Below are 129,758 nucleotides of genomic sequence, written 5' to 3' on the forward strand. Positions count from 1 at the left end.
CTACTTTATTGCTTCCAGAGAGGGTGAGCTGTGCTGGGGACTCTGAGCTACTGCTTGTCCTGTTTGGTTTGGATCTGCTTCCAAGAGACATCTAATTTTTTTTTTCCCCCCTTGAGCTCCAGATGAAATAGGGATGAGGAAAACATGAGTCCTGTGAGTACCTGGGAGCTGCATACACCCCTCTGGCTGGTCCCCTTCTCTTCTGGGATATCTGTGCTTTCAGCAGAGACATGTTTTTCCTCTCCCTATCCAGCTGCCTTGCAATAGACTCATTCTCTCCATGGCTTTTTGCCTTCCAGGTAGAACCACAGGCCTGCATGTTCCCATGCCAGTGTCCCTCCCAACCTCTGCAGTGCCCTGCAGGTACCAGCCACGTGTGGGATGCCTGTGGCTGCTGCAAGGTGTGTGCCCAGCAGCTGGGTGAGCTCTGCTCCTTGCACAGGCCCTGTGACCATCACAAGGGACTCTACTGTGACTTCTCAAAAATCCACAGAGGCAGTGGGATCTGCTTAGGTGAGAGCTGCAGGTTCTGTCCTTGTGTGTTTTTTCCATGGTGCCTCCCCAGAGCACCCATCAGAATTTCCTTGGCGCTTCATCCAGTGCCATGGTGGGAGATCAGTGCCAGCGTGGGAACAGCAGATCCCCTGGCACAGACACAGCTGGCGTCTCACAGCTCCAGCGAGGCATGAGTGGGGCTGTGGGACTTTCCTGTGTCTTGTGACAGTGTATTTCTGGCCACAGCATATGGGTGGGAAGAACTGAATAGCTCCTTCACCACATTGTGTCTCTGTGGAACATGAGAATTCCAGAGCCAGGTAATACAAACGCAGAAATTGCTTTCTCTCCCAACACCTCTTTTCAGCTAGAAAAGAAAAAAAATGTTTTTTTCTTTTAGTAGTTCCTTCTGAAGCAAGCAGAAATTATTTTGGTATAGAGGAAAATAAATATATAAATATATATATATATAGAGGAGTCCAGAGGTATTTCTGCAACCTCCTGGACTCCTCTGCCCCATCTCTGACAGGAGCCAACTTTTTTTTCTTAAATTCAAGATTTTCAAAATAGTCAGGAAGACCTAAGAGTTGGCAGTTTATTGTGAGTACTTAGGGAAATGTTTGGCCACAGCACTGGATGTCTCTGGAAATGATCCAGCGCCAACCTGAGACAGAATCATTGTATCATGGAACAGTTTAGCTTGGAAAGGATCTTAAAGCTCTTCTTGAGCCAGCCCCTGCCATGGGTGGGGACACTATCCCAGTTTGCTCCAGGCCTTATCCAACCTGGCCTTGGACACTTCCAGGACTGGGGCAGCCACAGCTTCTCTGGGCACCCTGTGCCAGGGCCTCAACAGCCTCACAGGGAAGAATTTCTTCTCAATATCCCATTTATCCCTAGCCCTTGTCTAACTGAGTCTAATTTGTTGGTGTTTAGTCCTTCAAGAAGTTTTTACAAGTTGCTTCATTTTCATTCCCCAGTTTGGGGAATTTTTTTGAAGCCATGGTTTTTGGAGCTCCTGGTACTTTCTGCAGACATTGAAACACCTGAGAGCTGAGGATTGAAGCTTAATAAGGCAAACACAGGTGTGATGACATCCAGCAGGTGTGAGCTGCATGCTGCCTCATTCCAAATGGGAATGAGGTGTCTGTTTGTGAAGAAAAGGTAGCAAAATCACAGGAACAATTTCCTCAGGAGTATGGGAGACACCATTACAAAATCTCTCCGTGAAGCCTTGAAATCATTCTAATAAAGGTGCTTTGTATTCATCAGACATCCAGGTTTGATCCAAACATTTTGGAGTGAGAGTCCCAGATCCTGCTGTGGAGGAAATCAGACTTGCAGACACAACTATCCTTCCTGGTTTTAAATAAGAAATTAAGCTTTTCACAGCAAAAACTGCAGTGAACACAGTCCAGGATTTATTTCTAAAATGGGCTGAGGATTTGGGCCATAATATCCTTGGGTGATGTTTTTATGATGTCCACATCTGTTGGAAGATTTTGGAGGGATTTTGGAGGCACTGAAGGAAGCTGGAGGAGTGAGTCAGAGGAAAGGAAGGATCAATGTTTTGACTTAAATTTATCCAAATAAGCAGATGTGCTAGAAGGAGAAAAGAGCTGAGGTATCAAGAGAAAAGTATCTCAGTTGAGACCAGTCTGTAGGCTGTATTGGGAGAGATGGGAAGGGAACCATCAGAGGGAAACTAATTTTATATTTGTGTAATATTATCACATTCCACATATTCCAGAGGAATCCTTTCCTTCCTGCAGAGACCTCGGAGTACCAGAAAGGTAGACAGGATCCTGTAGTAACGCTAAAGCAGGGGTCCTGCAGGTGATAGGGAGTGCAGGGAGCTGGTAGAGCTTTACAGAGCAGCTCTTTCAGCGATGCCATATCCCCTGAGGAAAAGGGCAAAAAGTCTCCTTGGCTGGGCTTGGTGGTTGGGTGTGGGTGGTGCCAGGCAGAGCCAGGGAATAAAGAGCTGGATCACTTAATGGGAGCTGTCTTTTCGGAGCCTTAATGGGACCAGGTCAGAGGGAAAGGGAGGTCATGGAGGGCAATGAAGGGCACAACAGAGGGATTGAGTTTGGAAAACAAAATCAACCCCTGGAGCAGGCTGCTATTCTTTGGGAGGGGAGGGAGGAGAGGGAACGGCATGATCTGCTCACTGAGATGGAAGAGAGTTTAAAAATAAGTATGAATGGTTGTATAGAGGGAGGGTGGATGGGTGGCTTCCACTTTAATGGATAAAGTGAGGATTTTGAAATGTTGAAGTTGGAGCACAGGAGTATTTTTATCCCAACGACATTGTAAAAGAGTTGCAAGATGAGATGCATGTCTTAATAGGAACAGTCCAGAAGGATTTGTGTCCCCTCAAGGGATAGGGATGGGATGGAAAGAGATTCTTACTCCTTGTTTGATTCAAACACTTTCTATCTGAAACAGTGTCCCTGGGCAAGCAGGACCTAGGGGAAAACAGATCAGGTTTCCTGGGAAGCCTCCACAAGCAGTCAAAAATCCTTCCTTTTGGTAACTTCCCCATAAAGGTTTGCGTGGATTTTTAAATTTGCTTTTTTTTTTTAGGATTCAGGATTGCAGAAAACAGCAGCTGCTGAAAACTGTCCAAAATCAAGATTTCTGACTTGTGAAAACTCTGAGATTTCAACATTTAATTTCAGGCTGAGAGAAAAAAAAAGATATTAAATTAAAAAAAAAAAAAAGGTATTTTTTTAAAAACCTCAAAATTTTCCATGACTTATTTAGAATACTCATTTGGCTGTGCCAAAACTTTCCCTTTCCATTCTATCAAAATATTTCATCTTCATAGTATCAAAATCAAAATAATTACCAGAGCAAAATGCTTCCCTCTGTGGATACTATCCCACGAGTACTTCGGTTGAGCATAAAGGAAATCTTTCATGTCAGATGGTTCAGTTGGTTCTTCTTGAAAACATTCTTGATCTTAATCAGCTAAGAGATTTCTCCTGGAAAGCTTCCAGTGCGAAAGTTCTGGCTAATGCAGTCATAAGAACTTGGGAGCGTTGTTGTGCCTGCAGAGTAAAGGTTCCTGCTCTGTGTCAGATATTGTTTCCTTTTTTTTTTTGCTCATTTAAGTTTTATTTGGAAGGAGGCAGAGACTGGAAGGAGGTCTGGTGATGAGAGATCCAGAGATCAGAAAAGAGAGAACTGGAAAAAATTGGGACTGAAAGGAGGAAGAGATTTGTGCATCATAGAGGGGCCAAAAAGGTCATCAGCCCAAAGTGTCATTTTCATTTGTAGGTACCATTTGCATGGGGGAACCAGCCGTTCTTAGAAGAGTGTTGCCTATTGGTATCCCAGGAGTACTGAGGAGCAAAGCCATGCTCACATGACATGTCAGGAACGTCTTGCACAGCACCACTGACTTGTCACTCTGAGCTGGTTGGGAAGAACTCTGACAGAGAAACAGGCTCTTTACAGGCACCAAAGACAAAATCATACTTAGTAGCTCATCCAGGTGGAAAAGAAATTTTTCTAGAGAATTTTGGGAGGACCAGCACTTCTGAAAAATCAGTGTCATGGGGTGCCTGGGGTCCAGGGAGGCAAATATGACATATGCAGCACTGGGATGGCAAAGCAGGGGAGGATGGGCTCTATCCCTCCTCAGGAGCTCTGTGTCCCCAAGGCAAGGCTTCAGCCTTCTGCTTACTCCTCCTTCTCCTCCTCTTCCTCCCCCAGCTCATGAGGGTGCGACATGTGACCTGCTGGGCAAGATCTACCTCAATGGGGAGAGCTTCCAGCCCACATGCAAGCTGCAGTGCATCTGCATGGACGGGGCCATCGGCTGCATCCTGCTCTGCTCCGATGACCTGCGCCTGCCGTCCCCAGAGTGCCCCACGCCCCGGAGGGTGAAGTTCCACAACAAGTGCTGTGAGGAGTGGGTGTGTGAGGAGGGCAGCGAGGATAACCGCTTTGGAACAGCCACGGCAGGTCAGTGGGGCACATGGGATGGGGCTGGGAGCTGTTTCCTGGGGAAGAGGGGTAGATTTGGAGCACTGACTGGTTTGGGGCTGGGGGTGGCTTTGTGCATCATCATGATGGGGGTGAGTACCAAGTGTTGGGTTCCAGAGCTAAACACTAGGTCCAGCCCACCCAGCTGCTCTATCAGTCCCCTTCCCAGCTGGACAAGGGGGAGTGTAAGAACCGTGTCTGGACGGGCTGTTTGGGTCCAATCCGGCTAGCTACAGACCTTAGCACACATGAGCTTACATGGATGAAGGCAAAAGACTGGAAGCGCTCTTCTCCACATGGGGACAAATGTCCTCTGCTTATTGACTTGGAGGACACACCTCAGACTCAGGCAACTCCCAAGATGGGAAAGAGGGTGTTGCCTGATGGCAGGAGACTTTTATATCCAGGGAATGGGGGCAGAGGAAGAGGACCACTGCCAGTGGGATACCAGTGAGGAGTGGCGAGGGGACACGTAAACGAGGGAAGAGACCACCAGGGCTGGCACTTGTTGGGGAGGAAAGAGGAAGACCGTGTGGTCATAGGATACAAATCATGTGAACAGTGCAAATTACCAAACACCCAGTGCAAACAACTAAATAACTATTTAGTGCGATACAACAGGGGAGAAAATAAATGGAAAGTGACTTGTAGGTTGAGATAAGGCAGTTTATTAAAGGAAAAGTGAAAGTTTGCATGTGCACAAGCAAAGAGAAAAAGAATAGATTTATTCTTTACTTCCCATCATCAAGTGGTGTCCAGCCACTTTCTAGGAAGCAGGACTTCAGCACATGGAGCAGTTGCACCAGAAGCCAAGCATTGTGAATAGCAATTTCCCCCTCCCCCTCTTCCTCCTGCTTTTCTTAGCTTTTATATCTGACCTGACATCATACAGTCTGGAATATCCCTGTGGTGAATTTGGGTCAGCTGTCTTGGTTGTGTCCACTCCTAGGATCTTGCCCACTCCCAGCCCCTTGATTGGGGGGAGAATGTTGGAGAGACATCACTGATGCTGTGCCAGCCCTGCCCAGCAGTAGCCAAAAACACTGGTGTGTTACCAACACCTTTCCAGCTCCCACTGCAGAGCACAGCGCTGGAATGGCTGCTCTGGGAACATCAACTCCAGCTCAGCCAGACCCGATACAAAGTGAAACCTCAGCGGTGCTATGGGAAAGCTTCTGTGTCCTGAAGTGTCCCAGCAGACCTGTCTGGAGCCGGGCTATGTAGGAAATGGCCCCTGCCCACCTGCATCCCCTTCCTGCTGAGAGGCCAAGCATCTCATGGGATGGGCCAGACGTTTGCTGATGTTCCTGAAGTGTTAAACTGAGTTGGGAGCAGCCATGGAGCTGCCACTCTTTGTCCAAAGCCCTAAGCCTTGCCTTGTGTCTCTTCCTCATGGCTCAGTTTTCAGGAAGGATCCAGCTCACAGGCCAGAGCTGAACAACCTGCAGGAGAACTGCCTGGTGCAGACCACAGAGTGGAGCACGTGCTCCCGGAGCTGTGGAATGGGCATCTCCACCCGTGTGACCAACAACAATCCCCAGTGCCGCCTGGAGAAGGAGACCCGGCTTTGCACGGTCCGGCCCTGCGACTTCTCCATGGAGAAAACCAAGGTACGGTGAGGTACGGTGCTGGAAGATAGGGGACACAGCACCCCAAATGCTGGGGACAGCCTTGGGAATGATCCTGGCTCTATGCTTCCACTTCCTCTGTGTCCCATTGCCCAGTGATGGGGTCAGAGCACAGGCCTCAATGCATCTTTCCTGTCATGTCCATGGTAATTCATCTGCTTTCTCCCTAGAAGGGGAAGAAGTGTGTGCAGACCCCAAAGCAGCGCCAGAGCCTCCACTTCGAGTTTTCAGGATGCACCAGCACCCGCTCCTACCGGCCCCGGTTCTGCGGCAGCTGCTCGGATGGGCGCTGCTGCACCCCATTCCTGACCAGCACGGTGGACGTGGAGTTCCGCTGCCCCGAGGGGGACTTCTTCAAGAGAAAAATGATGTTCATCAAGATGTGCTCCTGCCACTACGACTGTCCCCAAGACAATGACATCTTCCTGGCGACATATCAGCATTGGATGATCGGAGACCACGTCAAGATTGAGCAGCAATAGCCCTGTCTTGCCAGATCTGAGGTGTGCAGGAGCGCTCTGCAGTGCTTTCGTGGCTGTGTCCTGGCCAATGCAGCCTCTTCCCCTTCTGTGAGGGGCTGTGCCTTCCACAGCAGCACCATTCACACCAGCAGTCCCTGTGGTTTTCCCAATGAGCCGAGGGAGGAGCTGCAGCTTCTCCAGCCCCTGACCCCCATGCACAGTGTGCAAAGGTCAGTGAAGGAACCAGAAACAGGCTTGAGCTGCAAACTTGATCTGTATTCCTGCTGGCCAGAAGAGAGAGTGGTTCAAGATCATGTGGCTCCCGCCTGTCTCCAGACAGAGCACAATTCCTGATTCAGACCCTGAGAATTCTTCCAGCATTAACTGGGGGTAGACCAGGCTGCCAGACCAAGGTGTGTCCCCTGAAGGTGCTGCTCTGAGCAGCTTTTAGTGCCTTGATGAACATTTCATAGAACCATGGAGTGGTCTGGGTTGAAAGGCACTTTAAAGCTCATCTTGTTTCAACCCCCTGTCATGGATAGGGACACTTTCCACTAACCCAGGCTGCCCCAAGCCCCGTACAACCTGGCCTTGGACACTTCCAGGGATGGGGATGGGGCAGCCACAGCTTCTCTGGGCTGGTGTGGCAGGGCCTCACCAGCCTCACAGGGAGGAATTTCTTCCTAATCTTGTCAGAAATGGCACTGGGGTGGGAGAGGGACTGGACCACACAAGCTCACACATGCACAGTGAGGCTGCAACTGTTTCAGCTCTGGAGTCTTTGCTCTGGATGTTTTTAAGTAGGAGGAACACTTTGCAGCTCCAGTCTCCCTGGCAATTTTAAGGTACTGGCAAGAGAAATCCTCCTATTTGTAAATGGAGCAGATCCCATCTGGAGTTACTAGGGCAGTGCCATGGGGAGCTGTTGGCACTGGTATCTCCAGCAGTGGGACTTCTCCTGGCCACAGACTTGGCAGAGTCTCTCTCTGCCCGGAGAGGACCCCATTGCCAGCCCATAGCTCCAGGAAAGGCCACCAGCAGCCAGTGCCAGTGGTATGTCCAGCAGCACGTTGGCAGCTTTGTGGGACTGCTAAGGTCTTGTCAGGTGTGGAAAAATCTGATTTTTAGCAGAAAAACCAGGTACAGCACCTGATACTGGTTCTTAAGCCATCCTTGCTTATCACCATTGGAAATCATGAAGAATTTCTGTTCCAGCCAGGCAGGAGCAAGGCTTCACCTCACTATATCTTCCTACCCCAAATTAGAGCCTGATGCCAAGGGACATTCCTAGCTGTCCCCAACTGTTGCCCTGAATTTCCAGACTGCTGATACACCAGCTCAGGGTCCATGTTCCATCCCAGCCTCTGTTCTTTCTCTCAGCCTGCAGCAGCTCATGAATCCTCACCCTCCTGTAATCAATTTGAACTGTAAATAATTTATCTGATATTGTTTCTAAAGCCTTTGTACAGTCCCAGGATCCTGTTGGCACAGCCCTGCTCAGGCTGTTATTCCTCTCTGAGCTTCTCTCGTGCCATTCATACAGTTGCTGAGTCTCAAACCATCCTGAGGTTGCACTTTACTCAATGCTAATAAATATCTCTATTTTTTTATATCTCTGACCTCATCCCTTTGTGTGAGGCTCCTGCCTGGTTCCTCTGCTTACCTTTCCCCAGTGCTGGGATCTTCTGTAGAGTTGATGGCTGGGTACTGGAGGGGAGGGGGTGACAGGGTTTTTTTTCCTGTTCCCAAATAGCAGCAGGATTGATGTTAGTGTTTCACAGACACCTCTGCAGCCCACAAAACACAGCTCCTCCCTCCACGGCTTGGAGGGGGGACAAGCAGAGCCCCCCTCTGCCTGCTGAAGAACCCACAAGTCCTTAATACCAGATTAAAAATAACTCCGGGAGCAGATGTGAACAGAAGTCAGTGATAACAGGGCCAGAACGCGAGGGGCTTTGCAGTGGCTTAACAGCTTATAGATTCATCCCCCTCTCATCACATTAGCAGGGACTCCCCCCTCTCCCACACCGCAGGGCCAAGAGGCTCTTCCTGCTCCCAAACATTCAGCCTCACCGGGGAAGGCTTAGGGCTCCCAGAGAGGGGGAACAAACCCCTGTCAGTCTTGAGCTGCGTGGTGTTGAGGTTCTGAGCTCGGGGCGGGCTCCGGCCCGTGCACCTCTGAGGGCTGCAAAGGCCCTGGCAGAGGCAGCGAGGGACACGGTCCTCGCCAGCGTCCCCAGGGCGGTGACCATTAGATGGCACTAGGAACCTCCGCATGCGGGCACCCCGTCCCCAGGGCAGGGTACAGTGACGTGCCCCTCGGCTGCTGAGCGTAACCCAGGGTAGCCCCCGCCAGGAGTGCCCGCTGGGTACTGCAGCCCAGTCCCGGCACCCAGTGCCATAGCAAGGCCACCACCGCCAAGCCAACGGAGACCGCAGCGAGGCCCTCGGTGCTGGGGCCCGAGATCCATCCGGCCGCCGCCTCCGTCCCCGTCCTCGCGGGGGCCCTATTCCACCTTATCTCCGCAGCCGCCGCCTGCGCGGCATCGATAACCCGGGCGTGGCCCTAGGGATGGGGTCGGGTTTGGGGGCGCTGCAGTGACCCTGACGCCCTTACCGGCTCCGGCCACGCTGCAGCCTCCTGCGGTGCGCTCAGGATGGGGACACCCCCGGCTCCTCCAGCCCCCAGCAAGGACGGGGTTTTCCCTAATAAAACTTCGGAAAATAGTGAAAATAAGCAAAAATATCTACAAAAGCCCTAATTCTGCCGGTTTGGGGGGCTTTGGGGTTCTGCCATGACGCGGGGGGAACCCGGGGGGAGGGACCTTCTCCTTATTTGGACCTATGACGTCACGGGACGCAGGAGGAATCTCTTGGCCCCACCCCCCGCTCGTCACCTGCGGGTCCCGCCCACTGCAGCGGCGCGCGCTGGCCTCGCCCCCTCCGCGCTCTGACGGGCGGGGGCGGCAGCCAGTGGGCGCGGCCAAGGGGGGCGGGGCTCATGTTGTGACGTCAAGGGGCGGGGGCGGGGCCGGTGGTGCAGGTGGAGGCAGCGCGGAGCGGAGTGGCGGCCCCGGTGAGCGGGGGCAGGTGAAGTTTCTCGGGTGTCAGGCCTGTTATGGGGCGAGAGGGGTTTTGAGGGGAGGGTGAGGGCTGTAGAGGTCAGGCAAGTTATGGGGTGCGGGGATGCTGTGGGAGTCCTGGGGTGCTTTGGGAGGTATAGGGATCAGGCAAGTTCTGGAGGATTTGGGGCTCCCTAGAGGGACCCATGGCGGGTCAGTCTGGTCGTGGGCTGCGGGGTTTTAGGAACAGTTGTGGTGCTGTGGGGGCACATGGGGGCTCAGGCTGTTTATGGAGTGGAGGGGTTGCCAGGGGACATGGGGTGCTATGAAGCAGGGGGTCTCCGGTGGGGTCAGGCTGCATGTGGGGTGATCTGGGGCTGCAGAAACCAGGGGCACCCGTAGAGGTCAAGCTGGATGTGAGGTGGTTTAGGGTGCTCAAGGGTTTGGTGGGGGCTGGGGATGTCAGTCGAGGTGTGGGGGATCCATGGTGACTGAGGTGTGAAGCAGGGGATTGTGGAGAAATGGGTGATGTTCAGGGGCTGGAGGAGACTAGGGAAGCACCTGCAGAGCTCTCAGGAAGCCTATGGGGCAGAAGGGAAGTGAGGTGCTCTGGAGTGGGGAGATCCCCAGTAGGGTCAGGCTGGGTGTAGGGGGAATGGGGTTGCACTAGGGCTGTCCTAGAGACTCTGAATGGGGCTGCAGGGGAGGATGTGGAGTGGAGGGCCACCCACAGTGGATTCATGCTCAGGAGATGGATGGGGCCCTGCCTCACGGGGAGTGGCCAGCCCCGGGATGTTTCCCCCCATGCTGTTGTTTCATCTGGTGCAGTGGAGGGGAAAAGGCAGGTGCAGCCTCGGGGAGTGGGGTCCCCCCTGCACCCCACAGTCACGGCAGCAGCACTGGTGTCCCTTCCTGGGAGGTGGCAGCTCCCGCTTTGGCATTTGGGTCCAGCTTTGTTTCTTGGAGCATTCGGTGTTGCTGGAGCTGTGCCAGAGATGCAGCAGCTCAGCCTGTGGCTTCGGGGTGGCCGCGATCTCTTCCCGAGACACCGTCTGTGCCCGCCGGGACGGTTCCCAAAGCCGGCGGCAGTGGCCGAGCTGCGGGGCGGCGGGGGCTGCTGCTGCCGTCGATCCCAGTCCCGGCGCCGGTCGGGGTCGCGCTGAAGCCTCCCATCGACTTCCCCACCCCCTTGGGGAGTCGAAGTCTTCACGTCCCCTCCTCGACGGGGACACTCTGCGCTGACGTGTGCCGCGTGCCCGGCGGTTCCTGCAATCTCTTCCTCTCCTGAATTTCGCCCTCCTGCAGTCGTGGTGGGATGAGAGGCTGGTGAACCTCGTTAGTTCGTGCCGTTAGCTGTGCCGGTGGCGGGTCCGAGCGGCTGGTGGGATGGCAGGGGACAGCGGGGGACAGTGACTATCTTTAGGGCTGTGTTGCAATGGAGGGGTGTGCCTTGGCTCGGCGCTGCCGGCAGCAGCCTCCTCGCCCGAGGATTGACTTACGCCGAGGCTCCCGCATGGGGAAAACCAACACTTGCTCTGCGGTTTGTGTGAGCAGGAGGGGGGCTGTGGTGGGGCTGTGAGGCTGAGCCAGGGGTCTGACAGTATGGGGGCTGGTGTCAGTCACACATGCCCTGCATGAGGTCAGGCTGTGCAAGGTGTGCAGGGCCGAGGTTTGGGGTGCACCGTCGGCCCCAGCACTGTCATGTGTCACACATGCTCTGCCACTGCCTGGCAGTGGGAACAGCTGAGCTGGAGCAAACGGCCAGCACGGGGAAGGTTGGGGAATCTCTGGTGCTTCCTGGGAGAGAAGTTGCCCTGGAGCACGGGAGCAAGTTGGGTTCTTGCAAGGTGCGTCCCAGAACGTTCCCATCCCTGTGCTCCCTTCCTGAGGCTTAGTGGAAGCACAAATGCAGCTGTAGGAGAGAGCCAGAGTCAGGTCTCTTTTGAGTCCTGTTTCTGCCAGAGTAACCTGGTTAGTCCGTGGGAATAACTTGCACCAGAGTTGGGGTGACATGGAGATTCTGTGTTTGGCCTCTGAGCCATTGCCCTGCTCATGGCCATTGTGCCTGTGGTGGTGCAGCTGCACCATGCCTGTCTCTGAGAGGAGGCAGCTGAAACTTGCGGAACAATTCGCATCCCCCCATGAGTAGAGTTCCTCTCCCAGTTCCGGGGCCTGTGTAGATGTGGGTCTCCTCCAGCTCATGGTGCTGGCAGCCCCTCAGTTTCTCTGACAAAGTGGGGCACATGCTGCTTCTGCTTGTGGTGATGATAACGGCAAATCAGCAGAAGCAAAAAGTTGATCTGTGCATCAAACTGCACTTCCTATGGTTGTGCTCAACATGTTCTGTGGATGTGGGCCTCTCCCGTCCCTTCACTTTGCTTTTCCTCGTGCTTAGGAACAACTTCAGGCCTTTCTGAGAGGGCTTGAAACCTGCTGAGGAGAGAAAGTGCCTTCTCATCTGCAGCGATGCTGCTGGGATGAGGCTCCCTCTTCCTGACGCGCAGCCTGGCAGCTGCTGGAATTGCCTGCAGCCGCATTGCTCCGCACCGCACTTTCCACCAGGCTGGCATGGTCTTTTCAGAGCCAATGGTGGGGAAAGGATTTCTCAGAGAAAAGGCAAAACATCAGCTGCTTTCCAAGGACGGCACTTTGGAGTTATGTCACTATTTAATATATAGCAAGGTTTTTCTGAGCTCCCTCCCCAGCTATTCCCCAGAGGGGAAGGCAAGTTGTAGGTGGTCTCTGTCCCAGAGGGCAGGAATTGTCCTGTCTCTGCTAAGCAGTGTTTCACCTTTGGGTTCACAGCTGCAGAAAGAGGCTTGAGGCTGTGGTGGCTGGAAGTTTAGAGTCATAATTGGCTCTTGGCCATGCTGGATGCTGTGGTTGGAGGTGTGATTTGGGAAGGGGGAGGAATTGCCTGTCAGAGGTGTCTCTCACTGAGCTGCCCGGGAAGGAGGGGGATGTCTTCTTGTCCTTTTTATGAGTTTTGCTTCATGCAGTGATTTGTGTGAGCTCTGAGCTGGGATTCCCCAGGAAGGGCTGCAGTTGGTTGTCCCTATTTAGCCTGGGACTAGCACCCGGCAGATGAGCAGTCTCACACAGCAGTTATCCCAATGAGGCCATGATGGTTTGGGTCCCTCATATTGGGACTTTGTCATGCCATCCCATTCTGAGCTGGTAGGAACAGCCAGGGTGGGCTGGCTGGGGCTCTGGGGTCTGGCCAAGGCAGCCACCATGGCTGCCCATCTCTCCCCACTAGAGGCTGCTGATGACCAGAGCATTTTCCATCCCTGCTCTGAGAAGGCACTAGGGTCTGGAATTTGCAAGGCTGAGCATCCCAGCCTGAGCTTTTCCTGCTGATTCACCCTGGAGACAGCAGTGTGCTTTTCTTGGCAATGGCTGGGTTCAGGGGGCACATCTGCTCCCCTGCCAGGCTCACAATAGATCTCCCTACTTCATTAAGTCCTAATTAGGTAAATGCACTGGGACCTAGTGCGAGGCCATTGCTAGGGGACACGGCTCCAGTGGGGAGCCGGGTACCAGGGATGCCGGCTACCATCCTGCCTGCCTCAGGGGTTTTTCCAGCTGGGTGCTGAATGTGGAATGTTCAGGCTCTTGTATTGTTTTCCCAGAGGATGTGTGCACAGCAATAAGAGCTTCAGCCCTCTGGCATGAATCAATTGGCAGAAAAGCCAAGGATTAGTTAAGCCATGGAAAGGATCCTTCACCTCTGGGCACCCCGTAGACACAAAGGAGAGTGTTAGACCAGGCCACCAAACACCTGGGCTGGATGGGTTGGAAAACCACGACCCTGGGAAGATGGTTAATCACAAAACAATGAGGTGTAAAATGAAAGGCAGTGGCTGCTGCAGTGGAAGTACAGGGAAGGAGTCTGTGGAGTTGCACAAGCCCTGCTGCCCTTGCTGGTGCAGGCAGTGCTGGGTGGGCAATGTGGTGCCAGCTGGCTCTGGCACAGGGCACAGCTTCCCTGACAATGGCAGAGCAGCGCTTTACATAATCTGGGATTTGCCAAACAAGCTTGAAGGTCTGGAAAATCCTTCTGCTATTGTTCATGCTCAAAGTTTACTAAACTTCCTGGTTTGATCTGCAGGGCTGGATTTTGCTTTGGGACCACAGTGGGGGAAAATGCTCTTTGCACAGAGGGAAGAAAAGGGTGTTTGTGGTGTTTAATCCATTCTCTGTAGATGAAACTATTTTTGTGGTTCACAAGAGGTTCTGAGCAGCTGCTCACAGCTTTATAGGGCTGCAGGACTCTCTGTCTATCCAATTAATATGGTTTGTGTCTAGTCCCCTCCTGATGGCCCCCTGAGAAAAGCCTGGACTACCAGATGAGGATGGGGCGCCGTGGGCAGGGCTCACAGCCACCATCTGGGCTCCCGGCTCAGAGCCTGTGTCGGGACACAAATGCCATGTCGGGACAGCTTTTTGCTGTCTCAACCCCTCAGACCCTGAGGCTCTGGGAAGGCTCCAAAACTGCCACTCGTCGGCAGATTTTAGGAGAAGAGGCGTGATGGGAACTTGGGGTGTCTTGTTATGCTGTGTCAAACCTGGTGGTAACTTCCTGGAGATTTGGGGCAGCTGGGAACCCCTCTGGGAAGATGCTGATGCTGTGGGAGCCACCCCAGGCCCAACCTGGCCTGTGTAAGGCTGTGGGCTCGACCTGGACGTGTTTCCTGGCCCCTGAGAAGTGTTTTGGGGCATGGGGCCTGCCCTTGCTCCTCCATTTGCTCACCCCAAAGCCCTTTGCCAACACAAATAAAGCCCCCATGTGCTATTCAATCAAATGGAGAAATCCTGTTAAAATGTTCTTTGCTTGTTTGTGGATAAATGAGTGAGAAACCCGACTTTTCCTTCCATCCTGGGAAAGGCAGGTTTTGTAACAAGGAATGGGGTGAAGTTCTTGCTGGTCCACTTACTGTGAGGCAAGTTTTTGAGCCCTGGAAAGCAGCAGCAGAGGAGGAACCTCAGCCTAACAAGTATGAATACATTCACTTATTAGAGGTGGCTTTGAGTGCCTTTTATGCAGGTAATTACATCTGGCCACAGTTGACCAGAGCTGTATTTAAGGAGGGGACATAAGGCTTGGCACATGCTGGGAGCCTTCTGAGCTGACTGCAGTGGCATTACAGCAATCTGGTAGGTGTTGCTAACAAGGCAGTGCAGGGCAGCTATGGGGAAGCTCTGAGCCTTTGGGCCTGGAAAACTTGGTGTTGGCACTGACTTCAGCTTTGTAAGGGAGAGTGGGGTGGACTGGTGCCTCAAAAACCAGGGTGTTAAGGCAGCTGTGTATCATGCTGTATGGGACCTGATCTCTGATTGCTGTGGGGGTTTAGGTGCTCACTGGATAGTACCAGCCATCCAAGGGCTTGTATTTTTGTATCCACTCTCCAAAACCCCTTGGAGATGGATAAGCTGCTTGTAGGCACTTCAGTACATGAAGGGAGCTCTTTGTCTGTGCTGAGGTTATGTATTGGACAGGACAGCATGAGTTGCCTCCCTGCCCCCAGGTGAACTCAAACGTTGAGTGTAGGAACGAGGGAGGGCAGATGTTAGCCCGGCACGGAGCCACGTTGAGCTATAACGTGACTTTGTGCGTCTCTGTTGATGTTGTGCTGGAGGTGCCCTGTCTGACGTGGAGGTGAACCCCTCCCATATGGCCGGGATTGGCCTCGGCCAATCCGTGGCTGCTCAGAGGCTCACAGGCTGGCAGATGGGGTCAGCACTGCTTGAGAATTTCCTTGGGTGCAGAGTGGAGGCTTTTAATAGCAAATGCAGTCATCTGCATCATGACATGGCCTGAAACTTGGCCCTGAGGATCCACTGGCAGCTGGGCACTGGCTGAGCAATATGTCCACTCCTGTTGGAATGTTTTTTAAGTATTAAAGTAAAAAGGTTTTGAGTAAAAATGAAGTAAGACCTGAACCTGTTGCTGGTGGGTTTGAGGTGCGGCTCCTCCCTGAGTGGTAGCCTGGAGAAACCCTGCCTTTCTTGGGAAGGTTATGTGGCCCCATCCCAGTGTGCTGTGCTGACAGATCCCATGCCTCAGCTGGGTGCCAAGACTTCAGCCTTCTAGGAAAGGCAGCAGGAGCTGGTATGGGTTTTCTTCTGCCATCCTGTGGGCACCTGGTGCTGTGTGAGCAGCGTCCAGAGTTGCAGATGGCTCACGTTGTGGTTGTAGCACTGCTTGGTCCATACAAGCTGCCTTTGAGTGGGAACACACAAAATATGCAAATGCAGAATTGATCTGTGCTGCTGACCAGGGTTGTTTTTGGGGCTGCTGCTTTTTCTTCTGCTGTAGCATGAAGTGAAAGTGACTTCGGCAGCTGCCTGGCTCTGGCAGTTTGCATCCTTCCTTCCTTACAAATTGTCTTCTTCCTGCTCAGCTTCCTGACCCCTGTCCTAGTCAATACAAGGCTGTTATTGGAGCTCAGCAAGCCATGATGATCACATCCAAGTGCTGGACCTTGAACCACCTGGCAGTGCTGGGCTGGATGAAGAAGCTCATTTGCATAGGGTGGTTAATTTTCTGTATGCTTTAATCTCCGTGACCATCTGTGTTCTTTCCCAGGCTGGGGAGATGGGAGCTCTTTGGATTTTCCCAGGAGGTGAACATAGAGAGGACTGCTTATTCTGGGTATGCTGAAAACTGCGCAGGGTCAGGGCAAGACATCCTCATTAGCTCTGGGAGCAGTTGTTCTGCATCTTTGGGCAAGAAGGAAGCATCGACGTGTCAACTCTGTCCTGAAGGCACATCCCAAGGAGATAGGAGCAAAGACTAAAAATGGAAACCTCTGTGAATGCTGTCCGGCATTCAGTCCCAAAAATGGAGGGTCTGTGACCAGTTTGGCTGGCACCCTAGAGGACTTGAGGTACCAGGGAAGGCTGTGTTGGTCTGAGGAGAGACCAACACTAAAGCATCTCCTGGTCATCCGAAAAACCCTGCCAGGTTTTGGCAGCCTCTGGGGTGTACTCCACCAGCAGCTACTGCTGTGTCTGTCCTGGTGAACTGCTTGATTTGAGCTTCAAAAGCTGCTTTGGAGACTGAGCTGCTCACACACAGCACCAAAATAAGGGGACTGGTGCCTATAGGTGAGCAATACCTGAGTTCTTCCTCATTTTGTTTTCTCACATTTGGAGCCTGAGGCTTTGTAGACCATTTGCAGCCCCAGCTGGGATCCCACTCACATGGGCAGAGGTGACACTGGCTGTGGGTGCTTTTGAGGAACGCCTATCCTGTGAGGCAGCATGGCCCTGTGGAGGCTGCTGCTGGCATCCAAACCCAGAGGGAATGACTCTTGCCCAGTAATTAAGCTCTTCTGCTCCTGTTCACTGCACTAATGAGCTGTCTCATGGATGTGCTCCTCAGAGCTGCTCTGGATCCTCTGTGTGGCTCTGAAGCTGGAGGTGACTTTCCAAGAGAGCCACCTGCAAAGGGCAGGATCTCTGTTCCTGTCACGTTGGGGTGAGGTATGTGGGCTGGGAACCTTTGACTGTGAAGGCTTTTCCCTGACTACACCCTGTGTGCCGTGAATTTTTCTGGCAAGGTACACCCTAGCTGCTTTGGTGAGGAGAGCACTTCCTGCTGTTCATGTTTGCAAGGCTGGGCAAGATGAAAGTGTTTTCCCAGCCTTCAGCTGAGGGACTGAGGCTGCCTCTTGAAAGGAGAGCTGCTCTCTACCTGCATCCAGGCTGGATAATAACACTTAAAAAATAAATGGTGCTCCAGCTGCTCTCCTGGTTCAGTAGTTAGGGTTTTCAGTCTTGATAGAGATGATGGCAACAGGACTATTGGCATCATGGTGCATCCCATAGGATGGGTATGGGCTTGTGCCCAAATTTCCACCTGTTCTAGTGGAAGGTGTCCCTGCCTGTGGCAGTGGGTTGGAATGAGATGAGTTTAAGGGCTCTTCCAACACAAACCATTCCATGATTCTGTGATTCTCTGGCATGGCAGGGTGACTGTTGAGTCCAACTTCTGCCATGAGTGCTCAACTGTGTGCTTATGTGAGGCAGGTCCCTGTACCCTCAGTGGGGCTGTTGCATGGTCTGGGGATCTGGCTGAATTTCAGGCCCTGGTGTGTGCCCACCAGAGCACACAGCCAGCCTCGCCGGGGCTGGGAGCACCGTTGCTCTCTTGAATCACTTCATTTACTTAATGATCCTTTTGTTGAGAGGATTAGGGTTTAGAGGCCTCTGGCCGAGTGTTAATTAAATTAAGGCTCTGGTGTTTTGTGGAATTTTTGAAGCCCACTAGAGGGCTCAGTTGGAGCCCTGTGGAGCCGAGACCGGCGGCGCTGGGCTGTGTCCAGCCCTCCAGAAGTTTACCCGAGAAGTTATGTAAGTCCGGAGGAGCTGGACGGGCGCAGAAGTTGCACGGGGCCAGCTCGCAGCCTCCACCGAGCTCGCTGCTCCTGCAGCCCGGTTGTGCCCGGAGCTCGGCAGAGCCCGGCCCGTGCCCACGGGAGGCGGTACTCACCGGAGGGGTTACTCACGGGAGGCGGTACTCACCGGAGGGGTTACTCACGGGAGGCGGTACTCACCGGAGGCTGGCAGGCATGGGGTGCCTACGTCACTGCTCGCTGTATAATCAGCGTTAGGTAATGCCGAGCTGATGTTTTTGGGTGGTTTTTTTTTTCCTTCCCCACTTGGTGTTTACATTTCTAAGAAGTGGCTGACCGTGAACATCCGGTTCCACCTTCACTTCTGGAAGAGTGAGATACTGAAGTTTGCTCTGTTGCCTTGCTCATGTGGGTCCAAGTGTGAGCTTTTGCTTTGTGGCTCGGGTTTTTCTGATGGGTACATGGGTTTTTCATGTTTAGCCAGAACTGCTTTTTAACCAGTATCTCTTCTCCTTTCTCTTCTATCCATTGCCCCACGATGGATTTTGGTGCTTCGCCTGTGTGGTTGGCCTGGCTCTCTCATCTCTGGGTAAGTACCTGTTTTGTTAGATCAGTGGCAGAAACAGTTGAAACAAGTTGCTTTGACTTAATGATCGGACATATTGAAATAACGAATTGACCTATTTATTGTCTTAAACTCTGAAGCATTGGTTGTTGTCAATCACCATGATTTATTGTCCGTGTGTGTGTCAAGATTTTGGATATTGAAAAGCACTTAGTTGGCCTGGAAATTGCTGTATTTTATAATATGAAAAGCCCCTAGTAGTAGTTTTTCCTACCAGCCTAGGCTGTGGAGCACTGACCTGGGGATAAAAACACACTTAAGTGCCAGCAAGTGAGCAAATGGAAGGGAAAATATTTTTGCAAATGGAAAGCAATGCTTGCTGTTCTTCCCAGGATGTCTCCTGACATCTGTTGGTGGCAAGTCAGCACTGTGGTTATGGAAGGGGCTCTCTGATGGCACTAGTCTACCTCACTCTTTGCAAACCATGTGTGTTTGGGGCTTTGCAGGGCATGGAGAGGAGGCTGAGGCCCTTCTGGCAGGAGAGGAGGGGAAATGCATGTCGAGCTTGGAGAAGAGCATTAGGCACTGATGATTTCAGTTTGTGTTCATGGAGCGCCTGCTTTGCATAGGGGAAAAATTGCCCTGGTGGGGTGGATTCTGATGGTTTCCCTGCAGAGGTTTGGTGCCTTCCATGAACTTGGCTGTGAGGTGGTGTTTGTATATTAAAGTCTCTGAGGACAAGGTCTGTGTACTCAGGGTGGAGGGAAGGAAGGGATCGGCTTGGTGATGCTTTTTCTCTGGGCGCAGTGGTGCCTTTGCATCGAGGTTGTGTTCTCTGGAAACTTCAGTAGGTTCAAATTTACTTTTTTTCTTTTTTTAAGTTCAAGCTATCCTCCTGCTAAGCTTTCCCCTCTCCATCACTCCTCTTCCCCAGTAACACCCTCTCCTCTCCTAGTAAGGGAAAGGGCTGAGCACATTTAGAGCAGCTCTGCTCCGTGCCTGAGTATTTAATGTGGTGCCAGTCATTGATGAAAGACTTGAAGGGAAAGCAGAGGAAGGTGCTGGGAACAGATTGCTTTATTCTTAAACTTGACATCATTATACAATGCCTCATGGCAGGGCAGGAGAGATGAATCAAATCCAAGCATAAACCTGTTGTTCTTACTCAGAAGTGAGCACTATATTTGGAAGATGAGCATCTGCCTCCCTATCTGAATGAGCTTTGCTACCAAATCTCCAAAAGCAGGATTGTTAATTAACTAGAAAACCTGCCTTGGTCAGAAGTGCTGAGCTCCAACCCCACCAAACACCCAGCAGCCATTTGAATGGAGAATAAAACTCCTCCGCGTGGAAGGTACAGCTGGAAACTGCTGTGAGCTTGGATGTGGAGCAAGATACAAGTGCTCACTTGCATGATGGTTGGAGTGGTTTAGTGAGAGACAAAGCTGTACCAGCAGAGCAGCTGGGCCAGGGTAACCTGGAGCAAGTCTTTGGCCAGAGAGTCTTCCAGCTCAGTGATTGAGCAGGCCTCAGGACAGTCACCAATCTATCTGGCTATCTGTGTTAACAAGTCTCTGTTCAAGGGTGAATTTCTCCCTTGTGAAACACTGATAACCTGGACTGTCCCTGGTTTGCTCTCCCTAGAGCAGTCTCCATGTTACTTTTGTCTGTTTTCATGCATGTATTGCACAGAGGGGAGAGAATTGCATTTTGGTGATCCTGCTTGTTACATGCTGTAGAGGTTTTGATCATGATATGAGATGAAATTTGCTGCTTGCTGAATAATTGCTGTCAATCTTTGTCAGCAAACAAGAAAGCCATGTGGTACCTTGTTAGGGATAGCAAAGATAAAGGGGGTGTGGTACAGTATCACTGGCTCAGGGACAGCCCTGACCTTCACTCAGCAGAGAAAACAGCAGGCTCAGATTGCCTCTCCATCTTTAAGCTTAGCTTATTTCATAGGTAAACATAAAATGCATAGGAGTTTTGGTAATATATTTATATTAAATATAAATTTAGTAATCTCCTCTCCTGACCTGGTAAGTGTTGGGTAAAGTAACACACCAGCAGCTTCCATGGAGAGAATCTGGGAGTAGCTGCGGGGCAGAAACCGTGAAGGAAAATGCTGAAAATGCTAGAAAACCCTCTCTGCTGGGAGTTTTGCTCTTGATCTTCAAGCTGAGATTCACATATGTTGCCATTATTTAAAGCCTGTCAAGAAATCCAAGGTGAGGTCACTGCTGAAAAATTCAGAGCTGTGTCTGTGGTGGTAAGTACAGAGTATCCATTCATGGGCTGTGTTTGGGCTCTGCCTTCCATACAGTGGTACTGGTGATGCTGGAAACCACGTGCTGTTATCTATCTATACATGTTGTTTCTTTCTGTCCTAGAATTGATGGGTGACCTGGAGAAGGGCACTGCTTTGCAGAGCTTTTGAACAGCTTGTTGTGCTGTGAGTTTCTCTCTTAGTTCTTGTTTACACATAGCCCAAAGAGAAAGAACAAATGAGGTTTCCAGCACCTTTCAGTGAGATTTTCCTCTTCAGCCTCTCCTGTTGGTTGACAGTGCCTGAACTTGAGCCCAGGTGTGCAAGAAGGCAAATGGCATGTGGCCTGTATGAGCACTAGTGTGGCCAGCAGGACTAGGGAAGTCCCCCTGTACTGGTCACTGGTGAGGCCAAACCTTGAATCCTGGGGTCAGTTTTGGGCCCCTCATAACAAGAAAGATATTGAGGGGCTGGAGTGTATCCAGGGAAAGGAGCAGAGCTGGAGAAGGAGCAGGAGCAACTGGGGGAGCTGGGGTGGCTCACCCTGGAGAAAAGGAGGCTTGGGAGGACCTTCTGTCTCTCCACAGCTCCTTGACAGAAGGGGGCAGCCTGGAAGAGATTGGTCAGGGAGCAAGGGATAGCATGAAAGAAAATGGGAGAGGTTTAAGTTGGACATTAGGGAAAAGCTTCTTCATGGAAAAGGTCATCAAGCACTGGCACAGGCTGCCCAGGGCAATGATGGAGTCCCCATCCCTGGAGGGGTTTAAAATCCGTGTAGATGTGGCACTTAGGGGCATGGGTTAGTGGTAGGCTTGACAGCGGTGGGTTAATGGTTAGCCTCTTTGATCATGAAGAGCTTTTCTGACCTAAATGATTCCATGATTCTATGGAAATGTGGCAGCAAGGTATCTCTTCCACTTGTCCCACACTGTCAGAGGAGACCATGGTCTCTAACATGGTGTCAAGTTCTAGAGCCAGCTTAGCTCAGTGTTTTCACTTTGTTGCTTAGTAAAGCAGTGAAAACGGTTCTCATTGTGGCGTTCAGAATAGCAGTGCTGCCCTCTGAATTACCATCTAATTAAATGAAAGCAAAAACTCCAAAACAAGTGAGCTTTCTGTTGCATAAGAAAAGCTGTTTTGGTTGACCTAAAAACCGACATTGAAAACCAGCCTAAACAGAGATGCTTTCCCTCCCAGCTCCGTGGGCCATGCAGAGCAGTTGCTACTGTTCTTGGAGAGGCATTCATGCCGTGGCAGCTGTGAGCCCACTTCAAAACAGTTACGCCTTTGAGACTTGCTTCCCTTTTGCTTGATGGTTGGAGAAACCCTGCTGTGGAGACAAATAATTAGAAATAAAAGATGGCAGCTTAATGATTATTAACTTTTCTGATGCAGCCTGCAGTGAGTGTAGGGTGAGATTGGCATCTCCAAGCTGCTGCTGCATCTCCTGCTCCAGAGATTTACTGTGTGCACTGTTACTCTGCAGCCTCAGTGGACCTGCAGAACACCCTGAATTAACAGTTACTTATTTTAGTAACAAACTTTTTCAGACTCTTGGCAATTAACTGTGACAATCGCAGTATGCTTCCTGCCCTTGGCTCTCTGTCTCTCCATCCATGCCCAGAGCTTTCCTTCGCTACCTTATCCCCCTTGCCCTCCTCGATTTCTTGGATTCTGTCTATTAATATGAACCACTTTGGGTTCTCTTAATAAAATAAGCATGTAAAGTTACTACCTTAAAATGCCTCAAAATGCCTTATTTTGAGCTCCAGAAAATCTGGCAGCAGTGGGATGCTATCCTCTGGGATTCTGTCTTATTGATATTCATCTTTTTGAAGCTGGTATCCATGACTGCCAGTTTCAGAGGTTAATATCCTGCATTTCAAGCAAGCTGAGGTCTTTTTAATTTGTGATATGGAAATGTGCACCAATTAATCATTGTGCACCTGCAGAAATGCTTCTGGGCAGACTTTGGCTGTGCTCTGTCAGGTTCTGGGAACATCCATAGGCAGGACTCAAAGTGACAAGACTGATCCAGTTTAGTAGCTCAGGACAAATCCTGCAAGGTCCAAGGACGTGTCAGGGAGGGGACACCGTGCTGACCAAGGTGTGCAGAGCTTTGGCTCTTATTTGTGGAAAAAATAATGGTTAGAAGTTGTATTTGTTCTCCACAGCTAAAGTTTAATTTAAATAAATGTTAGGTTTTGCCAGGTGTCCCTCACTGATGCACAGGTCTAGCCCTCAACACCATTTGCTGTCTGTTTACTAGAGTTGGGTTCACGGCCTTTGGATTACATGGGATATGTTAGTGCAGACTCGAATGCTCTCTGCCAAGTATCTGCCTCAAACTTACTGCTAGGTAAAGTTAAATAGTCCTAAATAAACCCTGATCTTGAAACTGTCCTTCCCCATACCAAAGAACTCTAAGCATTTTGAAGCCAAGGGGGCTCTTAGCCCAAAAAGAGCATAACAGTACAAAGTCAAATCTCCTTCACTGAATTGGTGCCTTTCTGGGGAGAAGCTGCAGTTGAAAACACACCTACCTGGTGTTATTTAAAGAAGCCAGAGCCTCTCTTGGCTACAGTTTGACTCCTCATCTATGCAAAGAGTAAATCAGCCCCTGACATCTTTTGTTCGTAGTGCAGCTTGGCTGCCTCCCGGCTGGAGCTCTGGTCTCTAGGTGGCACTCACTGTTATTTTTGGGTGCATTTCAAGAAAGGCTGCATAGCTGAGCTTTTCCCCCGCTGAAGGGACAACTGCCTCTCTGGCCAGGCTGGCTGGTTGGGCTTGGCTTAGGAGGCTGACACAAGAGCTTGAACTTCTTCCTGCTACCCAACTAAAGGAGTTTCCAGCAGCATTGCTGAAAGAGGGGTAGGGAGTCAAGTGCTGTCTGTGAGCACACTCCTCTGGTTTTAGTTTTTTACTGTGACTGCTGGGAAATGAAATCCTAGTAAATGCTTTGAAGGAGGGTGAGCTCTTAAGGTGATGGAGATGAGTGTGCTGTGGGTCAGTCTGAGGCTCCTGTGATGGTTCTTTCCATGGTTCAGTCAGTTTCTTAGGTTGTTTCTGGTGCTCAGGCTCATGCCACACTGACTCTGCCTTTTCCTGAGCCTGCACTGCTTGAATTCACAAGCAGTGAATTCAATTCACCCATTCACTGCTAGAATACAGCATCACCTGTATTCTATTCTCCAGGATTTGTTAAGCTCTTTATAGATCCTTTCAGTGTAGACACTTGTGTGTTTAATACCTCCTACTCATACTTGAGAGGAAAAGTATTTCTCTGTCAGTGTAGAAACATTCACCATATGAGCACTCGATCCTGCAGGGCTGCAGCTGACCTCCTCTAATCTTTAATGGTGCATCTTGGCAGAAATGTGCTTTACATGCTGACTCTAAGCCCTAAGTCTAAACAAAGCTGACTCTCCAGGAGCCGTTCTTCTGCACTGGCACACAGCCTGGAGAGAACTGAAGCTCCTCTTCTGTTTTGTTCCTCTTTCTACTTGGAGTTTGTCTGCTGTGCTGCAAGACACTGACTCAAATGAACATCCGCTTCATACAAATCAATGAAACTCATGATGGGAGATGTTTGCATCAATTAACCAGATTGCAGGTGGGATGGGAATTCCTGGGTGTACAGACTTAGTTCCCAGCCATGCCATCTGCCCAAAAGGGATCCATTTGAGCCAGCCCAGTACCAAAAAGATCTAATGGCTAAAAAATGAGATTCTTCTGCCCATGGGAGAACACATGGTTGTTGTTTAGCAACAGCAGCTTTTAAAGGCTACAAGTTACAGCCAACAAAAGAAAATTCTTCAGAAGGAAACCACAAAGAAAAGGATGGCAGAAGCAGTTTGGATTTAGCAAAATTGGAGGCGAACTGCCCTGATGCCAAGTGTGATTCCAATACCTAATTCACTCAGTCTCTTTAGCTATGGAGGGTGCTTTTTGGCCCTTTAATAACTATCTCAGCAATGAATCAATGGTTGGTTTTGGAGAGTGTTATGATGGGCTGGACTAGATTTAATCTTTGGTTAAATATTTGATACAGAGCCAGGTGAGTGTAGATGTTTCAGGCTGCCTTCACTGTGCACACCCTGAGTTGTAGCAAAGCAGCGCAAGTGTTCTAGACCTTAGTGAAAATTCCTTGAATTTGCAGTTCAGCCTTTCAGAGGCTTTTTCAGCAGTGAATTCTGTGCTGGAGAGAGGGGTGGGCAGGGGAGAAATGCAGCATTCTTTCCTTCCAGGTGAATCATTTACCTGCAATATCTTAATTCTAGATCACCATTTTACAGGAAGACAAAGCTTAAGAAGTCAAAAGGAGGTTTCCTCTCCTCCTCATTCTTGTCTACTGCTCATGGCCAAATCAGCACTGCTGATGGTGACAGCAAAGCTGGAAGAGGAGCCAAGGGCAGAGGGCCAGGAACTGGCAAAACTGAGCCACCTGCTCTCCTCCCACCTTGTTTGCTCTTGTGAAATGGCTGCTGCTGCAATGGAGACTGTCGCTTGTTTGCAAAGTGTGTCAGTGTGAGAAGGTAAATGGAGTGGTGTGCCTGTTGTGTGTTCACATATGTGTGCGTAATGCAGCTCATTTAGAGCAGGATAGATAAAGGATTCATCTGCCCAGCCTAATTTTTTCCCTAGAACTTGGTGTAATCCCAAGTATTTCTCTTCACTTTAAGTCCTGCTTGCTTTGGGGAAGGGAGCACAGCACCAGTGTAATGCACAATTGCTTTGTTTAGACTGGGAATTCCTCACTGGAGAAGCTCCTCAGGGCAAAGAGGAGAGAGCTCTGTGCCTTTTATTGTTGTGCCAGTAATGCTCTGGGCAGTGTTCCCCAGCACTGGTGTAAACTGGGAGCCCTGTTTTGAAACAGATCCTACCTGGAGTGTATCTTGTGGGGCCTACAGAGTGCTGGATCACCTTACAAAGATCTGTTTTATGAAGAACTTAACTTGAGCTACATTTAATCTGCTATCTGGATGCTCCTAGCGTCCCGCCCCTCGCCCTCGGCTGCAGTGTGTCCTACTGAGCTGCCTGCAAGTGCCTGCACATTACCCAGGCAGAGGGCAGGGTTTGGCATTGTCCTCCATGACCCAGTTGGTTTACACCAATCCATCAGGATCTGAGCACTCCCAGTGGCCTTTCACTTTGTGAGGAACAACCTCTGCCTTAGCGACCCCAAACGCATGCCTAAAATGAATATAATTCCTGTCCTTATTCCTATATCCACCAGGCAAATACCAAGAAATCCGGACTTAATAAAATAATTCTCAGTCTCTAAATAACTCCCATAAAGTTACTTTAACCAGCTGTAACCAGGAGAGTTCTTTAAATAGTTTCAGTCCAGGCTTGGCACAGGGAAAACTGTTCTTATAGTGAAGAATTTAAGAAATTTCCATTACTTCCTATGGGATTTCAGAGGTCAGTTTGGGGCTATGTAGGGAGGAAAAGGTTAGAAGCTAAGCCAGTGGCTTCCAGCAGAAGTGTGGTGGTGATGGGTTTATTTCCATGAGAGTGGTGGTTTTGGGTTTCTTTTTCCCTTTTTTTCCCCACATATTTTCTGCTCCCTATAAAAAGTTGCTTTATGAAGGCTTAGATCCCCTTGCCCCAGAAGAATGTTTTTCAGGCTCTCATGGCATAGACAAAGTGCCTCTTTTTGTATTTGATAATTCAACTTTTTAGTGTCTTCCTTTAGCTTTTTAGCCAATCAAGCTCAGCCATTTGTTTGGGGTCTGAAGAGGTGACAGCAAACATTGCCCTCATGCACAAGCACGTTGGCAGCTTGCATTAGTGCTCCCTGTGGATAAATGCTTCACCTGGGAATACAGAATGCTGGAGCTGCTGCTCTCTGTTCTCAGCTGCTGACAGATGGAGTTGGGGATCATCTGGTGATCTGAGAGCAGTGGATGATGCACTGTGTGGTGTTAAATCACTGCTTTGATGCAAAGTTTTTGTTGCCCTGGTCTCTCCTCCCCATAATCTTAAAGCAGTGTGGGTTTGTTTGCTTGTTTTTCTTAGTTGCAAGAAGCTGTTGCCAACCAAATCTTGTGGTTTCTTTGCTCCATGGTTTTCTCCTCAAAGCTCTTTGGACTGGTATTTCTCTTCTGGCAGTGTTTTAAGCCCACCCATGGCTGAGCGGTAGCAAAGGCAGCAGTTGTGGTGGGTCAGCACTGAACATCTGACACTCCTCCATGCACTGCCTGGGCTATTAAAATGTGCTAATTTATTGCACTGGGGACTGAAGTCAAACCTACAGGGCACGTTTCAAAGGAACTACCTGTCCCTAATGTAGGAGCAGCAACTTGGAGCTGCCAGACCTTTGCCAGCCTGTCTTTTTTTTAATCAGATGTGCTCATCTAAGTCCAAGGAAACCACCAAGTAGTCCAGATTTAAGGCAAAAATATCCGTCTTCCCTCTAATTAAGGACCTTATTGCAAGTAGTCTCAACACTGAGACACAGGGGAGCTGCTCTGTTCTTCTTGGCAGAGCTGACTGTCATACACGCATAAAGGAGAAGGCGTAAATAGCTGTGAGAAGCATGTTAATTTTTTTCTAAAAATCTGGGTATTTTTAGCTTCATATAGCATAAATGCCCTCAGTGTGTGAGTGGCCCTTGCTAGGTCAGTATCAGTGATGGAGCCATCCCAGCCAGGGTGTATCAGCCTTGGGTATTATCTGCTGATGAAGAGGCAGGGCGGTTGCTCTTAATCCAAGCAGAATAATGTGCCTGAGACCTTAATTCTCTATGGGAGACAAACGGAGATGCCTTAGTGCCAGGAGTATTTTGGAATTGTGCAAATATGCGAGGGGGATTCAGTTCCTGAGCGGGGCAGGCTGGCAGCAGCTTTGCTGTGTAACCTTTGGAAGTGCTCAAGAGGTACTGGGCAGCATGTTTTGCTCTGATGTACAAAGCAGGGAGAGCTGGACAGCTCTGCTTGACAAAAATAACTGATTCTAATTTGGCTGTAAGTGAGGGAAATCCAGGCCATGCTGGAGGTGCGGGATTCCAGAGCAGGGGCAGAGTGGGCCCCTCGGTGGGGCTGTGCTGGGCTCCTGGGGGCGTTTCTTGTTGACCAGACCACCTCAATTGTCGCTTTTTTGGCTTGCCACAAGACTGAGGCAGTACCTGTTCGATTACTAATGGACTTATGCTCAAAAAATTGAAGACTATAATAACAGCATTAAAAAAACCCCAACGCCCCCCCCCCCACCTTTCTTCATACACTCCTCCTTGCTTCTTCACCCCGGGTTTCCCTTCAGAGCTGCGCCACGACTTTCTCTGGGAGGCAGCGAACGGTATTTAAAATTTGGGTCACGGAGGGAGGGGGGAGCGGCGCTGCCGCCCGCGGTACAGGCGGGCAGGACCCTTCCTACCCCTTTCCTACCGGGGCCGTGCGGCGCCAAATTATCGCCCCCCCCCCCCGCCACCATCACTTAAGCGGGGGAGGGTGTGGTGGTGGCAGGAACAGGCGGTAATCCCGTTATTTCAGCCTCTCGCTGCCCGGGTTGTTGTTGTGGCGGGCTCAGGAAAGCGCTCCGGGCTCTCCCTCCGGGCGGCCCGCGGGAGGGAACGGGAGAGAGCGGGATGGGGGGGAGCCAGCAGGGGGCGCACGCTCCCCCGCCCGCGCCGCCGGCCGCGGTTTCCCTGTAGCCAATGGCGAGGCGGCCCTGCCGTCCCGCCCCTCGCCCTCGGCCAATGAGAACTTACTACAGTGTTGTGGGGGGAGGAGGCGGGGCGGGGGGGGGGGGGTAGAGCCGCGGGCGGGCGGCTGCGGGCGCGGAGCGGCGGGCGCGGAGCAACGGAGGCAGAGCGACTGGCTGGGCACGGCGCGGCCCCGGGGTGCCGCACCGCGGCGGGGGCTCTGCGGGGGCCGGTGGGAGGCCGGCGGGCGCCGCGCGCGGGGGCGGCCGGGTAAGTGCGTGCGGGAGCGGGTGCGCGGCGCGGGGGAGTGCGCGCGGCCTTTGCGCGGCGGCTCCGTGTCCGTGTGTCCGTGTCCGCCCACGGCGGGTCGGTGCGAGCCCGCGGTCTCTGTGCGGGCGGGCACGTGTATGTGCGCGTGTGTGGTTGTGTACGGTGTGTGAGTGCGTGTGCTCATCTGCGCAAGGTGCATCTTCACAGCGAGTGTGTGCGGTTGGCGTGCTTGTGCGTGTAAAGGATGTGTGTGCGTGGGGTGTTGGAGTGTGCACGCGTGGTCTGCACAAGCACCCCGTGTGTGTAGTTTGTATCCGGGGTGTGTGGTTTGACTGCTGTGAGCTCTGGGTGTGAGCATTGCACGTATACGCAGTGCGTGTGCGTGCACTGTGTGTCTCTGCACATCAGGTGAGTGTGCCCCATGTGTATGTACGTACTGTGCGGGTGTGTGCAGCGTGTCTGTGTTTGCCCTGTGTGTGTGCACGGTGTGTGTTTGCAGTGACCGAATCCAGTGCATCTGTGTGCGCACAGCGTGTGTGTGCGCGGCTCGTGTGCCGCCGCTCCGTGGGGCTGTGTGTGCCATGGAGTACTGGAAGTCAAAAGGCTGAGGCTCAGCCCGAGACAGATTTTGCAGGAGGCAGGAAATGGGGATAGCGGGATGGGGACACACAGCTCAGGGGAGCTGGCACCCAGTGTCCCCCTATGCTGGGGCGGGGTTGCCCGGGCTGTCGTGGCCGAGCTGGGATCCCCAGCTCTGCCCGGAGTCCATTGTGCAGGAGGGGGAGGGAGATATGGCGGGGAAGGGCTTAGGGCTCCACAGACCGATGCCTGCTCACCCACCCATGGGACAAATGTGGATGCTGTGGTCTGGTATCAGTCAGGCAAGGGCTCTTTCCTGTCCCTGAATCCTGCTTTGCCCTGAATTCTAGCTCAAGAAAACACCTTGGCCCACTGGGAAGTGATGCTCTTACTGGGTTTTCCACCAAGATGTATTTTTATTTCCTATCTCCAGCGAGGCACCGTTTGTGATGAAAATTACTCCAGAATGTCTGGAATGAGTTAAAATCCACCTCAAACACCTCTGAGTCCTGCAGCTGCAAGTGTTCCAAGTCCTCACTTCCTTGTCTTTTGGGGAAAAGGAACTTGTTCACCCTTGGTGCACTGGTTTGAGGAAGCTGGTTTTGGGCAGGGTCTGGCAGCTTTTCCCTCTGTGGCTGTGTAAATGATAATTCAAGAATTGCATGATTGCATGGTGAAGAGAAAATTTCTTAGAGATTGTCCAAATTCTGGGGTTGGTGCTATGCTGGTTCAGTTATAATTCTGTGTGTTAATTTAATTAAGATACTGGACAAGCGAAGCAAAATAGGTCCCTTCCATTGCAAACTATTCCATGAAAATCTAATATTTGAACAGTACCACAAATCCCTTTTTGCCTTTCCTTGCTCTTTCCATTTAGGATTTGAAGGCTTTTCAAATACGCTGGATTTTCTTGCCTTAGTTTGCTGGATCTGGAGGGATGGTCTTTGAATTAGTGATTCTTATTCACAGTTGAGATATGTAAAAATAATGCCTGTAAGATCTCATGGGGCAGAGAGTATGCTGGGTCTGGATGAGGGATGCAGAGGGGCTCTGCCCTGGCTGCTGCTGCTGCTGTGATGCGGTGGAGTGCAATTCCTTTCACAGTTAGCTAACTCTTGTGTCACTGCCCCAGGATCTGCTCCCTTTGCTTCAGAGGTTGCTTTGTGGAGATCCAAAGTAGGTTGATTTTCTTTTTTAATGGCTGGTCCAGCAATATCTTTGATGAATTTAAGTTTTTCCCGCAGCGTTGTGGTGACTGGTAAGGGTTGTGTGTCGCATGTCAGTGATACTGATACTCTTGATGTTTATATTTTTACATCATCTTGCATCTTCATTTGCACTTCTAGGGCAATTTTGAGCATTGGGTGGGATTTAAAAGGCAGTGCATATCTCTGCTGCCATGGCCTTAATAAAGAAGGCAAGGATTTTCTAGGATTCCCATGGACAAACATAATCTGCTGTGGAAGATAAATATCAGGATAAACATAGTGCGTGCTCCTTACCTTGAAAACTCAATTAGAGCCTTATGAAACATAGAGAAGGATGATTTTTCCTAATATAAACACATTCATTATTTCCTGTATCAGTTTAGATGACAAGAACAGGAATTACCTGTGTTTTCGTCTGATCTCACAATTGCAAGTTAAAACAAATAATCTTATAAAAAGCAAAGCATTTCATGGGAAAGCAGCAATCCTGAAGAGTAAGGACTCCTCTTGGCCTGTTTCCAAACATTGTATGTTCCTGAGGCCTATAAATGCTTCAGGCAATGATACTCCAAACCTACATCTCCTGGCTCCAGTATCTTCCTGCCAAGTGCCTATGTGCTCTGCATGAGCAGCCACGGTGTTTTTCATTGGACAGCATTTGATTTTTGGAAAGTGGTAAAACAATGTCTCTCCTACTGCCCCATTTACTCCTTGTTGAGCAGATATTTGAATGAATGGAACATAGGCTGGCAAGGATGTGGTTTATCTAGGGAGCAGCCACCTCCACAAATTCATTTATTAGAGATCAAAGTGCTGCTCTGCCAGGATAGCTTGCAGGGATGTTGGGATGCTCCATGTGCTTTGATACGTTGATAGGTGAATGATGATGATAATGATGTTGTGAATGTGGCATGTAACATGCTGGAATAAAGTTGTGTATACAGAAGGGTTGCTGATGGAAGGCAGTGGCTCTGTCCTAGGTTTTCACCAGCAGTTACTTGGCATCTCAAACGAATCCTGGATTTTTGGGGTCAGCAGGTGAACCTCAGGCTCTTCATCCTTGGATGTTCCTGAGTATCCACAGCATCTGACTAGGAATTTTTTTCTCAGATATCTTTCCTTGTATTCCCAAATGAGGGGCATGTGCCGAGAGCCTCTTCATTTGGGGGAACCGTGACAGTACCTGTGTCACTGCAGGTGGATTTTTCTTCAGCCCCTTACTCCCATATTTCACCTATTTATTGGAAAAAGCCCTGGAAATCGGTGGTGCTCAGAGATCTTGTGTCCATGCCAGGTGGGAAAGCTCTGGGCTCTCCCCACCTATCCAGGCCAGAGGTCCCTGCTCGTAGTGGGAGCTTCCCACCCCTCTTTGGGTGGAGGAATGTGTGGGTGGGGCTGTGGTGGGGAGGTAGAGCTGACTGGCCACACTGGGTCAGAATCTGAACTTGCTGGAGCTGCTTTTACATTCCTGGGAAGCTGTGATGAATCTAAGGGCTTTAATAGGACAGTGTGAGGGTCTCTGCAGTGGCCCTATGAATGCAAATAATTTCCCATCATAAACTTTACTTTGTACTTTTGAGCTCTACTGCAGGTCTGTTGGCTTCCCTCTAACTTCTGTGCAGTTTTCCTAGAGCGTTAAGGAATATCAGATACTCAGGTTGTTCAGGCTTGGAGCTGTGTTTCCTGCTGCTGTGTATTTCTCTGGGAAGTTCAATATAAAGCTTTGCATCAGGACTAGAAATTGCAGTCTGGGCTTGGGGATCTTTTGCAATGATTATTCTTTCTTGGTGCTTGGTTTATTGTTGTAATCTTGTGTAGGCTAAGCAGGCAACGATGTGTAAAGATTTCCCTTTGTATTTCTAATCTACTACTGTTTTGATCAGTATTGTGGTTTCTTAAGTTGCAAAGAACTGTAGATGCGGCATAGCAGGGATTTATCTTTGTCCATCAGATGGATTACGTAGGAATGTTTATGGCTTGTACTTAATCCAGATTAATATTATTAGTTTCTTTACGTTCAGTTGGTTGTTTACGCTTGTTTGCTGTTTATGTGAATTTTTGCTTGTGTAATGCTGCTCACATTGTGTATTAAAAGCCAGTGCTTTTAATTTGTCCAAGTAGATCATTTAGATGGACTAAATCTTTCTCTCTCTCTCTTCTTTCTTTTTTAAATGAAGCAGTTCCACAGAGAGGGAAATTATGTGGGCTTCGGGGCTATGTTCAAGCAATCGTACTCTTCCAGGCTATGCTCCTCCAGACCCTGCTCCATTTTGGATCTGGGATTTTTAAACAAATTCCCATGCCAGCTTGCTTTAGCTGCTGTGCTCAGAGCAAATGTTGATAGCAGTGGTTTATAATTTATAATTTATAAAGTCTTACAGCACTTGAACTCTGGTGCTTTTGGAGGAGACTGAGAATTTTGTATCTCCCTGATCTCGGTGCAGAGCCTAAAAGATGTAGGAAGATGGGAAGCTCAGGGGAGTGTTTCGTCTTGCAGGTGGTGGGAGAGCTCCATGGCTGCCTGGTTGCATGGCCATGGCCACAGTGTTGGGTGCTTCCCTCCCCCATGTGTATTTTTGGGGAGCAGCCCAGTCCATCTGCTGGTGAGGGTGAGTGCCATGGGATGTCAGCCTGGCTTTCAGACTGGGTCACACAGTGGAATAACCTCTGTGGCTGCATCAGGAAACCTGGAGCCCAGACCTGTGGAGGATCCTTGCTCTGTCAAAATTGAGTCCTCCTTACAGGATCAGCTCAGCCTGAGATGTAAACCACAGCAAAACACACCGTGGCTGGAGCCTGAGGATGGGAGTACGCTTTGCAACAGTGGAAGAAGAATTGGGCTGGTTAGCTGTTTCTATGAAAACCACAATTCCTTTGAACCCTCTGGTCACTGGTTGTAGGCTGATTATTCCGCTCCTTCCCCACCCCATGGAATATGTGTGTGTGAGAGAGATAATTAAAAGCTTTTAGTTAAATAAATAACTAAGCTGCTCACGTGGCTTTATAGTAGAATTGCAGAGCCAGACCCTTGGAGGTGGAAGATGGTGCACGCTGCTGCTGGTCCCACAGCATCTCCTCACCTTCCCATGCTGGTGTGGCCTTGGAGTGTGATTCCATATGGACTTTTCACCCCTAGGGCCTGAGTATCACTGAATATGAGAGCGAGCAGGGTATAAGTGGGGACAGTCTCATCCCATTGTGTCCAGGGCTCCAGGCTCTATTTATTCCCTGTTATTCAAACTCTGCTCCAAAGACAGGATTACTAATTCCCGTCCGAATTCATCTGCGATGCCTGTGTACAAATGAATCGAAAGCATGAGCTGGTCTTTGCAATTCACTCATGAGATGGTGTGGATGCTCCAGGATGGCTTGAAGGGTGGTTTGGTTTTATCCCATTGACATGGAGCTGGATGGAACGTTTCATGTTCCAGCCCTGGTTTCTGCCTCTGTGAGCTGCCTGCAGTGCCTTGAGCCAGGCACTTGGAAAATGAGAAACATGCAGCTGGTCACCATTCCTGGGGAGTTTTAGGAGTTGTTTGTCATTGGGCAGGGGTTGGTTCTTGGAAGGATAAAAGTCTTTCAGGTCCAGCTTCAGCTGCCCTAAACAGCAAATATTTTTGCTCCTGCAGCCCTGCCTTGCATGCTGCCTTCCAGTTCCTGAACCAGTGTATAAGAGGGCCCTATAGCCAATGTCATAGAATCTCCTGAGTTGGAAGGGACCCACAAGGATCATCAAGTCCAACTCCTGGCCCTGCATAGGACACGCCAACAATCCTACCCTGTGCATCCTTGAGAGGGTTATCCATTGTCCAAACGCTCCTGGAGCTCTTGGCAGGTTCGGGGCTCTGACCATTCCCTGGGGAGTCTGGTCAGTGCCTGACCAGCTTCTGGGGGAAGAAACTTTTCCTGGTATCCCACCTGAATGTATATTCCTGATTTCCCCTCTTAACATGAGGACCAGAGGAGAGCAGGATGCCCTGGGGCTTCATGGGAAAATGCAAATTTTAGTCAGTGCAGGGGCAGCTCAGGGTAACATTTTGCAGACTGACAAAAAACTCTCTTAAATCCCCAAACAAAAACTGCTGATCTGTCCTTCAAATACTGGATTCTGTGTTTGCATAGTGTATTAGTCCTGTTGGCAAAGACACATATCCTGGCAGTGTCACTTTGACATGCACATCAGACACAAGCCAGTGGGACCCTCCAGGGATGGAGCCCCTTGGAGAAGAGCAGTGGTGAGGTGTCATCCTCCTGGTACAAGGGAGTCCTCTGTCCTTCATGTACCATGAAAACTCAGCTCATTTGATCTAAAAAAATCTTGAAATCCAGCTTTAGGCCAAAGTTTTCTGGCCTTAATACCTTTTGCAACTATTGGTTGGCAGTGAATTGACAGGCAAGATGGAAATTGTGTGTTTAAATTGTGGGGATAGTTGTTGGTCTGAAGTCAAAAGAAGTCACCTAACCAGCATCCCTCTTTCTCCTGCATGAGTGCATGTAAGTATATAGAGGCAGTAAAAAGGCCATTTATCATGTAAACATGCCCTGACACAGACAGGAGGCAGACCCCTATGGCTTGTAGGAGGAAGGGGTCACATTCCATGCAAAAAACCAGCATTTTTAGGACCCTTGGTAGCACGTTATTACAATTTGAATAGAAGAAACCGGGTGGGATGAGTATCAGGCACTTCCCTGGTGTCCCTCCATCCCTCCTCCTGGGAAGTACCAGCGCTGCTCCCATGTCCCTCCATTCCTCCTGGGATTGGTGCTGGTGGCCGATGCTGATATCGCTGCTTTTTTATCTCCAACTGCCAACTTGAAAGCTGAGTGTGTGTGGTGAGAAGCTCATGAGAGTCTTGGTGAATACGCACATGAAGTAGCAACAAGATAAACTCAGTGTGGGCTGCCTGGTCCAGCTGCGGGAATAACTTTCATCACTTTTTCTCCTTTTCAGAGGAAAAGCTGGAAGCTTTTGGGGCCTGGAGAAGAGTTCAGTTGCAGAGAAAATGCGAGTTTTCAGCTGTTCATAAATGTTTCTAGTCAAAAGGGTTTAAGGACCCCCACACTTTCTCGAAGAGGGGGAACAACTAGCAAGAGAAACTGTTTTGGAAGAGGAAGAATGTAGGGTACATATATATTGCTTTTCCGTGGATTTTCGTGTGCAGCCAGGCTCCCCCAGGTGTTTAAACAGGATGGAAAAGGGGTCTTGCAGATGTGAGTTTGCTGACTCACACACATGAGCTGGCGTCATTCTTCAGGGCTTTCTGAAAAATGTAATATTGTCAGGATGGCCTTGGGAATGTGGTTTATCTGCAGTGGGAGCAACTGCATCAACGTGGGAAGGGCATGCTGGTGATACTGGGGGGAAATTGCCACGTGCTGAATTCCTCTGGCACTGCTTCTAGTGAGTGCTATAGTTTCTTCAGACTTCTGGAGGGGTTTGTTGTCGTTGTAACTGCTGCTTCTGTTACTTCCATCAGGTCTGTCTAGGTGCTGCCTTCAAAAAACACTTCCTTTGTTTATGGGTGGTAGCAGTATCAGTTTGTTTGTTCCCACCCATCTCTGCTCTTTCCTTCGCTCCTCCCGGAAATAGTGGAATAAAGCTGGGGTTGGTTGATGAGGTCAGAGCAGCTGTTGTGCCCATCCTGGAGCAGGACCCCTTCCCTGCCCATCTCTTCAGTGAAGTTTGGGATGCTTCATTCCCTTGATAACAAGAACCCAAGGGACTTGTCGTGTCCAAGCAAGTTTGTCTCAAAAAATGACCTTTTTTCCTCTTACACACTGAAGCAAGTTTTTTCACTTTGTTTTGTTCTGAAGCAAGATGCTTTGAGTAGCTGATGTCTCCCATCCCCTCAGTTTTGGGTCACCAATGCAGAAAGCATCCCTCTTCTTGGTTCAGGTGCTCTTCCTCCTACCTGCAAACACCTACTGGATGCCTGTGGAGAAACCAGCAGTGGCACAGACAGTGTTAGTGACTTCATGTTTTGCAGCTGCTGCCCTTGTCTTATTTAAAAATGATGATTGACTCTCTTAATCTATCCTGATGATGACGTATGGCGATATTCCTTTTGCAGACATGTGGTTTATTAAAAAAAGAGTCCCTGTTGCATGATGAATCGAGAGGGAGCGCTCGGGGAAACGGAATCTATTAGTGTTACTTGCCTGTGTGCCTCCTGAGGCAGGAATGGGAGTAGATAATGGACATGAGGGATGAATTCACAAAGCAAGGAGGCTTGCAATTACAGAGAAATTTGGTATTTCAATGTGATGCTTTTCTTGCAGGTTTATTTTTTTTGTAATTGAGCTGGACTTTACAGCATGAGCATTGCTTGATTATTACACTGGTGGGTTTGACCTGCACAGTGCTAATCACAGCAAAGGCTGGCAATCAAATACATTATATTATACACAGCATATGCAAATACAGTGGAATTAAACTTTTTTCTCCTTTTTTTTGAGGTAGATGCACAGCTGCATCTGTGCCAGTGATAAGGTTCTCTGCAGACACAGGTGAAGGAGAGGTGCCAGCGCCCTGTGCCTGCAGCTCCATCGCACACTTGTTCAGGAGGTTGGAAGGTGTGCACGGAGCTCATTAGTGTCTCAGTGGGTGCTAACAGGGTTGGCTCTGTTTGCTGGAGGAAGTGGTTGTACGTTAACCATTTCTCATGATTTCTCAGCACAAACAGTTGTAAATCACTCCTGTGGTAGGAGCAGCTGCAAAAAGCGCTCAGCTCTGGTTTTGCTGTGCAGAGGTACCACCTCCTGCCTGGCCTTTGAAAACAAAATATAAGGAAACAACTCTGTCCTTTTGAAGTATTAACTACAAAATCAGCTGAAAATTTGTTGATAGATTCTGCTTGTTTTGGAAACAGGTTAACCTTCTGAAACTTCTGACTCTGGCTGAACAGGGAGTGATGAGTTACACTGAAACTGAGGTTTGATTAATTGTAACTTTCATAGCACTTCAGCTTCGCCTCTAGAAAAACAATATAGGATTGATGAAGAACATTGTTCTTTCACTAAAACACTAGTCCTAATAAATTTTCGGGGGGCGGGGGGGAGACGACAGAACATCAGAAACACTCCCATAGAAAATATTTTGAGACATTTCTTTAAAACAAAAAGCAAGGGGAGAGAGAAAAGAACAAGCCTCTCTGTTGTAAAGGATTGTCAGAGCTTTGCTATTGGAGCAAGAGTGTTTGGGATTTAGGGGAATTTGGGATTGGGATTTGGGATTGGGAAGTAGGACAGACACGCAGCCGGCTGCACCTCATGAGATTGGCCATCATCTCAACATGCCTAGGTCAGCCAAGACTAGCAGTTGCTCAATTCCACATCTCCAGAAGAAACAGTGACTGGGGAAGGTGCAGTTTTTGTCTGTTTTTCCGAGCTAATCTCCTTGCCCTGCTTTCCCACCTATGGGCTGTGGTTTTGCCTAGTCACAAGGTATTTCATGGGTGCAGTCAGTTCAGGTGCTACAAGTCAGAGACGTCTGGGGATGAGTCACTAAAGCTCAGGATGGGGCAAGTTTCTCAAAAACAAGAAAACAGGCATTGTGAAAACTTAATTTTAAGAGTTGATTCCCAGACACGAAAAGATCCAGACCTCTTGGTATTGCCAGTGATGAGCTCTTTTGATGTGCTTTGAGAAATAGGCTTGAAATTTGTTGCTGTGTTTAAAAAAAAAAAGTGTCTTTGCTGCTCTAAGCAGTGAATTATATTTTTTTTTAATCTGAAAAAAATGGAAAATGGAAAAAAATTCAGCTTGGAGCTAAGCGGATACTTGATTTTTAAGTTGATAATTCGTCACACAAGTAATTAGCTAGTGTGCTATCCAGCACAGTCCCTTCTGACTTTTGCAGTGATCATATATGTGATCTGCTCTTACTGTGGAGAAAAATGGATGTGGCACTTGCATTTTAGTTGGAGGACTCGCTTTTTTGGGTTGAATCACTGTAAATGGGGATGTGTATGTTTCATTTAGAATCTGAGATCTGCCCATCTGGTACTAATGAAGTGTTTGGTGTAAGCCACCTGCAGCAGAAGCCTATGCAGCCATTCTTGATTTCCCAATGGCATGAGCATTTGTATGATTATGTGGCACCTTCTTATTTTAAGCTGTGCTGGAAGTTGGTTTTGCTGCTTAAAATGAACTTCTGTAAAGTAGCAGCTTGCTGGGAGACCACTAATTGATTTAATTACTGCTCTTAATATGAAATATGTTGTGGGTTATAGAAGCATGTTCTCCTGCACCACAGTACTAGACTGATGCTGTCCCAGATGTGGGACGTGTTCCCTGTGGCCCCAGGCAGGCATGTCCCTGGTGTGAGCAGTTCAAGCCACCATGGTGTTCCCCATCCCAGTGCTCCAACATGGATTTTTCTCTAAAGCTGTGCTTGGCAAGGTCTGGGAGCAGAAGTGAAGCACAGAGAAGAATTACTCTCCTTTTTATCTTTCCTCTTGTATTTGGATGTCTAGCACTGATCTTCCCTGCTGTTGTCAAGACTGAGTTCTGCAGTGCTGTTGGTGGAACACTTTGAAAGTGCACTGTGCCATGCAAAGGGAAACACATTTTTGAGAAAAAAAATCTAATATTAAAAATAAGTAGATAATCATGGCAAAGTGCTGTTTCCTTCTGGCATATCACTGTTTCATGCAAGTGGCAGTGAATTGTGCAATAAAGTTCTATTTGTAGAAAGCTAAAAAAGAGGCCAGAATTTACGGGATTATTAAATCTGAGCAATGTGAGTTGCACAATAGCTTGTTATGCTGCTGTCTGCAGAGGCCACTGTGTGAAGGCAAACAGGCATTCTGTGCTCTTCCTGAGGGCTCACACTGTACTCCTGTGTCCCTAGGCTCTGCACAGGGAGCTGTTTTGGGTCTTAACCTCACAGGGCTGTTATTAATGCCTGAACAGCACAGTTCTTGCTATAAAGTTACCTGTGCTTGAAGGGCCGCGGTACACAGGCATTTCTCCCATAGAGTTTGGGTTCCTCATCCTCCTGGTTTTGAGTGCTTTGCCAAGGTGCTTAAAACTCATGGGCATTTATACAGCACTGGCTGCTGGTGCTGGTGCGTGCCTTTAATTCCAGAGATTTCTAGGTTAACATCCCCAGGCTTGAACTGGTGCTGTGTTTTGTTGAATCCCATAGGGAAAAACAGATATTTATTGCTGTGGATACTTGAGGGATCCAAAGGGCTGCTGAAATCTGGGCATTGTGGCTGTGATGTTCATGGTCTGTTTCACCAAACCTGCCCTTCATGCTCAGGACTGTTAGTCTACCACTAGAGGAATCTCTCTTTCTTCTCCCAGAGGAGAGACTGGTCCTGGATGCTTCAGCCCTGTGCAGTAAAGCAGACAGCAGCCTTGTTCACAGGGTACTCTGTAATTAATGTTGGCTCTTAAGAGCCGAGTAATTGGGAGCAGTAATTGGATGGTAGCTTAAGAGTAGGAGTACAATTTAATAAAACAAACAGGCTTGCAGTTGTAATGTCAGCAAGTAAAACACCTGGGAAACAGCAAATCCACATGGCGGTGACGCCAGTGAGGTCCGTGCTCAGCGCAGGCGCTTTGAAGCCCAGGCAGTCAACCAAAGCCTGCAGAGCAGGGCAGGGCAGGTCCTCTTCTCCTTCCCTTGTTGCTGAACGGGGGACACAGCCTGGTAAGGCAGATACTTTTTAAACATCTCCCATGCTTAGGAATGAGAGAATGAAATGTTCGTGTTTTGGAGTTCTAGTTCACTTCTAAAGAGCTTTTGCAGCTTGTTTAGCTGGGGAGCTGGAGTGAGCTCAGGCTGTGCACCGGTGTCCTAACCAGAGACCAGCTCATTGCATTTGTTTCCGTCTTGTTTTTGCTGTTTACTCTTAAACTACACTTCTTGCCACTTGCAAGGGCTCTCATTAGTCTGCTTTTATTTTCTGTATTGCCCTGCTGACAGCTTATACTGGCAAGGAGGTGCCTCCCAGCTAGCTCAACCTACTCAGACCTCATTTGTATGTTCATTGTTTTCATCTCAGAGGGGAACAGGTGACTATTTACCTTCAGATTGTGTGTATAGAAAGGGAACTTGAAGGAAGTGCAAAGGAGGTGTTTAAGAATATATTTATTGGAGGACCAAAGCGTGGGTTTGGCTGGGGCACCTGGGTGAGCTCACTGATGCTTTTTGCTCTCTCCACTCTTTCACCCTGGCCTCATTTGAAGGGTCTTCTCATGGCAGTTTTAACCCGAACAATGGTATCACCAGAGCCTGCAGAAAAGAGGATCTGTGTGGCATTTTATTCCCTTGTGCTGCATGAATGTGGATTTCAGCAATATTGTTGTGTGGCTCCTGCTGTCAGCAGCACATTGAAAAGAGTGGCTCACTTGTCTGGAATTGTGACTGTGGGATTTGCAGCCCTTTAGCAGCATAATTTTAGCTGAGGCTCTCCATTTATTCCTCAGTACTGGGCAAGACCAATTGATTTTGGATCTCAGTATTTTGGAAAATACTGAGAATAATATGGCTTAGTCTTAATTTGCTGTTGCTTTTGATACTTGATAAATACCTGAGCTACGCTGAGTCCCTGTGAGTTTGTGGAGCTTTCAGCTGGATGAAGCACTCTTGGGCTCAGTGTGGCTTCATCTGTGCATGAAGCAATTGCACAACAAGGATTTAAATATAAAGAAGGGAAAAATTAGCAAGCTTCTTCAAAAAGAACCCATGTGGTTGTTCCTACCACCATTATATTGTCGGGGGTTTGTGTGTATGCACACAAGCACACACTTCGAACAGAATAAGGATTATTTTGAAACCTAACTCATAAAATAAGTATAAATGGGATGCCAAATGGTGTATATAAGGCCAGTAGCTTATCCAAAAAGCACCACTACCCCCATGTACAATTCTCCCTAATTTATTTTATTAGGGAGAAATTTAAACCAGCTGCTGTTTCCTGCATATGTATTATCCCTACCAAAGAATATATTTTGTCTTTATTGGCTCTTCATTTATTTTAAAATATTGCAATGTTAAAACAGTTGGAAGCTGTTTATTGTTGTCTTCTCAGCTGGTTGGTGGCCAGCACTGTCCTGGCTGTGCCATGACAGGTTGCATTGGCACTGGTGGGAGTGGAGAAAGCTGGTTTACAGCTTCCAGGTGCTGCCCCAGTTTCCCCAGTGCCCATGCCCACCTGACTTCATAACCACACGCCCTTTAATGCCCTCATGGGTGTTAAACTTCTCTCAGTGTTGTGTGTATTAACAGTACAAAATATCCTGTATTAACAGTATAAAAGGGAGAGGACTGGGGAGAAAAGTGTGAGTTGGTGGGGAAAGGCATCCTGGACAGCCCCTGGGAAGTGGGGGGAAGGTTGGAGGGAATCAGGGGGTGGTGGAAGAAAGAGCAGGTCTGGTACAGCCAGACAGGAGGGTAGGAGAGATCCTTTTAGTGCATGTTGTCCATGGAGCTTCTGGGTGGAGCAGTGTTTGGATCAGCAGGATTAAGTGTGGCTGGAGAAGGTACTGTGGTGTTTTGTTCAGAAACACAAGGGCCATCCAAGAGCACCACTGTGGTACTCAGCACTAACCCTGCTGTGGTGTTCTGGGAGGCAAAGGTGGGCGTTGAGGAGGTGGAAAATACCTCTTGAGAGCCAGTAGAGCATGGCCGTGCTGGTGTTTGTTCAGTGAAGTCACAACCCACGACCAGCCTTCACACCAACCTATCCAGCACAGAAAGGAGGGTGGCAACCAAAAATATGAGCAAACAGCCCCTGAATGTGGGTGCAAAGTGTATTTCTGGCCCCTCCCTGCTGTATTGAGGGTGAACACAACTTCCTTTTCCTTTCTGTAGTCTGAAGAAAGCAATGCTTGTGTACATTTCCTCCATGCAAATAATTGCAGCAACTCTGGCTGATGCTGGAGCTGAGCAGACTGTGCTGCCAGAACCAGCATGGATCCTTACTTGGGTCTCCAGTGGTGAAAAAACCCTCACAATACCATCTTATCATTCATCCTATTCTTTAAATCGGTGCTTTCCTTTTCCCCCATGGTGGTGTTTTTATCCTGTTCACTGTTTCCTACTGCTTATAGGCCAGGCTGCTGCCTGGAGCTCAGCTGCTGTGCCCTGGTGAGCCATTAATGCATCAGGATGGGATCTGGGGCAGTAATTCAAAACAGGAGTGAGCACAGGCTCCCTGTGGGATAATGCTGCCATGGCTCTGCGGGCAGGCAGAAGGTGTCAGCATCATTATTTTCATTCTGCAGCAGAAGTGGGGGTGATAAAGTGCTCACTGAGTGTTTGCTGTCCCAAAGGATCAAAGGGATTCCTGACAGCTGAGCTGCTGAAATGGAGCATCCCCATTGTCTGCCTTTAACTGAGCTACTGAAAGGTGATGGACCAAAATCATCAGGATAGGTACTGAAATGCTGTCCCTCCATCCTGTGGGTCAGTATTGGAGAGGATTGCTTGAAATGGTCACTTTTTTGCTGTAAACTTCTGAGAGCTGCGCTCCCATTCCAAAACCTCAGACTGCCTGTGGTTTATCTGCTCTGCCAAAGAAAGAGGTGACTATTTAATGAAAATAGCATTTCCAAGCTGTGTGTCTTGTTAAAGCATCCAGAACACCATGTTGTGTCTTTTCCCCGTTGGTGACACTGCAGAGCCAGTGTGGGAATTCAACAGCAATTTTGATTCAAAGCCACCTTCAGTGAAAATGGTTGTTTGTAAATGTGTTGCATCAGATATGTCAATGAATGTAATTAAGGAATGAAGACTGCTGCACACCCCTAATTAAGGGGATTAAAAACTAAAGCTGCCTGATTCCACTGCTGGATGGAAAAAACAGACTGGTGGAAACAGCCAGAGGCCAAATCTTAGTGAGGTGAGAGGAGTTCTGCTGCAGTCCCTGTGCTCTCAAAAGGGGCAGCTCTGGGAGGTGACAGGACTTAGCTGCTCTGCTACATGCCATAACTGACTGCTGACTGTACATGGTGGTATTTAATTGCTGCTTCACACTCCCTTTCTGTTTGGTTCCTGTTCCTGGTGGGGATGGGAGGATTTTCATCCCTGCCAGCCATGCTGGGGTGCAGCCTTGGGAAGCTGACAGTTGTGTCACCCCATGTTAGTTTGGTGTCCTGGTGTCTCCTACCATCTTGGTACCCATCCCCAACTCTTTGGCTTTTCTGGATGGTGCTGTGGGATCTTGTGTCAAAGTAGAAGTGGGATGTGTGTCAGGACACAGGGCAGAACCTCCAGGCATCTGTGAGGTGCCTTTTGCAAGCCAAATTGTGCCAGTAGAGGATGAAGAACATTGTGCAATGGAAATACTAGGAAGCTGTGCTCACTGAGGGCTTCTCCCCAGCCTTGCTAAGAGGAGATTGACTTTATTATGGGATGGGGACTGCCAACAAGGATGTCTCATTAATCCAAGCACTGATATCCCATTGGTTTTTTTTACTCAGGGTGGGCATTGCCTGCCCTGTGGTGCAGATCCCTGGAGGGATTCTGGAGAACATCTTCTGTGTGGGAGGTGTTACAAAACCCGCTGTGATTTTCCAGGAACCCTCTTCTCTTTTGCTGCCTGGCTTGTGGAGCCACTGAAGGGTCAAGGGTGACTTTGTGGTCACTGAGCATCTTGAGCAGAAAGCTGGGAGGAAAACCATCCCTATGGAGGTGGTGTGAAGTGTCCGAGCATGTTCCTGGGACATGCAGCGCTCTTCTGGTGCTGCATTCATTGGGGCAACATCCTTCTGGCTCCAGGGTGGCACTGGAGCTAGTCCAATCAAACGGAGTCAGTACCTTGAGGCTTTACAAACAGCTTCTGATTCCTGGCTCTGAGTGTTTGGGGGAACAGCTCAGTGACTGGTTATTTGCCTGTTGCCTGTGGACCTGGTCTGTTGGGAACATGGTTACACCCAGGATTTGGATCTTTGCCTGCTCTTCTTGGGCATAGAGAGGAGTCTGCAGATGTGCAGTAGGATCGTCCCCATGTGTTTTTCGCCTGGGAGTGGTGCAGAGTTTAACTATCACCTGCAATATTTTTTTAAAAAGAGAAAAAAAAAGAGGGTAGCTTTCTGGAGGAGGTGTCTCCGTGTCTCCTCAACTCCGTCCTGTGCATGGTGCCCGCAGAAGATATGTTGCTGTTCCCAGTCTTAAGGCAAGGTCAGCAGCATCCCAGTTTGTATTCCTCATTGCTATGTGCCTTGGGGAGCTGCAGCCAGCTTGGAGTGGGCTTTTGCTGCTGCTTTTGATGGGGGTCCTCAATTAGCTCTTAGTGAGCTCTAAAACCAAGCTTCCTGATCTTGTGAGTTTTCAAGTTGTTGAAGGTTGGGTTCTTTCTGTGATACTGGGAGTTTACAGCTCAAGGTTTGTGGTGGGAATGGATTTCTTCTCCTTCTCTGTGCTGTTGCATGTTACTGAGCCCTGAAAGAAGAGGAAACTTCAGAAAAGGGTGAGTCTTCTGAAACAAAACCTTCCCCCAGCTCAGGAGCAGCACAGGCTGCTGCGTGCTGATACCTGCAGTGTTTGTACCCACCCAGCGAAATGCGGCTTCACAGCCCCCCTGCTCACTGACTCATTCCCTTGGGCTCCTTGGAGCTTTTGCTGTCCCAGTTGTGTCATCCATGTCTGTGCTGGATCTGGCTTGTTCTATGCTGGTGGATGCTGAGGAGATCTCCAGCTTCTTCATCCCTTGTGTTGCTCTGCAGGTGTAAGTGGCTGCGGCTTGGCCAGAAAACTAAGAATTGAGGAATTTAGTAAATAATCTGCAGCTGGCCAGTGCCTTCCTGCACTCCTAGGTAAGGGTCATTAATCTTTAAAAGTGCAATGTTCAGGCTGATAATTACTGTAATGGTAATTTTAGTTACCTTGCAGCCCTTGTTTCACTGCTCGATGGTAGCAGTGAGCATGTGAGAGCAAACCAGGTAAATCAACTCAGCCTGGCAGCTGGTACAACTTCTTAAAACTCATTGAAACAGCACAAAACTACATTGCTGCACCCCTGGGCAGACCCAGGCACCACTGGGTTAGGCACCGTGTCCTGGGAATTTCTTTCACTGCAGGCTCTTGTGGGGGAGAATGATGTTTCCTCTGCATTCAGTATGTTTGGAGTGTTGCTGTAAGAAGAAAAGGTCTTGAAATCAGCTTAGAGTAGTGTAGTGACTAACTTAAGTATCCTTAACAAGCTGAGGGAGTTGTGGGTATTTGGACTTGAGAGGAGAAAGCTCCAGGGAGACCTTAAGAGCCCCTTCCAGTGCCTAAAAGGGCTTATAAAACAGAGGGAGATTGACTTAAACAGAGGGACTTTTTTACACAGGCAGATAGTGAGAGAATAAAGAGGAGTGACCTCAGGGCAGGACTAGGTGGGATAGTGGGGAGAAATTCTCTGCTGGGAGCAGGGGGATGCCCAGAGAAGCTGTGGCTGCCCCTGGATCCCTGGAAAATTTCCAAGGCCAGGCTGGATGGGGCTTGGAGCATTCTGGGGTAGTGGAAGCTGTCTCTGCCCGTGGCAGGGGGAGTAACAAGATAGGCTTTTGGGTCCCTTCCCTCCCAAACCATTCTAGGATTCTGTGATATTTGATGGCAATTTTGAAGCAGTAAGCCCAGCTGAAAGCTGGGGTTGAGGATGTTTTCATCCAGCTTTTTCAGCCAGCTTTCATGAGGGCTCGGCAGAGAACAAGCCTAGTGCTTGTTCTCCCAGCCCTTCCTGTAAGTGGTTCCCTCAGATAGTTCAAATATTGTGCATTTCATGTGTGCTAATAGCATCTGAATAACTGCATGATCATGGTTATTTTTAATGAACTTGGGGTGTTGTACCAGGGTGCCGCAGATAATTTGAGGCATTTGGGTGACTGCAAATTGCATTCACCTGTGAAGTAACAAATGAAGCGCTTAAGTGCAATGTCCCTGGCACGCAGGGGAGGAACAGCCCAGGTGTGTGAACTGGGACAGTCAGTGATGGAGCCTGTCAAGAGGTTTTAGCATCAAGCATCCTTCTGGCTCTTGGTGCAGCCATGGTTCATCCTGGCAGGTGCCTCTGTGTTTGTTTGTGTGTGTGTATCTGTGTGCAGGGGTTGTATTTATCTGGTAAGCAGCTCTTTATCAAAGGAGTGTGCAGGGCCCTTGGGGCTTCTAATTATAGCTTTGGTTTGGAAGCAACCAAAGAGAGAGCAACAAAAGCAAAAAAGTGCTTTACTCACGTTCTTGGGAAACTAAGGAAAGAATATGAGCCTTGTTATGTTAAACCTTGAGTGTAAATGAGGCACAGTGTAAGTAAACACATCTGTGTTCAGTCGGGGAAAAAAACCACCTTATGAATAATTCATGGAAAAAATCCTCCTGTTCAGCTGATGGAGGGCTATTGCTTATTTCTGTTGAACTGTTGCTTTAACAAGATGGAATGCTGCTGCGGGGAGAGCGATCGTCACTCGCAGCGGTGGCATTGTCATCTCTGCTGTGCTGTCATCGCCACCGCGGGTATTCCTTCAGTGCAGAGTCAGGAGTGGCTGTGACAGAGTGACCTGCTGGGACGGAGCCTGTCCTTGCCATTGCCTCCCTGTGATGGAGTGGCTTGCTCATGGTGCTTTTGTAAGCACCGTCCTGCTGCTTTTCTTTGCACAGATTTCTGGCGCCTGCTGGGTGCCCGTGCTCCCTGTTTCCATGGGAGGCTGGTGGAGGGAGCAGCCCCAGGATGTTATCTGCACCACACAGGGGCTGAGCTGCTCGTAGGGTGGGGATGGGCTTGGATGGATCCTTCCCTCTCTCCGCCAGGTCGGGCAGATACTGGCTTTTTCAGCAAAGGATGGTTTTGGAGTGACTGCTGCCTGCCAGGCTGAGCTGCTGTGTCCTCCAGGAGGGTTTGGAGACTTGTTTCTGAAGAAGCAGCCCTGTCAGGCACTGTGTGTTTGAGACCAAACCATGTTGTTTCTGCTCTGGCCTCTGCTGCAGAGGGGAAGGGAGCCCCAAGAGTTACTGCTTGCTACTGAATAGGAAACAGCACTTGTATTTTACTGATGCTTTTCTTAGTCTTCTTTGCCAGCTAGTGCGTCGCAATGGGAGGAGAGAGGGTCTATGAGCAGCTTGATTTTGCTGGCAGTCTGGTGCACGTGCCTTCTCTGTGTCTCTATTCTGGGTCCAACTGCTCCAAGTGAGTTTTCCAGACAGGTTCCACACGGGCAGCCTTTCCAAACCCATTGCCGTAGACAAGGCCCCAGTGACAAGTACATGTTTTCATTTAAATTTCAGCACTTCACCAATGAGCAAAGCCCATGAATTTCCATGTAAGGAATTCTGTACCATCCAGGAGGATTTTTGAGGATACGGAGGAGGAGCTCTCAGCTCCCTTTGGTTGTAATGCACTTACTGCTCCATTTAGTCAGGTCATTTTATAAGCCCAGTCTTCAATTTGACATAAATGATTTGCTTTCAGCAGATGGTGAGCTACTATTTTTGCCCTCATTTAAATAGGAAAGCTGTACGATAGCAGGAGATGGGAGAGGGGCACGGTGCTGCTGACATACTGTAGATTACCAGGGCTGGTCTGGTGAGAATTAAATCCAGGCAGCTGTAATGTGCCATCTGTGTTGTGTTGGGTGGTTTATTTTTCCCCCATTCAGTGAGGCTCCTGAAGTCTCCTGTTACCCTCCAGGTCAGGCTGAGCAACAGCATCCTTTATGTTCATGATCCAAAGTACCAGCACAGAAAGACGAGGCATGTTAATTGTAAGAGGGTTTATAAAATGTCAGCACCAATTATTCCTCTAATGAAATGTATTAAATAAATTCTGAAAGGTTCTGAGTCTTTAGATTATTTTAAAGTTGTTTGAATTTCTGTTGAGACGCTTATTTTATTGCATTTGAATTTCTTACCTTGTTTGAAATCCCCAAGCAAACAGCTCTCTGCTACGGTCATAGTATCCCAGACTGGTTTGAGTTGGTAGAGACCTTAAAGTCCATCACATTCCACACCTTCCACTAGATGAGGTTGCTTCAAGCTCTATCCAATGTTTTCCTTACTGTAGTAAAAATCACATGTAGGATGCATAACACACACAGGTGGAGTGAGTCGTGCTGGTGGCAGCTGCAGTTTCCTCCTCTCCCACCCACAGCTTTGTTGCACGTGCACCAGGTCTTGACAAAACGGAATTTTCAGGCTGTGCTCTCTATTTCAAGCAGCATTCTGTGTAGTTTCCCTGGTGAATTATGTGCTTTTCACACACATTATGACATGGGAAGGAACGCATTTTAAAAAAACCCACCACACTGTTGCTGAAACTATTTGATTTTTGCCTATTTTTAGCAGAAATTTCTGTCTTATCATTATCTCCAGCTCTTGCTGGAGCAGCAGTGTTCAGTGAAGGCACATATTTTTGCGTAGGAAAGTCAAGACAGTTTGTCCCACCCGTTATCTGGTGTTAGGCATCTCTGCAAGACAGTTTGTGTTTCCAAGAACTGAACCTTCCCCATGGACAGTCCTTTTTCTTCTTTCTCTGAAAAACTAAGCCACTGGGAATTAAGTAAGTTATGACATAAGCCATAAATCATTTTTCCAGGCTTGGAAACAAGGATAAGTTAGATTTTTCACAGCATCACAGGCTGGTTTGAGTTGGAAGGAACCTTAAAGCCCATGTCATCCCACCCCCTGCCATGGGCAGGAGCACCTTCCACTGTCCCAGTGCTCCAAGCCCCATCCAACCTGGCCTTGGACACTTCCAGGGATCCAGAGGCAGCCACAGCTTCTCTGAGCAGCCTGTGCCAGGGCCTCACCACCCTCACAGGCAGGAATTTCTTCCTGATTTCTAATTAACCCTTCCTTCCTTCAGCATAGGTTCAGTTTACTATCACTAAACTTACTGGGTGCCTAAATAAGAGACTGAAGTAGGCTGACAGGTAGGAGAGGGTGACAGACATATCTAAACTTGCCTGTTTCATTGAGCCTCTGTAACTCATCATGGAACAGCCCAAATGAGCAGCACTGTCATTTCCAGGAAACTCAGGTGTCACCACTTAATGAGAACCTTCCAGAGCACAGACACCGTAAGTGAGGGATTTAGCGTTCTCTTGAGGACTGAAGGCTTTCTCAACAGGGAGCTGTTGCAGTGTGTTGAGCTACTCTAAAATCTTTTAGATAAGTCTCTGTGTGTCTGTGCAGCATGGAAAATGAGGATGGTTTGGCTTAGATTGGGCTTGTCTTCTGATGTCTGCAAGAGCAGAACCCATGGAGCCATGTGGGGATGAAACTGAATTTGACCATCATCTGCTCACTAGATAATTAGTGCAGGGAGGACAGGGCTTGAAGCGACCTGGTCTAGTCAAAGGTGTCCCTGCCAGTGCCAAGGGGCTGGAATGAGATGAGTTTAAGGTCCCTTTAACCCAAAGCATTCCACGATTTTATCATTGAACCATGTATGTTGGGAGCACGGTGAGCAGTGAGCACTTGCGCACCTTTTAAGTCTGTTTTGTTTCAAGGATTTCAATGCAGGAAAGAGGGATGAGTATGTACAAATTACACCAAGCCCAGGGAGATATTGTGTGTTCCTACAGCTGTGCCCTTGGCCAGAAAGAAGGATAAGCACTAAGGTTGGGGGGCTCCAGTATCAGGGGGCTGTAGAGTCTTTGCAGGTAGAGCAGGTTCAGGAGGTGCCCCTGCACTGTTTTGCTTTGACATTTGGTGTTCAGAGTTTCTGATGCCTTTTGAGAGAAGATCTGTGGAGCTCCCTCTTCATCACCAAAGCACTGACATTCTTGAGGAGGTCCAGGTCCACCCCTGGGGGCTGCTCCAGTCCAGATGAGGTGGGATGTTGCGGATGGGAAGTCACCACATGGTGCAGGTGTACTCAGCCTGTTTTCTGCTGTGGAAGTGTTTAACATCTTTCTCTTCAGGGTGCTTCCAGTTGCCAAAGCCGCCTTATCTGGAGGATGTTCTTCAGATTAAAAATCCTTAGATATAAATACATACTTGTACTCTTTTCTGATTAGATTATTACTCTGAAATCTCTCTCTGGGATCATACCTGAATTTTGTTGTAGTTTGCTTATTTCCGTAGTGTTTAACACCTTCTCCATGCCAGACTTGTGAAGAGCCTGCCTTTTACAGGCTGTCTGACATCAAACCTTCAGCCTCTACCAAAGAAAGCCCCTCCAAATGAAGCATTTACAACAATGTGGCAGTTCAGAGCAGAAGGTTAACAGCACTGCTTGAGTGCTCATACAATAGCAGAGCATCTTCCTCCAGCATCCAGGGAGCTCCTGAGGCACCTGCTGGCTCAGCAGAATCGCCTTATGGAATAGCAAGGGAAGAAAATTTAATTTAAAGAAAAACCTGGTTGTGGTTTGGCTGTGGGCAGTGCTTTCTCCAAGGGATGGGTTGAAGAGCAGTGGAGCGGGAGCCTCGCTCTTTGTGTCTGCTCTGCTGTGGGCTGGGTTAGAAACAAAACACTATTTGGCACCTGACTCCTTGCAGGAAAGGCCCTTTTCTTCTCTGTATAATCACAGAATTACAGACTGGCTTAGGTTGGAAGGTCTAAAGACCATCTTCTTCCACCCTCTTGCCATGGGCAAACTCTCAGTTGTGTTACTTACTTACAAATCTCTGCTTTTGATAATGAATGTAGGGGAAATAATTTCTGAGCATAAAACTTCCAAGGGAGGGAGCTGGCCAGGAGTCCACACATTGGAGCAGTGCACTCGGGTCTTGCAGCAAGGTGTTTGCTGTACCCAGTGAATTATTGGTGCTGGCTGCTATGAAGTGTTTATTGAGAAAAATAGGGCTCCTTCTCTGCATCCCCAGCGCTGCCGAGGGGATCTGGCTGAGCTGCAGCGTGGTTCTCGGGGGAGGGAGGAAAGACAAGGAGATGTTTGCTCATTGCCAGCTAGACCCACCTTCCTGCACCAGGAAAGGTCCATGACTGCGGCTTTGAAATGTAAACAAGTCAACAAATCTTGTTCCAAGTTGTTGGTGTTTAAAGAGAAAAAAGTACATCCAGAGGAAATGTTCCTTTGTGGACTGTCCCTGGGGCTTCCTGCAGCCGGTAAGAGCTGCTGCTCAGCTGTGCCCTCCCCACCGACATCATCTCTAAAGCTTTGGTTCTGCCTTTTTGGTTTGAAGAGCAGCTCATCCAATGTTGTGCGTTTTGATAACGATTTGTACAAATGTATTTATTCAAAACAAACACAGTGGGAAGCAACAACAAAGCAGGCTGCTGCAACAACTGGTGCCTGAGGGAGCTGGCTGCTGGTGTGTGATTGTGATGGGACAGGCTTGCAGAACATGCCTTTCATTCTGTGTGTGCTGGGGCATTGGGAGCTTTGCCCTTGGTGTTGGCATAGTGGGTTTGGGGTTATGGGTGTTTGGCTGAACAGATGGGTCCCTGGCCTCTTCATTGCCTTGTGGCATCTCCAGGAGTTCTTAGAGAACTGACGAGAGCAGAAGTTGGCTATGTGGTGGCTGGGGTTCTCTGCAGTAGGAGCCAGGGGTTGCTAACAGGGCCGGCAGCATCTCTGGCAAGGGATTGCAGGAGGAAAGGGAGCAGAAGTAAGAGCTGTAGGGACAAGTCACACATATGCTGCCATCTGCAAAGTGATCGCAAACACATCCGGGCACATCTGGGTTCAGGCACCCTCTCTGCCTTGTAGCAGTTTCTTCAGTGCAGGTTGGAAGCTGCTGTTTCAGTGGCCTCTGCCACTCCACTGGGTTTGGAAATACCCAGAGCAGCTCACAGAGGGGAGATTGTGAGTGGAGAGTAGTTCTGTCTAATGCTTCTGCAGGAGACCATGCTAAAATGAGCCCTGTGGCTCATCCCCAGGACTGGCTGTTGGGGCTGAGTCCAAGTGAAAAAACCCCAGACCAAATCCTGAACCTCAGGAAATTTGTGTTGCTGCAGAAGCAAATTCAGGGAAGGTCTGTGATGCTGTGCTGATTTTACCATGGTGTTAGAAATAATATGAAATGTTTGCATTAAATGCAAGGGGAAAGTCCTTTGAAGAGCTGGAAGGGCTTTTCTCCTTCAAGCACTCTGGTTCTTGTAGCAGTCAGGATGAGTTAAATTGAAGTTGATGAATGCAGTAATACATAGGAGGATGACATCTTGAAATGTTTCTTAATTTTAAGTGTGTATTTTGAGCAAATATTTATACACTGAGGCTCGGGCTGGTGGATTGAGGCATATTGGATTATATGCTATTTGCTCAGTGAAAGCAGCAACAATTTATTGCCACAGATACATGTGATACGGTGCGCAAAGATTAGTTCTATCCCCTCTAAAGCATGATTATTTTGGGTCCTCTTTATACCTTAAATAGATATTCTTCTCATGTGATTTCCATCTTTTTGTGTCAACAGCCTAAACAGGCTAAAGTTGAAATAAACATTGCATCAGCTTAATAGCACAAGCTCTGAGGAAATCTGCTCTTCATTATAGATGTTGTTTGGAAACCTTTTCATTTGACATTTTTCCAGTGTGCAGTACAAATATCCTATGAATCCCAAAGTCTGCTGGGCTCCACTCGATTCGTCTGGTACAGAACAGTGTAATTGCTCAACACTGATGGGTCATGTTCCCAGCAGTGTGGCTGGGTGTGTTTTAGATCATAGAATCCTAGAATGGTTTAGTTTGGAAGGGATCTTAAAGACTGTCTTCAAAGCAAACTGTAGCAAAAGGAATGACTTTGCTTTTGCTGACTTAGTAGGCTGGAGTCAGCCAGGGTTTCATCCCCTTACAGGCCATTCGATTCAGAGTTGGACTAGATGATCCCTGTGGGTCCCTTCCACTCTGGTTCTGTGACAGGCTGTTGGGGCTGGTGGACATGGCGTGTCTGTGCTCATGGTTGGTTTGAATAGCTCAGTCAAACATGGGTAGTGGAAACCTCTTGATTGAGCCCTTTTGCTCCTCTCACACAGCATCATCATGACGACAGAAAAGAGCCCAGCAGCTGACGCTGACAACTCAGAGCAGCAGCAAGCCAAGGAGGAGGAAGGAGCTGCTGAAACACAGAAGCAAGAGGCTTCCCTGGAGGAAGGGGCTCAGCCAACACCAGAGAGGCAGTCCCAGAGGCAGAAGGCCTCCAACGGAGATACCCCCACGCACGAGGAGCAGGGCAAGAAAGAACGTCGCGCCTCTGAGGGCCGAGGTCTCTCCCGCCTTTTTTCCTCCTTCCTCAGGAGGCCCAAGTCTCAGGTATCCGAAGAGGACAAAGACACTGATGCTCCTAAAGAGGCGGGAGGTGACCAGAAAGATGCAGGATTAGGAGCCAGCCCTGATGAAGATATCTTGGTGAAAGCCCCGATTGCAGCTCCTGAGCCCGAGCTCAAAACTGACCCATCGCTGGATCTCCATTCCTTGAGCAGTGCAGAAACACAGGTAAAACAGCCCATTCCATGGGACATGCTCCCTGCTGCTTTAAAATGTGTCTTTGTAGCCAGAACTATAACAACTTCATATCCCAGGCTGGTGAGCTTGACCAGAAAAGGTAATGGGATGCCAAAAAGGCTCTTGTTAGCTCCCTGTGTTTAATTGTGTACTTCCCACTCTTGCATCCCTGCATCAGACCTGCAAAGTACCTGTTCTGGGAATTAGGGTCATGCTCCACAGCATAATTTAAAATGCTCTGTGCTGAATCATTGCTCTGCTGAGGCTTAGGATGTCACATCAGAACACAGAGGGTTCACAAACCAGGGTTGATCGTCAGGATATCCTTGGTGTGAGCAGGATCAAGGCAGGTCAGTGGCCCAAGGTGGACGTTGCAAGAGTATTTGGATTTGGGAACGGGTTTCTTCAACTTCAAGGAGCCCAAGCACAGCATTTTAGGACTTGGTCATCTGCTTGGTCCGGGCTAGTGCTGAGCCTGCCAAATATAAATATTTTCTGCTTATGCATCATGTCGACAGGGATTTCTGCATGGCACATGCACTGAACCCAGCTCCTGGGACGTGTCTGATGTCTGCTCTTTCCAGCCAGTGTCATTTTTCATGCAAAATTTAAAGTTTAAAAATCTAAAGCAGAAATTGAGGCAGAGACACCCCCAGGGAACATTCACTGAGCTGTGGCTGGTTTTTGATTTGGGGGTGCTGAGTGCCCTCTCTTCTTCTTGGGTAGTTACAGCTCTACTATTACTTGAGGCTGAAGTGGAAAAAGGTGGGTATTCCTTATCCTCAGCTGGGAATTTCTTACATCCCAACCAACCTGTGTGTATTGCCGGAGCCAGACAGGGTGAAATCTGGATTTCTTACCCACTGCCTTAAGTTCACAGTGGCTCCAGATACCCACAGATGCTCAGTTTTGGAGCAATACTTTATAAGTTCAAGCATTGCCAGTAGGCAATAATTGTAAATCCACCTCCTTAAAATTACAGTGTTTTAGAGAGGGTAGTAGGTAACAAACAGCTTTTCCTTTCTTTTCCCAAATTTCTGAGCCTGTGAAGACCATGGGATGATCTCTGCTCATGTTTTATTCCTCTGAGGGTTGGGATTAGCAGGATGGGGAAGAGGTGGAGATCTTCAGGCAATTTCAGCCCAGAAACTGTATTTTCAAGAGGAACTTGTTCTTGGAAATGTTTAAGGCCAGGCTGCATGGATCTTGGAGCAACATGGTCTAGTGGAAGGTGAGATGGGCTTTAAGATCCCTTCCAACCCAAACCATTCTGGTTTTTTTTTAATGCATGATTTCTTTCTCTGTTTATCTCTGATTTGCTGGTCCTGAGCCCATGTGAATTTGCACCCCAGCCTTTCTTCATGGGTCATTCATTTTAGACGACACGTTTGTGTCTTTTTTAGTTCTTATTTTAGATCACTGTCAGTGCCTTTCTGAACTGTGACACTCGGCAGATATTTCTGCTGTGAAAGCATTTGCGAGGTGCTGCAGTTTGATAAATGCTGACCGACAGGCATTAGGAGCTTTGACTGATTCCCTGCTCCCAATTGTCCCAGTTCTGCTGGAACAGAAGTCAGCAGCTTGTGGACATTATTTAGTTTTTAAATACCTCTCTGCACTTGCGCCTGGGTGTGATTTCATGAGATGTGATGGGCTGAACAGACAAGGTTTTGCTCTTCCTCTGCTGCAGCTCTTTGCTCCTGCTGCATTCAGCCCCTTCCAGCATCGTCACAGCCTGCCACTCCATTGGGTTTGGAAATGGAACTCGTTTAACCTGCTGAAGTAGCAGAGGAAAAAAACCAAACAGCTTCCTTCCTCCTCCTGTCCCCAAACTGCATCTCTTTCTGCTATTTGAGTGGATTAAACTGGCTTGTAAAGTGCTTCCCTAGGCAAAAGGGATGGTGGTGTGGAGGCTGCCTTCCCTTTTTGGTGGCAGAGAGCTGCTTGGTCAGCTCCAATGGCCATGAAGCCTCAGCCCTGACCCTCCTTTTAATGCCACTGCTACCATAAAATCCCACAATGGTTTGGGTTGGAAGGGACCTTAAAGGCCATGTCATCTCACCCCCTGCCATTGGCAGGGACACCTTCCACTATCCCATGGTGCTCCAAGCCCTGTCCAGCCTGGCCTTGGACACTTCCAGGGATCCAGAGGCAGCCACATGTGCTCTGGGAAACCTGTGGCCAGGGCCTCACCACCCTCATGGGAAGAACTTCTTCCCAATATCCCATCTAGCCTCCGTCAGTTTAAAACAATTCCCCCTTGCCATGCCAAGGGCCAGTGCACTGGAGCAACAGCTATGCCAGTGGGAGCACTGGGGGTCCTGCCTGGGAGAGAAAAAACCTTCCCAGTCCAGAAGGTGCTGTCACTAACACTATGAATGCATGATGTAATCTGCCCTGATTTCTCTAATCAACCTTTACTTCTTTTTTATTACATAATTTACAAAATGAAAGCTTGAAAAGTACTTGGAAGAGTATTAAGAATTAATACCATTCCCTTGGTCACCCCAGTTACTGCTCCCGATCCTAGGTTACAGGTTGAAGTGGGATAATGAATTCTGACTGAGATCCTAGCCCTGTAGTGCTTGTTCCATGTGATGCTTTGTTTGTTTCTTTGTTTGACACCTCTAAACTGGGGGTTTCAGCCTGCTCAGGAAGAGAGGAGGGACGACCAGGAGCCTTTGGGAAGAGACCTCGAGGAAAGGGAAGAAGGAGAAGCAAAGGAAGAGGGTGCCAAGCCAGAACTGAAGCCAGAGTCTCTGGAGACTAAAGCAGACAAGGATTTGAAAGCTGCCCAAAAAGTAGTGAAAAGACACAGAAACATGTACTGCAAAGTTGTCTTGCTGGATGACACCATTTTTGAGTGTTCTGTGGATGTAAGTACTTTAGGGGTTTGGTTCTGCGTCTCCTTTCTTCCCTCTCCCTTCTGCTTCTCTTGAAAAATCACCACAAACACAATTTAATAGGAGCCTAATGTGCTACTAGGGAATTACATGACAGGTTTTACTGCAGAACAAGCCTGCTGTAAGCTATAACAGCTTATTTAGTGTGTTGTAAAAACCTCTGGGTACTAAGAATCTTTATTTTATTGTTCTACAATTCCAGGGTGCCTTACTTTATAAAGGTGGGGGGAAGTTTAAAAAAAAAACAAACCCAAACTTTATATCACTTGCTGTTCATGATCTCTCTTATTTGTATCCCAGGCTAGAGTTTAGGTTTTTGGGGTAAGTTGTAATTGTCTAAATAACTTTGGCCTCCTTGGCTTTGAATAAAATAGGTTGTATAAAATTGATTTATGCTTTTCTAGTCCCCCAAGGTACCTTTACCTCTCAGGCTGCTGGTTCACTTAGCTCCTGGTGCTTGGATGTAAAGAAAAACACACTGTGTTTAGCCTGCTGTTGAATATATTTCCAGTAAACAATTTAAAATTATGTTGGCTTAGAGCACTGCAACCTTCTTCATTTGAGAGCTTTTTTCCTCCTTTATTTTGTGTATTCGCTCACAGGGCTGTGGTGCTGTCAGTGCAATAAAAAGCGAGCAGAAATCCCTATTTTAGTATCAAAGTACTTGTCTGGAATATTAAGAATCTGGTACTTACCATTGGAACATACTTCCACCAGCTTGTTTTCCCTCAGTCCTGCTGGTAAATGGGCCAGGAGTGGGTATGTGGGCACAGGGCTCCTCATGGGAACAATCACCTTGGGTGATCCTGGGGAAGCAGGGTCAGTGCCGACTGTTTGTGTAATGGTGGCGCTGCTGATACTGCCTGGGATCAGCTCAGAGCATCACTGCCCCCATCACCTTCCCCTTGGCCAGGGAGGCAGTGTGCAGCCCCGAGGAATCTCGTCCCCAAGTCCCAGTGACAGCTTGCTGTAGCTTTGTGCCTTTGTTTGCTGCAGCAATGCCTTTGGATACTGTCATGGATGCTGTTGGACGGAGAGCCGTGGAGAGTCAGGGAGAGCCTGACTTGAGCAGGACATGAGAAATGTCTCTCTGTAGGTCCAGAGTGTCGTGATGAATGCTGCAGAGGTGTAGGGGGGCCACTGTGTCAGTGAGACTCTTACTTGAGAAGCACCCTTGGCTTTAGTGCCAGTGTAATTCTGCTCTGGCAGAATTTTGAGAGTTTGAGGTTTGAGAGTTTATTAAGATTTAATTGGGAAGGAATTGCAAAGGTGTAGGCAAAGAGCAGCACAAATGCCTTTATCCAAGGAGAATTAGTGTTTTCAGGCATCCTTTTCGACTGATAGCCCTGGAAGCTTTTTCATTTCTATATCAGTGCCAATTCCTTGAGAAATAGCCAGGCTAACACATACATTATGTTACCTATAGAGTCACAATGTGTGCACAAAGGACCTGACAGCTGAAAGGCTGAAATAAAGCCAAGGAATAAAACAAGGCAGGGGTCTTGAAACAGTTGCCATGCAGAGATGGCTGACAGGAGAGCTGCGGGCATTAGTGAAGCTGATTTTGCGTCACTGGAACTGCACTTTCTTCTAGCAAAGCCGCCAATGGAATGAGCTGCTTCTGGTTGCCATAGTTTTATGCCTCAGGGATGTTTTTCTTCATGCTTTTGGACTAAAAGGATGTTTGTTCCTTGGCCAGTTCACTTCTGCAGGATTTGGGGAAGAGAAAAAGAGGAAATAGGAATGCTCAAAGTGTATTTCTGGAGGTAGGAAGCTGTGTGCTGAGCAGCTTTGGGCACATGAGGCAGATGGGAGAAGCTGGTTTTCATCAGCAGAGAAGGGTGATGGAAAGGCCATGGAAATCATGCGCTTTGTTTTTTTTCTGAACGTAAGAAAAGTCAGGTTGCCCCTGAAATGAACAGGTTGTAGCAGCAGTTTCATCTCTTGATCAACACCTGAATCTGGGAGATGCCAACACGGTAGATGTACCTTGGGAGGGAAAACCTGTACAGATCCTTGGTGTCTATTAAGCTCTGTTGGAAACTCCAGCTTTGGGGGATTTTCAGACATGGAGCTGGTGGAAAGAGAGAGACACACTGTGTTTCTTGTTGTCTCTATGGGATTTTTATTTTAGTTGTCTCTGGAATTTTTATGCCCTTTCCTGTAGGGAATCCTTGCTCTGAAACAGTCAGGAGGTAAGATTTGGAGCTACTCGGGACCTTTTTTCCCCTTACTGATAGTGCACAGTGTGGTTTGATCCTTTTCCCTTCTTCCCCTCTCCTGTAAACAAAGACAGGCAAAACCCAGCTCTGTCCTACAGGATTTCTTTGTCTATTTGCAGAAACACACCAAGGGACAGGATCTACTTAAAAAAGTCTGTGACCACCTCAATCTGCTGGAAGAAGACTACTTTGGTTTGGCCACATGGGACACACCAACCTCCCGGGTAAGCAGCTGCTGGTCTCGAGGGGATCCAGCTCTTTCTGCATCATCTCCCCAGGACAGGAGGTGGGGCAGAAGCTCCTCTGCAAACTTGTTTTGGTGTCCTCCCTAAATATGGATTGCGGGTCATGACACAGGAAGAAATGGTGAATAAATGATTACAGGAGTGTAGATTTTTGTCAAAAAGCTATGTCAGTAAGTCCTAGTGAACTTGGGTCTTCACCTGGAGAAAAGTCATTCTATTCGTTTACTGCAAAATGATGTCATTAAGTTATAAAGCTGAAGGAGTCAGGCTGCCCTGGCACTGGTGTCAGCATTGGGAAGGTTTGCTTGGAGCCATCCAGAGCATTTGGAGTTGAGCCTTTGCCCTGCAGAAGAACAGATGTGACTCTCTGTCAAAGCTCCTACTCATGGTTTCAGTTTAAGGTCTTTGTTTGATTTGACTCAAGCAGTGTCTTTTGAAACCTTGGTTACCCTTTAACTCAGCAGTTACTCGAGGTCTATTTCATGAAGTCAAAAGTGAGATAATTGAAATGAAGGGCCCAATGCTGTGTCCTTTAGACCAGTCATGTTGGTCCGTATTCTGACTCTTCCTCTGCTTCGCCTTCAACAATCCCCTCTGGCCAGGTTACTGACTGACAGATGTGTGTCATTAAATACTTTGTATTGTTTTATACACAGGCAAAATAGCAACCAAAAATAACACTGAGACAGGCAGAACTCGTACTTTGTTTTACAGCCTCTGGTGTCTTCCAGTTTTCTTGGATGTGAAATGTGTTTCTATGTATATAACCTGGATATTTTTTATATCAGAGGAATTTTTTTTTAATCAGATTTTGTTCTTATAGAGGGAGGGGTAGGTGTACTTGTAGATCCAATTAAGAGCAAAAAGAGTGTAACTAGAGCAGCTCAGCTTCTTCTGCGTGTGCTGCGGGCAGCTCACTGCTGCATTTGGATATTAGGAAAAATTCCTTCCTAGAAAGGGTTGTCAAGCCCTTGGCACAGGTTGCCCTAGGAAGTGTCCCTGGCAGTGATCAAAAAGCTTATAGGTGTGGCACTTGCAGATACTGCATCGTGCTAACCTTGGCAGTGCTGGAGTAATGATTGGACTTGATGATCTTAGAGGGCCTTTCCTAAATGATTCTGTGGTTTCCTAGAGCCTCAGACTTGCTCTTCTTGTCCAGGCTTTTGGCACTGATTCTTCTGGAAGCAGAAGCATGTACCTTCTCCCCCAAACCAACAAGGGCTGAGAGGTTGTGCAGCTTTTTAACTGTAGGGACTGAAAACAGATTGTTTTGTCACATCTGTGTCCCAGAGCTGGAAACTGGGGCAGATGAGGCCACTGTCCATGGGTTGTTCAGCTCCAGTGTGGAGTAAGCTGGTTTGGTTTGCTGTGATGGGTGAAAGCACCATCTTTTTTTTTTTTTTTAATCATTCTGGTTATGTTTCATTGAACTTTGAAATCTGAAGCTCTCCTGCTGTATCTTCCAACAAGACCTCCCCAGAGTTACTGATTCACAGGTGAAATGGTGTTAATAGGATCCAGGGATGAGCTCCTGCACCTGTGTAGAGCAGGTGGAGATACATGTGTATATTCCTGGATAGGGAAGGGTTGTATGTGACATTTTCCACCTTGATATATAGGGAATAAACTTTCTGAGGACCAGTAATTACCCATATGGGCATAGCAGTGGGTGACAGTGGGATTAGGAGGTTGTGACGGTGGCTGGAGCAGCTGGGCACCATGGAGCAGCAAGGAGCTCGTTGCCCTGAAAAGGAGGCTTGTTTCCAACTGATTCATGACCCAGTGGGATAAAAGTGCTGTTAATTGCTGTTCCCGTCATTGTCTGTTGGATCAGGCAGGGTGGGATGCATGACTGCACCTTGGGCTCACCCCAGTAACGAGCAGTTGTGGCACCAACTCAGCCATGGAGATGCTGTGCTCCAAGCTGTGACCCTAAAAAGACAGCAAATCTTCCTTTCAAATGAATTTTGTGTCCCCACTTTTATATGTTAGAGTAGGCATATAAAAAGAGGAGATTAAATGTAAGTATTGATGTCTCCCTGCCATGAAGTTACGTGTCCTTCTAGTCAGGAGAGATTAGCTTGGGGGATTCAATGAGTTAATTCCTTCACCTCGGGAGACCTGGACATCCAAATCCTATTTGGAGCTGGCGAAAATGAAGAAGTGGTTAAATGTAACCTCTCCAGGAGGGTTGCTAGCTCAGTGCTTGCAGCAGGACAGGCCCTGACTCCTGCAAAGGGAGAGGCTCAGACCATGGAAAAAGCAGGAACTGTGTTTTGAGGCTTAAATTGCACCACCATCCCACAAAACCCCAAATTACAGAGGAGGGGAAAAAATATATTTCTAAATTTGTAGTAGAGATAATACTAGAAATCTGAGTCATAGTTAAAAGACATGAAGTTTATGTCACACTCCTGTAAAACATTCCAGTCTTACTCAGGAATTGGGTGTTTTTACTCGTATTTCAGCAATTAGGTCATTGAAAACTATAGCTAATAATAGAAAGTCTTGGTGATCTTTGATCTGAATAGGGTAAGTAAGGAGACAGGGTGCTTAAAATTAATGTGTCTGTCCTATTTACCTATTTTTAAGGGTTCTGGAGAAAAGGGGTGTTGCACAAGTGCCCCTGGTAGCTGGATGTGGCTGTGGCTGTACCTGTTACTCTGTCCTTGCAGCCCTAAATAATCTGCTTTTTTTTCCCCCTCTTGTTACTCCTGCCTCCCTTATGAATCCCTGGTAGGTGAATGGTTGGAAATACACCCACGGAGACCACAGCCTGGAGTGAAAGTAGTGAAGAATGCACCATCTCTTCAGTTTCCATGGCTGCCTTTGTGTCAAATACTGTCCATTTTTTTTAAAATTTTTTCTGTATTTTTAGCAATTTTCAGCTTTCTGTGGTGTTTCTAGAATGTCTGGTAAACTGCAAATGTTTTTATCCTCTTACAGACATGGCTGGATCCTGCCAAAGAAATAAAAAAGCAGGTTCATGGTAAGTAGATTTAATTTATCGTGTATGGGGGGGTGTGGTTTCTCCCAGTGTGGCTTTGGTGAGCCATCCAGGAAGCCCAAGGGTGGAGAGAGGTCAAGTGAGGGTGTCTGGCAAGGATCAGCACAAGTTCAAGCAGTCTGTGCATTCTTTCTGGCCTTCTTAAGATCTTCTTAATCTAGATTTAGGAAAAAAATGTCATTTCCTTGGCAAAACAGCTTGAGGTGTGTTTGCCTGAAGCAAAACCACACTGTCAATGCAGTGCTGAAATGGGGATGTGCTCCTTGCTGGAGGATAGCAAAATGGGTGTCAGTGGGAACCACTGAAATCCCAAAGGAGATTGGGAGACCTCAGGCAGAACTTTATGGTGGAACAAGGTTTTATGGACTCTGAGGGTGTTTTGGGGTCCAAATCGGGGCACTGGAATGATAAATGGCTTGAAAAATATCAGTTCAAATACCAGATGCTCTCCCAAGTTGTGTTTTAAGGTCTGCTAGCACTGAATTAGTTCAAAATGAGGGCAGTGTCAGAATTAAATATGTTTTAGAGGCTTTTGTTTTCTCTTGGGAGCAAGTCTGACTGCTTTAGAAGTTCTGGGAAGGAAAACACTGGTTTCTGGATCCTTTTGGTGGGAGGCCGAGGACAGAATGTGTCATTAAATGCAGATTAGGGGGGCAGTGCAAGGCTGTGGAGTAGGGAAAGCTCCTGGTCCTACCATCTTCTCTTGGAATCAGTAGCAGGGTGCATGTGAAGGGCAGGAGGTGCTACATCCATAAAATTCATCCAGTGAATGTAATGAATATCACCCTGCTGTGAAATCTGGTCCCCTGGGGATGGGTTAAATGGCAAATTACTTGATTTTACTTGAAGTGAAGGTTATTTTGCATGTACATACAAAAGTGTGGACACCAGTGTGTGGTGGTTTAGGTAACCTCTGTTCCCTTCATTGTCACCTTGGAATCACTTGTTTTGAACTGTGTGTGATGAAAACAACGTGCCTTGTGTTTAGTCCCAGTTATGGCATTGCATAAGAAGTAAATCCAGAAATGCTCCATTTCCCCTGTTCCCATGTGAGATTGGGATAAACTTCCGAGTGAGTTAAGTTCTCTTTCTGAAATAATTCTTATTTTGAACTAGTGTTAAAGGGCACGGCAGGGGGAGATGTAACTATGGAAATCATTCAGGACTAGCTTCTATTGGGAAATGGGATTGTTTTCAAGGAAAAGAGAGTTGAAGAGGGAACTTCAGCTGTGTCATCTGGGCTGTCCATACCACATATCATGTCCATTCTGTGTGTGTTTATGTGAATTCTGACTCAGTTAATGCCTGTAATGGTGCTATACAAGGTTTGCAACAAGGTGTATTTAAGCAATTAGGTCTGGACTTGAAAAGCTCTTCCTATCTTGGTGCTTTCTGTCTTCATCCAGAGGCTGATGCTTGTGTTGGGCTAAGTTTAAGCTGTGTCTGAACACCTGATCCCAGTGCATTAGTCTGAGGAGTGACTTAGCACAGCCTTCCTTGAACTTTGAAATTTGGCTTAAGCAGTAAAGCAATCCATTCAATTGGTCAACCAACCAATTCATTAATTTATAGCCTATGCCTGACGTATCTTCATGAATCCCTTTTCAGTCAATGAAGAAACATGTCAGTCATTGAGCTTCTTAGCAATTAATTTAATTTTTGCCGCAAGTTGTGGTTAATCCAGGTGATTTTCCCTGCCTTGCTTTTTTTCTCCTGTTTTTCTTACCTGCTGTAAATGAAACCACATCTTACACTTAGACAGGTGTTAAGCTGCTGCCAGCTGTGAGAGCAAGCAGTATTGAATCAGTGTTACATCTGCTAAATTCTGAGGATCAGATTGGCTATTCCCAGCTGTTTTTTGTATCAACTGACCATCACAAAGCCGTCCCAGTGTGTTTATTTTTCTCAAGCTCTCCCTTGTCATTGCAGGAGGCCCCTGGGATTTTACCTTCAATGTCAAGTTTTATCCACCAGATCCTGCCCAGCTAACAGAGGACATCACCAGGTGAGTTATCCGCGAATCCTACTGCCATGTTCTCCTGGATGTGGAATAGAAATGTTTCATATTTGGGTGATTTTCCCTCCTTCAGGAAGGACATCAGATACCTTCACCATTTGGAGGGGGTTTGGTTTGTTTTTAGTGGATGTGATGATGCTCCCACACTCCACTGGAGTGCATGTGTAAAGCAGTGTCATTTATAACTCTGCCATGTATGTGTTCATATAAAAAAGTAAATTTTTACCTAAAGCCAAGATTTTCTGGTCATAGTGTCCTTTATTCCATTTGCAGAGTGGAGGTGACCTTGAATCCCCCAGTCCTCCATGCTGTTTACCTTGGGAATAAGTAAAACTTGGAAACAAGCATTTTCATATGTTCATCAGTGGCATAAAAAAAGAGACTGATCCTCAAGTTAATAAATTTCTCTCTGTTCTCTGTGAATAGCATTTTCCTTTCTGCCCTCAGGTATTACCTGTGTCTGCAGCTTAGACAGGACATCCTTACAGGGCGGCTGCCCTGCTCCTTTGCCACCTTAGCTCTGCTGGGTTCCTACACTGTCCAGTCAGAGTTGGGAGACTATGATCCTGATCTCCATGGCCCAGATTACATCAGCGAATTCAAACTGGCCCCAAACCAGACAAAAGAGCTTGAAGAAAAGGTTGTGGAGCTTCATAAAACATATAGGTAAGGCACAGTGGCTGGAGGACTTGTTTGTGCACAGCAACATGAAATAAGGGAAATAATGGGATTTTCTGGTGTTTCCCCCATCTCTGTGAGCTACGGAAAACCTTTGGATGTCCCATGCCTGGAAATGTTCAAGGCCATGTTGGATGAGGCTTGAAGCAACCTGGGATTGTGGAAGGTGTTCCTTGCAATGGCAGGGGGTGGAACGAGATGATCTTTGAGGGCTCTTCCAATCCAGACCATTCTGTGATTTTATGATGACTATGTGAACATTAACTTTTAACCAAAAAATCTAATACTTTGGACAAAATCTTTCTAGAAGCAGGAACTCTTTTTTCCTGCATGAAGAAGAAATTATGTTTTTAGAAAGCAGATGGGAAGTCTTGCAATTATTTAGTAACAAGTGCTTTTTTTCCTCCCACAGAATAGCCATGAAAGTTTAATTCATGTGCAAGTGCAAAATTTACTTGTTTTAACCTTGCCCTTTGCCTTTTTTTAATATATTTCTTTGGGATTTATGTAATTTTGGATTGTAGTTTGATCTAGTTTCTCCGTTTACACTGTAGCCTACAGCCTGTTTGGGGCATTCTTCTACCTCATTTAGTGAGTAACATTCATTTCCTAATGAAGGAAGTGGAAGGATTCCAGGTGATCCAGGAATTGCAAACCTGCAGTAAGTGTTTCCTACTGCAGCCATGACCTGGGCAGGTGTGTCTGGTTCAGGTAGGGTTGGGCAACTCCTGAGACTCTCCCTGGTATCAGATTCAAGGGTAAACCTCTTCCTCATCCTATTTTGGGCATATCTTCCTAGAAAGGAAAAGATGGAGCAAAGACAAGACTTTCTGACGGGCAGATGGGAGAAAAAACTGGAGCACATTGGGAAGGGTGGATGTGGGCTGTGGCTGTGACCACTCAACACCTCACTCAAGCCTGCAAATCAATATTTTAAATTGATTCCCCTCCATTTACACTGAGAGGAGAGGAAATGAGGGAAAATAAGAACTGGGCCTCTGACAAGCTTCATGACTTGGAGTCAAAGGCCATTTGCTATGCTAGAAGTGGTGGATCACAGTGCTGAATTATTCATGGCCTCATCAGAAGGAGACTTTAATGTATAAGATGTAGTTATATTTAATCTGTCTGCATGTGCAGGAGAAGACAACACGTCCCCATTTAATTTCTGGTCTATATTTTGTGAACATTAAACTTCAGAGGGTTTTCAGTGGAAATCATAGAATCATGGAATTGTTTAGGTTGTAAAAGACCTTGAAGACCATGGCGTTCAGCCACTACCCAACACTACCAAGCCCACCACTAAACTATGTCCCCAAGTGTTCTTTGGACATTTCCAGGGAAATCTCTGCTAAACCATGCTCTGGGCTCTTGCTACTGTATTTGCAAAGCACAAGGCACATATCAAGATGGTGACTGCTCCTGGGGCTTTCCTACAAGATTGTCCTTACAGTGGACTTTGCCCTGTCTCCCTCCGCTCAAACCTCTATTTACATCACACACAAGATGTATGTGAGCGCTCAGTAAGGAAGACATCAAAGGAGGGTAGAAAATGAAATGTATGCAGCTGAATCCTCTCCCAGCAGAGCTGTTAATGTACCTCATACACCAGAAATGTATTAACAGGGACACTTCAATAACGTTGATAATGGCCTCCATTATCAGGATGTCTTTGTTAAATTGTGCCCCTCCTGCAGACAGGGCACCATCTGTTCCCAGAAAACCCCTCATTCATCAGGTCTCCTGGTTGGAATCTCTGCTGAGTGGTTTCAGCTGTCCGTGTGTTTGTTTGGAGAACAATAGCTGGGCTTGGGGAGGTCTGTGGGGAATAGGAGCTATCACCTTTTGCTCAGTTGGGTTTCTTCTGCTGAATCAACTTTTGTCCCCTCACTGCTCTTCCTCACTTCCTTCTCTAGTGCCTTTACAGCTTCACAGGAATAAAGTGCAGCCCTGTTACTGGGTTGCTCAAAGCACAAATTTGGGCAGTAAGAGTGATTTCATAATTCATTATCTAGGCACAGATTTGTTTGTGTTAAAAGCAAAAGGAAATCTAATGGATTTCATGAAGTCTGATCTGTCTCCTCTTAAAAGCAACAGTTTTGAGAATACCAATCCCTTTCTTTTTCTGCAGATCCATGACTCCAGCCCAAGCAGATCTGGAATTCCTTGAGAATGCAAAAAAGCTGTCTATGTATGGAGTCGACCTTCACCAAGCCAAGGTGAGAACCAGTGTGTGTGGACCTACCAGTGGATTTTGTAATTTGATTATCCTTCCCTTGCAGAAGCAAGTTTACCTGTTTTGGGAAGCTGCTCTGGAAAGAGAGGAAGTACAGAAATACTGACATATAACAGAAAAGCCTCAGGCATTCCTGCAAGAGAAGTGATTGTTTGTGGTTTCTTATTATTTGTATGTTACAGGAAACTTTCCAAAGCTTCTCTTATAGACAGGTCTTTTCTCTGAGTACCTTAGAATACAATACATATTCCCTACCATATGAGCCTCTGTGCTCCAGGAAATGCAGGATGGGCTCTTGATGAGCCCTTTGGGCAACCAGCAGAACAGGAGAGATCAGGAGGAGGGAGGAGGTTGTCAGGAAAAGCATGAAAGAAAAGGAAGGGTGGACATGGGACTGGGAGCTGGAGTCTGGGTGGTGGGGAGATGAATTTATGGGAAGACCAGAGGGATAGTTTGGAAGGCAGCTGCTGACATGAAGCTCATAAACCTGACACTGCTAAAATCCTCATCTGCATTCCCAGGACTTGGAAGGAGTGGATATCACTCTGGGAGTCTGTTCCAGTGGCCTTCTTGTTTACAAAGATAAACTGAGAATCAACCGCTTCCCATGGCCCAAAGTCCTGAAGATTTCCTACAAACGCAGCAGCTTCTTCATAAAGATTCGGCCAGGGGAGGTACGACTGGCTCCTCTGGGCTCCTGTCATCCTCTGTTTCCTTGGAATCGTCACTGTGTGTGTCCCTGGAACGGAGCGGGGCGGGGTCAGGCTCTTCTCTGCAGGAACGTGTGTCATCGGGGTGTCTGAGCCCAGCTGAAGCTCCAAGCCAGCTGGTGACAATGTAACGGCGTGTCATCCAGCACCACCTCCTGGCATCACTGGGTATTCCCAGCATCCAGGGAAAAGCATGGGAGGTTGACAGATGAAATTGGGGCCGAACTAACTCATTTTTTGGAAACAGGGCAAGACAATGGCACTTTGTCCTGCTTTCATTCAAAGAAAATAATTAAAAATTAGAATTAGCTTTTCATCTAAGTGCAGGAAGCAGGGAATGGATGCATTGGTGCTGCCTCTCATGAGTGGGGAAATCCCTGGAGCAGCCTGGTTACATCAGAGAGAGAGGCTACAATGGGGATCCACCTCTTTCCTCTTTTTCCTCCTTCTCCTGCTTTGACTGCCATGAGCCAGCCTTTCAGGGAGGTCAGTATTTGACCTCAGCTGACAGCTGGTCAGTATGACAGGGGGGATAAACCCACCACGGCATGTTGCTCTGCAAATTCCTGTGCATCCTGAGGGATGCCTGGGCTAGTGGCCAAGCCCTCTCTTTCCTCTGACCTGAGGTCCTGCTGCACATTATGGGGCAAGTTCAGCAGTTTGTGCCACAGCAGACCAAGGTGGTTGGCTGGGGACTGGGTTCCTACCACAATTATTTCCTGCTATACTGAAATAACTTATGCTTTCCACAGCAAGAACAGTATGAAAGTACAATTGGGTTCAAGCTACCAAGTTACCGGGCAGCAAAGAAGCTCTGGAAAGTATGTGTTGAACATCACACCTTCTTCAGGTGGGTTTTCTGAACAGTAGCCTCACCCTAAGTAACTTAGTGCTTGAATATAACTATTGAAAATGAACATTGTTCCTTAGCTTTTTGGAAAAATGGGAGAGAAATGGTTTCAGGGACAGTAGGTGTTTATTTTGCAGAAAATTTTAAAGCAAGTTTTGCTTTGTAAGACCCATAAGACAGAGATCTTTAGGTCATGTAGATGTGAGACGTCATTAGTATGTGCATTTCCTTGGCCAAGTGGATGCAAGAGACTCCTTTAATTTCTATTTTAATTCTTTTTCACATGCCCCTTCCTGGCTTTGGAGGTGTGATTTTCAAATGTGTGTGTCTTTCAGGCTGACTTCCACTGAGGCCATCCCGAAGAGCAGGTTCCTGGCACTGGGCTCCAAGTTCCGCTACAGCGGCCGGACGCAGGCGCAGACGCGGCAGGCGAGCGCCCTGATCGACCGACCCGCGCCCCAGTTCGAGCGCACGGCCAGCAAGAGAGCATCCAGGAGCCTTGATGGAGGTGAGTCAGTCCCTGCTGCGTCTTCTCTCTGCCTTCTGGAGTCACCAGGATGCTGAAGTACTCCTTAAGGAGCACCTGGATTCCCTGCTGTACAAAAACACAGGCTTAACTTGTCGCTGTAGAACAAGACCTTGTTCCTGCCTCTTACATGTTTAGGAATTATGTGCCTGTAGTGAGACTGAATTGGTGCTCAGTTGGTTAGAGCAGGGTGCTGATAACACCACAGGAATGGGTTTGTTCCCCATATTGACCATTCACTTAATGATGAAAGTTAGACTCTATGATCCTCATGGATCCCTTCCAACTCAGAGTATTCTGTGATTCTCTGATTCTCAGTTGTACTCGGTGATCCTTGTGGGTACCTTTCAACTCAGAAAATTCTGATTCATCACACAACCTTCATTCGCATCAACAAAACTGCCCAACCAAACGAAAAATTCCCCCAACACAGAACAAAAGTGGACAATTTGCACCCAATCCACCCCTTTTGCCATCACCACAATTACAAGAATTTCCCATGATCATTCTTCTCTCTAACATTGCTCAGTACTTTTGCCCATTACCTCTCCCAGTTTTTATCCTTATCTCAGTATCACAGCACTGTGAGGTCTGTTATGGGTAAATTAACTTCTCTCAGGCAGACCCAATACAAAAATGCAAACTAAGGGTGGTCCCAGTAGAACCGACTGATGAAAAGAATTTAGGTAGGTCCTGAAGGCTTATGGCTAAGTTCTACTTATAAAGATATTTCTTCATTTGATCTCAAAGCATTTTCCTTTAGAAAATCAGGAATTAAGCCATTCTGTTTGTTTTGTTTAATATGACTTCTTAAATTCCTTAGTTTTACGTGAGGGGGAGATTTTTTGCCAGGATAGAAGCTTTTTCAGTGTCTCTTAAAGCGATGCTCAGGTTGGAGTTGAGGTGTGTCAGTCAGATGGGCTCATCCCTGAGATTTTTTAAAAGAAATTGATAGCAGCAGAAGAGCTGAGGCATGGAAAAGGGAGTGCCTAAGTTTGGTCCACATGATCTCTATCACAGGGTATTAAGAGCTAGGAAAAGAGGAGCATCCCTGAGCACTGTGAGGATCCAGGGAAAGAGGAGCATCCCTGTGCACCACAGACACCTGCCTGATGGAGCAGGGACTGTGTTGCTTTGATCCTTCAAGTTTGTTCTGCAGCCTGGGGGAACCAGGGCTGCTCAGCACCCCATGGCCAGCAGCAGCCAGGCTGTCCCTGCTTCTGGGCTCAATGCCATCCTGAGCCTGGGTTTTATGTTATGGAGCTGGAGGAAAGGGATGGTTCAAGCTCCATAAGGCAGCAAAGCCAAATTGCAGCTTCCCAGCAGTCTGGGCATGCGAAATTCCTCAGGCACAGTGCACAGCAGCAAGGGAACCAGTGCTGCTGCTTGCCCATTGACCATGCCATTGTGACCCCAGATGAGTAGGGAAATCACAGCTGCAGTGCTACACCTGGATGTCAGAGCTGGGAGAAGAGCAGCCTGGGAATGTGACACTCCTGCCCCCTTGACATCTGCGCCTTTGCCATGCAGGCAGTCGTTAACATATGCCCCGTTTCTTCAGCTAAACATGCGACTCAAAAGGTTGAGTTCAGAACCATAGAGGAAGAGAAGCAGAAGGAGGTGGTGGTGGTTGAGGTTCCTGAACCAAAACCTGCGGATCAGATCCGAGAGAAGCCAGGTATAGCTGTGGTGGTGGCTAAATCTCTCTGCAGTGCCTTTCCTATCCTCTACATGCTCGTTCTTGAACAATTTCCAATTTTCACCAAATTGGGTGGCTTTCTCTCTTCATTTCTTTGCAAGAGGAGTTTCTCAGTGAGAGGAGACACAGCCCGGCTCTGGAAGACTCCTTAAATTTCTACCTTGCACCTTATTCAACTGCAATTCTTGTGGGGAGGTGGGGAAAAGATTAGGATGTGCTGGCACTTGAGAACTCTCTTGTTAAATGTGGGCAGTTTTGTATATATGGATTTGAAAACTTTAAGTTTTCAAGTCTTGATCTTGAAACTTCTCATGAAGCTTCTGAAATTCTTCATCCCAGAATCTCCTTGCCATTTTGGGTTGTTTTTCTTTTTTTTTTTTTTTTTTTTTTTTGTGTTTGAGAAATGCTGCCCATTTTGCTCTGTGGAGCTTATATTTCTCTTAGAATAGGTACTATTAATAAATATGAATGTCCTTAAGAGGTGTGTAGGTACAACAGCACGTTTGAATACTTGTAAGTGTATCATAGCAGCAGTGTTACAAATATTTGCAGTCTTCATCACTTGGATAGTGACCACCTGTGGTGTGTTAGGGCTGGAGATAATTCACACACAAATACTTTGGGTGTCCTCCTACCAGCCAGAATTTTTTGACTGCTTTACTGCTTTTGACTGCATGACTGCTTTTCTAGTATCTAGATCAAGTTTTCATGAAGTGTGGCAAACTTCCTCTCCATGGGCATTCCTTGAATCATGACTAATCAGCATCTCCTGGTGGGGAAAGCCGGATGCTGTAAAAGCAGAAGGTGGGGAATTTCAGACACCTGGGTAGATTTGAAGTTGATCACTCAAGTACATTTAATTAAAACTGCTAGATTTTGGATAGCTTTTTTGTCTGGATGTGTTTTTCCTTGATTTTGACAGCTAGCACTTGCCTCCCTCCAGACTTTGCAGGCAGAGCCCTTCTTAGTTCCACGCTCAAGAACTGTTCATGTGTCCCATGTCTCCTTTTCTGGGCAAGGAGCCCATAAAGCTTATTTTTGTGTTCTTTCCTCCTCTCATTCAATACACTGTTGGGTCTGACAGCACTAAAAAGCACTGACACACACTTCTATGCTGGAAAATGACTACTGAGCTGCCTGCAAACCTCCTTGCTGTTCCCAGCTACTGAGAAGGATCTCCTCACTCCTTGCTGTGGTGGCCATCGCGTGTTTGTGTGGGTCCCCAACCCCCATTAACACCCGCAAACCTCTTTCTAGCCAAACACACCCTTGAAACTTTTGAAATGAAGCCCATTGCAGAGGAGGCTGAGGAGGAGGAAAAGGTAGAGGTCATTAAGGTTCCTGTTGTCAAGCCAAAGTCAGTGGAGCCGGTGCAGCCACGGTCAGGTACAGCTGCAGTGGTGTTTGGTGGCAGTGGCTCCTGTGCTGATGCTGCTGGGTGAAGTGATGCAGTGCTGTAGGACAGAAGTTACACTGGTTGTGGTGGTGTTTGTTGGCACTAAAATCACTCCTGGCTTTGCTGTGTGCTGCTTTTCAGGCGTGCTTTGGGTGCAGCGAGTGGGTGCCATGCCCTGGCTGTGTGTGGAAATGAGGGGGCATCTCTTAAAGCTCCTCCCATACTGTCCCTTCTTGTGAGGTTTGTTCCCCTGAGCTGCAGGAGTGTGCAGTGCCTGGAAATCAGGTTATGAGATCTGGGACTGCTGGAGGTCACCTATATTTCACTTTATTTCTTCACTAGGGAGCTGCTACTTGCCTAGTTGGGGAAGGATGTCAGAGCAACACCGCTGCTGCAGACAGATTCATATTAATCATAATTAATAGTAGAGTTGATTATTTGTTGCAGGAAGAAGAGTTTGAAGCCATAGAGGGAGGTAGCTGGGAACATCACATGTTTCCTTGGTTGCTGTGAAAACCACTAGAGAACAGTCATGGCCCCAAGGCTGCCAGAGCTCCAGGAACATTTGGACAATGCTTTCAGGCACTGGGTGGGATTGTTGAGATGTTCTATGCCGGTCCAGGAACTGGATTCAGTGATCCCTCTGGGTGTTTTCCACCTCAGCAGATTCCATGATTCTGTATTCCACGGGATATGTGGCAGCAGATGGGACATCAGCTGGTGTCAGACCTGAGCACATCCAAGGCTCTCCTGCTGTAGCTGCCCCTTCTCATCCACCTCCTGTACTTTGCCTCATCCTGGCTTTTCTGCTCCCAGTAGGGACTGTTGGTGAGGTGATGGCCCTGCTGATGATGATCAGTCATAGAATTCTGCAATGGTTTGGGTTGCGAGGGACCTTAAAATCATCTAGTTCCAACCTATGTTTTATATCTCAATGCTTTTTACTGTGTTTAAATCATGTGTTAAAATAGTCAAAGGCTGGTAATCATGAAAATGTAATTAAAATACAGTTCTGGCAGCCCAGAACTCATTGTTGGATGGCACAGGAGAAGCTTGGTGTCTATTACTATTTTTCCTGCATGTCTTGATACTCTGGGAGAGCAGCTAGAGAGATGGCCCTGTGGATTTACTGGTGGCAATACTTCCTTTGCTGCTTCCTCTTTAAGGTGGCATTTTAACACATCCATAACTTTTTTAGCCAAACGTGATCTTGGCAGTATTGAGATAAGCCCAATTGAAGAGGAGGAGGAAGAGAAAATGATGGTGGTGAGAGAACTAGAGCCGTTGCCGAAGGAGTCAGGTACCACCGCAATGACAGCTTTGCACTCCCAGCATCCTCCTCATCCCAGCCATCCCTGCCATCTCACCTCTGTGCAACCTTCCCAGCAGCTGTCACTGCTTCCGTGACATGAATACACTGGGACACAGCACCAATTGTCCTTTGAAGAGGATAACACAGTGTCTGGGTCACAGAAATGAAATGCTGTGCCAAGGAGCAGGGAGAGAGTGGAGCTGGCAGTGGTGGGGTCGGGTTTTAAGGTTGTTTACAACAGGATGTGGTGTCCAGGAGTTTGTCTTGAAAGTGTCATTGCAGTCTCTGGAAATTCAGAAATTTAAAAAAAAATTCTTTTTTAGCCTCCACCTTGTACATTTTTGGCCACATGGACGCCTTATTCTCTCTGTTTTATTAAGACACAGATGAGATGCTGTTACCTTTTCAGTACCACAGGAATTCTTACTAAGGAAGTTGCTTAAAATTACAATTTTTATTTTAACAGCAATTTTTCTGTGAGTGACTGGCTGGACATGAGTGACCTCATGTTGGCTGGAATATGATACACAGTATAGTCCTGCTGCAAACTGTGATTTTGGGAATGTGACATCATGTCAAAGATATTCTTTTATGTGACAGGGTGTCTTTTTAGTGAAACATCCCTAAAAACCAACATCAGAAGAACCAAATAGCTTATTATATACCTATGTGCATTTAGGAAATTAATTTGGGCTTGCTTTGTCACACAGCTTTGGCTTGACTATTTCCTTGGGGCTGGGCAACTACCTGGCAAATCAGGAACTGAAGTAGGCAGTTGACTTTGTGTGGACCTAGTGCTTGTATTTACAATTATCATCCTCTGAAAAGATGGCTTTTGGCAGTATGCTGTTCATTTCTGCACTGTCACTGGCCTGGAAGTGCTGGGTATCTTCCCACTGTGCTGCATTGAAGATATCCAGCTCAGACACACAGTCCCAGCCTGCCTTGAAACCCACTGGGAAGTTGCTGAGAAGTTTGCTGGAGCAATGCTTGTTGATTTTTGGCGGCGGGGTGGGGGGACACGAAAGCCTGTGTTTTTCTTCCAGAAGCCATCTGTTTCTGTGTGAGGAGATGCCTATGAGTACAGAACTCCTTACACTGTGTCTTTTCTAGTTGCATTGGAATGGAGTCCGTGTCAGTTGTGTGTAAAGGACCCAGAAATTCATGGCACAATGTCAAAAATAGATTTGCCTTTCTGGTGTGGCTTCTGGTGTGGCAGAGTGCAAGCTTGCTTTTTGTAAACCATCTGGTATGGGGTTTTATTTGATTTTATCTTAAACCATAAGGAAAATAATCTCAACTCTCCTGTACCAAATGCTCAAGCTGCTTTGCTCAACATCTTTATTTCTTTTCCCTTTTTTTTCATACTCCTCCTCTTTCTCCCTTTCTTTTTAAATGACAGCACTGTAATTTGGAAAGACTTTGCACAATCCATTGAAAAGTTACCTGCTCTGAACCTTGTCCCTGTCTGTCCCCCATCCTCAGCAGTGGCTGTGATAACCCCAGAGCGGAGTCCCCGGCCTACATCAGCCCCAGCCATCGCTCAGAGCCACCCTGCAGAGCCAGGCCCAGCTAAGTCCAACGTGAAGGACGTGGCCACATCTAAAGTAGGGAAGGAAACAGCAAAATCTGATGTGAGACGTGAAGAATTTCCACTGGAGAAACCCGAGGAGCCAGTGGATGCCTCAAAGGTAGGTCCGAGCGGAGTCTCTTGGGAAGAGCTGGGCTGGAGCATCGCTCAAGGAAGTCACCCCAAAGCAGCAGCTCTGTTCTGGGAGATGAGGGGTTCATCCCTCATCCCTCAGTGCCGGATGGGAGCAGGCACAGGGGTCTGGGTGCCAGGGAAATCCCAGCTGTGACATTCGGTAGAAGAAGGAGCTCCAGGGCAGTCGGGTATTGGTGGTTGTATTCAAAGCAAGTGCAGCCTGCTGATAGATGGTTAAAAACACTGGCAAGAGCTGCATGTGATCATGGAACTAGAGTTCAGAGCTCACCCATGGCCAGGCTGTGCCCCCTGATTCCTGGTATGACAGCAGGAGTGAATTCCAGTGAAATCAGTGATAATGGATCTGGTCTGCAGCCCAGCGCCAGAATGTTTTTCATCTTGGTAGGCTTTTGCTGGGAGAGCTGGTAATACAGTGCTGCAAATTGGACTAAAACTTTAGTTGAAAATGGCACTGGTGAGACCTTGGGGAGTTTATTGTTTAAATTCAGTACTTTTAACTATTATTTGATCTTTCTACAAATGTCTGAGTTCTTTGCTGGGGTTGATACATGTGTGCTGTTCTAATAAGTTGAAATAATGTGCAAAATTATTGCTGATGTTACAGTGTCCTTAATATTCAGCAGATATTACTGACTTATTGAAACCTTACGGTGGTGCAGAGGAAGTGTTTGCCTTGAGACAGTTTCCACATACTCCAAATTTAGCTGTTCTCAGCACTGCTGGAGCCACATAATTCTGAACATTTCACACAGTGGGTCTTCTGTAAGCATCTCCAGGGAAGATTCCTATTAATTAAGGTTTGGAGATGGAGGTGAAGAAAGGGCATTTGCTTCAAAAACTTCCATGACCTGTGTGAACAGTAATTTTTAAATGAAACTGCTGAAGGGAACTTCAGGCTGGCACTGTGGGGTGGGAGTCAGAGCACAGAGATCCTGCCCTGCTGTTCCTGCCCAGCTGCTCCCCCTCCCTCATGTTACACTGAGAACAAGGAAATTTTACTTATCCCATCTTACTTATTGTAGGTTTTTTCCTAAATGCTTAAACATTAGATTTTTCTTCCTCTTTAAACATAGATGTGGGAGGAAAATGTGGATTTGAACATACTAAATTTACTGTTTCTCCAATGGAGCTACATCACTTCTTTTAACACCCACTGATGCTTTTGCCTTCAGAGTATGTGGCAATCTAGTTTCCCTAAAATACTTTACTTAGAGTGTTAAGACAATCTTGGCTCTCTACTTATGGACAGGAAAGAACCTAATTTGTGATGTTAGGCTTGGTTTTGTGGCTATGCCTCTTCTTACTGCCTCCTCCAACATAATACCTGCGATACAACCAATAATTTCTGGTTTTGAGAAGGTCTGTGTTAATTTGAGTATGTTGCTTTGTTTGGATTTTCACTGGGAGATCCAGCTGCAAATGCCATTTGAAAACATTGCCTGACCAGCCTACTGTGAGTGGGAAGCCCTTCTTCAGAAGCACTGGAGAGCATTGCTTTCAAATACAAATAATTCTCAAGATGGAGGAATTATTTAACATGCCATTGACTAACAAAGTGCTGGGGAGCTGCTGTGTCATTAATCCCTGCCCAGGGCTGCATGTTGGTTTTTGCATGTTCCCCCAGCACTCCAAAACCAACTTTATGCAGCTGTGTTTGAAACTAAATGGTTTCTTGAAACAAATCTACTAACAAGAAATGTTTTTACCAATTTATTTCCTAAATGTAGGTGAGGAAAACACACATTGAGGTCACAGTCCCCACCACGAATGGTGCCCAGCCCCAGGTTTGTGCTAATAATTCAGTTTAGGTTGTTCACTTTTTTTTCCCAAGGTTCAATGTAGTTAAATGAACCAACAACTTTTTTTTTTTTTTTTTTATCACTGCCCAACAGCAGCAGCCTGCAGAAAAAGAGGAAGAGCTGATAAGAATGAGGAAGGTTAGCCATTTTACCCTTTCACCAAATTTGACATATCATTCATGCATATGTAACTTGTTTAAAAAGACAGTGCTCCAATTTCCTCATGGGCTTTGGGTTGGGGTGTTGGTTTTCTTTAAACTGTCAAGTACTTGATCTGAAAATCGATAGCTTTTTGTCCCATAGATAAGCTCATTGCTGAAATTATGCATGTTGAATGTTCAAAAGAAACACACGTGTTTTGATTTATGAAATTTCTTCTCTGTAACAAATTTAGTTACAAACTAAATGTAGCCTGCATTGCAGGAAATGCGAAACAAAAATCAGGAGAAAACCTCTTTGGTATTGATTAAGTAATAGGGAAACATCCAAGATGGGAAAGTGGTTAAGGTGCAGTTGCTATGCACGTTGTGCTCGTAAAAGTCCCCCCAGGCAGTGCAGCCTCGAACTCAGGGGTGGGCCTGCATCTCTCAGGAGCGTGGTGAGGTGACTGTGCGAGGCTTCCACAGAAAAGCAGGAACTGTGTCTTTGTGGCCAGAGCCAAGGCCCCCTGGGAGCTGTCTCTTTAAAGGACTCATTACATCTCCCATTCTCCATGAGCCAGACCCCCATTCCCAGCGGGAATTCCCACCCCATGCTGCCACAGCGCTGCACTCCCAATGCTGAGTTAACTTTTTAATTTGCCGATTTATCAATCCCACAAGACCAACGTTTTAATTTTTTGTGCTTTTTTTGTTTTGTTTTGTTTCCCCCTTTTCTTTCATTTTCACAGAAGAGATCAAAGAGGCTAGATGGTGAAAACATTTATATCAGGCATAGCAATTTAATGTTGGAGGTTTGTATGAACTTGAAGCTTTATTTGAGTTGCATTTGCTAAACCTTCTGCATCTGCGCTGAACTTCTTCCTCTTCTGCTGCTGCCATTGTTTTTGCATGCTCTTGCATGAAAGACCTTTTGATTTGGTTGATTTTTTAATTATGCTTCTGCATGGTGACAGTAAACATGATGATGTGCAGGCCTTCTTCCTCTTCTGACTTTCATTCTCTCATACCTTCCCAAAATACATGATTGGCAGTGCTCAGATCTGCTCTGGGACCCGCTGGCTGCTCAAGGGGTCATGGATTGTAGTGCTGGGCTCATTTACCAGTTTTTCAGTGCTTGAAACAAATTATTTTCCTGGGGGAAAAGCCTGTGAAAATATAAAATTCAGGATAAGCTGCTGGTGAAGTTGGGGCACATTGCCTAGAGCAGCTGTGGTTGCCCCTGGATCCCTGGAAGTGTCCCAAGGCCAGGTTGGATGAGGTGTGGAGCAAGCTGGGATAGTGGAAGGTGTCCCTGCCCAGGGCAGGGGGAGAATGGGATGGGCTTTAAGTTCCCTTCCATCCCAAACCATTCCAGGATTCTGTGAAATTGTCATCTCTGTGATGTCCAGGTCACCACAATGTCCGTGTTGCTTCAGGCAGGAGGGATCTTTTTGGATGCTGCAGTGGCGTTTGCAGCTTTTTCATCCTCTTCCCAGCCATTTTTGGCCTTGCATCACCTCATCACCCCTGGGCCCCATCCTGCCTTAGTGCCAGGTCCCTCTGGATCTGATAGACAGGCTCAGTGGTCACAGGTGGCTTATCCTTCCACGTTACAGCTCCTCCCTTTGGATTTGGGAGCCCTTTCCACTTGTTTTCACCTAAGCTCAGTCTCAGAACAGACCATGCCAATCATATATTTTATTTTCTTTAATACACTCTGTTATGGGAGATGTTTTGTGACTTCTGATAGTCTGGTCCTGTGTTACATGTTTCTACTCAAACTTGCAGCACCAGCAGCTCATAGGGTTTCCCTGGTGGTATCTCTTGAAAGTGGAGTGTACTAACTGCCTTCTCATCAGAATGTTCAAAGTATTGCAGCTTCTGTGTAGGTTTCTTGGGGTTTGTTGTTTTGGGGGGGGGGTTTGTTTGGTTTTTTTTTTGTTTTTTTTTGGTTTGGTTTTTTTTTACTGCTACAGCTTAGAGCTTTGAGTGACAAGTGAAGGGTCTGCACATGATAGGCAGAGTTCAGCTGCCACCCGAGCGCTCAGAAGACCACGCCTGTTGCTTTTTCACCCAATTCAAACAGCTCCAATTTCCCAACCCCAAACAGAGCTTTGTCATTGCTTCTAACCTCTTTTTTCCCCATCAGTGCAATACTTGACTCCAAGCCCTTTCTGTCTCCACTCCCCTTCCCACAGTTCTGTTGCAGGTGCTCCAGCCCTCCCCTACAATCAGGCTGACCCAGCAGCTCACCCCCTTTATTCCCTTTATTTTTTTAATCCATGCACTTGGCAGATCAGATATTTTCCTGGCAGACCTCACCTGAAGCTGCCTGGTGATTTTACTGAAAGCCTTTTAACACTCCACATGCACCAGCTTTCTGCAGAAAGGGTGAAACAGAAGGAAAAGGGTGACACTGAGCAAGCTAGTTGCTCAAGGTGCTTCCCAGATCCGGCTCCAGATAGCTCCTCGTGGCTGTGGCTCCTCTGCCAGCCCTCCCAGGCCTTGTTCCTGTGCAGTAGTGGAAAGCCAAGGTGGTCCTTCTCTCTTCTCTGAGCCAGGAGCACCTGTAGGGTTCTTGGACCAGGCAGGGATTTGCCCCAGAGTCCACAGCAGACTAATTTCTACTTTTTTTCCCTACCTAACAGGCACTTGCCTTATACTTTCATTCAGGATAGAAGCCAAAATTTGTTATTTTCCCCCCAGAACTGTGCCAAAAAAAGTAAATATTGTTAAAGAGGCATTTGGGGTTTAGCCCTGTGGGGAGGGAGGGCGGTGTGTCCTCGGTGAGTTGCAGGAATGGGGATTTTTGGGAGGGCCCTCCTTTAGGGATGCATTTGTTGTCCCATCTTCTAAAATCGATGGGCTGAGTAGCACCTAAAAGCACAAAAAGAGTGAAGTTTCCTGGTGATGCTTTTACTGACCTTGATTTCCCCTTTTCTTGCTGCTTTTTGGCCCCATCCTGAAAAGTTGTTTCCTGTCTGCAAAAGCTTTCTTTTCTATAGCCTCTGGTTTGCTTGCAAGGAAGAACTATTTTTAACAAGTTGACTTGCCTTGAAGTATGTGTGTTTATGCTGTAAAATGGCATCACACAGTAAAAATCTGACTTTTTCCAGATGAAAAGTTTCAACAGGAGTTTCTTGATTGATCCAGCATAAAATAAATTTTCAGTTTGATTTTTTCCCCCCCAAAATGATCTCATCTTTGTTTCTGAAGTCTAAAACGGCCTATGATAGCTCCTGGAGGGATGAGATGAGAGGGAGTGGAAAAAATGGTAATGGGATATTCTGGAAACAAAGATAATTTCTGCTAGGAAAAAAGAGAAACAGGTATGAAGCGAGTAAATAAAATTGAGAAAATATTTTCTTTATCATCAATTGTATTAATAACTGGAAATACTCAGGCTAGCAGAGGATAAAGAAAGCAAACCCACAAAATTTAAAGATGTTAAATTAAATAACCCAAAGAAACATAGTTTGGCAACTTTAAAAAATCCTGTTTGGGGAAAATCCATGATATTCCAGCTCAGCTGTCACCTGGTTTGGTGTAGCTTGAGATGAAACACTGGCATGTCCCGCTGCTGGACAAGACCCTGTTCTGGGGTTGCAGTTTATCCTCATTAAAAAAACAGGAGGAGAGAGGATGCTCCCTTTGTGTGTTTGCAGTGTGAGCACAGTTTGGGAAGTTGTCAGTAGATCTGCTGAGTGCAGCTTTGCTAAGCACAGCTTAGGCAGTCCTAAGTCTCTCCATGGCCCTTCACTTATCGTCTCCTTTTGCTGATAGGATCTAGATAAGACCCAGGAAGAAATAAAGAAGCACCATGCCAACATCAGTGAGCTGAAGAAGAACTTCATGGAGTCCGTCCCAGAGCCTCGGCCCAGTGAGTGGGACAAACGTTTGTCCACCCACTCCCCTTTCCGCAGCCTCAACATCAACGGGCAGATTCCCACGGGAGCGGATGGAGTGAGTACCTCGGCACGGGCTGTTCCAAGGGCAGCATTGCACTGTGGGACTCGGCTCCCCTTAGCTTCTGCTTATTTTCAATTTTAATAGTTAGTATTGACTTGTAACATGTAGAATGTTCTCTGAGAGAATCGAAACTCTAGTCATAGTATTAAAAATGTGATTTTTTTGGTAGGGAAGGATGTAAGAATTCCTTAACTGGTATTGATGCTACGTTTCCTAGTGTTGCTGTCAATGTCAGATGCTAGAGAGCACTTCCCATGGCTGGTTTGGGGACTGGGTCATTCCTGGATCTCCTCAAAATGTGGAAAAAACCCTGACAAACCCAATATCCAAAAACCTAAATTATTACTTCAGAGATAACATTGGAGATAACCCAGCGGAGAAGCACTGGGATGGGATGATTTTTCCAAAATCACTTCATTCTCTAGTTAATCTGGTATGTCATTGGGTTTAGACTTGCATTAGGAACTCCAGGTGCTGATCTGCTATGGAGGCTTTGAGAAGACTCCTTGGGTGGCCACAGCAGGGCTGTTCAAACATGATGAGAATCTCCCTTCTACCAGGAACTGTGTGTTAGTAACCACATATACTCACAGTTACTCTGCTAATTTCCTTAAAGAGGTAATTTTTCAAGGAAAAACCAGTCACCAGCTGGTTTCTTCTTGGCTAACAGACACCTCTGTGTCATACTGGTGGCAACTGGCTCGTATTTGGAGTCTGTGAGTAAAACTGTAGTTAGTGCCTGTGGTAATCAGTCTTTTAAGTGGTAAATGCAATTTTTTATTGCAACAGAAAAATTGCATTCTGACTGCAAATGGTGGTAATTGAAGACTCTCTTAGTTGAAAGCCCAGTTTTTCCCCTTCCTTCCCACAGCCCTGCAGATGAACTAGTATTTCATGTTCAAACAAGGCAGATATTTATTAATCAGGAAATAATCTTTCAGTAGATGGAGGGTAATTGTAACATGTACAAGGGGTTTAACACCAAGTTTACTACAGGCTCCTCAAAGCTTGGAGTAAAGCCAAGACAGCTAAAGGGCTTTTTGCCTACTAGAAAATGAGATCTCCAAAATGAACTTACTCAGGGTTGGTTGTTACAGAATCTCAGAATGTCCCATTGGAAGGGAACTTAAAGCCCCTCCAGTCCCACCCCTGCCATGGGCAGGGGCACTTTCTGCTTGTCCCAGGTTCCTCCAAGCCCCATCCAGCCTGACCTCGGTCACTTCCAGGGATCCAGGGGCAGCCACTGCTTTTGTGGGTTACCTGTCATCGGGATTACCCTGTTTAACACATGGATAGACTTCACCCTCTGTGGCTGAGCCTCAGCGTAGATTCCTCAGGAGTGTGGGCAGCAGAGCTCTGCTCAGTGCCCAGTGGGTGGGACAGAGCTGAGGCTCTCAAGCTCTACAACTGCAGTTCAAGAATGTTGTCCTTGGTTTTTATGAAGAATTTCTTGCAAGGTGACCACACTGAGACCTTGGAGGGCTGCTGGTTACCATAACTGGATGGTGTGGGCTTCTTCCACCTAAGGCGGCAGTGGGTCTGCAGCACTGCAGAATTGGTTTCAGCCCTAGATTTGCATTTCTGGAAGTTCCTTCTTAATCTGGTCCTCTTTGAAATGATCTCACTCTGAGGTTGCTATGTCCTGCTATGAACCTCCAGAAATGCATCTTCTGCAGGCACTGACCGGGGAGAAAGTTTTCCCTCACCTGCATGTGTTGAAGGATCATAAATCAGATGGTAATTAAGGATTGTAAATCATGGTGCAAAGCCATTGCTCCTGTTCATGATGGTGCTTTCACCCTGCCTTAGTGGCCAAAGGGTTTTTTGCCAGAGGCCACTTCTCTGCTATTTTCCTGTATGTTTTGTTATGAGACAACTGAACCTTAACACGCTTTGTGTGTCCAGGTCAAGAAAGTCACTGTCCCATCTTCTGAGAGACAGGTTGGTGGGCTTGAGGTAAAGCTGCTGCTCTGATCTGTGCTTCTGAACCAGACTTGCTATTGCAATGGCACCGAGCAAAAACTCAACAGCAGCTGCTGGATAACATTTTTTTTTTTGGCTACATGAAGTAGTTTCATAACTCACACCCAGAGGACTTTGGCACTGCTGCAGCTTTTGCAGCTTTCAATTTTTGCTTATTTTGGTGCATGGCTGGTTCGAAAAAGCTGCATGACCAATATAACTGTGTATTCGGGGACAAAAGCAATTCTGAAAATTTAACTGTTCCCTGTTCTTTTTATGTTGTCTTTCTTTCTTTTTTTTGTTTGTTTGTTTTGGTTTTTTGGGTTTTTTTGTTTTGTTTTGTTTTGTTGTTTTAATGATCATGTTACTCTTGCATCTTATATTTTATTTTGCTGCCCAGTCTCCCAGCTACTTTCTCCCGAATTCTCACCACTTAGGGGTGTGCAAAGAACCTGTCTCAAAATACCGCACTGACCAGCGGAGGTTGGCTCAGCTGAGGGAGCTTAGAGCCAAGTTTTTCCTGTCCTAAGTACACTTGGGTTTGACCAGGGCTGGCAAACTAAAGGGATGTAGACTTACTGAACAGCAACATTCCCACAACCTTTCCTTTCTTCAGCAGAAGTGCTGAAGCCCTTGCATGGTCCTGTGTGCTGATTTACTCATTCTGGGTTTTTATTGTTCTTTAAACTCCAGAAACAAATATGCTAAAACACAGAGCAAAATTCCAGGAGTATGCACTGCTCCTACTGCCACCCTGCCTGCTCCATGTGTGGGATTTTTAAGATTTACAGTTTTTCACTTGTTCAATAGAATTTTCAAACCAGCTGTAATTTTGATACTCTGGTCAGAACTTTGGAAAAGCATTTTGTATCTGCTCTTCAGTCTGGCTGTTCCATGGGATTTTCTAAACGCTGGGTTTTAATGGGCACTGTAGATTAGGATAGCTGTCAGAGACCACATTTTGTACTGCACCATTCCTGTTTCAAAATGCTTCAAATGCTTTTCTCACCATTCCAGTTCCAAAACACTCTGGAAGATTTTGGGCATCCACTTTTCTGGGAGGGCAGGCATCAAACACCCATGATCCTGATGCAGATGTTGATGAGCTCTGCAGAGAGAACATGGTTCTATAGCTCCAGGGCTGGTGTGACGCAAGCCACCAGCAGCTCTGCTCCCCAGGGCAGTTTATTTTATGTTGAGAAGAGCTGCCCTAATGCTTTGCACATCTCCAAGTGTCATTTTGGGCACTTTCCATCTGTCATTTTTGTTCATCTCTCTCTGTCTTTCTTGATCTTCTACCACGAAAGCAGACACGGGAACGGCCTCTGTTAGTACAGGATGAAGACAAACTAAAAGAGCAGGAGATACCTACTGAGACAGCCTTTCCCCGGCCAGCAAGTGAAGCAACTCTTCCAAAGGTTTCTATTGCAATCCCTGAAGAGCAGAAATCACTCAAAAAGTGTCAGCTGTACTCTAGCGTTTTTCCTTCTCCACGTATTCCCTTTATGATGTCCTTCCTCCTGGTTATAGCACTGACTGTTTGGTGGCTGCTCTTTCTCTGAGTGGCAACAGGGTCATGTTGAAACCTCAAGACCAAAGCTCCTGAATTTCTGGGCTGTAGTCTCTGCTGCATCTTCTTTGTCCTGGTTTTTGATCTCTGTATTTGGCTGTCCCTGGGAGGGACACCCCGTGACTGTCGTGTTAATCCCACTGTATGTCCTTGTGTGGCTGTGATGGGACCTAGCAGGAGTGGTCGTGGATTGCCAGGTCCATTCTGAAGTTTCCTATGGTGCAAAAGCAAATTCTTTGAATTGTGTTCCCATCTGCTGCGGGAGAGCAGATGGGTGGAGGAAATCCTGAGAGGAGAGTCTGGTTTCCCAAGCCCCTGAAGACTTCCCATGGGAATTGCTGGAGAATTGCTTTTAAGCTTGTTGTTTTAAATGTAAGATGTTCACAAGCTGAAGAACATTTGACAATGATCTAAAGTATGCTTTACAGGAATCTGCTGAATCACAGAATCCTGGAATGGTTTGGGGTTGGAAGGGCCCATAAAGATCATCTCGTTCCCCCTCTGCTATGGTCAGGGAACCTTCCCCTGGACCAGGTTGTTCCAAGTCCCATCCAACCTGTCCTTGAACAATTCCAGGCATGGGAATCCACAGCCTCTGTGGGCAACTCTCTAGGAAGAGGTTGACTCTAGGAAGAACATTGGAATCTAATCCATAAACACTAAATTTCTAGGAAACTCAGATAGACACTTAAATAAAAAGTACTGGTTCTCACTGCTTCTCCTGGTAATGAGTTAGGGACAGGGTCTGCCTTTCATTTTCTAGTGGGGGAAACCTGTGACAAGGTATCCCAGCTTCCCTCTCCATCCCTATTCTCACATCCAAGAAAATACATAGTGTTACAGGAGAAAACTCATTGCAAGGAGATATTTATTGTAAACATAGATTTGTATTTATTTTTTTTTTAGTCTGAAGGACTTTGTGCACTTGGAATGTGTTTTATTTAATTTGTGTGGAACTAGATGATGCATGTTTGCTTAGGTCACAGAGATGGAGTTACCTGTTGTTTGAACATTCCCTCTGTTGGCAAGTTGGCTTGGCCACATCAGGACACACTTCTAATGTTAAAGCCCTCGATTGTTTTTGACTTCTTTAACCAAACTGTTGCATGCCGCTCGTTGTTTATTGCCTACAATGTGTCTGGATGATGCTCCCATTTATCCAAGTTATCCTGCCTGAGCTGTGCGGGCTCCAGCCCAGCTAGACTGAGCAGAGCTGGTTTGTGAACTGGAGGGAAGGTGGGACTTCGTGTCTAAGGGGTTTCTTTTCTGTAAATAGTAACAATGGAGCTGAGCTGAGCCCCCCATTTCTCCTTTCAGCACTAGTCTGTGTTCTCCTGTGTCCACTGGAGGACTGGACTGGACACAGTCACTCTGAGAACACCCCCCAGTGTCACTAGTGGTGGCAGCTGCTCCAGCAGCATGGAAGAGAAAGGAGCGGGCCTTTATTACATGGACTAAAATGTGTGAATATATATAAATACCTGTATTTATAACCCTTTCTAGATCTGTATCTGTGTGAACGGTAGTATTTAGGAAGCTAGCAGATAAACTGGAAGGAATAAGATAAACATGGCATGTGCTGTCTGGTCTGAGGGTCCATGGGGTATCATGGGCCACTTGAGCCACCTCTTGCTCTTGAGGTACAGGTTGAGGTGCTAAATGCTGTCTCAGAAACTTAGGTTGCTAGTGAAATCCTTTGTTTTAATCCCACAGGAATCCTTCCAATTCCTCTCGTAACCTGCTCTGATTAGTTCACCAGTTTGTGCCTTTAGGACTTTGTTTTGTGAGGATGCTGATTTTTCATTGGAAAATATTCCTCCCTTTTTAATACACTGCCTTTAATACACAGTCTTCCTCCTTTGGCACTAGGAAGTGTTGAGGTCTGAGGCTTGTTGTCCAGGTGTAGTCTGGTGTGAAGGAACGTGCTGGCAGGCTGTGTCCCTGAATCCTTGGAGCATCCCTAGGAATGCACTTGGACTCCAGCAGATCTGATGTGGAGTTTAGGAAGATGGAGGTGGGCCCTGGAGAGGAGAGGTGAGGGAGGATGCTGGGATGCCATGTGCTGTGCAGAAAATGCAGGGTGGAAGAAGTCGAGGGATACTTGTGGTTGGCATTCCCTGCCTGCATCTCCTTCCCAAAGTGGTAAACAGTTGTGATGAAGAACAGGGATTGTTTGTTCTCCCCAGCCTGGTGTGAAGAGGGAAGAAACAGGAGTTGTTTGGATCTCTCTGTCCATTTTCTGTCCATATTTCCTGGAGTTTGAACACATGTGTTTCCTTCCCAAAGCCATCACTCGGGATCACTGCCTGGGATGCTGCAGTGAGCACTGCTGAGTTTCTTCCATTTCTGATCCAGTGACAAGAACTTGGAAGCCACATTGGTGGCTTTGGCAAAGCCATGGTTTCTATAGCTCTGTCACCCACTTTCAAAGGACCTGAATTCTAAAACTTTTTGTCCAAAGCAACCTTAGGCCAGAGTGCTCAGGGTGTCTCATCCCAGTGGGATAAGAGATAGGCTCTGTCACCTCTACTCAATTCTTTAACTCTTTAATTCAAGTGGTCTCTTTCTCTCTTTTTAAATCTTGAGAGAAGGCTGGTTGGCATCAGCAAAAAAGCCTTGGAAACTTTACACTCTGAGAATGCTCAGGAACATTTTTGCAATTTATATACCAATTATCACTGCAGAGTATAAAGAAATTGAACAAATGCTTTCTGTATCTCTGGCAGTTTAGAGGCCAGTTATCCATATTCATCCAGGTAGATCTGATCCCTCCTGAGAGAGGAGGCCTGTAACTTAGTAGGAACAGAAACCTCATCTGTCCAATGCCCCAGGGATGTGCCCACTGGGTTACAGACCCTTTCCCAGGCGCTCCTCTGCTTTTTTCCCTGTTTGCTTGTGATGCAAAGGGAGTGACAGTCCATGGCAATCCACGTAAGGTCTCATTCCTGCACATTCTGTATCCTGTTTGTGCACATTCCATATCTTTTACACCTTGGTGCTCTGGTTTCCCCCTTTTCCCATGATGTCAGCACAGGATGCAGCTCCGAGAGGAGGATTTTGTGAGTCCTGCTGTCATCCCTGTGCACAGGGAGAGCTGATTGGCTCTAGTGCTGTTTAAAGGCTGAGATCTCAGGGGATCTATAAAAGAACCAATACATGAACTTCATTCCTATTTTCCTCAGGAACAAACTTGCTGGGAACACCAGCAGCTCCTGCCTGCCTGCCCCGACACTGGCACCTGTTGACATGGGGATTCATGCACTCTGTTCAGCCTGGCTGGTGCAGTGCCAGGCTTTGAGTGATGGAGGGCTGAGTTATCCCTCCTGCAGGGAAGCTGTAAGTGTCTGCAGCATGTAACCTCATCCAGGCTGGCATGAGAAATCCTGGTTTTTCAATGTGACCTGCTGCAGAAAATGTCATTCTGGTGACTGGCACACTGGTGACACAGGCAGGATAAGTCTGCCAGAAGTTTTGTCCAGTGTTTTGTGGTGTGGGCACTCAGCTCTCTGATGCTCTTTGATGTGTGTAGGATCCTGCTGGGAGCTGTAGAGTGTTCAGTGATTCCCATCGCGATATTGACGGTTGGCTTCATAGCCACTTCCTGAATCTCCTTACCCAGATTCCACCTCTTTTGGACACCACCTAAAACACACAGGGTTTTCTTGTGCTTTCTTGCTTTAGGAGAAAGTGGAAGCCAGTATTCTGAAGCAGCAGATGTGCCAGAGCCAACCGCTTGGAACTCAGATTCAGCTCTGAGGCTCTGCTGGGTGTGGGGCTCTGTGTTTGATGATACTTGAGGTCTTCATTGCTGTAAAACAACATCTCTTTTCTTTTTTGACTGCTGAAAGGGAGCAGATAAAGAAGGGTGTTGCCTGCATCTCCTCCCACCTTCTGCCTCGCTCGGGGAGTGATGGAAGGTGAGCTGAGGACTCTCCATGGGCAGCTCAGTCAGGGCAGTGCTCAGCCAAGACTGGCTCCCCTCTCTTGTTTTCCAGTAACTAGTGATGACTCTAAAGAGTAGGTATTCCATATCTCCCTCCTATTCTGAAATAATCAGTAGAGGATGATTTCCTCAGCACACAGGGAAGTAGTTTGTGTTTGGAGGAATGAGGCTTGGCTGTACCACCAGCTCCTGGAAGGTTATCATAGAATCATGAAATACCCTGGGTTGGAAGGGACCCACGAGGATCATCAAGTCCAGATCCCAATGGTTATGGGCAAAGTCTTTCACTTCACATCAGTGTTAGTAATTTATCACTCTGAGAATTGTTTCACTGGTTTATTGGGCTTTCTTTTTTCCTTGCCATGAGTTGATGGTGCTTGTTCTGACCTATGGAATGAGGGAGGAAGCTTTCTGGATAAATTCAGCCCAAGAAAGCATTATAGATTCATGCAGAAGCTCCTCAGTCTGTACTTATTGGTGGGTGACGCTGGAGAACCTGACAGAGGTGATTCCTCTTGTGTCTCTGTTTGCATCTGTTGTGGTTTGTGGGGCTGGAGAGAAAGACAGGCCTTGGTTTGGGCCCCTTTGGGATCTTTTAGCAGCGGTAGACAGTCTTGTTAGACTAGTCCTGTGGGGACTAGAAACACTTTTCTTTTTTTACCTAAAATGCTCTTTTGGAACACTTTTTTGGTTTTGTATTTTTTCTCAGATTTTTCTTTGTAAATATGTACATTTATCCATTAATAAATGTTATTGCAAATCAGATTTTTCTTTCCACTGCTTATTAACCAAAAAAGCTGTATATGATCTGTGTTAATGACTTCTTGAACTAACCTTCAGTATTCCTTTCTCAAAGCAGGAGCCATCAGACTGAGTCATTGCTGATGGCATTCAGAGTGTAGGGTCTGTTAGACACTCTTGGGTGTGGGCTGGGTGCTCCTGGGGAGAGGGAGTACACAAGGCTGCAGCTCTAAGATCTCAAACTGACCAGAATAATTCAATTGAGGATTAAATCCAGCTTGGTTTAAGACAGGCTTTGTTTGCAGGAGTCCTCTACCAAGTGCTTAATGTCACTCTAGCACCTTCTCCCTCTTTGCTTTGGAGACTGTATGGTAGGAAAAATCAGTTGCAGAAAGTTGTTTTGAGAGCAGAAGTGAGGCAGGTTCTGCACAGCTACAAGAACCTCTGTCCCACCTGGTGTGTTAATCTGGGGACAAAAATGCTCCTTTTGGGTTTTTTAAGTGAAGAAACCACATTCCTAATGAACCACCGTTCCTCAGCTCAGTGATACAACACGAGCTTCTAGTGGATTTTTTCTGGTTGAAGTTCAGGTTGTGTCAAGAGTCAATTTTAAGTCCCGAGTTTTTCAGGATTACAGGAAGACAGATCTGGCTGCTCATAATGCCAATTCCTGAGATGAGAGTGGCATCAAGGCAGAGCTGTAACTTCATGTCTTGGTTTGAAAAGACGGGTGTCTGTTAAGGAAGGCAGGAGTATCCCTTGAAATGAGAAATGTAAACACCCTCCCTCCAAATTATTCTAATTTTGAAATTAAGAGGCTCTCAGGCAAAGATATGGGACTAGGAATAACAGTTCCTTATTAGAGAAAAACTATATATTAAAAAAATAAAGATAAAAATAAAAATGCTGTAATACAAAACAAAGCAGTGCCAGAGTGAGAGCAGGCCCTGGCACGCTGTGGGTCAGGGGGTGGCACAGCCCCATCCCATGGGGGCTCAGCCCTCCTGCAGTGCCAGCTGTGGCTCTGCTGGAGCAGGGATCCTGCACAAGGGGGGAGTTTTCCTCTGCAGCTCCAGGGCTGCTGGAGATGGGCCTGGGCTCCCTCTGGCCATGCAGGGCAGCAGAAGCTGCTCCTCTGGCAATGCCCTGGGCAAAGGCTGCTGTGCTGTGCCAGGCTCACATTGGATCCAGGTAGGAATGCTTGGCTCCTGCCCTGGGCGCAGCATCTCCCCATGGGATGCTGGAATTGGATCAGCCCTGCAGGGACACTCAGTGGCCATGGACAGCAGAGATCTCCTGCAGGGAGGATTGGCTGGGGGAGAGATCAAGAAAACTGCCCCAAGAACAGCAGAGAACTGCCCCAGCTCTGACACATGGGGACAGGACACACAGCCCCAGCCACATCTTGCAACCTAAGACACCTCATTTATGGAATGAGGGAAGTGGAATGAGCAGCACAAAATTGATGGCATTTATAAACACTGACTTTATCCCCTCTTTTTGCCTGCTGCTGCTGCACTAAGGCAGCTCTTGCAATGCCACTGCTTTGTTCTGTGCAGAGGGATTTTGGAATAAAGAGCCCTTCATGCAGCTGTACCTGTCCCACAAAAGAGATGGGAAGGAGACCAGTGGGGGTGGGCAGAGGAATCATATTGCCTAACAACCTCATTTTGATAATTTAAGTCTTCATCTTGAGGTTGTTTCATGTTGCCCAGACTTTGATACAACAATTGGAGGTAATTGCTGTGTGTTGTGTAATATATTGGATTCTTGTTCATGACAGAGTTTAGTCTTTTGAAGGTTTGGGCACACAGTGTGTTTTCTAGCATTGCTTTAACTTTTGGTCAAAATCTCTTTTATCTGTCTGTCATCTGAGTAGGCTGGTCAGGATGTTGTGATCAGATCAATTGCAGTGAGAAAATCCATGAAAACCACAAATCCATAGGTAATGTCCATCCTTTTCAATGCCAGGGTGTTTGAACAGCTTCTGAATATTTTTAACTTTTACCTTAAGGTAAAGCAGTTTGGTAAGGGAGTGGCAGGTACTGTAAAATAAGGATCTCTTGTTTTCTGCTTTATAATACTTTTTACCCAAGTGCTTTGCCAGCTGTGAGATTGAGCATCAGTTGATCTGGGAGCGCTCTCTGGTGAGTGTGGTTTGCTGCAAAACAACATCATCTCCTTGTGCATCCCTAGACAGTCACTCTGAGCCTGTGAGCTTCTGTGGATCCTTGTTTGGGGATAACCTAATAACAGCGTCAACAATTCCATTGCCATGCTGGAAAAGAACAGGACTGGGAAGTATTAACCAGCTGGGATTCCTAGCCTTTCCATGTGGTGGTTGTAGGTAGTTACTGTGCACTATAAATTCATGGTTTTAGCAAGTTTTCTTTAATGTTAACTGGCAGTTGACATAATTTTAGCACTCCTTAAGTTTTCTGCAGGATAGTAGTCTGATTTGGGATGGGAGTAATGGAATATTCAACATAAAGAGGCAGCAGCATGAAAAAAAACATCCACTCTGACAACACAGGGCAGCTGAGTCATACAAATAGATACTGATCCAAAACAGCAGAGTCTTGAAAAAATGCAAGTAAACAAATTTATACAAAACCATTTTTTGAGAAAAAGAAATCCTTTTGGCCACTGGTGTCAAACATGAAATTGAGCCTGTTATTAATTTATCCCCAGTCTGAATTATTGTGCGTCACTTCATTGCTATGCTTCAGCCGTATCTTCAGAGGCACAAAGATTTGTATTTGAAGGGTGGTGCATAAGGTGCATTCATGTCTGGGTCAGTTTGTTTCTTCTGGGGCATTGCATCCTGTCCTGTATTTAATTTACTCTGTGTTTGACTGCTTTGTGCTTGATTTAGGCCTCAGTGGTTTGGGGCTATGTCCCTGGAAATGAGTAGTTGGCAGTCCAGGCACCTCTCAGGTTTCCTGGGTCTCAAGGTGAGCTTGGAATTCTGCAAATCTGAGCCCTAAATAGGTATGCTTTGGCATTTGCAATTTTAAACAAATCTTGATAAGATCAGAATTTGTAACAGATGCTGAAATTCCTATGGGGGAGTTTTACATAGATAACTTTATTTAGAAATTAATACCTTCCCATTAGTTTATCTTCTTAATAATAATAAGTGGAATAGGAAGGCAAGGCAATAAGTGTTTCTGATCAGTTGATCTTATCAGGATTTCATTCTGTCTTTCCAGCTTGCATGTTTGCTGCTGCACTTGGCTCTACTGGCGACGAGAATACGCGCGGCACAGGCTCCTTTCCAGCTCTCCCTTCCTTTTTGCATCTGTCATACAAGATGCTTCCAAATGCAAATTATTTTATCTGTCTGTGAAAGGGAACTGGGAGGTTGTTTTGACTGTATACAGATTTTTGCCTTTTAAATACATCAGTGTTTGTGTAGCTGCTTTATCTTCTTTGTTTTATCTGTGATTCTTCTGTTGGCTGAGTAGTGCTCCAGCTCTTACATAAGGAAATCTCACTCCTAAGGCGTATTCCATTAAACCCCAGAAGATGAGATGTGTCTTCTCAAAGTCCCATGAATATTTTGCAAGGTTTAGCATCTATAATTTAGGGAAGGTCAGCATATTGGCAGTCTATAAACTCAAGTTTTAAACCAACAAGACATGGCTCTACACAGCTGACAGCCCATTCATGTTCTGTTTTGTGGAATATTGCAATGTAGAGTCTTGCATTAGGAAATGAGGGTGGGATCTGGATATGATATCATAGAATATCCTGAATGGGAAGGGACCTGCATGGAACAACCAGTCCAGCTCCTGGCCCAGCCCAGACCCCCCAACAACCCCAGCCTGGGCATCCCTGGAGCTCTGGCAGCCTCGGGGCCGTGCCCATTCCCTGGGCAGCCTGGGCAGTGCCCAGCACCCTCTGGGGGAAGAGCCTTGCCCTGAGCTCCAGCCTGAGCTGCCCTGGCCCAGCTCCAGCCGTGCCCTGGCTGCTGTCCCTGTCCCAGAGCAGGGATGGGAGCTGCCCCTCGGGAGGAGCTGCAAACTGCCTTGAGGTCTCCAAGTTTCTCCATGTTTGGAGAAACATGTGGAAGGATTTGGTTCAGAAATAGCCTTTCCCTGTGAGCACAGTCTGACCTGCCTATCTCAGTGCTGGTTGCTCTCCCTCCATTCATATTAAATGCATTTTGCTAAGCAATATCCCAACAACTTAAGACAAGCACAAGAGGCTGGAAATTCTAATAAATAGAAATCTTACAGCTAACCTGTCTACAACATAAAGAAGCAGAGAACTGAAAAATACCATGAGAAATGGGGGAAGAGTAATTTCTTGAAGTTATACCTTTTTAAAGCATCTATTTGTTCCTTCATAAAGCAGCTCCTGTTCTTATCCTACCACTGAGCTGTGCTGTGGGAGGAGGTCAGTCAATGTGAAAGCCTCTGGGGTATAAAAAATGAATCATACCAAATAACTCACAGGCTTCAGGCCTCACATTTTAAGCACAAATTGGAGTATTTTTGGTTGCCCAGGGAATCTTGTTAGAAAGTGAGGCAACAGTTTCAAGGAGTTAAAAGCAGAATCAGGATGGTTTTAGTGGGTTTTGTTGCCCATGGAAGTTTTGGATGTGTACAAGTCCCCTCTTGATACACTGATTGATACGCTGAAATTATTCCAAACTGAGCAAAAAGTGCATAGTGGTGACTCTTCCTCTAGGTGCAGAGAGTATTCATATTACTTCCTTAGAATTTAGGAGAGTGGATTATTAATGTACCAGGAAGGCTGTGTCAGTAAATGCACTGGGTACAGCACAGAGGTTTTCCAGGGTCCAGCCCCACTGTTGCATGTGTTACTGGAGATATGATATACGATAAGAACCTGATGTTTTACCTTGATGCCTTCTGACCTCCTGCTCTCCTTAACTCCCTGCTCTCTTTCTCTCTCTCTCTCTCTCTCTCTCTCTGGCCCTTTTTGTGTATCCATTTCTTTTTAGAAAATGAGTGACTTTCTCTCCCAAGAGGATGTGGCTGCAGTGGCAGAGTGGAGCAGTTTTAACACTGGCTTTGCGTGGGAGGGCTCAAGGCAGTCGGTAGTTTTTAGTGAGACTCCAGTGCCACCCGCCTCACAGCCTTCTGCCAGCTGGCACTTTGGTGCTTCCTCCCTAAGCAGCAAGGAGGAGGAGAAAGAGGAGAAGGAGCAGGAGGAGGCGGTTCCCAGCCGATCCGCCCGCGAGGAGGACCTGACATGTGGAAAGGGGGTTTGTGTGGATGTGGAGAAGGACTCGGAGCTCTCTGAGCTGGAGCCCCACCCCAGCCCTGCCACACTTCCCCGTCAGCCCTGGGGAGGAGAGGAGGAGGAGGTGGCAGAGGATGGCGAAGACAGTTTTGACTTTAGAAAGCCACATGGCGAATGTCCCAACCCAGATGCTCCTAACAGGCTGCTGGAGCTCATTCGCTGCTTCCAGGTAGTGAGCCCAGCTCCTGCACCCCACACCCCGGCTACCTTTGGAGTGGGAACCCAAACACTGCAGCAAGCAGATGCCACAGACCCACAGAGGAGTTGGGTTTGCTTGGCTTGGACTCGTGCTTGGAGCTAATGAGCCGGTGAATCTCCCACAGTCAGTGCAATAAGCCCTTCTCAATTTATCTTTGAATTAAATACGAGCCACTGTCAATTTGTCTTTGCATTAAAAAAGACTCCCTCTCAATTTATCTTTGCATGAAATGCAGTTGCCACAGTGCAATGCCCTTTGTTCTTCTTGGATTGAAGCATCCTGTGGCATTCCCACAAAAAGGCAATATTTAGGCTCAAAAATTGTGTCATTTTAGCTCCTTCAAGGATTTTGCTGGCCCCAGCTGGACTGGCAGCTGACTCTCAGCACAGCAGAGCAAATTTGAGGTGCTGTCCAGTGTGTCCCTTTGTGCACCCCACTGTGGGAGGGATTTTTGCCTGCTCCAGTGTTGATGTTGCTTTTGATTCAACAGATGCCTGTTCCCCACTAATGATCACAGTGGCATCTGGCAGGGTTGGGGATGGTGGCAGAAATCGAGCCCTCTGGGAAAGCACTGGCTCTGAACTCACTCTGTCTTCTTCTGGAAAATCATCAGGTGTTGGAACAACTGATTTCTCTCCACCCTTATTTTTCTTCCTGTTTTATCTGACATTGATTTAATAAAAGTTAAAGATCTGATGAGGATTTTTCATAATGCAGTGTTACTCTTGAGGTCAGGATAAAGCTGCTCAACTGTGATAAATTCCTTGTGTGCCCAGGGCTGGTATAATCCTGACACTGGCATCACCAGATGAGGGTCATCTTCTCCTAGCAACTGGCAATGAGCTTCTGGTAATTAGAAAGTTAAGAATCAGTGGAGACAGCATCTGTGGTGTTGTGACACACCCATTAAACCCTTAATGCCTGGTTTGGGCTGACCAGAGTCCACAGTGTGGGGAAGGGCTGGAGGAATTTACTGCCTGACTAATCCTCACGCCTGATCGCTGCCCTTGGAGCAGTGTGGTGTTCCAGAGACTTAAACCCAAAGATTTCCAGGCTGACCTTGGTTCCCACAGTACTTTTATCAGATCAGTGTCAGAACACTTGCCAGCAGCCCAGTCAGGATGCGGAGATGGGAACTGGCTGTTTACAAGATGTTTTTAACCCTGTCTCACAGCCCCCGCTCGTGAAGACACAGACTGTCACCATCTCTGACGTGTCCAGCGCCGTCAAAAGTGAAATTCCCACAAAGGAAGTCCCTATTGTCCACACAGAGACAAAGACCATCACCTACGAAGCTGCACAGGTAAGGTGTGTTCTGATGAGTTTCCTAGGGGCTTAATTAAACCCAAGTAAACATTTTGTTTCTGAATCCTCAGGATAAGACAGCAGCACCTGCCTGTCTCTGCATGTCTGGGTGCAGCACAGGCATTAACTGATGCTGTGGACGCTACTTCCAGGTGCATCTGGTATTTCTAGAGGAGCAGTGGTTTTGCTATCCCTGAAGAGTAATTATTTTTTCAAGATGTGCTTGCAAACAGAGTTTATCTTCAGCCACTGGTGGCTTCAGGATGTGGCTCTCTGTAAAAAGTTAAGCTGAGTTGGCCTTTTTTTCTGCAATAAATGCCTTTTCTTATTTTCCCAGATCTGAAGAGGGTGTTTATGCTTCTTCAGAACTTGGTTTATAAATTATTTGGTCATCCTTAGGTTTCAAGACTGAAAGGTTGTTAAACACTAAATGTTCTGTATAAAATGCAACCTCAGTGGGTATGTGGTGACTGGAAAGTAAAAATCTTAGTAGAGCAGTATTACAAAGCAGAGGATATGCAGGTATGGATTAATTACTGAGGTTAAAATTAATCCTCAGTCTAAACCAGATTTTAATCACAGACTGGCAGGATGGTTTGGGGTGGAAGGAACCTAAGAGTTCACCCAGTTCTAGCCCTCTGCTGTGGGCAGGGACACCTTCCACTGTCCCAGGCTGCTCCAAGCCCTGTCCAACCTTGGACACTTCCAGGGATCCAGGGGCAGCCACAGCTTCTCTGGACAACCTATGCCAGTGCCTGCCCACCCTCCCAGGGAACAATTCCTTCCCAAGATCCCATCCATCCCTGCCCTCTGGCAGTGGGAGCCATTCCCAGTGTCCTGTCCCTCCATGCCTTGTCCCCAGTCCCTCTCCAGCTCTTCTGGAGCCTCTTTAGGCCCTGAAAGGGCTATAAGGTCTCCCAAGGCCTTCTCTTTTCCAGGCTGAACACCTCCATCCCTCCGAGCCTTTCTTCATGTATTTGAAATTTTGGAGCCTGTGTCAGCTTGGCTTTGCCATCACTGTGGTTGTCATCAGCAGCTTGTGCTCTCCTGTTGCTGTGGGATGTTGTTATGGATGCAGGAATCTCATGATTGTATAATTTAGGATTCCTAAGGAATGCTGTGGCTGCTCAGCATCCTCCCAACTGCAGCACCAGAGAGATCATTCAGACAATAGTGGTGACCGTTGCCCTGGCTTTCGGCAAGTATGTAGGTGAATGGAGGAGTTTTGCTCTAACTGGGAAATGGAAAGGAAAAGTGATCTCCAGGGCTGTGATCAGTCGGCCATGTGTGCACAGGATGTGATGTGCCATGAGATCTCTTCCACACTGTGGAAAATGGTCCCACCTTGTGGTAATTCCAGATACTGTCCCAATGCTGAGCAATGACGCTGCCCAGTGGGGACATGGACAGCACGGCCAGGATGAGCTGGCCAGGATGACTTCATGTGGGATTTTTGGCAGACCTTGAGTGGTTGAGTCAGGCAGGATGAAATCCAAGAACCAGCTCCAAAATTTATTCCTGTTTCAGCAAATGTCTGGATGTTCTTTGCTTCTGCAGAGCATGAAGTGAGGGATGTGCAAGGTTTTGTCAGGAAGGAGGAAGGGTCACAATTACCTTCTGAATAAGATTGTGCTCTTGGCTTTGTTGATCTCCATGGATGCAGGCAGGTGGAATTTGGGATCAGTGTCTGTGTTGGTCTCCTGTCATGGTTCAGGCATGGGTGTTATGACCAGCACTGCAGGGCCAGCAGCATGCTCAGATTTGGGTACGTCCCAGTGCCCCTGGTCTGAGGGGTGTCACAGGTCCTCCCTGAAGGATCTGTGCTTTTCCAGCCTTAAAGCATAGGGACTTGGAGCTTTCAGAGACTTGCCCAGCTCTTGTGCACCTAGGCACAGGTTGACTTGTGTCTTGTGCATGATGGAGCTGCTGTCCTCAGATTATCCTCTGTCTGGCTCTGGTGATGTGGAGCCTTTGCTTCTGTCCCCACTGCTCAGGGACTGATGGCCTGTTCTTGTGTCCCACAGACAGATGGTGGCAATGGGGATTTAGACCCTGGCATCCTGCTGACTGCCCAGACCATCACTTCAGAAACCACCAGCAGTACCACCACCACCCAGATCACCAAGGTAACACCAGGGAGCACCACAAAACACCAATTCAACCAACAGCCTGATGGAGAGATGAGCAGGGATGAGTGAGAGAAAAAAAAGTTTTTGGAAGGTCCTTTCAAATACATGATTAGTACATGGAGCAAAGCATGAAGGGTTCAGTTTTGCCTGTGTAAATCTGTGGATTGTGCATTAAATTGCAGCACAGTCTGGACATGGACTCTGACTGTCCTGTGGGGGACAGCAGGAAGAGCTCTCCTGTGAGGAGAAGCTCTTCCCTGGCTCACCTATAAAAAATAACTCTTTGACAGTTTTTCCTTGAGCAGCAGCAGTTTCCCCTGTGACTCTAATGCCAGGTACAATTTGGTGACACTATTTTTGGATACCGTCTTTAGACAGGCAGCCCCAGTGAGCTTGAACGCCTCTGCACTTTTACACTAACAGCAGCTTTTCCTTCTGCTCTAGACTGTGAAAGGTGGCATTTCAGAGACACGGATTGAGAAGAGGATTGTCATCACGGGAGATGCAGATGTAGACCATGACCAGGTAGGAGTGTGGATATGATCCAAAAGAATTTCCCAGAGCTGGCAAAAATCAGTCAGGCTGCCTGTTCAAAGACAGTGTCACCAAAAAATGAACCAGGGAAATTTTACTGGGGTAGAGATGAAAGTTCATATTTTTATAAATTGTGGCTGCTCTATCCCTGTAAATGTTCAAGGGCAGGTTGGACAGGGCTTAAAGCAACCTGGTCTAGTGGAAGGTGTCCCTGCCCATGGCAGGGGTGGAATGGGATGAGGGTTTAGATCTATTTCCAACCAAGCCATTCCATGATTCTATATCAGTAATAAATTCCTTTTGACATTAAACATCTGAGCCAGGAAAGCTGAATTCTATTCTGAAACTGATGAGCAGCAAAGTTTTGATTCCAGAATTGTTTCGGACAGTTGTAGGCTTTTTTAAAAAATCCATAAAAATGTGAAATAAAAGTTTTCCTTGACATCTGGCTGATCTGCATTCCTTTTCCCATAACTTTGAAGCACTATTGCTATTCTGTAGTGCCAGAAGTAATTTCAGAGCACTCAGCACCTGTGTAGCATCTCTTTGGCTATATATGAAACCTTTCTGATGACTCAGCCTCATTGGCCTCTTGCATGTGTTGGAAGTGATGATTTTGTCATCAGAGAATTATACTTTGAATTTAAATTTAGTCACAAGTATCATGGGGGTGGAAAATATTCTTATGACAAGATCTAGTTTATTAACTCCACCAGAAAATGTCTGAGATGTGCCTATCACACTTGCTGGAAAAATAAGCAGGTTATGCTTAAATGCTCTCATCCATCTTCTGCCATGGGGCAGTGGAGAGATGGAGGTATTCTTCAAGTAGTGCTTTTCCTTTCAGAGATAATGTAATAGCACTAAAAGTCACCAAAGTGTGTGGCTGAAGTCCTGGGGGCAGTGTTGGGCACCACAATTTAAGACCTAAAACAATTAAGAGAGATTCCAAAGGAAGCTCTGGAGATGGTGAAGGATCAGGAAGGGTCATAGAGGGGGTGGCTGAGGGCACTCGCTGTGTTCAGCTGGAGCAGAGGACACTGAGGGTAAGGCTCAGCAAGGGCTGCAGCTCCTCCTGAGGGGCAGCTTCGAGCTCTGCTCCCTGTGATAGAGGAGGTTTAGGCTGGAGCTCAGGGCAAGGTTCTTCCCCCAGAGGGTGCTGGCACTGCCCAGGCTGCCCAGGGAATGGGCACAGCCCGGAGGCTGCCAGAGCTCCAGGAGCCTTTGGACAGCAGTGCCAGGGATGCCCAAGATGGGGTTGTTGGGGGGTCTGGGCAGGGCCTGGAGTGGACTGGATGATCCCTGTGGGTCCCTCCCAACTCAAAATTATAATTTTCCTATAATTCTATCAAGTGCATCTACTTTTCTTTTTTACACTCTGGAGTTAGAAGAAGGTTCTTGTGTCCTTGGTGGGTGCCATGCTCTGACACTCTGATGTGCTCTAACCTATGCTCTCCCCTGCTGTCCCTCAGGTCCTGGCACAGGCGATCAAGGCTGCTAAGGAGCAGCACCCAGACATGTCAGTGACCAAAGTGGTTGTGCACCAGGAGACAGAGATTGCAGAGGAGTAATTGGGCTGTGTGAGTAGAGACATCACCTTGAGTGGGGGCAGGGGGTGACTGATCTCAGTGCACAGGAGATTTGGGTAAATAGGGTCAGAGTTGAAGTAAAATGATCATTGTTCTCTGCTGAGTCCTGCTCATGCTTCGTCCTGTTAGATCCATGGAGGCTGATGAGGCAGTCACAGACAGACTAATCCTGTGGAAATGAGCCCAAATGGGTTAAAAGCTACACAGCTCCTGCCATGAGGCTACTTTGCCTTCTGAAATATCCATGATGTGCTGGGAGCACATGGAGCAGCTGTAGGTGGCACATAGACCCCTGTCCACATCAGTGCCCAGTAACCCCCAAGCTTGCCTGGAAATCCCATTTTCTGCAAATTTTATAAGTTTGGGAAGGAGCTGCTGAAGGAATCCAGGAGCTCTGGGTGTACCTCAGTGCTTTAAACACCATCCTGCCTCATGCCACTGATCACAGAATCCTAGAATGGTTTGGGTTGGATGGGACTGTAAAGTTCATCCAGTCCCACCCCTGCCATGGGCAGGAACACCTTCTACTGTCCCAGGATGATCCATACGCTGTCCAGCCTGGCCTTGGACACTTCCAGGGATCCAGGGGCAGCCACAGCTTCTCTGAGCATCCTGTGCCAGGGTCTCACCACCCTCCCAGAGAAAAATTCCTGTCCAATATCCCATCTCACCCTGCCCTCTGGTATTCTTGTCCTGTTGCTCCAGACCCTTGTGCAAAGTCACTCTCCTGGAGCCCCATTAGGCACCTCTCACCTGCCTCTGGTGGTGACTCATCCGACTTCAATTCCCATCCACTTCAGGGAGGTGTATTCCTGTCTTTTCCAGCATGCTGCTGTTGGTGCAACTTACCATCTTCCTCTCTTGCTAGGAAACGTTCCTGCCCATGACAACACCAGGAAAAAGAAACCCAGCAAAACTACCAAGAAACTACCTGGAGCACAAAGACCTCGGATTTCAGACTTGACACTCAGAGACATTCATATCATTTATTAAGAGTTGCGCTTTGACATTTTACTTGAGATTTTTCCAGAGTCCACTAGATCCTACTGGATATAGGGTTTTGTTTTGTTGGGTTTTTTAATATCTATCGCGACAGAAATATGCCATATTTCTAACTTCTAAAATATTTCTAGTATTTTTTACAGGTTTTCAGTTTTGCATTCCCTCACGCAAAGCCTCTTCAGACACAGAATCTCACCTCACAGGGCTCCAGGGCTCCCTGTTTTAACTTGTATTCCCTCTGCCTCATCAGGGATAGCGGAGCTGTTCCGTGCATGTTCCCGGTGCGGGCTCTGTATGCGCCTTCACAAAGCCATGGGTCCTTCTTCCAGGAGAGTCAGTTTAAAGAGTCAGACTCTGTGCAGCATTTCCAATTGCCTCTAGATTATTTTTGTAGCTCTGGGGAGCTCCAGCCCCGCTGCAACACCTGGGCTGCTCTGAGCTCCCTCCCCACTGGGTTCCAGCCCTGATGTGTGATCACAGTAGGGTTTTGTGGTGTAGCCTGTGCATACATCTGAATAGTTGACTAGATTTAAGGAATACTGGAAGTTGCTTCAAGTATCTTATACTGTGAATTTTAGAGCTTTAAGAGGATAGCATCTCACCTTCTTCCCGTGTGTCTCTGCTGAGTGCTCCCCACCTGTTTGTGTTTTCTAGATGCCATTAAATTAAAAAGCCCTTAGAAGTGTGTGTTTAAGGTGTTTGGACTCGGGATGCTATTAAGGTAGGCTTGTGCAGCATTCACAGGAACTGAGCTTTTCAATGTCATAGTTTTTCACTTGTTTGTGTTCATGATTTTTAAATTATGGAGGGGTTTTTTGGTTTTTTTTGTAAGTCATGGGTTGGGTTTTTTTCTTCCCCTCACAGTGCTATTTAAAGCTGAACACGTTACCCATTTCTCAGAGCGTGTATCCTACTAGCATTTAATTTAAATTCCTTTAGACAATTCTTCCTAGGCCTGCAAGCTGTATTTGGAGAGGCTGAACAAGGAATTTTAGGAGCTATCAGGTGTTGCTGATTGTGAAAGAGCCAAACCACATGGGAAGTGTTGACATTCCCTCTTCCACACTCGCCTGCGGGTCTGGATTTGGCTTCATGACCCCCTTGCTGGAATGAAATATCAGGGTGATTGTCTGAATCTTGAGGCTGAGCTTACAGACCCCCAGGGCCATTTCCAGCACAGAGGGGGTGATGCAAAAACATGATTTCAGGGGCTGGATGTGCTCCCATTTCTGCTCTCTAAGCTTCATGGGAATGTTCTTGCCTGGTTTGTCCTTCCACCTTTTAAATTCAAGAAGCAAAAAACCAACCAAGCTCTGTAAACAGTCTGCCCAGACACTTGTGAACACTTTAGTCCACTTGAGGTTGTGATTTTTTTTTTCATGTATAAATATATATGTATATATATATATTTATATATATAGTGTGGCACAGTGGTAGCTGAGGGCAAGGACTGCTCTGCTCCTTAGGTGAGGATGGGGAAAAAAATGGCAATAAAGAGAAAAGCTCTCCAGTTTTAAATTTGAATAATGTATTTCAGAAGTCACTGGATTTAGCTCAGGCTGCAACGACTCCACTGTTTAGCTGCAGCCAGCCCTGGAACTACACTGGGGCTGGTGCAGCTTCTCAGCTTCAGGTGCAATTTTAATTAAGCTGTCAGTATTGATTGGAGACTCTGCTGGAGCTGCTGGATCTTGGCTCTCTTTGAGCCTTGCTGGCCCTGGGTCCTGCTCAGCCTCCAGCCCTCCCGTGCCAGCAGCTGCCTCTGGGCTGCTCTGGTGCAGGTTTCCCTCCTGGGACACTCTGCCTCCCTCAGGGCATCCTGCTCTGGGGATTTAGGGAGTCCTGGGCTATAGTGCAGAGATTAAGTCTTCCTATCCATGTCTGAAAAGCCCTTTCCTTCCTTATTCTGCCACGCAGGCTGTGGAAGAGGCCTGTGTCTCTGCTGTCCTCAGCTTAGTTGGGTAATGCTTGCCTTAAACACCCATCATGCTGAGCACCCTCAGTCACTGTCCTTTTTCTGGAAATTGAGTTCTTTGCCGCTCAGTCCTTCCATCTCATTTGCAACAGACACCTGAAGAGTGAAGGGGCACATGGAGCAGTGGCTGAGAGGAGTTCTGGGCTTTACCAGGCACAGCCAGCATAATAAATTAAGTTTGTCCATAGCACTTAAAGGCACTTGGCTGTCAGGAGAGTTTAGGGGAATGTGGTCCATGGGTGTTCCCTTGGGGTGTCATGTGCCCTTAGCACGATGAGTGGGACAAAACACCCCAAGCAGGGGATTTCTGGGTGAGAAGCCTGCTGGCAGGAGAGGTGGTTCCTTCCCAAAAGGATGTGCTCACTGTTGCTGCAGATGTCCCTTGTTAAAGGGCCTGTAGACTGGAACAACCCCATTTTTTTTTTCCTTGGATTTTGGGTGGCTGTTTTCCATTTTCACACTTCCCCCTGCTGAGTTCTTGCTTCCCCTGGAGTAATTCAAACAAGTCATGGCCTCACATGCCCTTTCCATCACCTGCTGTCTAACCTCAGGGGTTTCCAGCCCCACTCCTGCCCGAGCCCAGGAGCCTGGGAAGAAGATACAAGTTAAAAGCAGAAGAAGCTTCTCTCACCCTCAGCCAAGGCCATGGTGGGGCTGCCCACTTCCCTTCTACCTCTGGTGGGATTTAAAATCCTTGGCTCTGAGCATGCTGTGTCAGCTCTAGGGACAAATCAGCTAAGTAAGGTCTATTTATATGAATGTTCCCAGCTCTTCCCACTCCACAAATTCACCCAGAGACTGTCTTGATTGTATAATATGCATTATATGGAAGCTATTTATATATGAATGAATGTTTTTATAGAAAGGAAGGCAAGGAGCTCTTGTTCTTCTCCATTAAATTGGAATGGCAGCTCCAGTTGCCCAATAGGAGTCCCTGACCAACAGAGATGTGTTAGCAAAGGACTGACTGATTTCTGATTTTAATAAACTGTGGTTTGCTGATTTTCCTAATTGTACAATTACCTTAAGAGGTGGTAGTGTCCCAGCCTTAGAGATGAAACTTGTAAAAAACAAAACAAAAAAAAATGATTTAGTTGAGAAGATGAAGGAGCTTTGTAAAAAATTTTTAAGGCAATTGTGAATTGTCTGGGTTAGGCATTTACAACTCTTAATAAAAATAGGAACTTTTAAAGTTGGCAAAACTTTCTAGATCAACTAGTGATGGGAGTTGTTATTTTGGATTTTCATAGTGAATCAAAGGGAAAGTTGCCATAGTGTTTAGGCAGACCTAAGTGTTCAGTATTGCTTCTTGTACTGCATTTTTCAATAAATCTTCAAACAAAATTCTCTCCCTAGTGTTGAATTCTCTTCCTCCTCCTCATCTTCCTCCAGGTCTCTCTCCTTAGCCTGGCTTTGTGGTGACGCGGTTTTACCAGCCTAAACCAAAGCCCCAAATGTAGCTACAATGGTGCCAAAGCTCTCCCAGCCCTGGGCCAGCATTTCCCTGGGCTCTTGGTGCCTTCAGACCCTTTAAACAGTTCCTGTTGTGGTCACATATGGGACCAAAGCCCCCAGAAAGGCCAGAAGCAATTCCCAGAGTTCAAATTTGCCCCAAAGAAGCATCACTTGATGTAAAACCTTCATTTGAGCTGTGAAATTTGTGGTGAGACCAGGTGAGGTCTGTGCTCAGCAGCTACTGCCCAACCCTAAGTAAGCGTGACTCAGCTAGAGTGGGGGGAAATCTCAAATCCATCGATATTTTGGTTCTATCTGATTTGTTTTCTGGCTGCAGCAGCTTTAGGAGGGACAGAAATAAGGCACAAAAAACTGACAGGGCATCTTGGCTGCAGGCCTGACAGAGAACAAGAGCCAGATGGCCCAGTTAGGGCAGTTGGAGACTGGAAATTGGCTGGGAAAAGCTTCCCTGGGGGCAGGGGCAGCCCAGGGCCTGGTTTCCCTAACAGGCAGAAAGAGAAGGGTGGCATGTGGCATGTCCTGCTAAAAGCTCTGAATTCCCATTGCTTCAGACACAGCCATCATAGTTTCCACCCTGACCCCAGACAGTTTGCTTCCAAGCACTAAATTTCAGTGTCCTGTAAAGCCAGAATTACCAAGGAGCCTCAGAACCTGACCCTGGAGAGCTGGAACCTGCCACCACTGGAGCTGCTTTCCTGTAAGTGTCACAGCAACACGACTCACTCACAGCTCTGTGGCAGAGCCAGGTCCTGTTATCTCCCAGGCTCCTGCCCTCCCCAGCCCAGCAGGGTCATGCTGCAAACAGCCCTGTTCCAGGGAGTTGGGGCTTGGGGAGGTCCCAGGACCTTCAGACAATGCAGTGGTGTGAGGAGTCATGGCTGGGTATGAACCACAGCCCCAAAAACATCACGGCTGCAGACAACCAACCAAGAAATGGCTTTGTCCCTTTGCTTAGCTGCACTGGGGATGTCAGCCCCTGCTCAATGGCCAAGACATCATCACCTGCTCCCACTTTTGGCCCTATTAAGCATCACCTGGGCACCAGCTCCAAGCTCTGTCAAGCTCCTGTGGGGCCCAGTCTGTCCGACAGCTACCAGCTCCAACAACAATATGGGATTGTGCTGGACTACACCAGTGTGTCCTGCAGAAACAACCATCATCAGCCTTGGGACTCCCACAGGCAGGGGACATGGGGCTGATGGTTCCCATGGGGCTTCTGGCACATCCCTGTCCTGGACACTGCAGGGACATCAGTGGCACCAGGGATACGGTCCCATATTGCCTATCCACCCAAACCATTGTGCTTTGCTGGGCAGGAGTGTTGTCATCACTAGTGAAGGGACACCTCAGCACAGGTGACACTGGAACCCCATCCAAAATGCCCAGGGGAAAAGTGTCCTCAGCTTATTTCTCCAGGGTACAAGTGCAGGGACAGCAAACACACACCTCGATGCTCAGCAGTCTGGGGCCATCCCAGGAGACTGGAAAGGCTTTTCCTTAAAGCTCCCCAAAGCCCCTCTGGGTGAGTGTCCCAAACCCAGGGTGCCTTTATCCACCTCACAGCCAGAGCAGGAGGGGGTGTGGTAATGTTGCCTGTGGCGTTTTGCCTGGCTACAAGCTAGGGAAAATGTTAGGCAAACAAATACCATGGCAATCCAGATGCAAATAAATGGAACCCCCACCCCTCGTCCCAGCTGCGCAGGAGGCAGCAGTTCCTGGCAGACTGAGTCTGTGCTCCTGGGTGGGCCCACACGCACCCCAGCCCCCAGACCCCACACCAAAGGCAATGACTGTCTTGGAGATCCCATCCTTTGGGAAGAAGCCACAAAAGTGGCTTTCATTCATCACCCATCCCTGGTCCTTCCTCATGTCTCCATCCCAGAACTCAACCTGGAGAAGCAGCTGTCACATCAGGAGGAGAAAGTTCCCATTAAGTCACCAGCTTATTCCAGGCCAGGTTATTTTTAGGCTGCTCCTCCTGGTTTTGGGGCTCAGCAGCCAGTCGTGTTCCTCAGGGCTCCAGGGGGAATTGCTGTGGGAGCCAGGCAGCAACAGGGTGACTCCATCCCTTCCACCTGGGAGAGCCCAGGGTCTGAGATAAACAAGGTTGAAAGGGAGGAATTATGTTGGCAATGGGCCAGGTTGGACATGCTGAGCTCAGCTCTGAGCTCCATTACTGGAGAAACTGAGGCACAAAAGAATAGCCAAAACCAGGTGGGGAATCACCTCAGGTCCTGCAGTAGCTGGGTCAATGGCCTTGGATTCATCCCTGCTCTGTCCCCAACCACCCAAGGAAGCAATAGTGCAGACTCCTGCAGATTCATGGGCATCTTTTGCTTTTTGCCACCAGCATGGGCAGTGATCCCTGATGGGCTCCAAGCAAAGCCCCAGAGATTTGGGCTCCAGCCCCATGCCAGTGCTCAGCTGCCAGGACACATCACACAGATGCTAACAACACTGAGGGAACTTTGGCTTTTGACCCAGGACCAGCCCCAGGGCAATCCATCCCACATTGCTCAGCCCATTTCTACAGTAGGATTAATGTGCAGAGCCTTGGGTGCCAGAGAATCTATACAGGACACCCCCAAACCCACAGGAAAAAAAATAATGTAAAAATAATTAAGCAACTACTCCCAACCCCACCCCAGCTCCAGCCCCGTTCCAGCTCCCCTGGGTACCAGGAAGTACTAGGATGGGTGCCTTTGGCTCAATGCTGGCTCACTAATGCAGAGAGGCATTTTGTATTACACTCTTGCCCTTTCTTAAAATAGAAATCAGCCCCCTGCCAAAAGGGACAGACCCGGGGAGCACAGCTGCACCCATCACACCGCTGCTCTTTAGCCATGGAGGGCAAAAGCCACACTCACCCAGCACAGGTCACACCGTCCCCTACGCATCACCCTCCTGACAGACACCTCGGCAGGAGATTTATGGCCAGGATCACTCACTGCTGGCTGTACTGCAAGTGTGTGCTGGGAGCCGAGCCCTCACCTTCCCACAGACCTTAAATCTTATGAAGGGCACTCTGGCCAAGCAGATTCATGGCTGTGACCAGCCCCACTGCGGGAATAGGAGGAGAAAGAGCTGCAAACCAGCCAACGGCTGAGCAGTATCAGGGAGTGATTGTCGCCAGCTGTGGTTGTTGTGCTCCCTGGGGACAGAAGTATCCCCAGCAGCAAATCTGGAGACTCACTGGTACTACTGGGGTGTACCCAGGCATGAGAGACCCTCTCACAGCCACCAGCAGGGTCTGCATCTCTCCAGGGCACATCTCCCACACACAGCCTGTGGTAGTTGTTCCCTCAATCAATTTTCCCCATTTTATCAAATTTTGGCCCAAACTAAGCTGTCCTGTAGCCACGCACCAGCTGAGAGGTCTCTTGGTGGTGGGGGATAATTGCAATTTCCCTTGATCTCTCCAGCCTCCATCCTCTGGTCCAAGGGACCCCCAGGGTCAGTCCTCATCAGCCTGGACATGTTGGTGTTGGGAACAATCCTCCAGTTTTCCTTGCTGGTGTTTATGATGAAATACCCCTTCTGTTGGTAGGAATCTCCTCCTGCAGTGGCCACTTCCTGGGGTGGGATACCCTGGGGGGTGACAACAGCTGGATATTTAGTCCATAGCGTATCTAGTCTGTTCCTGAGCAGGACAGAAGGTGCCTCCAAGCACCGCCCTTCACAGGCTGTGCAGTGTGGCATCTCCGGGACTTCCAGGATTGTTCCACTTCACAACCCTGCAGCCAAACAGTCAGTGGAGGGATCCATCCAGGGTGTACATTTTTACTTTTACTTTCTGTTTCTAACCTCACCCTGCCCAGGTCACTCCCAGAACACTGAGGACAGCACACATGGCATCCTTCCACTGAAACCAGCACTGCTAATATCCCACAAATACTCTGGGAACAGTGTCCACGAACAGAGCTGAAGGTGAGGGATACACAGATGCTGCTCTTCCCTGGAGAAGGCACAGGGTTTCTCACCCTGCCAGATTGATTAATCAAACTGGTTTGCGTTTTGAAACAATCCCTGTGTGACTCAGAAATGCCTCCCCTGGAGGATGCTGCTGAGCTGGGAAGGAGGATGGGGCAGGAGGATGATGCTGGTGTAGGCACATGGTCCACGCAGGTTGCCCTGTGGTCCAGCCATTTCCAACAGTTAGACTGAGCCTCAGCCAGAAAATGAAGGGGAAAAATTAAAACAAACACCCCCAGTAGCTTCTCGTGCGGCTCCTTGTGGCATTTTGGGCTCCAATTCCTTGCTGCCAGTTCCCAAAGCATGGCCCAGGGCCCAGCATTAGCTCTGGCTGCAGATGGTTAAGCCCAAGTAAAAAGTTATTTTTGGACAAAAACAACCTTCTGGCACTTCCTCTGTGATGCTGCTCCAGGGCAGACCCCAATGGTGACTTTTTCTTGTTGCTGCTTATTGCATTGAATCAGTGCCTAAATAATGTTGAGATTAAGCAGCTATCACTCCCAGAGAATCCTCTGGGATGCAACTGGGCCCAAACTGCAGCTGTGGGTCCCATCTCTGGTCCCTGCACAGGGGAAGTTGTATCCAAGCTCTCTGGGAGGGCTGGCAACTGGAAACAGAGACAGCTTTTCCGTGTAAAGCAGAACACCATCCCCCCCATCAAAGCATTGTGAGGGGCTGCTTTTTGGGAGAAGAGGGGGCTGGGGTAGAAAAAGCAATTTCCAAATGATTTTACTGGGATGTTTTGATCTGGAGAAGGATGTTGCTCCCAAAGTTTGCAAGGTCTGACACTCTGTGTTCACTTCAGACCAGAGAGGGAGAAGCAGGGACAGGAATAACCCCCCCACCCTCCACCCCCAAACATTTCATACAGATAAAAGAGATTTCAGTCATCCCAAGAGGCCCTGGTTTGGGGAAGGCAAAAGGCAAAGATCCCATCTAGGCTGCCACAGCCATTTTGAAGCCTCCCGAGTTCCTGGAGAGCAGAGTTGTCCCAGTCCTATTGCTCCAATCCATCCTTCCACATGCCCTGGCATCCCGGGGCTCCTCCTGCCCAAGAGAGCTGGAGGGAGTAAGAAGGGATGGGATGAACCCCCAGCTCCCTTTTCTCCAGGAATCTACCCCCGTGCTGAGGCTGCCTCTTTGGCCTCATCCCATAAAGCTCCTGCTCTGCATCCAACAGGCACCAAATAACAGAACAGCACTCTGGCAAAACCGGCACTGACACTCCCCCACCTCTTTGCCCCTTCATATCCTTCCTCCCACCACCTGTATCCTCCATCCCACCAAAACCCAGCACAAACAAACCTATTTCCACTGAGAGGCTCTCAGAATTGCTGCACCCCAGGTGGGCAGCAGCACCTTGCTCACTGCCTGCAATTCCTTGGGCACCTTTTACATCCCTTCTCTCCATAAAAATCCCAAACCTTGCACTTATCACCTCATCCTCTGAATGTTGAGCAGCTAGTTATGAAGTATCCCTTCTCCAGTGGAGTCTGGGTGGGGGCACAAGGTCTCACAGACCCTCTGGACAGACTGCCACAGGAGCTGCCCCTCCCAAGCATCCCACAGGCAAGAGGAGGAGGCAAGACAGGACTACATGGCATCCAGATAATATTTAATAGCCCTGTTGGGCCTACGTGCTCTGGCCAAGCAAATTTTCTGGTGGGTTGAGGCTGGACAAGGGGACATCACCCCCCAAAGCATCTCCCCACCCCAAACCTACTGAGATAAAGTGCTGTGGGGGCTGGCGGGGCTTCACCTGCCCCCATGTCCCTATCCCACAATTTGTGTGGGGTCTCAAAGTGAGGACTCCTCTGGAAAAGCCACCAGGAGAAGGTCTTGTAAGGGCAAGGGCATCCACCTGGAAGGACATCCCACCTAGGCGAGTCCTCACCCAGGAGCAGAGGGTCAGGACCTTCCTCTTGGCATTGGTTTAAAAATGCCTCTCCCAAAAGCCCTCTTGGATGTGGGGTTTTGGGGTCACTGGTGGGTGCTGTGGGCCAGGATGAGGGACTGGGATGTTACAGTCCCCAGAGGTGCTGGGGACATCAGACCGGTGTGCCCTGCTCCATCCCCACCACCCAGGAGCTGGGCAGGGGCTGGCCCTGGCTTGGGGACTCGCTGGGCTCCAGCAGCTGGTCCGAGGACTCGCCAGTGCTTTCCAGTTTGGCGTAGCCCACAAGGCTGACATGGTCCAGCCGGGGCCAGCTTCGGTTCTTATGGTCCTTGATGGGGGCCACCAGCAGCACTCCCGGCCGGCCAAGGTCCAGGGATTTGGAGTGTCCTGGGGTGTGGAGGTGCACATCGGGGCTGAGCTCCACAAGCGGCTCCATTCCAGGACAGCTGTCATCCATGCTGATGACAATGTGGCCACCACCACCATCACCATCCTGGCTACAGGGTGCAGTGCTGTCACCAATGGAGAGCGGAGCCCGGGAGAGCTGTGATGTTTTGGGAGGATGCTCAGCAGGGCCCCTCTCTGCCCTCTCACCAGTCCCCTGTGCTGCCCTGTCCAGCAAGCAGTTGTTGAGTTTGATGATGGGCAATGTCAAAGCCCCCATGGCCGAGGACAGGAGGGACTCGGCTCCAGTGCGGCGCGGGCGCGGGAGGCTCAGGTTGACCTCGGTGGAGCGGAGGCTGCGGAGAGAGGTTGCGGGGGAAGCTGCCGGGTGCTGTAGGAACTCAGCCATGGCCTGGAGCTGGTTGGGGCCGTAGCAGTCAGACCACTTGCTGCCAGGGCTGGGGCAGGGCTGACAGGACAGGTCCACCTGGTAACAGCCCTCCATGCACTCAGCATTGGCCTTGGGGAAGGGCTGGCTGTCCCCGTGCTGACAGTGCCCATCCTCGGGGCTGGTCCCCCCGGGCAGCCCCACTGCCAGGCTGTAGAGCCCCTTCTGCATCAGCTGCCGGGTCTCCATGTCCCTGTTCTCGTATAGCATTGTGTTGGCGCAGATGAAGATGAAGAGCCCAATGCCCATGATGACAGGGCCGATCAGCTTCAGCTTCTCGCTGTGGGGCATGTGGCGCCCAGCCACCACCTCCCTCCTCATGTCCCCCACCACACTAGTGTTCCCCGCGCTGGCCCCGGTGCCCCCATGTCCCCGGTGAGGCCAGTAGCCCACCACGGCAATGGTCATGCCCACCAGGACCACTGAGATGCCCACCATGACAAAGGCCCCCGCGGGTGAGCGCATGCGGAGCTGCCCTTTCAGCGGGGGCTCCGTTGGGGGCTTGCGCCGCAGGCGGCGGCCCCGGTGCTGCGGGGGGACGGGGGGCACTGGCACCTTGGGCCCTCCGTGCTCCGGTTCCCGCATAGGCCCGTTGGATTCGGCACTCTCTGCAGTCATCGTCTCTGGCTCAGCCACAATTCCTGCACAATGGGAGGAGAAAAAGGTGAGCAGGCATCATTGGGGGTCCCTGTGCCCAGGCTGCTGGAGCACGGGCTCCACAGGGACACTGGGAGCATGGGGATGCCAGGATCACAAGGACACCGAGCCCACAGGTTACACTAGGCAGAGACAAGCAGCTTTGCTCTGCCCAATTGCTCCCCTCTTTCCTCAAGTCACTTCTCTCTCCCCACTGAGGAGTGAAGGGCTGAGGCACCCCTTCCAACCATGCTCCCAAAGCCCCCAAACTCATCCCTCTAAACCCCTGAGCTGCGCAGGAAGCGAGGACAGTGGGGACCCTGCTGTGCCACACCCAGCACAGAGCCATCGCTAGCATCGCAGCCAAAGGGACCTGTCCTAGGTCACCCCAGTCCTGCGATACCTGCAGAAGGTGCCACTCCCAGTCTGCCACAACAGCAGTGAGGGAAGGTGCTATTTATTCGTCTGCTGGGGAAACTGAGGCATGTGGAAACTCAAATGAAAGGTCTGACACAGCCACACCACCCAGAGCCCTGTAAGTGATGATCCAAGCAGGACCTAAAAACCTAAACCAACATCAAGCCACTCATTAGATGGCAGGACCCACCAATCAACAGAGAATTTAAGCTAAAAGAGGTGTTTTTCCCAATTTTCTGCTGTCTCCTATTTCCTCTGACCTGCTCAGTGCATCCCCGGGATCCTACCCTCACACACACCAACATAAAACTCCACATCTAGGGATTTACAGTGCATGATATGTCATTTTATCCAGAACTTTATTTCCTAGATGAGCAAAAAGGTGTGGAAGCTGCTGCCCAACACAGCAGGTGACCAGCCTGGCAGGAAGCATCAGCTGGGCTGGCACCATTGTGCTTGGGATAAGTGGAACCCTGGGAAGCTAAAACGGGCCTTGAACAAGTCCCAGACCAAAAACATCTTTAAAAAACTATAAATAAGCTCATGCTGACAGGAATCTGTGTCCTCACAGCGTGGTGCTGTGTGCCCAGCCATGGCTGGCAGTGGGGCTGGGGCAGGATGGGGTGTCCGTGCATTCACCTGTGTCTCCTGGCACTGCCAGCATGGAAATGCTGCCCAGGCCATTCCCAAAGGAACATCCCAAAGGGGATGTGAGCAGGGGGAGCTACAGGGTGGCCCCCAGCCAAGGGATGCTGTGGGAGGCGGCTTGTCACCCCACTGCATCTTAAACTGTCAAGAAAAGCATTTGGACAACACAATCATGGATATTCAGCAAATCAAATCCAGAAACTAAACCCAAGGAGAGCCCTGCAGGAGAAGAGGGATGACCACTCCAATTTCACTCCCCTAGATCAATGAAGTACTGAGAGCCAGTGACCAGCATCCAAACAGCAGAAAAATACTACTTTCTTTCCCAGTTAATCATCTTAAGGTGTTATTAGCATCAGAGGGAAAGAATTAAAAGATATGAGATCCAGGATGACAGCTTGTTCCTGGCACAAGGCTGTCAAGCTGTGACAATTCGAGTAAGGGAGAATTAAAGGGAAAAAAAAAGTCCCAAACAAACCAGACCAAACCCCAGGCCACTGCTGAGTGGGGTGTTAAGGCTTTCTGAAAAATAAATTGATAATCCCACATGGCAAAAGGAGAAACACAATAAACCCAAGGTAATGTTCATCCTGAAAAATGAGGCTTTAAATATTTTGGTATTAAAGGGAAACTACTGGACACTTGAACACATCCCAAAGACTGTGGGCTTTCTGCCTCCAAATGCCCTGATTAAGGTTATGTCTCAATTTTCTCTAATTGCCATCTTAGCTTCAAATTCTCTTAATTTTTATAGCAAACCCTTTAAATGCCTTGCTGGCTACTTAGAGATTAAGAAGAGAATAACCCTCTATATTGCAAGAGAAAGCTCTTGGACATTGACTGGAGGCAACATAATCCCCACAGCTCATGACCCCAAACTCTCACTGAACACACTCCTGTTTTATTCTGGAGCCTCAGCCATGCCTCTTTAACTCCAATTCCTCTAACCTCTCTAGCACCTCCCTCCCCATGTGGAATCAAGACCAGTTCCACAAGGACCAGGATCATCCCTGGTGTCCCACCCATGGGGACAGAGAGCCTCCCGTGGGGACAACAAGCTTTGCTGGGGTCCTGCCTGTGAGGACCATGAGCACTTCCCAAATCCTGCCTGTGAGGACCACACATCCCCTGGATCCTCTTCAGCACAATGCTTTGGGTCTAGGTGATGTTCACCTGGGCTGCACCAGGCTGCTCTTGCCACAGTTTTGCTCTGGATACAGTCTGGAATTCATCTCAGGCTGCTTGGGAAGGGGTACAGGAAGATGAGGGGTGCCCACCCACCCCACATTCACAGGGTCCAGACCACACTGAGGCTGAAACAATCCCCTTCCCACCTCCTCTCCTCTTCCCTGGGCACAGGGACAGAGGTGCTGGCAGGAAGGACAGGCAGATGCCACCAATCTGGTTGAAGGTGGGGAATCCCCTCTGTAGCCTTGGCCACTACTCCTGCCCAGAGTGCCTGTCCCTTATGTGCCCACTGCTCTGTTCTGAACTTGGAGCATTTCCCTGCTCATTGCTGGGGCTGGTTGTTCCCAGAGTTCAAAACCATTATTTTTATTAATAGAATCCCCAAGGTTATATAACCCTTTTAGAAAAAATAAATTAAAAAAATACGAAAGCCAGCGCTGCCATTCCCTCCTGCGCCCTGCAGCCGCCGACATTGCCGCGAATGGATGAATCCCACATTGGAGCAGCGGCGTCAGACACAGCCCGGAGCGCAGGAACGGGGCTGGGACAGCCCGGACACACGCTGGGGACAGGTAGTGGCTCACTGCCTCCTCGGCATTCCTGGCTACCTCAGTGCAGCCCGGAGGCATTTGTGGCTCACCAGGATGAGCTCTGAGGTTTCCATTCCCGGTGGGAAGGAATGACAGTATGGAACTGTTAATGTCGTTCTGGAGCGGGATGAGCACTGCTCTGCTGCCAGGTTAAGCTCCCAATCCCCACAATAAGCCTGACATTAAAATAAACCCAAATATTTCTCTAATCCCTCCCGTCACGAAGGCACATTGCTGGCTCCACCCTCCCACCTCAATCCTCTCTGGCCGCCTTCGCAGATTGATTCTCCTAAAATTTGACACTAAATCCCAATGCATCTGACAGCGGCAGAGCTGAGTGGTGGTAAAGCAGAATTTGAGAAAGGTCCCTCCTGCAGGCAGATCCTCAAATCCCCTGGGTGTCCCTGGGATGCTCTGCCCCTACCATGACCACACTGCCAGCTTGAATTTCCAGCATCAAAAGCTATCAAAAAGCATAAATGGCCTCCAAATCTCCCTCTGGATGAGGGAAGAGAGGCTGTAACAGTGTCTGGAAGTGCCACTCCAGTCCTGTGACACAGGAGGTGCCACCCAGCTCAGTGATGGGCTGGAGATGCAAAAATGCCATATGGAGAAGGGCCAAGTGCAGGCAGCTCTGAGGGCCTTCTCCTCGCAGGTTTATCCCTCTTGCCAGTTATCCTTCCAGGAGCTTTTTCTTTTCCTTGGCTCACACCTGGAAAGGGCTTTGCTGCAGGACAGCATCCACCACACAGAAGAGAATCCAGCATCTCCCTAGGGAGAGTGTTCCCATTGCTGCCATGCCCCATGCCAGGCTGCACTGCCCAACCGCAGAGCATCATCCCATTCAGCACCCAGGATCCCACCCTGGATGCAGGATCCTGTGGGTCCTGTGCAGGGCATCACCCTGGGAGCTGGCACAGGAGCAGCCCTGGCTGTAATGAACACCCAAGAAATGCCCAACAAACAGAAAATACCTCTGTTTTCTTTTTCTTTTCCTAAAGTACTATGACTTTAAAGATGCTCTCCTGATTTTGGGAATAAACTGGTTTTGCAATTCACTGCTAAATCAGCCAGCAAAACCTAGAGTGTGTCTAAAGGCTACAGTAATGGGTGAGACCCCAAACCAGCAAGCACAGCCCAGACTTCTCTGCCTCATCCAAGTCCTGCGGAGCCTATGACATCCAAACCCGTGGTGGCTGTGCTCCCCAAATCCCTCTCCACAAAGAAAGGGGACCGAGGCAGACAAGACCTTCTGGGAATGAGGCTGAGTCAAGCTGCTGGATCCCCCCCGGCTCTCCCACCCACAGGGAAGGTATGGAGAATGGGAATGACAGTCTGCACTGAGATGTGTTGCTTAAAAATAACTCCTTTTCAGCCCAACTTCCAACGCCGCCCCCAGCACGGGGCAGGAGGCGACCACAGGAGCAGTACCCAGGCACCAGCTCCTTCCCCATCCCACCTCCCATCCTGGCTGCGGGAGACTGAAGCCAAGGCCAGCAGGGGAGCAGCAGCGATGCCAGTGCACAGTGCATCCCTCATGCTGGATACTCAGGGTGGTCTGAGCCCTCATATCCCCACCTGTGCAGTGCCTCCTCCTTCCCTAGTTCTCTGAGTTCACTTCAAGTTCCCCTCCTTGGCTACACATAAAGGTCTCCAGAGAGAGGGAACAGGAAAAAAAATCTGCCAGACATTTCTGGGGGTTTCCCAGCTGGAGCAAACCCTGTCACCATCCCAGCATCCACTGGCAGCTCCCAGTCCAGAGCCTCCCCTGGGCTCATTCCCAAGGAATAAAACCTCCCTGTGTGAACCTGACACAAGTGTTCCAAATGCGGTGACAAAATCCGTGGCTCCAGCTCCAGCTTTAGCTGGGGACACCCATTAATCAACCATAATTAATTAAGTTCCCTCATAGAAACTTTCACATGAACTCAGTAATGCTAATTACCACAGCATGGGAAGGATTATCCCCTTCCCAGCGGGAATCACCTTCTGGTCCTAGACTGGGAGTCTTGCTGGGGTTGTGACAGATTTTCACCTTTGCTGCAGCACAGAAGATCCCAGGATTGACAACCCAAAGGTCAGAAGTGCCCCGTATTCCCCTTTCTGCAGCACAAAGACCTCGGTTTTCCTAGGTGAAGGATGGGATGGAGGAGGGATTAACACAAAACCACCTCCACCAAGCACCTATCAACAGGGACATCATCCCCACACCTGGCCCGGGGTGTGGAGAAGCATCGTGCCAGCTCCCCATTATCAGGTCACATGTCCCAGACAGCAGTCAGGAGCCACCAAGGCCACTACTTTCCTTGGAATATGATCCAGGGAAAGATGGTGCTGGGGTGATTTGGGGACACATGGGTCTCTCCTTTTGCTTTCCACCCTGTGCTTGACCCCAGGCGAGAGGGTCCCGATGGGCAAATGGGACATGAGGAGTGAGAGCCATCAGTACCACCAGTAGCTCCAGCTCCATTCACCTTGAGTTCCCCAAACTCCTCCCTGCTCCTAAAAAATGGGGCCATGCTCTGAACGCCTCTCTAACCCTCAGGCAAAAGAAAGTGTGTGGAAACATCCCACTGATTACTAATTATCAGAGCTTGCCTTACCCAGATTTGCTCTGCTAATTAGACTAATCTCCATGGCTGGGAAATGAGCCGCAGTCACCCATGGTGAGGAGCTCAGGCAACTTGGATGTTGCTTAACTCTGACATGTCAGACCCCTGCAATGGGAGCAGGATTGTAACTCCTGGCTGCGTCTGACAGGCCATTGTTTAAGGAGACAATGAAAATCCACACATTTGGTGTTTCTCCCTCAAGCTGAAATCAGGACATCTGCATTGCCCAACTTTTTTGATAGGAACCAGATGCAAATAATTAATAAATCCAAATTCAAGATAATGCAGACATCTAAATTTAAATGGAGAGAGCTCTTTGCTCACTTGGAGGAGGGGGAGGAGTGAGGGGCTCGGGGGGACTTCCTGGGAGAATTCCTGCCTCTGGAAGTGGCGTGGGGTGGCAGGGTATCCAAGGATGCAGGCTGTGAGCAAGCACCTTGCAAATCCCCGCAGGCAAGAGAAAAGGAAGGAGAGTAAAAGAAAAATCCATAGGCTGAGATTTCCAGGGAATTAGGACCAAACTCTGAATCTGGCACCTTTGCTGCTGCTTCTTTGAAAAATCCCTGCCAGCATGGAGGGAGGAGACGGGATGGAAGGATGGAGTCCAGAGGCTGCCTCCCTGCTCCCAGGCACGGCCCATGTTATCCAGGGGGGTACAGACACACAGATCCCATCTCCTGCTCCACAGGCCCACATAACACCCGGCCTGCAAGCAATGAAGTTCCCAACTGTAAACCCAGCTGGTATCACTCTTAGCTTCGAGCTTTTTAACCCCTATCTCTCCTGCTCTTTACCCTGCAAAAGATATATCTTGCTGATTTCATGAGCAAGGATCCAAACCCACCAAGAGGTGAGACAGAGCCGTGGGTCTGGCTGCGGTTGCTGACCCCTCCGTGCCATAAAGCTCAGCCCCTTGTGCACACAGGCCCTCCAGATCCCAAACTCCAGGATCTACTGGTATAATTTCCACCCACTTCTCTCTTGAGTGTCCACATCAAACCCTATGCGGGGATGACCTGCGGGGCTACTCCTCACCCCAGTCCTCTGCCAGGAGCCTCGGGAATTGCAAAAAATGCTGGCATTGGGGAGTTCTGCTCAGCTCCTGGGTTTTGGCTGTGTGAAGATGCGTGTGCCTCTGTGTGGGCTTGCACAGGAGTGTGCGTGCACATCTGTGCACAGCTGGTTGTGCATGCGTGTATGTGTGGTGTGTGTCTGTGTGCGTGTCTGGGTGTCCCTGCGTGTGCTCGGTGTCTGTGGGAGCAGATTTGTATCTGTGGGTACACTATGTCCAAAGCTGCCTGGTGCCCCTCAGTGTGCAGTGCCTGTGGGTGCGTGGTGTCTGTCCATGGGTGCCCAGGGGTGCTCAGTGCCTGCCTGTGGGTGCCCGGTGTCTGTCCATGGGTGCCCGGGGGTGCTCAGTGCCTGCCTGTGGGTGCTCGGTGTCTGTCCATGGGTGCCCGGGGGTGCTCAGTGCCTGCCTGTGGGTGCTCGGTGTCTGTCCATGGGTGCCCGGGGGTGCTCAGTGCCTGCCTGTGGGTGCTCGGTGTCTGTCCATGGGTGCCCAGGGGTGCTCAGTGCCTGCCTGTGGGTGCTCGGTGTCTGTCCATGGGTGCCCAGGGGTGCTCAGTGCCTGCCTGCGGGTGCTCGGTGTCTGTCCATGGGTGCCCAGGGGTGCTCAGTGCCTGCCTGCGGGTGCCCGGTGTCTGTCCATGGGTGCCTAGGGGGGCTCAGTGCCTGCCTGCGGGTGCTCGGTGTCTGTCCATGGGTGCCCAGGGGTGCTCAGTGCCTGCCTGTGGGTGCTCGGTGTCTGTCCATGGGTGCCCGGGGGTGCTCAGTGCCTGCCTGCGGGTGCCCAGTGTCTGTCCATGGGTGCCTAGCGGTGCTCAGTGCCTGCCTGCGGGTGCCCGGTGTCTGTCCATGGGTGCCCGGGGGTGCTCAGTGCCTGCCTGCGGGTGCTCGGTGTCTGTCCATGGGTGCCCAGGGGTGCTCAGTGCCTGCCTGTGGGTGCTCGGTGTCTGTCCATGGGTGCCCGTGGAAGCTCAGTGCCCGGGGCGCATCCCGCCCGTGGTCTGTGTGCCCGAGGTGGATGTGGATGTGCACGGCCGGTGCCCCGTGTCCCCCCCGCCGTCCCCCCGTCCCCGCACTCACCGGCGGCCGCCGAGCCGTGCGCCTCCCGCCGGGGCCGGGGCCGGTGCCCCGGGGGCGGCGGGCGCTGGGGTCCGCCGCCGCGGCCGGGGCCATGGAGCGGCAGGAGGCAGCGCGGTGTCGGGATCCCAGCCCCCGGCTCCCCGCTCGCCGCCGCCGGGACGTCTGGGCGCGGGCAGGGGGGGCGGCGGGTTCCGCCCGGCCCCGGGTCCCGCCCCGGCCCCGCGGGGGGCGGAGCGCGGCGGGCTCGGGCGGGGGGGACGCGAACGGGACGGGACGGGACCCCCCTGTGCCCCTACCGGGCCGGGCTCCGCGGGGCCGGCGGCCGCTTCCCGGCCGTGGGAAAGTTGCGATCGCCGTGCGGGATCGATGGGATTTGGGATTTTCCTGGCTCCGAGCGGGGCCGGCGGCGGCGGCGGGGGATGGAAGGGGCCGGGCTGGGATCCTTCCTCCGCCCCGCGCCCGGATCCCCTCGCCCAGCGGAGACCCCAGGCCCTCCCGCAGGATGGGCCCTGCCTCGCCGGGGGATGCTCCAGTGGAGGGTGTCCCTGCCCACGGCAGGGGGAGGGCTGAAACTGGATGGTCTTTAAGGACCCTTCCCAACCAGACTATTCCGTGATTCTCTGGTCCTATGAAATACTCAGAGCTCAGAGACCCTTCTCCACCCCACCAGCAAAGCCCCCCAGCCCGCCAGCCTGCAGTGCACCAGAAGATCCCAGTTCTTCAAGCCAGGCCAGCCTGCACTGGGACTGGGGCTGCTGCAGTGGTTCCCCCCTTTCAGCACAGGGATTTCAGCAGCTGGGATGAAGCATTATCCCATGTCCATCCTGGCAGTTGGAGGTGTTTGCTGCAGCCCCCCCCAGACGGTGCTAACGCCGATTCCAGAGGCACTTTCTCCTCCAGACAGGCATAGTGCAAGGACCCTCGGCAAGGAGCTGCTCAGAGTGCAGGGCTTTGTTTCCCCTCCTCTGAACTTGCCAAGGACACAGCAGATCTCTCTGTCAGCCCCAGGGATTATGGCACAGCACCCCTATTCCTGCATCCTCATCCCCCATCTCCATCCCCTCACCCCCATTTCCTCCTCGCTGCGCCCACATCCCCATCCCCACAGGGCAATGAACAGAATCGCACAGCTGTAACCATGGGCACATCCTGACACACCAAAACTGCCAATCCAAGCCTTCACCAGCACATTTCCACCCCAGCACCCCAGTAAGTGCTGTGGGGACCCCATCTCACCCAGAGCCTCAGATGTTCCGCAAGGCAGAGGCTCTTTCTCAGCCTTTAATTAAAAGTGTGCCAAGGTCACATTCCTCAGATCCCTGCTCTCCCTAGGAAGCCACAAAACAACTCAACTCCCTGTGTAACTTTGCCACTGACACCCCACAGTCCAGAAGCAGACCCAGGATCTGGCTGAATGTCTCTATGGCAGGGAGCACTTCCTGGGAAAGACTTTTAGGGATAAAGCTTAAAAATGAGGTGCAGGACACCAGGTTCCTCACCTGTCTCTGGCAGGGAGCAACATCCAGACGGTTGATGATGAGGGAATTTAATCCCTAGTTCTGGGGGAATGCTGCACAGGGTCGGTTCTTTGCCTCCTTGCTGGGCTCAATTAAAGCAACTTCTGCGAATGTTTGGAGTTTCTTGAGGGAAGGGATTATGGCTGTGGGTTCAAGGTGCCAGCTGCATTGCTGGAGTGGAGCAATGCCTCACTCATCCAAGCCTTCCAGGCAAGGAACACCACTGCCCAGGGAAGAATGGGATTTGACTTTGGCTTGTCATGCTGTTCAAGCAACACATTCAAGGTCTCCCTTTGCCACCACTGGAACCCATCTGGGTACCCCATGATCCAGAAGAAATTAGTGCTTTTGAGCAAAATTTGATTTCTATTCAGAGGCTGTACCTGTGCCAGGCAGTGCTGGCCAAAGAGCCAGAGAGGGAAGTGGTGGGAGCTCTGTGCTGACAGCTTTTGGAGCAGGGCTTGGCAGCATGGGCAGGGCAGGGGGCTGATAGCATGGGGCTGGCAGAAACCACCATGCTCCAGTAGTCCCTCCCTGCACAGGCTCTGTTTCCACAGCAGTTTTCCAGTCACAGGTCACCAGTGATGCACTGAGTGGGCTGGTCTCCCCCAGGGGTCAACTGTTAATGTGGAAAGAGATACTGGAGGCAGGGCTGGGGGAGAGGGAAGCTGCCTGTGGTTCCCTGGGGTTAAAGTTGGACTGTGCAGGGCAGGAAGAGCTCAGCCTGGATTTTCCACCCTTCCCAAGATGGAAACTGCTGGGATGGGGATGTGGGTTCCTCCTGTGGGACCATCTCTCTCCAGAGGACCAGAGGGGTAAAGAGAAGAAAAGAAGCCACTGGGGACAAAAGTGACAGCAGGGAGAGAAGAGGGGGCTCAGGGAGGAGGTTTTGGAGAAGAGCCCATGGCAGGGCAGGACATGTGCAGGACCAACAGCTCAGAGCTTTTTCCCTATGCCCTGGGAGAGGGTGGCACTGGTGGCTGTTATGGACACATCTGGGATGGGGAAGAACAACAAAAAACAGTATGAAAAAGAACCAACATCATTGTCTCTCTTTAAAGAGAGAAAAATTAGATCTCATGATAACTGGGCACCTCCTCTTGATTTTAGGGGCAGAAGGAAACTGAATCCTTGTTTGAATCTCTGGTAATCCTGGCAAAGCCTTCTCTGCTCTCTGCTGCTTCGGCTGGGGACTGAATCTGGGCAGGAGGGACCATGTGGATGGAGGAAGGAGGACCAGGCAGGGAGTGATCACAGCCAGGATCTGAGAGCAGAGAGAAGGAATGTTGTTATGGAGAGGCTGAAAGCTCGGGGTGGGGATGACTCATGCTGGAGAACATACAGCTGTTGGAGCGGGATTTGGCACGGGCTCGCGGGGCTGAGGAGCCTCCCCCATTACCAAAGAGGGGAAAGAGGAGCCTCCATGATGGCTCTGACCTGGCAGAGGCAGCTGTCGACCTGTGCTGGAGGTGATGGGGAGAGAATGCTGCCTGCTAAAGCAGGGTCATGGCCTGGAGAGGTATTTTGGGCAGCAGAGAGTGCGCAGTAGTGAGATCCCCTCTGGCTGAGGGATGTGTATCCTGAGTACTGGGGCTCCTCTGCTCTCCATGATGCTGCCTTGGGGAAGGAGATTCAGAGCAGTGGGGCTGGGATGGGGCTGGACAGGTCAGCTGTGAAGGACAAAGCATGAAGCAGACATACCACCTGACCTAGTGACAGGGGAACCAAGGCATGGAGCAGAGATATGCTCCCTGTGGGCTCCTTGGCCCATGGTCACAGTCTCCTCATGACCCACAGGTGGATGTGGGGCCTGGAAGTGATTTCTGTCTGAGGAGTCAGACTACCATCCCTCCTGGGCTGCTGGCAGCTGATGATTGTAGGGCACCAGAGCTTCCATCCAACTTCCATCAAGCAGAAGATGCTGCAGCAGCTTCCCCAGAATTCACAAGGCTGCCACAGAGCTAACAGGGAAAAACAGTCCCCCACATCCACTGGAGCCAGGGCAGGCAGAAAAGGAGATTTGGGCAAGGCATTAGGAGCAGAAGGGTGACCCAACACCTTCACAAAGTCACTTTCAGAGAGATGGTTTTTGTATGATGCATGGAAATAACCAGAGCACCAGATTCCTGGTGCCGTGGGCTAATAGATCCATAGGCTGCTTCAGAGGTGGCCCCATTACTGGGGTAAGTGAAACAACTGTAAATACAAACAGACTTGTAATTAATCATGCTCTGTAAATGTGAAGTCATTATCTGTATGTCCCTGGAAAAGTAATTATCTCCAGTTTTTCAACAAGAACTTGGAAAAGCCTGAAGAGTTGAGTTCTGGAAATGTCATCCATCTCCATGTAGAAGAAAAGCTGCATATTTTCACATATTAATGCAAGTTAATCGAATGTACAAAATAAGTGAGATTTAATACATATCCAAAGCTGTAAGTTAAATGCCTCTTCTCTTCCCAGGCACTTATGAAAGTGTTTCGCAAACTTTTCCAGTATTGGACGCATTCTGTGCTGCTGTGTTTAATTTTCTAGCCAGTGGACATAAGATGGGATCTGATTTACAGATCTGTCCTCCTCTGCCATGTAAAGCAATCCTTCCTTGCCTGACCGGGCTCATGGGTGCAGAGCTCTGTGTAACAAATTCCTCTTTCCAAACAACAAAACCCAAATGTTTTCCAGTTGAAGGGAACATCAAGTCGACGACTTCAAGCCAAAGCACAGCTCTGTGAAGTTTTATGCAACTGAAAGTCCACAGAAAAACACCCATGCTTGACCAAAAATATCTGGGAAGACGACATTGCCTGCTGCATTTACATTCCTGATGCTCCAGCAGCCACTTGGGGAGAGGAAGAGCAAGAGGAGGAGGAAAAGGAGGAGCAGGAAGTGAGAGGCTGCAGACCTGGGGGCAGCACTTGCCAGAAGCTACCCAGCCATTGCATTTCCAGCTTGGACAGTGCAGTGTTAGCACAGGCTGGGTAGGACATCTGCACTAAAGTGGGTTTAATGTCACCCTATGTCTCTAACACACACTGCGAGCAGAGAGCTGCAGGGAAGGTGCTCGATCTTGTGTACACATACCCAGCACTCCCTGGGTGGCTCAGGCTGGGGTCAGTGCAGCCAGAATGAATTTTAAGCAGCCAGAAGCATTCAGGAGAGGAGCTTTTGCTCTAGAGTAGCTGCATCTGGTCATCACTTGCTTTTCTTGGTCACACAAAGGATCGAGATCCACATCCTGATGGGAAGGGTGGACTATCTCTAAGGATTATTCCAAAATGCACCAAAAGGCTCCTCCTTCTATCTCTTCACCAGCTTTCAGAGAGTTTCTTGCATCAAAGTGTTTTGGTTTGTCATTTCAGTTATATCCTAAATTACTAAGCATTAGTGCTTGCTAATGTTGAAGTAACAGAAATAAAAGCTGAAGTATTTCAGCTAAAGCTGGGATGAGATATTTTACAGAAATGCAATATCCTGAGATTGCCTTTTCATTTCAAAATGAGCCATAATATTTCCAGCTCCACATGCTTCTTGGTGGGAAGGAAATTTGGATTTTTCAACCCTTTCTTGCTTTGCTGGAGCAGGCAGGAAAAGATTTGAGACAGGCTAGGGTCTCTCTGACAGCAGCTGTGTGAAACCTTGGTGGCTTGGGGCAGAGGCTGAGGGATCTCCCTGATGTCTGATCCTACGGGAGAAATGCCACGGGAATCCAATGAACCCATCAGGGCCAAATTTGAACAGTCACCGAGGGAAATGCATTTTAGACCCTGTTTAATCAAATTGCTGAATTTGTCACTGCAGGAGCTCAAGAACAAGTTCAGAAGGGGCACACTGCAATTGAGGGGAAAGAGCTTCATCATCAGGTACCAAAGGTGGTCCATGGGATGACAGGATGACATCTGCGCTGCAGAAGCCCTTAAGGCATTGTTTCTCTGAAGGGATGGAGCACACCAGGGAAGCATTGTCCTCCATCCGTCCCTGACCCATGCCAACATCCACATCTGAAAACCCTCCATTCCTTTTCCCCTCCTTCATTAAATCACACCCTCATTAGCACCCAGCCTTCATTAGCAGCTTGCAGGGGGAAGGTGCTGTGCCCTGAAGGAGATGTGAAACCACAGGGTCTGGCAGTGTCTCTGCTCCTTGTTCCCACAGTGGGACATGGAGCCATCCTGTACCAAAAGTCCCTTCCCAAAACGCTTCAATATCTGCTTGGGTGATGCAGGAGCTGAGCATCCCCAGTCATCACACAAGGAAAACTGCACGACTCGGGAGCTTGGGTACCCATAAGACAGAAATGTCCCTTTGTCTGCCTCGATTCACAGGCTTAGGACACATCTTGGCTCAGAACATTAAATGGCCATTATTGGCGATTCAGAGCCCAGTGTTTCCAAAATACAGCAAATATCCTCACTGAAATGGTGTCTCTTGCTGTGCCTGAGCACCAGGTCTTCCAGCAGCCCTAGAGAAGGCTCTGGTTCTGCTACCAAGCTGCTAAAGGATTAGTAAAGTAAAAAACAAAAAAAAAACAAAAAAAAAAAAAAAAACCCCCAAAAAAACCAAAAAAAACCAAACCCACCCCAGAATAAAAAAATCACCCAGTGCAATATCCACAGCCTTTTCTTGTGCTTTAAAGTTGGCTACTGAGGCCAGGCAGGAGCAGGAGGAGCCTGTGCAGTGCCCCAGCACTAACACATTTATCTGCTCCTTGGCCTATCAGCTGCATCTCAGCATCTCTGGAACATTATTGCATTTATCCATGTCCCTGTTTCAAATAACATCTAGGGAGCTGAGACCTCAGGAGGGGAGAGGACTTGGGTGAGATCCCCTGGAAAGGGAGAAGAGCCCAACTCAGCCACAAAGCTTTCTTGTTTGGAATATTCTGTTTCATCCCAGGATACAAACTCATCCTCTGCAGCCCTTTCCTTGACAGATTTGGATCCCCCCACCCACATCACCTCACAGACATGGAGCCACTGCACAAAAGAGCTTCTCCCACTTTCTGGAGCATGGAGGATTCAAAATTCTCCCCCACACCTCACAGCAGGGCAGCCCCTGAGGCTTCAGGGGATCTCAGCCCTAGAACAGCAGAACCCCAGCACAACCCCCACAAAACCTTCCTCCCCTGCTCCCCAGCCTAGAAGCAGGGCTGGAGCTGCACCCTGATTGTGTTTAAGGTGTTGGAAAAATTAACCTGATGGGTTTGGAGCTGTGGGACCCAAAAGGCTGGAACAGCAACTTTCAAGGAACTCATTTCTCTCTGGTCTGCTCAGACATGGGGTTTGTCTTGGACAAATTATTTTCTCTCCCCTGGGAAGGTCCTGGAAACCCCTTGGCTGCTCAGTGGTTGAGATATGGTGACTTCATCAAAAGCCATTGGGGCTTATATAGGGCTGGGATTCATCCAAAGGACACATTTCCACCCAAAGGGCACTTTGCTACCCAAAGCAAGCTGGAGCAGAGCCTGTTTGCCATATGGTGCAGCCAGGAGTAGCTGAGAGGAAGGCTGTGGAGAGCTTCCACAATTTCATCTTTGCAATTTCTTCTCTAAAGTGAGAAGATCAAGAGGAAGAAGAAAGAGAGAGGGGACATTTGCAGGCATCCTTCTCCTTCCCTGCTGGAAAGCTCAGATGTTGAGGATGGAAACACACCACACCTGTGATTTCCAGGAAATTATTTGGGCTACAGCATCTCACTGTGCTTGACCTTCCCAGGTCACAGAGAGGCTCCATAGACAGAGTAAGAAGAGCTATTAACGCTAATGGGTGGGAAGTGGCCATGAATAAATCAGCAGCATCTTTTCAGCCATCAAAGCCTGAAACTCTCCCATATGGAGCGAAGAGCAGATGGGAGGAAGGGTGATGCATGTCTGGCTTATGACAGGGGTTATCAGATGCTGTTACCTACCAACCCGAGAGACTTGGCCCCACAGATCCCCACCCAGCTGCCATGGGGGGATTTTGGACCTCACCCCCCCCAGCCCTGAACAGAAATCCCCTCCCAAAGCCACAACTGAGCATCATAGAACGAAGCCTTTCCCTTTGGAACAGCTCTGGGCTGGATCTGTGCAGGGGTTTCACACTTCCCTGCCCTTTCAATGTCACAGATGAGAGACAAGATGAGGAGAAGCATCACCAGCCCAAATCCTCCCTGTAACCAGACACATCCCTCAACCTCCATCCATCCAGCCTGGCCCCAGTAATCCCAAATCCCAGGCATTAGACATTTAATCTTGCATTTTATCATGTCTCCTCTTACCAGAGGGTCTGAAATTAAAAGGGAAGGAGGGAAGAGCTGAGCTTCTGTGAGTTTAGTTGGTTCTGGCTGGTAGATAAGAAGGAAGGAGGGAAACACAGCAATTTCTTCTGCTGGCTTTCCCTGGTGTTTCCTGAGCAGCTGTAACTATTCCAGAAGAGGGAAAGAGATGCAGGATCGGGGAGGGAGAGGACAAATGCCCCCTCCTAGGACAGAATAGGAGCTTGTGCTTGTGTCTCAGCTGGCCCCGGGCATGTGGAGCTGAGCCAGCAGCCTTGGCTGCACCCCGTGGACATCATTTTCCATGATGCAAACTGGGAGAGGGGGAAAGAGGCCAAAGCAGGGCGTGGATGAGGCAGCGGTTTGGTGCCTTTGATGTCCTCTCCTGCCACACAGAAAAGTTGGAGGCATCTCCCCTGCCCCAGGCTGGTGCTGGGGAGGGTCCCACTGGGGCTGTGAGTGGGGCTGGATGCTGAGCACTGGAACCAGTGGAATAGACTGGAGACAGAGCCAGAGGGGATGGAGAACAATGAGCTGGGGGCCAGGGATCCCCATTTCCAAGCACAGCAGACTGGATTTGGCTGTGGCTCCCAGGGGGTACATGGTGCAGGTCACACCTCCTTTCGCTAATGCGCTATGGGTTCTGGCACATAAAAATTCCAGTTTCCATTCCCTCCCCCAGCCTGTTATACATCCTTGGGACATCTCAGTTTTTTATCCCAGAAGTCCCAGAGCAGGATACTGCAACATCTTGCTTGTCATCCCTGCGTCCTGCTGATGCTAATCAAAAAGGGTGTTGCCCTGGTTAATAAAAGCACTTATTTCATTATTATTGGCAGAATAGATAATTTTTAATTGCACCCCCCATCCCCCAGATGAAATGAGGGACTGTACTTTGATCTCAGTTGAAATAACTACAGGTATGTGTTCATATATATGGATACATTTTATATATATATCAATACATTATTTTCTAGATGAAAATAGATCCACAGCTGACTGGAAATTTTTAAAAAGCCCACACGGTTAAGCTGTAGCCCCATTTTTCCTTATTTATCAGAAAAAAAGCAGGATGTAGGAGTTCCAGCACCCCACATCAGTGGCTCTTGGATGGGGAAGGTAACTGGGAACCATGGGCTGGGATGCTGCAGGATTTCCCCAATGCCAGCCTGCAGGACCTACTGGGAGAAGATGAGGTTTGGAAAAGTCTCACGTACTTAAAGAATAATGCAACCTGCCAGGCACTTAATGCAGCCAGATAAATGGAACTGCCAGCTGGAGCTCAGCCAGGAGAAACTGCCTGAGGCAGAGGCTCTGGGGACAGGGATGAACTTGGGGATAAGGCAGGACAGTTCTGGAGCTGACACTGTGAGGTCTTTCCTTGTGTGGGTGTGCAGAGGCTTTGGAAATAGGGCAAGATGGGGAGTTGGGATCTCCCTGTGGTGCTGGGCAGGATCCCCTGCCAGGCTGGAATAGCTGAGGGTAGACAGGAAGGGTCCAGGAAGACTTGAGAGTCCCTTCCAGGGACTAAAGGTTTCCAGGAGAGCTGAAGAGAGACTTTGGACAAGGGCCTGGAGGCACAAGACAAGGGAGAATGACTTTCCACTGCCAGGGGGCAGGGATAGGTGGAACATTTCCTCTGAGGGTAGTGAGACCCTGGCACAGGTCGCCCAGAAAAGTTGTGCCTGCCTCATCCCTGGAAGGGTTCAAGGCCTGGCTGAATGAGGCTTGGTCTAGTGGAACTCTCTGCCCATAGCACAGGGGTGAATGAGATGGGCTTTATGGTCTCTTCCAAGACAAATCATTCTGGGATCCTGTGATCTGGGGAGATGGCTTAAATCAAGGGAATCACAGAATTGTTCAGAGATCATCGAGTCCGACCATTCCCCAGCACTGCCAAGGCTACCACTGACCATGTCCCCAGGTGATACATCTGCACAATTCTTAAATCCTTCCCTGCCCTGGGCAGCCTGTGCCATGGCTGGATCACCCTTTCAGTGAAGAAATATTTTGTAATATCCACCCTGAGCGTGCCTTGGCCCAGCCTGAG

The 129,758-nt window shown here is 48.5% G+C and overlaps 3 protein-coding genes across 17 annotated transcripts in view; 2 read left to right on the plus strand and 1 right to left on the minus strand.

Moving 5' to 3' along the window:
• Positions 1-6,978, plus strand: part of LOC118695623 (CCN family member 2-like) — a 12,067-nt gene extending 5,089 nt beyond the window's left edge. Inside the window, exons 2-5 of the mRNA XM_036397271.1 lie at positions 300-513; positions 4,216-4,467; positions 5,890-6,098; positions 6,287-6,978. Of these exons, the coding sequence (XP_036253164.1) occupies positions 300-513; positions 4,216-4,467; positions 5,890-6,098; positions 6,287-6,598 (987 nt within the window). The 3' untranslated portion in view covers positions 6,599-6,978. The remainder of the gene's footprint in view (positions 1-299; positions 514-4,215; positions 4,468-5,889; positions 6,099-6,286) is intronic.
• A 21,696-nt stretch (positions 6,979-28,674) lies between these two features.
• Positions 28,675-101,526, plus strand: EPB41 (erythrocyte membrane protein band 4.1). Of its 15 annotated transcripts, XM_036397183.2 has the most exons (26): positions 28,675-28,745; positions 53,399-53,858; positions 56,513-56,743; positions 59,112-59,216; positions 62,184-62,226; positions 64,174-64,249; positions 64,709-64,927; positions 67,071-67,158; positions 67,697-67,849; positions 68,638-68,735; positions 69,071-69,243; positions 70,823-70,939; positions 72,218-72,346; positions 73,555-73,656; positions 75,154-75,359; positions 77,122-77,178; positions 77,287-77,331; positions 78,083-78,145; positions 81,117-81,296; positions 83,208-83,243; positions 94,491-94,961; positions 96,166-96,294; positions 98,321-98,422; positions 98,870-98,950; positions 100,432-100,539; positions 101,417-101,526. In XM_036397183.2, the coding sequence occupies exons 2-25, from the start codon at positions 53,406-53,408 to the stop codon at positions 100,528-100,530; spliced, it is 3,456 nt and encodes a 1,151-aa protein (XP_036253076.1). In that variant the 5' UTR covers positions 28,675-28,745; positions 53,399-53,405; the 3' UTR covers positions 100,531-100,539; positions 101,417-101,526. The 15 variants fall into 15 exon arrangements, with proteins under 15 accessions (XP_036253076.1, XP_054373217.1, XP_054373218.1 ...); XM_054517242.1 differs by lacking the exons at positions 28,675-28,745; positions 73,555-73,656 and adding an exon at positions 45,237-45,301; XM_054517243.1 differs by lacking the exons at positions 28,675-28,745; positions 73,555-73,656 and adding an exon at positions 45,237-45,301 and having other exon boundaries at positions 75,157-75,359.
• A 9,041-nt stretch (positions 101,527-110,567) lies between these two features.
• On the minus strand, positions 110,568-120,069 carry TMEM200B (transmembrane protein 200B). Its single transcript, XM_036397276.1, has 2 exons — positions 119,942-120,069; positions 110,568-112,343 (listed from the first exon to the last, which is right to left on the minus strand). The coding sequence occupies exon 2, from the start codon at positions 112,318-112,320 to the stop codon at positions 111,022-111,024; it is 1,299 nt and encodes a 432-aa protein (XP_036253169.1). The 5' UTR covers positions 112,321-112,343; positions 119,942-120,069; the 3' UTR covers positions 110,568-111,021.
• Positions 120,070-129,758: the final 9,689 nt, after the last annotated feature.

The sequence above is a fragment of the Molothrus ater genome, chromosome 24 (genome assembly GCF_012460135.2).
Source record: "Molothrus ater isolate BHLD 08-10-18 breed brown headed cowbird chromosome 24, BPBGC_Mater_1.1, whole genome shotgun sequence".
Taxonomy (NCBI): domain Eukaryota; kingdom Metazoa; phylum Chordata; class Aves; order Passeriformes; family Icteridae; genus Molothrus; species Molothrus ater.

What these genes read in the sequence shown, in the direction of transcription:
- EPB41 (XM_036397183.2), top strand. Translation starts at nt 53,406, where the DNA reads ATGACGACAGAAAAGAGCCCAGCAGCTGACGCTGACAACTCAGAGCAG. An exon ending in AATAAAAAAGCAGGTTCATG is followed by an intron (nt 62,227 to 64,173) that starts GTAAGTAGATTT and finishes TTGTCATTGCAG; the next exon opens with GAGGCCCCTGGGATTTTACC. An exon ending in CGAATGGTGCCCAGCCCCAG is followed by an intron (nt 77,179 to 77,286) that starts GTTTGTGCTAAT and finishes ACTGCCCAACAG; the next exon opens with CAGCAGCCTGCAGAAAAAGA.
- TMEM200B (XM_036397276.1), bottom strand. Translation starts at nt 112,320, where the DNA reads ATGACTGCAGAGAGTGCCGAATCCAACGGGCCTATGCGGGAACCGGAG.